This window comes from Neoarius graeffei, chromosome 12 (assembly GCF_027579695.1).
Source record: "Neoarius graeffei isolate fNeoGra1 chromosome 12, fNeoGra1.pri, whole genome shotgun sequence".
Lineage (NCBI taxonomy): Eukaryota > Metazoa > Chordata > Actinopteri > Siluriformes > Ariidae > Neoarius > Neoarius graeffei.
Genome location: NC_083580.1, coordinates 78940770 through 79084948, shown reverse-complemented (window position 1 = coordinate 79084948; position 144179 = coordinate 78940770). Strand labels below are relative to the sequence as shown.

Sequence of the window (144179 nt, the reverse complement as noted above, 5' to 3'; positions counted from 1 at the left end):
AGTCAGCTGGGATAGGATCCAGCTTGCCTGCGACCCTGTAGAACAGGATAAAGTGGCTACAGATAATGAGATGAGATGAGACTAATTAAGCCTTAATGAGCAGTTCAACAAAAATGACTTCTTCTCAGTCAATTCCTTGCTGCTTTGAATTCTTTCTGGCAAATAGGAATACTTATAAGGTGGCCCACTTTAGATCATTCCTTCTGGACTAGACGGGGCCAGAGTGAGCTACACTGTCTATGATGGTCTCATTTTAGTTCCCATGCATCATCGTTCATTAAGGGATTTGCATGGCAGAGGCTTCGTTTAATCTAAGGCTAATACTCAACCAATTTAAAATCATGTTGTTGATTGATGATTGTCTTTTAGGAGACACTTTAAAGGCGCACCCATGCACCTCAGAGAGCTGGTTAGTATTGGGACAGGAGACTGCCTGGGAAGACTAGATCCTGGCATGGAAGGGACTTTTTTATGGACTAATTAAGCCTTAATGAGCAGTTCAACAAAAATTGCCTCTCAATTCCTCGCTGTTTTGTATTCTTTCTGGTAAATAGGTCGGTATTCCTAGGGTGTATAGAGCTTCTATATATAGCTTGTATATAGTGCATATAGCTTGCAACATTTATTGCGCAAGATGGCCCACTTTAGATGGTTCTTTCTGGACTAGACGGGGCTGAAGTGAGTTATGCCGTCATTGACCGTCTCGTTTGTGTTTGGGACTGGATTTAGGTGGCAGCAGACTGTCTTTGATGTGCATGACTGTTTGTGCTTTCAGAAAGAAAAAGAAAGAAAAATGCAATGAGTCAAGTGCACCTGTGGTTGGTCCAAACTGCACCGTAATCATCTGTCAGTTAATCTAATTATATACTTGCCAACCTCCAGAGAATTAAAAGCTGTAGATCAGGTTGTGTGCTGCAGTCATGCCCTTCTAGTAGGGTCAGGGAGCATGGTGCATTCTCCTGGATTCTGAGTGCCATATGTGAAGAAAATTGTGATACTGTACTTCACAAAATGCTGCTTCTCACCTCGCCTTGATGCTTTGATGCTGGATGATCTGACAACCAAGTCACTTTGAATTTGTTGTCATTGCAAATCTTTTTTTTTCTTTGGATTTTTCATTGTTCACAATCAGCAGAGCGTGTTTGGTTTTTACAAATACTGGCGCGATTTGTTGTAACGTGAGCTTATCGCTGATTGGCTAGAACCATAATGAGAACCAATGGAATGGCACGATACAATTTAGATTCAACATCATTATCATTATCGCACCATTCCATTGGGACTTGGCTTCACTTAAGGACTATTTGACGCTGTATCGGCTACTTGTATCTCCTGTGCTGAGAACAACTGAAGTGAGATCAGAAGAGCAAATCCAACAGTGTTCACTGATTTATTTTGTAATGCTGTATTTTTTTTAACTAAAAGCATGTGCAATTGGTGAACTTTTTATGCATATTTTTGTGTTATCATTCTGCAAAACTTTTTTTCTGCATGGGAGCATCATCAGAAGAGGCATGAGGAGAGTAACATAATGACACTATCGGTACTCGTTTAGTGGTTTTATTTCCCAAAATATAAACACGCACTTAATGAGGTTGAATTAATGACAGCTGTAAATCCATTGTACAATGATTTACATTCATATGAATTAATGTACTGCGATTTTCATATCTGACCTGCAAGAAAGTCAAAACCTCAATCCTATAAGATCCCAGTCTGACACACACCTCTAGTTTCAACCAGATTTCCTGTGCACCTCCAATTTATATCTGTATTTGTACCTGTTTAGAACATGCTCTCTGTTCATTAATATAAATAATGTATTCATACAGCGTTACATCCTGAATACACAATGTACATTAGCATCAAGAAGACGTCCCACACCCTGAAAAATGCTACTGGGATTCATAATCATATTTCCAGCTAGAAAAAAGTAATGACTGCAGTCTTTTACGTTCGTTCCCTGACAAAAATGAGCACAAAGATCCGGGGAGAAGGTGGGGAGAACGCTAATCTTCTCCCAGAGCCAGTCTGATCCTCTTCCTCTCCATCTGTTCACAGAATGCTGTCACTTCACCGAATCGCAGGGGAATTTCTGAAGGAGGCTGATGGGGCGGGAGAAAACTGCAAGAAAGGAAATGACTAAGCGTCCACTGACAACAAGAAGTAAGGGTCGGACTGCAAAGGATACAGGATGCGAGACAAAGTACCAACCAAGGGCACATTACCCTTCTGGATGCTAACAGCTGAGCGCTTGATGGGCTAATTGATATAAATGATGGTGTGAAAAGTGCTTGGTCAAGATTTGGTCATAATCAGGCAGTGGGTGAAGAGTTGTAGTGATGAGATGTGGTAAATTCATGAAAATCATGGCTTTACAAGCTGTTTGTAACACTCATGGTCGTGCTAGCCATGCTAATCCTGAGCTAAACGCTGGTGTTCAAGGCCTTACAGAGTCTACACACAGATTTTCTTTTTTATTAATTAGTTCCATTTTCCTGTTTATTTATTTAGTTTTATTTTACCTACACTAAGGGGATAATAACTAGAAGCAGGATGTGTGATGTTTAAAAGTGTGAAATGTCATGAGCCTACCTGGTGGCTTCTCTCTTCAGGTAACATCTCCACTCAGTATTACCGGCCATGCCCGCACTCACTTCCTCTTATTAACTTTCAGTGACTGTCATTGGCTGTTGCTAATCACCTGCTTCCCCCCTGTGTGTATTTAAGCTGCAGTCCTCCCAAGCCTCAGTGTCAGATTGTCTGCAACTCCCAGCCTGATAACCTGCTCTGTGGTCCTACTACTCTGACATTGGGCTGTTCCAGTTTGACTCTGTCTGCTCTCCAGCCCCGGTAACCCGACCTGCCTTCTGTCCCGTTGACTCTGCTTCTTGCCTGCCTCTCTTGTACCTTCGCCTGATCTCCAGCTCACTCAGCCCTGCTGCTAGCCTGCCTCTCTATCTGCCTGGTTTGGCTCTCTAACTCTTGCCTACTGAGGGACTGCTCGCTGGGAGACTGCCTGAAACCCAAGCACTTTCAGCCTACCGCCACAGCTCTCTGACTACAACAGATCCTGTCAGCTCTTAGAAGCTAAGCAGGGTCGGGCCCAGTTAGTACTTGGATGGGAGACCTCAGATGTCACCTCCAGACATTCCTGCCTCTCAGTTCTCCTGCCACTGCACTTCACCACACACATTCTCCCAACTCCCTTTTCCCCTGTTATTAATAAACTGTGGTTTGAGCGCAATTGATCTCCTCTCCTGTTTGTTCCGTGACAGTGAAATAAGAAGGAAATATTGGTTTTAACATAAGAGATTAAAATTAAGAAAAATTTCTTTTCTAAAATTAAGATAAAATATAGAAGGAAAAAGGACAATAAAAATTATGACAACAACTCTAATTGAGGGGGGATAATAATAATTCCTTCAAACTCAGACTGATCTTTTATCAGAATTAACATACAGGAGCAGGTCACAACAAATGACCAAAGGTCCTGCAGTTCATACTCCTTACTACATTTATAGTACTCTTCTCAAAATTCTGGCAGTTCCCAAGAGTGCAGTCTTTTGCAGCAACTCATCATCGACTGGGTTGCTCCGAATATAACACTCCATAACAACCATATTCATCTTCTTGGTCCACTTTTTTCTCATCACAGTCACTTGATGATGGTCGGGCCCACCCTGCAGGTCACTGAGACACCTACCGGGCGAGCGACCTTCACCATTGGTTTCAGCCCCGTTCATGCCATTATTTACATTATTTGTAATAGACATTTCACTCATAACTGAGGTGTGTTTTAAGGTTACCACCAACCAGTATTTTTATTGAGACACCATCTCTAGGAGGGATATCAACCAAGATTAAAGAGCCCCTCTACCCATAAGACATAGCTATGACCCACTGGGGGCCAACCTGGTATTTCTTGGCCACAGGGTATTGGACTACTCTTTGTCTGGCCTCTCACCTTCGACCTGTCTGGCTTGGGTGGCCCTACCAGGAGCATTTGCTCCCACCAGCATAGCTCTCAGGATCGTCAAGGCACACAAGGCCCACCACCACAACAAGGTGGTAGCCCAAGGTGGGCAAATAAATTGTATTTATTCGTTTAATTTCTCATGCATTCCAAAAAATTATCAATGCCCTTATATATAAACTAAGAAAAATATCATATGAAAATACAAATATATAATATAAATTAAAAGATAAAATCTCATTTCATTATCTCTAGCCGCTTTATCCTTCTACAGGGTCGCAGGCAAGCTGGAGCCTATCCCAGCTGACTACGGGCGAAAGGCGGGGTACACCCTGGACAAGTCGCCAGGTCATCACAGGGCTGACACATAGACACAGACAACCATTCACACCTACGGTCAATTTAGAGTCACCAGTTAACCTAACCTGCATGTCTTTGGGGGAAACCGGAGCACCCAGAGGAAACCCACGCGGACACGGGGAGAACATGCAAACTCTACACAGAAAGGCCCTCGCCGGCCCCGGGGCTCGAACCCAGGACCTTCTTGCTGTGAGGCAACAGCGCTAACCACTACACCACCGTGCCGCCAAAAGATAAAATATGTATAGATAATAATAAAAAAAATGGAGGGGGAAAGCACAAAATTTATTGAACAATTTTTATATTGTTTGTTTGTTTGTTCATTTCTTTTTTTTCTTCTTTTTTTAACCAAGAAAATTTGGAGCAAAAAGTGTGACCAAATGATTTGTTGGTTTTATAAAGATTTGGGATACATGTAGACTTTCTGAGATAACCCACTCCTAAAAACACACCAAAAAAAAGCGAACAGAAATAAAACGCGTCACTGCACGAAGTCACGCCAATTATATTTCAAAATTTTAAAAAAACCCACAACATAAGCATTGAGTCTTAGTCGCAAAAACAAATACAAAACTTAATGAGATTTAGGTTCATGAGTTTCAGGCTTCATTGTAGGTTTCAGTGGATTTCAAAGAAAGAAATAAAAAATGACAGGAATGCATTAATCAAATAATTTTTCCGACAGTGAAAGAGGGAAGAAGCCGACTGCAGAGAGCACAGTTCGTTACTTATCCCCCCTTGCTGCTGAGATGGGAGTTGCAGCCAGTCAGCTGACTGAGATAATGCTTTTCAAGTGTTCATAATGCCACCTTAAGTGCCTCTAGAGGAGCGCAGCAAATTAATAGTCTCCATAGTTTGATCTTAAGCAATTACATTATCCACTGATTTATGAAACAACAGACGCAAATGGCACTGTAACCTTGAATCTGTGAAATGCGAAGTTGGTTTCATTTCTACTGGCGGAGGGAAAGGACGCCTCAGCACAAGGGTTCAGCTGGGGAAAAGATCATCTTACCAAAAATTACAATCTACATCCAGATCAAAACCTTTTTTAATATGGAACATTACTGATGAATAGCTTTATATTACACTCGACGGTCACTTTAACAGGAACTTGTTGTTGATTCTAAGATCCCTGTTCTTGGCTGCAGGAGTGGAACCCAACGTGTTCTGTTTTCTGCTGCATGCTGAGATGCTTTTCTGCTCACCACGGTTGTAAAGAGTGATTACATGAGTTACTATATCATTCCTGGCATAAAAGCTCGAACCAATCTGACCATTGTGTGATCTCTGACCCTCTCTTATCAACAAGGCGTTTGTTTCCACCGACAGAACTGTCGCTCACTCACTCAACTCGATGTTTTTTTGTTTTTCGCACCATTCTGTGTAAACTCTACAGATTGTTGTGTGTGAAAACCCCAGGAAGGAGATCAGCAGTTTCTGAAATACTCAAACCAGAATTCCATCTGGCTCAAACCAACACCCATACCACAGTGAAAGAAAGTCACAAAAATTGAGATCACAATTTTTCCCATTCTGATGTTTGAAGATTGTGAGCATTAGCTGAAGCTCTTGATTTGTATCTGCATGATTTGATGCATCGTGCTGCTGTCGAGGGATCGGCTGATTAGAGAACTGCATCAAACCACTGCAGGTGGATGGATGGGTGTTCCTAATAAAGTGGCCGGTGAGTGTATATTAATGTGCTTGTTCTGATACGTTATCGTTTTTCGAGTAGCAGCTTAAAATTACTAATTTTACGCTATGTAGCTTGCTAATGAATTAATCATTATATTACATTACATTACATTACAAACGTTCATGTATCCAGAGGGACGTACAACGAGTGCAAAAGTCAGGTACAAGAAGTACTGAACTTCTAGACATGAAAGTTCTAGTGCCAAATGAACAAGTGACAGAAAAACACTTGGTGTAATATTCACTTGAAGTAACAACAATCAGCAAAAACAGTCAAGGGAACCAAGCCAACAGTACAAATGAGCTGAAAAAGTTCAACTAAACAGAGAAAAACAAAACTCCAACTGCTAACACTGATTCATCATGACCAGGCTAGAGGACACAGCCTGGGTTGGTCAGGACCGATCAGTGCTGTAATCGAGTCACTAAACCTCGAGTCCGAGTCCAGTCTCGAGTCCCCAGTGTTCAAGTCTGAGTCATTAAAGAAAATTGAGTCGAGTCGAGAACAAGACTCCAAGCGCACCATTTGACGGTGGCTGTTGCTGCCTTTGTGAAAGCGTCTCTGCTACTGTGTTGGACTAACGTTACTGCTCGACTGCACCATTTTAGTGAACAGGCTACCATATATGTCAACCTTTGGTCAATCAAACCTGTATAACCAACCTCCAAAATCCTTATTTCCCTTATAAAATCCTTATAAGATGCAAATTAAAATAATTTACCTAAAATTTGAATGATAATTAACAATGATATATCCCAGTTACTTTTTATTCTATATTAATAACAATAAACCTTCAGAATGAATACAAAGCTCCAATGTTTGACAAAAACACAAAGTGTCACTCTAATGTTCTGAATTGTACTCCGTGACAGCTTTTTTAGCAGTCTGCACCAATACCTCACGAGGCTGCATGTCACAGCAAGTGTCTGTGTTGATCTTACACTGCAGTAGGCCAGGTCAGTGTGTCTGCATTCAGGTTCTTTCTGCTCTCTGTGTGTATCTTCCTAACTTGAGAGAAAACTCTCTCACAGTCAGCATTACTGTGGGGTAAACAGAGCACTGCCTAACTTGAACTAAATCGCCCACTACCTTGTGTTTTCTGTCTTTTCCAGTTGTTGGCATATCAGTTTTTGAGCACGCAAATACTGTCATCAGTGGCTGATTGCGCCTTTGGCTTGCATTCCGCTGATGTAGTTTCGATTTGAAATGTTCTTTCACATCATACACTCCAGATGCTGCAACTTTGATGTCACGTGCACACAGTGTGCAGTGTGCGTATTCTTCATTTTTGGAGGCTGCTGGTTGGATTATGCCATTGAAAAGGTCCTTCCATTCAGGGAGAAACCTACCGCTGTATTGTGTTTTGAATTTCTTTGCCAGCGTGCCCATTCAGAATCTTTTCAGTCGCTAGTGAAAGTTGCTCAGGTGGAAATACGCTTTTCAAACAAAATGTTACTTCATGGTTGGCGGGATTCTCGCAATGTGGTGTGCGCATGATCAGAAGTGGAACGAAGTCTCGCTACCACAAGATAACGCGCGACTTCATAAGACTCTTTACTGGCTGTTTGTGCTTTCTGTGGTGTACAGTACGTTTGTAAATGTTATGCGCTCTTTGATCATCGTGGGAATTGATTATAGCTCTAAGTAAATATTGAAGTTTTTTTTAAAGAATCCGTATAACTTTATTTGTATGCCCGTATACTACGTTTATTGAATCAAATCCGTATAAAATACGGACATTCCGTATAGGTTGACATGTATGGGCTACAGATAAAAAGCTTGTTCATTGCTCAGCAAGCCCCGCTCACTATCAACAGAACAATGAACATAGCGTGTCACTTCCTTCTCTGGATGGAGTCTTGTCAAATGACGATTGAAGTTCAAGGTTGTCCCCGTCGTCTCCTCGATAGTTCTTCTACATATAGAACACATGCTGTAGCAGTGCATTTTTTCCCACTGCACAAGAAGTCTGTATAAGCAAAGCGAACAATCCTAGCGGCGTCTCTCCAGGCATTTTAGCGCCGTTAGCGTTAGTTTGTTCCTGAACATGATGTATGAATAGGTGAATGTGCTTCTCTTGCACAAAATTAGTATAAAAATTAATGTAGATATAAATATCTTATGCCAAATTGTTATGGCATGTTACAAAAAATAAAGAAAAAATCCAAGTCCTCGTCTCCAATTTACGAGTTCAAGTGCAATTAATGCACGATTCCAAGTCCAAGTCATCAGTGCTCAAGTCCAACTTGAGTCACAAGTCCTTAAAATTAGGGCAGGAGTCGGACTTGAGTACTACAAGCCTGGGACTGATAAGTGATTACACAGTGGACAGGGGAGCAGTGAGTCTTCAGTCTGCGCTTGAAGGTGGTCAGGGAGTCAGCATTTCTGACCTCAATGGGAAGGTCATTCCACCAACAGGGACCCAGAACAGACAGAAGTCTTGAGTGGGCTAGGCAGGAGTGGAGAGGAAGAGGGGTCAGGTGACCATATGATCTGGCTGGCATGTAGGTTTGGATCGGTCTCTGGAGGTACGCTGGACTAAAATCAGAACTAAAATATCCTGTAAATAATCATTATTTAGACTCTGAATTGACCGTAGGTGTGAATGTGAGTATGAATGGTTGTCTGTGTCTATGTGTCAGCCCTGTGATGACCTGGCGACTTGTCCAGGGTGTACCCCGCCTTTCGCCCGTAGTCAGCTGGGATAGGCTCCAGCTTGCCTACGACTCTGTAGAACAGGATAAAGCGGCTACAGATAATGAGATGAGATAATCATTATTTACCATTAGCTAAAATTCAACTTGCTGACCATCCAGTTGATGTTAGCTACTAAAATCGACGCTTGTCTAACCAGGCACTATCAACGAAATCACACTCAGTGCGTTTACATGCACATAGAGAAAATCGAATTTCTGCCGTAGCTCGACTGAAATCGAAGTTCTAAATGCCATGGAAACACCTTAGCTCAGCTGAAATCGAACCGAACTGGATTTCTCGTAATCGAGCTACGCGACCTAGATTATGCGATTTTTGCCGAGCTACTTAGTGCATGTAAACCCTATCGAGCTACGTAGTCGAGCTACTTACTTCAGCACTGCCCCTTCCGGAAGTGACGAGTGACGAGACCACAAGCGGGAAACACAACAGCCTCGGTCGGCATGACAACAGTAGTAGAAATGTGCACTTCTGGAGCAATGAGGAGATAGAGTTCATGCTCATTCAGCCTAAGGAGTTGAATATATATATATATATATATATATATATATATATATATATATATATATATATATATATATATATATATATCGATGTTGCTGTCCTTGTCGTCGTTCTTCTTGTGAACACGGAACTGATAACTTTGTTTACACTCTTGAATAGCTCTTCTTCATGACGACAACCGGAAGTGTACCAACACGATGGGGCATGTAGCGCCACCTGTGGCTCGGGTGCACAATGTACCTCACACAATAGCTCGATTTCCTTGTGTGCATGTAGGATTGGATTTCTCTGGCACCCCTGCTGGGACCCTTAGCTCGATTACCGACAGTAGCTCGAATTGGATGTGCATGTAAACACACTGACTGATTCAAATATATCCAGGTATTGTTAGCAAATTAGCTAAATTTACCTCAACATGCTTTTAGATGGAGTTCATGCCTTCGAGAGAGGTAAAGAAGATGCCTCATTATATATTTATACCGTATGAATCTTTGTTTACTCCAGCATACTGAAACGTTTTACTGAGGTAGAGCCAGGGACGCTCACCCTGAACTTCTTGGATTATCCACCATCTTCAGACACACACGGATAGCTATAATGCTAACTACAATGCTATGTAGCATGAGAAGGTCAGAGTAGATAATGAATTGATGTGAATCTTGATAGTTTTTTCGACACGAATGAACTTGATTGGTTGCTAAACCGAGTCCATTTGATTGATGTCTCGTGTTGAGTCACTGACCGGATGAGAGACAAAGAAACTTTTGCAATTTGCAACGAATATTTTGAACATCTAAACAGAAGTGTAAAAAGTAACATTCTTGGAAATGTACGTAAGTAAGTGTTCAAGTGTTGGATTTCATTGGTATTTGAGAAAAGTATAAAAATGGTAAAATAATACAGGACTTCGAGTATAGTAAGAAAGGGCAATTACACAAGGATTTTCCATCCCTGGCACATCTGTGATTGGTTCTATACATATCTCTGTTTGATATTCTTTAAAAATGAATCAGCAATCTCATTGTTCATTTCGTTGACAGTTTCCTTGCCAACAGAAAATTGGTTACGCACATTAAGTTGTGTGAAAGTAAATGCACACTGTCCGACTGCATTAATAGCGCTTTGTGCTCCTGAGCGCATGGCCTCTATTCTGTACAATTTCTCTCTGTATTTATGTAGTCTTTCATCCATTGACTAAAACCCCCTGGCAGAACCGCGAAGCCACTTTCATAGTCAATATTTAATCGACTGTGACTGGCCGCAATCGGACGGCTGCCCTTATATTGCTCAGGAGATGCAAGAGGAACAACAAATGCATTTGATGGACATTTTGGATGATTGCTTTCTCTGTAGCTGGAAGTCACCACAAGCTGGTGAGACCCCAAAGCAGATTAAAGCTCGAGCCGGGCTTTTTTACAGCTTAAATAGCTTGTGACAGCTTCTTGTCTCTCAGCAGAGACTCTCACTACTGCACTCGAGCTTCTCCAGAGTTCTGAGGCCTGGACTTGTGGCCTGTCTTGCCTTTTCCTGATCTATTTTCTGACCAAAGTCAGGGGATCAAAGGAACTTTTTTTTCTTCTTCTTTTTCTTCTAAAGGTCCAGGGCCAGAGCTAAACACTGGGGTTTGCTCTGAATGCAGGACACATTTTCACATGTAGCTCATAATCTTAGAAGGCTTTTATACGCAATGTTATAATTACTGCATTTATGAAAATCCATTACATCTTTTAACATTAGATCCTTATTCTCCTTTTTGGATTGTTAATGCTGCCTACTGTACACTCACCGGCCACTTTAATAGGAACTTGTTGATGCTAAGATCCCTGTTCTTGGCTGCAGGAGTGGAACCCAGTGTGTTCTTCTGTTTTCTGTTGCGTGCTGAGATGCTTTTTTGCTCACCACAGTTGTAAAGAGTGATTATATGAGTTACTATATCCTTCCTGGGAAAAAAAGCTCAAACAAATCTGGCCATTGTGTGATCTCTGACCCTCTCTTATCAACAAGGCGTTTGTTTCCACCCACAGAACTGTCGCTCACTCACTCACTCGATGTTTTTTGTTTTCCGCACCATTCTGTGTAAACTCTACAGACTGTTGTGTGTGAAAACCCCAGGAAGGAGATCAGCAGTTTCTGAAATACTCAAACCAGCAGTCCATCTGGCTCAAACCGACACCCATACCACAGTGAAAGAAAGAAAGTCACACTTCACTGTGAGATCATAATTTTTCTCATTCTGATGTTTGAACATTGTGAACATTAACTGAAGCTCCTGATTTGTATCTGCGTGATTTGATGTGATGCATCGTGCTGCTGTCGAGGGATCGGCTGATTAGAGAACTGCATCAAACCACTGCAGGTGGATGGACGGGTGTTCCTAATAACGTGGCTGGTGAGTATGTACCATAAATACATTTGTATAATGCAGTTTGATGGTATGAGACCTGACAGAAGGAACGATCTAAAGTGGACCACCTTGCGCAATAAATGTTGCAAACAATATACACTATATACAAGCTATATATAGAAGTGATATCCACCCTAGGAATACCGACCTATTTACCAGAAAGAATCCAAAACAGTGAAGAATTGACCGAGAAGAAGCGATTTTTGTTGAACTGCTCATTAAGGCTTAATTAGTACATAACTTCATTAATAATTGTAATGAAGCTAATCTGGGTAGAAGTTACAGTTAGGTCCATAAATATTTGGACAGAGACAACATTTTTCTAATTTTGGTTCTGTACATTACCACAATGAATTTTGAACAAAACAATTCAGATGCAGTTGAAGTTCAGACTTTCAGCTTTAATTCAGTGGGTTGAACAAAATGATTGCATAAAAATGTGAGGAACTAAAGCATTTTTTAAACACAATCCCTTCATTTCAGGGGCTCAAAAGTAATTGGACAAATTAAATAATTGTAAATAAAATGTTCATTTCTAATACTTGGTTGAAAACCCTTTGTTGGCAATGACTGCCTGAAGTCTTGAACTCATGGACATCACCAGACGCTGTGTTTCCTCCTTTTTAATGCTCTGCCAGGCCTTTACTGCAGCGGTTTTCAGTTGCTGTTTGTTTGTGGGCCTTTCGGTCTGAAGTTTAGTCTTTAACAAGTGAAATGCACGCTCAACTGGGTTGAGATCAGGTGACTGACTTGGCCATTCAAGAATATTCCACTTCTTTGCTTTAATAAACTCCTGGGTTGCTTTGGCTTTATGTTTTGGGTCATTGTCCATCTGTGTTATGAAATGCCGACCAATCAGTTTGGCTGGATTTGAGCACACAGTATGTCTCTGAATACCTCAGAATTCATCCGGCTGCTTCTGTCCTGTGTCACATCATCAATAAACACTAGTGACCCAGTGCCACTGGCAGCCATGCATGCCCAAGCCATCACACTGCCTCCGCCGTGTTTTACAGATGATGTGGTATGCTTTGGATCATGAGTTGTACCACGCCTTCGCCATACTTTTTTTCTTTCCATCATTCTGGTCGAGGTTGATCTTGGTTTCATCTGTCCAAAGAATGTTCTTCCAGAACTGTGCTGGCTTGTTTAGATGTTTTTTAGCAAAGTCCAATCTAGCCTTTTTATTCTTGAGGCTTATGAGTGGCTCGCACCGTGCAGTGAACCCTCTGTATTTACTTTCATGCAGTCTTCTCTTCATGGTAGATTTGGATATTGATACGCCTACCTCCTGGAGAGTGTTGTTCACTTGGTTGGCTGTTGTGAAGGGGTTTCTCTTCACCATGGAAATTATTCTGCGATCATCCACCACTGTTGTCTTCTGTGAGTGTCCAGGTCTTTTTGCATTGATGAGTTCACCAGTGCTTTCTTTCTTTCTCAGGATGTACCAAACTGTAGATTTTGCCACTCCTAATATTGTAGCAATTTTTCGGATGGTTTTTTCTGTTTTCGCAGCTTAAGGATGGCTTGTTTCACCTGCATGGAGAGCTCCTTTGACCGCATGTTTTCTTCACAGCAGAATCTTCCAAATGCAAGCACCACACCTCAAATCAACTCCAGGCCTTTTATCTGCTTAATTGAGAATGACATAACGAAGGAATTGCCCACACCTGCCCATGAAATAGCCTTTGAGTCAATTGTCCAATTACTTTTGGTCGCTTTAAAAACAGGGTGGCACATGTTAAGGAGCTGAAACTCCTAAACCCTTCATCCAGTTTTAATGTGGATACCCTCAAATGAAAGCTGAAAGTCTGGACTTTATGTCCATGTCCATTATATAACTATAACTTGAATATGTTTCAGTAAACAGGTAAAAAAACAAAATTTGTGTCAGTGTCCAAATATATATGGACCTAACTGTATATGCACCCTAGGTAAGAAAGAAAGCACAACTTTATTCAGCACACACTTGTGAAATTTCCTCTCTGCATTTAACCCATCTGAAGCAGTGAAAACACACACACGTGCACACACACAAGCAATGAGCACACACACACACATACCCAGAGCAGTGGGCAGCCATGCTAACAGCGCCCGGGGAGCAGTTGGGAGTTAGGTGCCTCGCTCAAGGGCACCTCAGCCCAAGGCTGTCCCATATTAACCTAACCTGCATGTCTTTGGACTGTGGGGGAAACCGGAGCACACCCACACAGACACAGGGAGAACATGCAAACTCCACATGGAAAGGCCCTCGCCAGCCACTGCATTCAAACCCAGAACCTTCTTGCTGTGAGGCGACCGTGCTAACCACTACACCACCGTGCTGCCCACAGGTACCCCTACCTTCATGCCAGAAAGAATCAAAATCGGTGAAGAATTGAGAGAGAAGAATCGATTTGTGTGGAAACTGCTCGTTAGGGATTGATTAATTACTCTATATCTTCATTATTAATTGCAATTATGCAAATTTGGGTAGAAGCCATATGCACCCCAGGCAGACCTACCTTCCTGCCAAAAATAATAAAAATCGGGGAAGAATCGAGAGAGAAGAAGCGATTTTTGTGAAATGTGGACAACAACAGATGGACGACTGACAATGTATGATGGGATAAACTCATCACCTGTTGGCCGGATGAGCTAATAACCACTGTTTGCAACTGTGGTGAACAGAAAAGCATCTCAACACATGAAACCTTCAAGCAGAAGAGCAAAAGAGCAGATCAGGTTCCTCTTCTGTCCACTAAGAACAGGAATCTGAGGCTACAGTGGGCACGGGATCACCCAAACTGGATTGTTAAAGATTGAAAAAGCATTGCTTGCTTATATACTTGTTATTAATGTCACTAATTAACTAACTAGCTAATTACCTAGCCCATGAGGTTGCATGGGCAGTACTGGAGCTCTTGTGTGTCTAGTTACTTTCTTGAGATTTGTTATAATCCTGAGTTTTGGTTATGGAGGTAACTCGCTACAGTCTTGTCGTCTCATCTCATCTCATCTCATTATCTCTAGCCGCTTTATCCTTCTACAGGGTCGCAGGCAAGCTGGAGCCTATCCCAGCTGACTACGGGCGAAAGGCGGGGTACACCCTGGACAAGTCGCCAGGTCATCACAGGGCTGACACATAGACACAGACAACCATTCACACTCACATTCACACCTACGCTCAATTTAGAGTCACCAGTTAACCTAACCTGCATGTCTTTGGACTGTGGGGGAAACCGGAGCACCCAGAGGAAACCCACGCGGACACGGGGAGAACATGCAAACTCCACACAGAAAGGCCCTCGCCGGCCACTGGGCTCGAACCCAGGACCTTCTTGCTGTGAGGCGACAGCGCTAACCACTACACCACCGTGCCGCCCAGTCTTGTCGTCTGTCCAAAAAAAAATTTCAACATGAGGAATGACAACAATTAGATGACATTAAAAAAAACAGGTCAGGAAGGGAATATATTTTCTATCATTGTGAGTAAATGTGGATATTCGTCGATTTCAGACGTCTGGCTTGTCTGGTTTGTGCTTGTGTCTGGTGAACGAATTCTGAACGGACTGCATCTGCTGCATTTTCATTTTGAGAGGTAACGAGAAGAGGATTGAGGTGAGTCCTCATCTGTGCACAGTAATTCCCAGAAGCCAGGTGCACAGCGCTGCATTAGAGAGTTCACAGAGTGCTATAGCTCGTTGCTTGTCTACTGCACCCCTGTGCTGGGTTTCTGGCAAGAAAGAGCATGGAAGAAAACGGCAAGCAGTCATCAGGAGAGCCACACACACTCTCTCTCACACATACACACACACAGAATATTAACGACTCAGACTCTGCTTTCACTGACTTAAAGAAAATGACTTAACCTCTCCTGGAACTTTTACAACTATTAGCTAGTGACTCCGGTAATAAGATTCTTGTCTGAGCTGCAAAATGGCGCCTCCTTCAACCTGCATTAGGAGAGCGTATGTGCGTATGCTCCAGGCGCCGGGATTGACTCGACGATGTTGAAAGTGCGCCAGTGTCAGACGAATAGATGCTCAGTCTATAAGCAATGAACATCCTATTTGCTATTTGCTCAGAGCTGTCATTGCTGTCAGACTAAATTTCTAAGTTCTCACATGCAATACAAGCTGCATACAGCCAGTATACCTCAGCAAACATACTGCATGATATGCCTCGAAGCAATATCAGACAAGAACACACACACACAAATCGGTTGCTCTCATTCTCTCATTATGCCGTTTTGCTCTGAACGTATGTCTGATACATCTGTGTAAGCATTTTTTTCTTGGCAGGACATCATAAAATAATAAAACGCTAGCAGAAATGCTGCCTTGCTTTCATGGGATGTTTTTAATGCAGTCTGAATTTGTACGCCTGCTGAATCAATGCAGGAAGAAAGGTTATACATATGTAAAGTAATGTGTTATTTGGAAAAGAAACTAAAAGTATATAGACAGACTTTTCGATCGGACACAATGTCCAATCACCGTCCAGATGAATCAATCAGAACCGTAAACCAGAACATCAAGGACGTAGCAGCTCATCTGGCCTGCCATCAAAACACCCGTGACAACCAAAACATCAAACAGAACGGAAGTGTGACAAGAGGACCAACCTCCACGACAACCTGTTTACAACAGGAACATCAACAAAGGACAAAATTTGCTCCCGAGGGAAGCTCGACCCAAAACATCGATCAGAACTGAATTCGCATGATAAATGAGAGAGGAGATACAATTCTAGTCAGAAGTCCCAAAAAATGTTAAGTTGACCTAACGACTAATTTGTTAGGAAAAATTTGACAATACAATGACCAAGTGTTGCGCAGAAGGTCGAGTTCTTTCAAATAAAACAATCAGAACTGAAATCCAGTGAGAACTGAAGGAGGAGATACGATTTAACTGAAAATAAGCAAAGTTGTAAACAAATTGTTTACAACAGGAAAATCAACAAACAAATGACCAGGTTTTGTTCCTCGAGAGAAGATCAACCCAAAACATGGATCAGAACTGAAATCGGATCAGAAATGAGAGAGGAGATACAATTCTAGGGAAAATTCGTAAATTTGGCCTAACTCGTTAGCAAAACATTTGGCAAAACAACGATCAAGTTTTGTGCGGCGTGATGAGTTCTTTCAAACAAAACAATCGGAACGGAAATCCGTGGAGAATTGATGTAGGAGATACGATTTAACTGAATTGTGGACGACGGACAGACGATGGATGCGACGCCGTGGCAATCGGCCTTATGGACAGATGAGCTAATTATTTAAACGAGAGGCTTTTCTTTCTTTCAGCTATTCTGCTTGGATGCATTTTTTGTTTTTCTTGTTGTATTGTTGATAAGACAGAACCGAGTCCTGAGTGTGAAACTTAGCAATTACGAGTACAGTATAACGCGTTAAGGTTGAGTTAGACATTAACCTTCCGTTTTGGAAAGCTATTCTGAGAACAAAGCTGATTCAGGAACTGTCTAAGAACCATTTGCAGGCTTAAACAGAACAAAGGCATGAGTGCATATCCTGTCTTCTCCTCACGCTTACACAAAGTGATTAATTTCTCTGAATGTCCTGTGACAGAGGTCAAAGACACTTGACAAATGTTTCTATTCTCCTAACACCGAGTCCTTTAGCATATGTACGAGAGCAGCCCGCACACCTTCCCAGGGTGCGAGCTGACAAACTGGGCAGGGCATGACAAAGGACCATTAACACATGCACAGGGGGTCAGATATGAGGGGTCATGTACGGTACAAATTATTATGGACAGGCTAAAGAGGGGATGCAGGATGATGGGGTACTGATTGAGAGGGTTAAGGTGATCTCACACTGATCAACTGTAAGACTGATTCTCAGTCAGTGTGTGTCCAAAGTCCCATTTGACTCCCATTAATATGCTCGACATTTCTGCATTCTCTGTCTTGGCATCATTATTAGACACAACGTGTGAACAAGTCACATCCTAAGTCAAGTCAGTTTATTTGTATAGTGCTTTTACCAATAGGCATTGTTGCAAAGCTGCTTTACAGAAAAATAAAGCACAAGCCTGTGGTGATGACGGCGAGGAAAAATTCCCTCAGACTCCATGAAGAAGAAACCTTGAGAGGAACCAGACTCTAAAGGGAACCCACCCTCATCTGGGTGATAACAGATAGCATGATTATAAATAACTTGCTTCTATAACAGCGTCCTATAGAGTCACAAGGTATAACTGTGTAACCAGGAAATTCATTATAGTTTTAACATGAAGCCTGCTTTGTTGGAGTTATAAACAGTTCCATCAACTGATCGAGACTTGAGTGTTAAACTGTTCATGACAACTGCAGTCCTAAAGTTAGCATGACAGTTGTCGTCCTAAACCATTGGAGCAAAACTGTTGGTGTTCAGAGCCGTCTTCTAAAGGCCAATTTATGCTGACAACCCAGTCCTCGCAGACGGTGTCGCAGATAGTGTCTGCGTAGCCCCCCCACCTTCGCAGACGCTCTGCGCGCACCTCCCAAAAATTGTGACCACCGCAGAAGCCTCGCAGACAAGAGGGCTCTGATTGGTCCACTCTACATCCGCTGTACACGCACTTCCGCTTCCCTACTTTCCCGGTTTGTTTTGTTTTCACGACCGGCATTTTTAAAAACACGATCGAAGATGGAGCAGCACGAAGAGCGGTTGATTGAGGAAGTACGTACATCTATACGACTCCAGTTCTAGTCATTATAAAAAAAAAAAATTCTAGTCATTATAAGTAACCGGAGGATAAACACTCCACTAACCACACCCACCAACTACTCCTAGCGACTTTGCGCCCCCTTGCGTTGTGCCGGTGAATAACATCGCGCACGCCTATAACTCCCCGCTCAACAATAAATTACAACTGTCTGCGAAAAGCTATCTGCGAAAGCCTTGTCGCAAGAGCATGCAGAGGCCTTAAGTGTGTCTTTATACTGTCTACATAGGGCCGTCCTCTACAGGAGCGAAGCGATGAGAACCTCAGCTAGAAGTAGGGCATCAGGATGGATCAGGCTGAATAAATGTTCAGCAAGCCGGCAATGTCTGAGATTTTAAACTTGATCTGGGGGTCAGAACGAAAATGAAAGCAGCTATGGTCGCTCATCTTATGAAGATACTGTATTTTTAACAGTTATTCCACGAAATCGAGTCGTACATGAGCTGATAGCTGACGAGGCGCGTAGCACCGAGATTGAGTGGAATAACTGTTTTATTCTATCCACATTCACTGGATTTTGAGAAACAGAGCATTTTTATTTTTTTGCAAATTCAGTAAATAAAAACTTTATACAAAATGTCTGGTGGGCGGCACGGTGGTGTAGTGGTTAGCGCTGTCGCCTCACAGCAAGAAGGTCCTGGGTTCGAGCCCCGGGGCCGGCGAGGGCCTTTCTGTGCGGAGTTTGCATGTTCTCCCCGTGTCCGCGTGGGTTTCCTCCGGGTGCTCCGGTTTCCCCCACAGTCCAAAGACATGCAGGTTAGGTTAACTGGTGACTCTAAATTGAGCGTAGGTGTGAGTGTGAATGGTTGTCTGTGTCTATGTGTCAGCCCTGTGATGACCTGGCGACTTGTCCAGGGTGTACCCTGCCTTTCGCCCATAGTCAGCTGGGATAGGCTCCAGCTTGCCTGCGACCCTGTAGAAGGATAAAGCGGCTAGAGATAATGAGATGAGATGAAAATGTCTGACAAAATCATTTCCGCTTTGGCAGACTTCTTAAAAACCTATCGACGGCTGCATGAATTGACTTTAGTGTTGTTTTTTGTACAAAGTGCCGTCTTGCTGTCGTACCGAGGTATAGAACAGCTTTAGACATTTATTTAATTCTTCCTTGGACATTTCAGTTCTGTAATTTTCAAACTTCTGTGAGCTTTTGAACCAGTCTAAAAAAAATTCAACAAATTTTAATGCTTAAAGATGACGAATGTAAACAAGCCAGTGAAATGACAGGAGCAATTCGTGAAAAATGTGATGACAATAATAATTCTTGAAAAATAAAAAAAGATACGTTCTTACCATCAAATACTTTCATTCCATATTTTGTTGCTTTTTTTGTATTTTTTGGGATTTTGTTTTCGAGTTTTTATTTCGTCCTCGGTTGGTTTAGCAACACACTCCGCCATTTTGTTTTTCTCTACTCACAGTATATGAGCTGATATCCTAGTAGTAGAGTAGCCAATCAGAGCATGCAATTGCTCATATCCAGTGAATGTCTAGAAGAAGTCAATTGTTTTAGAAGAAGTCTTTTTTTATTTGTCACATGCACACTCAAGCACAGTGAAATTCGTCCTCTGCATTTAACCCATCTGAAGCAGTGAACACAAGTGAGCAATGAGCACACACCCAGAGCAGTGAGTAGCGATACTACAGCGCCCGGGGAGCAGTTGGGGGTTTGGTGCCTTGCTCAAGGGCACTTCAGCCCAAGGCCACCCCATATTAACCTAACCGCATTTCTTTGAACTGTGGGGGGAAACCGGAGCACCCAGAGGAAACCCTCGCAGACACGGAGAGAACATGCAAACTCCTCGCAGAAAGGCCCCCATCAGCCGCTGGGCTCGAACCCAGAACCTACTTGCTGTGAAGCGACAGTGCTAACCACTACACCAATGTGCCACCCAATGTGGATAGAATAATAACTGTAACGTCATTGATTCATATGGAAACACTGGTAAAGATGACAAAATGAGGAAAGATCTAAAGGATATGATTTTTTTTTTCCTAGAGAGCCCGGATACACCAACTACACGATGCTGACTGAGGATCACAAATATGAGGTAATAATACTATCACCTCATGCCTGTGAAAAGTTTCACTCAGACAGTGTGAAGATGAATGTGACATGAAAATAAACTGTCAAAATGTTACTCAATTACAAGTAGATGTATGAATCCTAAAATCTACTTGAGTGAATGACAAAAAAAGTGTCTGAATTTAAACACTTTTATGAAAAGAACTGACCACCAGTTCATTATGTCTGATCCTGCTAGCTACGGTAGCTATAGTTTGCTAAGTGATCATCAGATGTGGGCAGTAATGAAGTACATTTACTTGAGTACTGTACTTAAGTACACTTTTGAGTACCTGTACTTTACTTGAGTATTATTTTTTTGGAAACTTATGACTTTAACTTCATTACATTTGAAAGACAAATATCGTACTTTTTACTCCACTACATTTCTGTCAAGGTCCTCGTTACTACAACCCCGATTCCAAAAAATTTGGGACAAAGTACAAATTGTAAATAAAAATGGAATGCAATGATGTGGAAGTTTCAAAATTCAATATTTTATTCAGAATAGAACATAGATGACATATCAAATGTTTAAACTGAGAAAATGTATCATTTAAAGAGAAAAATTAGGTGATTTTAAATTTCATGACAACAACACATCTCAAAAAAGTTCGGACAAGGCCATGTTTCCCACTGTGAGACATCCCCTTTTCTCTTTACAACAGTCTGTAAACGTCTGGGGACTGAGGAGACAAGTTGCTCAAGTTTAGGGATAGGAATGTTAACCCATTCTTGTCTAATGTAGGATTCTAGTTGCTCAACTGTCTTAGGTCTTTTTTGTCGTATCTTCCGTTTTATGATGCGCCAAATGTTTTCTATGAGTGAAAGATCTGGACTGCAGGCTGGCCAGTTCAGTACCCGGACCCTTCTTCTACGCAGCCATGATGCTGTAATTGATGCAGTATGTGGTTTGGCATTGTCATGTTGGAAAATGCAAGGTCTTCCCTGAAAGAGACGTCGTCTGGATGGGAGCATATGTTGCTCTAGAACCTGGATATACCTTTCAGCATTCATGGTGTCTTTCCAGATGTGTAAGCTGCCCATGCCACATGCACTAATGCAACCCCATACCATCAGAGATGCAGGCTTCTGAACTGAGCGCTGATAACAACTTGGGTCGTCCTTCTCCTCTTTAGTCCGAATGACACGGCGTCCCTGATTTCCATAAAGAACTTCAAATTTTGATTCGTCTGACCACAGAACAGTTTTCCACTTTGCCACAGTCCATTTTAAATGAGCCTTGGCCCAGAGAAGACGTCTGCGCTTCTGGATCATGTTTAGATACGGCTTCTTCTTTGAGTTTTAGCTGGCAACGGCGGATGGCACGGTGAATTGTGTTCACAGATAATGTTCTCTGGAAATATTCCTGAGCCCATTTTGTGATTTCCAATACAGAAGCATGCCTGTATGTGATGCAGTGCCGTCTAAGGGCCCGAAGATCACGGGCACCCGGTATGGTTTTCCGGCCTTGACCCTTACGCACAGAGATTCTTCCAGATTCTCTGAATCTTTTGATGATATTATACACTGTAGATGATGATATGTTCAAACTCTTTGCAATTTTACACTGTCGAACTCCTTTCTGATATTGCTCCACTATTTGTCAGCGCAGAATTAGGGGGATTGGTGATCCTCTTCCCATCTTTACTTCTGAGAGCCGCTGCCACTCCAAGATGCTCTTTTTATACCCAGTCATGTTAATGACCTATTGCCAATTGACCTAATGAGTTGCAGTTTGGTCCTCCAGCTGTTCCTTTTTTGTACCTTTAACTTTTCCAGCCTCTTATTGCCCCTGTCCCAACTTTTTTGAGATGTGTTGCTGTCATGAAATTTCAAATGAGCCAATATTTGGCATGAAATTTCAAAATGTCTCTCACTTTTGACATTTGATATGTTGTCTATGTTCTATTGTGAATACAATATCAGTTTTTGAGATTTGTAAATTATTGCATTCCGTTTTTATTTACAATTTGTACTTTGTCCCAACTTTTTTGGAAACGGGGTTGTATGAAGCAGCTTTGAAAGTGGATGTTTTTTCTTTTCTTTTCTAAAACGTGATTGTTTTTTCGCAGGTGACACTAAAACAGACTATCAGTAATCACTAGGGTCACGTCTTATCCATAGACTGGATAAAATCAAGTTCAATTATTTCTCAATGGCATTATTTCACCACGATCAGTTGATGGCAGAATGGAAGGAGGCGGTTCTTCTGGAGAATGAACGCATCCATGGCCCATGAACCCATGTTTCGGTTTTCTGAAAGGATTAAAGATTCATTTCATTTTAAATGTTTGCTTTGTTTGCCGAAAACAAACCACATCACGGCCTACAAAAATTAACCATCCAACCTGCAGAAGCATATTGAGGGATGTAAATGTTTTATTCCAAGAGAAAGTTTGCAATGAAGTTGTCTGTGCTTTTAGAGCTAGCGATAACATTGCAATAGTGATGAGGTCTGGTTAGTCAAATGACTTTCTATGGATTTGCCCACCAAGTTGCCATAGCCTTGTCCACGGCTAACATTAACACACAGCTAGTTAACATGGACACTATTAGTTAGCATGTAAAAACGGAGTTACGCTAACATGAATAGCGTTAACTTATCTGAAATCCTTTCAGAAATGCTTTAGCATAATCTTGCCAAATAAACAGAATGTAGAAATCTTTCTTTTCTAGTTGCGTTAGCTACCCAATATGATTTCTGAGTTTAAAAAGCATTTGCTAGCATGTGAGGCGGAGTGTCACTGACTAGCTAGCTTAACGTTAAACCACCATGATGGCACAGCATGCGTTCATTTTGTAAATCCAGTCGGTCGCTTCAGGTTTTGTAAATGTTGTGGCAATAATATGACAATGCGTTGACAGAAAATTTACTTTTAATACTTAAGTATCTTTAAAAGCGAGTACTTCAGTACTTTAACTTAAGTAAAATTTTGACTGGAGAACTTTCACTTGTATCGGAGTAACATTTGACCAGCCGGATCTGTACTTTGACTTAAGTAACAAAGTTGGATATTTTGTTCACCTCTGGTAATCATTGATAAAAATATATATATATATATATATATATATATATATATATATATATATATATATATATATATATATATATATATTCTCCTAACTCAGACAAACCTAGAATCTGGCTTTCTGGTTCGCTATTGTTTAATCATCCTGTTAGAACGGATGCTAAGGCACTCAATGACCTGAACTAGCTAGCTAATTTAGAAAAGTTTTTTGGCTAGCTAAGTAAATACGCTAATTAGCTAATTTACAGAACTTCATGTTCATGCAAGTTTGTGCAAAATACATCTTTAGATTTGATGATGAATTTTAAAGGAAGATATTTTGACAGAGACATCTCATCCTGTATAAATCAACCACTCCAGCAAATGACCTCAACATCTTACAAAGAAAATAATTTTTCAAAAATAAGGAAAAATGGTGTTGTTTGATATAACGGTGTATTCAGGCCATTGTCGGTGAAATAAATATGGAACTCAGGGAAAGGGGTATATTCTAAGAAAAACACTCAATTTCTGAGATTAGTGTCTGAAATTTAATAGAAAAAACTCAGATTTTCTCTGAGATGATAAAGTCATAAATTTGCAAGAAAAAAATTGAAAAAAGCCCAGCATTTTATGTCAAGGATCCACATCGCTTCATTTTGCACGGTTGGCTGAGCCGAGAGTGAGAGGAAATGCTGAGTTTCCTCCTTGATCGTGCAATATAAAAGAATAAAGCACGAAGAGATTTTCAACTCCATTTCCCAGAATGCACTGCAGCCAGGAAGCTGTGAAGGGAATTATGAGAGAGTTTCCTTGGGGTTTTTTTTTTCTCATAAATTTGTGACTTCATTATCTCAAAGAATTTCTACAGTTTTTTCTCGTGAATTTTTGACTCCCAAGTGAATCCAGAGCGACATGAATTAAAAGATAAAACATCAACATGAACATCAAACTCAGACAATAAAAACAACTTTAACGATCAAACCTTTTTGTGCAAAACAGTTTTGTTCCTCTAAATGTCATATGTCTGACAACATCAGTTTAGCCTAAATGCCACCCAATTATCTTCTCAAACTTGAGTACGACATAAAGTGTCTGTCTGCATTCCTGCCTTTCTTCAAAGTTGTGCAACATTTCAAAATCAATTATGATTTTAATTAACGAATGCCAACACCTGTAGTGTGGCAGGAGGATGAAAAATGTCAGCAGAAAATTAATTTAAGTCAAAGGGGTTTCTCTGTAAACCTATCAAAAAAGCAAATCGGATGATGATTACTGAAATGAACACCATCCTGGAAGAGAACCGTTTGGTTTTCTGGATGTAAGACAGCGTAGAGAGAAGTGCTGAATTTTATAAATCCAGCTGGATGTTAATGAACACTGCAAAAATTAATTCAACACTGAGGGTGTTGATTCAACACTGGGGATTTGGCCATTTGTGTAGACCATATGGTGCAGTGGATTGCCTAATTAAAACAAAAACATCCTTATGGCTCAAAGTGGGCTTTCCATGCTGAGAGGACGGAGAGATATATTGTGAGTTAGGAAATACCGGCCATGGAGAGAGTACAGAACATAACGACGTGGGTAAAAAAAAAAAAAGTTGCTCCTGTAGTAATAATTCACTTGAAAAGTAAAAGTAGAGATCGAGAAAATAATTGGGGTGAAAGGAAATGAGTCATCTGGTTCGAAATGTCTCCAAGTGACACAATGCACTGGAAAATGTTCGATACTCTGTACATAAGGAATTGATTTTTGAACAATTATTTCGACTAACCAAGTGGACATCATCTCCATTATCAACAGGATACACAGAAAGGTAATGTTAGCACCAAACCAAATGCTGTTCGCATTTCAGTCGCTAGCCCATGTGAATTCATACTGTACATGTTTCTTGCTATCCTACAGACTATAAAAGCACTTAGATACACTCACCGGCCACTTTAATAGGAACTTGTTGTTGAGTCTAAGATCCCTGTTCTTGGCTGCAGGAGTGGAACCCAGTGTGTTCTTCTGTTTTCTGTTGCATGCTGAGATGCTTTTCTGCTCACCACGGTTGTAAAGAGTGATTATATGAGTTACTATATCCTTCCTGGCAAAAAAACGCTTTAACCAATCTGTCCATTTTGTGATCTCTGACCTCTCTTATCAACAAGGTGTTTGTTTCCACCCACAGAACTGTTGCAGATATTACATAGCTCGGGTTACAGTGGGGGGCGGCACGGTGGTGTAGTGGTTAGCGCTATCGCCTCACAGCAAGAAGGTCCTGGGTTCGAGCCCCGGGGCCGGCGAGGGCCTTTCTGTGTGGAGTTTGCATGTTGTCCGCGTGGGTTTCCTCTGGGTGCTCCGGTTTCCCCCACAGTCCAAAGACATGCAGGTTAGGTTAACTGGTGACACTAAATTGACCGTAGGTGTGAATGTGAGTGTGAATGGTTGTCTGTGTCTATGTGTCAGCCCTGTGATGACCTGGCGACTTGTCCAGGGTGTACCCCGCCTTTTGCCCGTAGTCAGCTGGGATAGGCTCCAGCTTGCCTGCGACCCTGTAGAAGGATAAAGCGGCTAGAGATAATGAGATGAGATGAGATGGGTTACAGTGGGGGGCTAGTCCTCTGGTAACAGCGAGAGTTTGACTCCTCACTCGCATCTGTATTGCAGCGTGCCTTGCCAGATGGCAGTAGGTACCATTTTTATAATGGTCTTTGGTATGACCCGACCGTGAGTAGAACTCGCGATCTCCCAATCAAGAGGCAGACATGCTATATATAAAAGATATGTTGTACTAAATATAAGTCTATGGAAAACAAATTTTAAATAAAAACTGTTTTGTTAATATCACATACCAAAAATATATATATATATTTTTAATAAATACAGTGGAGCAAAAAAGTATTTAGTCAGTCACCAATTGTGCAAGTTCTCCCACTTAAAAAGATGAGAGAGGCCTGTAATTTTCATCATAGGTACACTTCAACTATGAGAGACAGAATGGGGGGAAAGAATCCAGGAAATCACATTGTAGGATTTTTAAATAATTTATTTGCAAATTATGGTGGAAAATAAGTATTTGGTCAATAACAAAAGTGCATCTCAATACTTTGTTATATACCCTTTGTTGGCAATGACAGAGGTCAAACGTTTTCTGTAAGTCTTCACAAGGTTTTCACACACTGTTGCTGGTATTTTGGCCCATTCCTCCATGCAGATCTCCTCTAGAGCAGTGATGTTTTGGGGCTGTCGCTGGGCAACACGGACTTTCAACTCCCTCCAAAGATTTTCTATGGGGTTGAGATCTGGAGACTGGCTAGGCCACTCCAGGACCTTGAAATGCTTCTTATGAAGCCACTCCTTCGTTGCCCGGGCGGTGTGTTTGGGATCATTGTCATGCTGAAAGACCCAGCCACGTTTCATCTTCAATGCCCTTGCTGACGGAAGGAGGTTTTCACTCAAAATCTCACGATACATGGCCCCATTCATTCTTTCCTTTACACGGATCAGTCGTCCTGGTCCCTTTGCAGAAAAACAGCCCCAAAGCATGATGTTTCCACCCCCATGCTTCACAGTAGGTATGGTGTTCTTTGGATGCAACTCAGCATTCTTTCTCCTCCAAACACGACAAGTTGAGTTTTTACCAAAAAGTTCTATTTTGGTTTCATCTGACCATATGACATTCTCCCAATCCTCTTCTGGATCATCCAAATGCTCTCTAGCAAACTTCAGACGGGCTTGGACATGTACTGGCTTAAGCAGGGGGACACGTTTGGCACTGCAGGATTTGAGTCCCTGGTGGCGTAGTGTCTTACTGATGGTAGCCTTTGTTACTTTGGTCCCAGCTCTCTGCAGGTCATTCACTAGGTCCCCCCGTGTGGTTCCGGGATTTTTGCTCACCGTTCTTGTGATCATTTTGACCCCACAGGATGAGATCTTGCGTGGAGCCCCAGATCGAGGGAGATTATCAGTGGTCTTTTATGTCTTCCATTTTCTAATAATTGCTCCCACAGTTGATTTCTTCACACCAAGCTGCTTACCTATTGCAGATTCAGTCTTCCCAGCCTGGTGCAGGTCTACAATTTTGTTTCTGGTGTCCTTTGACAGCTCTTTGGTCTTGGCCATAGTGGAGTTTGGAGTGTGACTGTTTGAGGTTGTGGACAGGTGTCTTTTATACTGATAACGAGTTCAAACAGGTGCCATTAATACAGGTAACGAGTGGAGGACAGAGGAGCCTCTTAAAGAAGAAGTTACAGGTCTGTGAGAGCCAGAAATCTTGCTTGTTTGTAGGTGACCAAATACTTATTTTACCGAGGAATTTACCAATTAATTCATTAAAAATCCTACAATGTGATTTCCTGGATTCTTTCCCCCCATTCTGTCTCTCATAGTTGAATTGTACCTATGATGAAAATTACAGGCCTCTCTCATCTTTTTAAGTGGGAGAACTTGCACAATTGGCGGCTGACTAAATACTTTTTTGCCCCACTGTAATCATCTGGATGTCGATAATTGTGGAATGGTGTCGATAACTGTGGACAAAGGTGTCGATAATTGTGGAATGGTGTCATGTGATCTGATATGCTAAGTAATCGGGAATAAACTCTTTTTTTTTCCAGTGGAAGTTTGAATAATTATTCATGCACAATTTACATATTGAAAGTCTTTTCTACTTTTGCAACGGCCAAAAGATCGTTAAGGTATCGATAATTGTAGCCGCCACTCTAGTTAAAATAATTACAAAAAAGAAGTTTACCGAAGCATCCTGTATGTTCTTTCACCACATGGTGTTTCTGATTGTTCAGTGTAGAGAATAGCAATTAGGGAGGGATTTCATACACAACTCGAAAGCTTGCATCAGATCTCTGCTTTGATGGACTGGATGAGATATGGCAAGGTGTTTAAAAAGGCAAAGTCGTGTAGTACCGGAACACTTCTTTTCATATGAAGGAAAACCAATGATGGAATACGAGCGAGGAATCGACAGTACATCCGGATCCACTGGCAGCTCCTGGGAGGTTACAGGGTTAATAATGAATAGCGGTTTGCTTAATATGTGTTGACACAGCTTTCACAGCTGGGAGCAAGGGAGCATAATCAGCTGTGCTGTCTGGGTGGGAGGGGCATACTCTCTCTGTCTCCTGTCAATCACAGCGACACTGGCCAATCATGGGCATCTGTGAGGTCATGTATGTGGAAGAGGGTAGAAAGCGCTGTTCTCTGAGTGTTACGCTGCATACTGTAAGTATGTGAAACCCCTTAATTAGTTCTTCTGGAAAGAGAAATATTTACAGTGTCTTTTTTTTTTTCTAATGAAATTTATTTTAATGGTCTATTTTGCTCCCTAGTGGAATACCAGAGACTAGCACTTGTATTAAATCTTTCATTTCAATTATAGTGGGGCCTTCATATCCGCAGAGGGATACGTTCCCCAATCTAATGCAGGTAGCTGGAACCGTGGACAGGCACGAAGCTGGTATGATAAAATTTAATTGGTGAATTACACACAATATGGCACAATATCAACAACAGTAAATAACAGTAGAATAAAATAATATTAAGGTTATGTGAATCATCATGTGGACTTCAATCATCTGGACTTGAGTTCCCATCAGCCACTTCACCCAGTCACGTCATTGACCATGTCATGTGCACTTGCACCTTGTTTAGCGTCATTTATTCACGCTGGGTTTTGTCTGATTTTGTCTGGTTTTTGTTGTTGTGGCTATTTTTCATGATGTTTTGCCAAGTATTTATTATTCTCATTGTTTGGTTGTTCATGTTCATAATAATAAAGGAATTTGGGGAAGTTGTGACCTAACGGTTAGAGAAGCAACTTTGGAACCAAAAGGTTACCGGTTTGATTCCCTAGACCAGCAGGAATGGCTGAAATGCCCTTGATGAAGGCAACTGTTCCCCGGGCTACTCTGGGTGTGTTGTATGTTGCTCTGGATAAGAGCTTCTGCTAAATGCCTGTAATGTAATGTAACTTTGCATTTGTATCCTGCCTTCAAACCATTTACTGACATTAATGTGGTGTCTCTCTCTCTCTCTCTCTCTCTCAAATGAATGAACAGATTTCTGATGTTCCAGCTTAATATTTTCACCCAGGGTAAACCACAGATAACTGAAACCATGGTTACCGAGTCAGCGGATACAGCGCTCCCACTGTACATGATTTTAATTTCCAACAATTTTTGTGTTGCTGGATTAGAAACTTTAGAGGGGCTTTTTGAGGCACAGGCCAAAAGTGTTAGGATACCCACAATCTGATCATGACTAAAACAGGAAAAAAATGTGGTTGGTAACTGATTGGAATGTGGAAATACATCATTTTCAGATGCCTCCTTGCAACAGTCTGTGAGCAGCCATGCTGGTTGACGTCATGGAGTTGAGGAGACTCTCCTCCCCTGACATTCCGAGTAGGAATTCCAAATTGAGGGGATATATATATATATACAGTTAGGTCCATAAATATTTGGACAGAGACAACATTTTTCTAATTTTGGTTCTGTACATTACCACAATGAATTTTGAACAAAACAATTCAGATGCAGTTGAAGTTCAGACTTTCAGCTTTAATTCAGTGGGTTGAACAAAATGATTACATAAAAATGTGAGGAACTAAAGCATTTTTTAAACACAATCCCTTCATTTCAGGGGCTCAAAAGTAATTGAACAAATTAAATAATTGTAAATAAAATGTTCATTTCTAATACTCGGTTGAAAACCCTTTGTTGGCAATGACTGCCTGAAGTCTTGAACTTATGGACATCACCAGACACTGTGTTTCCTCCTTTTTAATGCTCTGCCAGGCCTTTACTGCAGCGGTTTTCAGTTGCTGTTTGTTTGTGGGCCTTTCTGTCTGAAGTTTAGTCTTTAACAAGTGAAATGCTGCTCAATTGGGTTGAGATCAGGTGACTGACTTGGCCATTCGAGAATATTCCACTTCTTTGCTTTAATAAACTCCTGGGTTGCGTTGGCTTTATGTTTTGGGTCATTGTCCATCTGTATTATGAAACACTGACCAATCAGTTTGGCTGGATTTGAGCACACAGTATGTCTCTGAATACCTCAGAATTCATCCGGCTGCTTCTGTCCTGTGTCACATCATCAATAAACACTAGTGACCCAGTGCCACTGGCAGCCATGCATGCCCAAGCCATCACACTGCCTTCGCCATGTTTTACAGATGATGTGGTATGCTTTGGATCATGAGCTGTACCACGCCTTCGCCATACTTTTTTCTTTCCATCATTCTGGTAGAGGTTGATCTTGGTTTCATCTGTCCAAAGAATGTTCTTCCAGAACTGTGCTGGCTTTTTTAGATGTTTTTTAGCAAAGTCCAATCTAGCCTTTTTATTCTTGAGGCTTATGAGTGGCTCGCACCGTGCAGTGAACCCTCTGTATTTATTTTCATGCAGTCTTCTCTTTATGGTAGATTTGGATATTGATACGCCTACCTCCTGGAGAGTGTTGTTCACTTGGTTGGCTGTTGTGAAGGGGTTTCTCTTCACCATGGAAATTATTCTGCAATCATCCACCACTGTTGTCTTCTGTGGGCGTCCAGGTCTTTTTGCATTGATGAGTTCACCAGTGCTTTCTTTCTTTCTCAGGATGTACCAAACTGTAGATTTTGCCACTCCTAATATTGTAGCAATTTCTCGGATGGGTTTTTTTCTGTTTTCGCAGCTTAAGGATGGCTTGTTTCACCTGCATGGAGAGCTCCTTTGACCGCATGTTTTCTTCACAGCAAAATCTTCCAAATGCAAGCACCACACCTCAAATCAACTCCAGGCCTTTTATCTGCTTAATTGAGAATGACATAACGAAAGAATTGCCCGCACCTGCCCATGAAATAGCCTTTGAGTCAATTGTCCAATTACTTTTGGTCCCTTTAAAAACGGGGTGGCACATGTTAAGGAGCTGAAACTCTTAAACCCTTCAGCCAATTTTAACGTGGATACCCTCAAATGAAAGCTGAAAGTCTGGACTTTATGTCCATGTCCATTATATAACTATAACTTGAATATGTTTCAGTAAACAGGTAAAAAAACAAAATTTGTGTCAGTGTCCAAATATATATGGACCTAACTGTGTGTGTGTGTGTGTATATATATATATATATATATATATATATATATATATGTATGTTTGTATGTATCTCATCTCATCTCATTATCTCTAGCCGCTTTATCCTTCTACAGGGTCGCAGGCAAGCTGGAGCCTATCCCAGCTGACTACGGGCGAAAGGCGGGGTACACCCTGGACAAGTCGCCAGGTCATCACAGGGCTGACACATAGACACAGACAACCATTCACATTCACACCTACGGTCAATTTAGAGTCACCAGTTAACCTAACCTGCATGTCTTTGGACTGTGGGGGAAACCGGAGCACCCGGAGGAAACCCACGCGGACACGGGGAGAACATGCAAACTCCGCACAGAAAGGCCCTCGCCGGCCACGGGGCTCGAACCCAGGACCTTCTTGCTGTGAGGCGACAGCGCTAACCACTACACCACCGTGCCGCCCCATATATATATATATATATATATATATATATAAAACCCCGATTCCAAAAAAGTTGGGACAAAGTACAAATTGTAAATAAAAACGGAATGCAATAATTTACAAATCTCAAAAACTGATATTGTATTCACAATAGAACATAGACAACATATCAAATGTCGAAAGTGAGACATTTTGAAATTTCATGCCAAATATTGGCTCATTTGAAATTTCATGACAGCAACACATCTCAAAAAAGTTGGGACAGGGGCAATAAGAGGCTGGAAACGTTAAAGGTACCAAAAAGGAACAGCTGGAGGACCAAATTGCAACTCATTAGGCCAATTGGCAATAGGTCATTAACATGACTGGGTATAAAAAGAGCATCTTGGAGTGGCAGCGGCTCTCAGAAGTAAAGATGGGAAGAGGATCACCAATCCCCCTAATTCTGCACCGACAAGTAGTGGAGCAATATCAGAAAGGAGTTCGACAGTGTAAAATTGCAAAGAGTTTGAACATATCATCATCTACAGTGCATAATATCATCAAAAGATTCAGAGAATCTGGAAGAATCTCTGTGCGTAAGGGTCAAGGCCGGAAAACCATACTGGGTGCCCGTGATCTTCGGGCCCTTAGACGGCACTGCGTCACATACAGGCATGCTTCTGTATTGGAAATCACAAAATGGGCTCAGGAATATTTCCAGAGAACATTATCTGTGAACACAATTCACCGTGCCATCCGCCGTTGCCAGCTAAAACTCTGTAGTTCAAAGAAGAAGCCGTATCTAAACATGATCCAGAAGCGCAGACGTCTTCTCTGGGCCAAGGCTCATTTAAAATGGACTGTGGCAAAGTGGAAAACTGTTCTGTGGTCAGACGAATCAAAATTTGAAGTTCTTTATGGAAATCAGGGACGCCGTGTCATTCGGACTAAAGAGGAGAAGGACGACCCACGTTGTTATCAGCGCTCAGTTCAGAAGCCTGCATCTCTGATGGTATGGGGTTGCATTAGTGCGTGTGGCATGGGTAGCTTACACATCTGGAAAGACACCATCAATGCTGAAAGGTATATCCAGGTTCTAGAGCAACATATGTTCCCATCCAGACGACGTCTCTTTCAGGGAAGACCTTGCATTTTCCAACATGACAATGCCAAACCACACTGCATCAATTACAGCATCATGGCTGTGTAGAAGAAGGGTCCGGGTACTGAACTGGCCAGCCTGCAGTCCAGATCTTTCACCCATAGAAAACATTTGGCGCATCATAAAACGGAAGATACGACAAAAAAGACCTAAGACAGTTGAGCAACTAGAATCCTACATTAGACAAGAATGGGTTAACATTCCTATCCCTAAACTTGAGCAACTTGTCTCCTCAGTCCCCAGACGTTTACAGACTGTTGTAAAGAGAAAAGGGGATGTCTCACAGTGGGAAACATGGCCTTGTCCCAACTTTTTTGAGATGTGTTGTTGTCATGAAATTTAAAATCACCTAATTTTTCTCTTTAAATGATACATTTTCTCAGTTTAAACATTTGATATGTCATCTATGTTCTCTTCTGAATAAAATATGGAATTTTGAAACTTCCACATCATTGCATTCCATTTTTATTTACAATTTGTACTTTGTCCCAACTTTTTTGGAATCGGGGTTGTATATATATATATTTTGTTTGTTTGTTTGTGTTTTTTTCCCCTAGTCGACTGAGATAAATCAGTGTGAGCAGAGCAATGTTGGCAGATGAAAAAAGTTTAATATCAAACAGGAGAGACTGACTTAACAACATGAGGAGCCTGGATCTTCCCAAAGGCAGAAACATCACTGGTCCAAGCTCACAATCCACAAACAGTAAAACAGTCCTGCCTCAAAGCATCTCGGATGTGTGCCACAACAAATTGGTGTTTATTCTCACTCCAGAATCCAGTCAGCTTTGCAAAACAGCAACAGTGACACCTACAGATCTGAAACGAACAGTGGTTCTTCAACACTGTCCTTCCAGTCACTGTGAGATGCCGAGAAGTCAATCAGGAGCCGACTTACTGGTTGCTGTAATGATTTATACTCAGGTCTTCAAAAAAAAGTACTGATTCAATTACAGTTCATTTTTAACCACAACAAAAGAACAAAAGGTTCAATCAGCTTGGCGTTCCAACAGAATTTATTTTGTGAATTTCTAAAGCTCTTCATGGATCGGGGCGGAGGAGAGTATGGATCGTTTCAAATATTCAAGCATGAATCTTTTTCTATCTATAACTATATTGCAAAAAAGTATAACATGAATTCTATCCAGGGCGGCACGGTGGTGTAGTGGTTAGCGCTGTCGCCTCACAGCAAGAAGGTCCTGGGTTCGAGCCCCGGGGCCGGCGAGGGCCTTTCTGTGTGGAGTTTGCATGTTCTCCCCGTGTCCGCGTGGGTTTCCTCCGGGTGCTCCGGTTTCCCCCACAGTCCAAAGACATGCAGGTTAGGTTAACTGGTGACTCTAAATTGAGCGTAGGTGTGAATGTGAGTGTGAATGGTTGTCTGTGTCTATGTGTCAGCCCTGTGATGACCTGGCGACTTGTCCAGGGTGTACCCCGCCTTTCGCCCGTAGTGAGCTGGGATAGGCTCCAGCTTGCCTGCGACCCTGTAGAAGGATAAAGCGGCTAGAGATAATGAGATGAGATGAATTCTATCCAATCTCATATTTGTTTATATATTTGAGAGCGAATAATTAACCAGTTTGATCTGTAAAAGTAAAATAATTACCAAAAAAATGACTGGTCAACTTAATTAACTAGTTCTAATTGGTAGATCTTTCCATCTTCCATCCTTATCGTTCTCTTATTTAATCTGCTGCCTTGGAATTCAAAATACAGCAACAGATTGCATCTCTTCCTCCGTATCATCCTTTTACTCCTTGAAAAGAAAGTGGAATCATTGACAGTAATTGGATCGCAAACTCATTCTTTATGCGCTGCCTCTGGTCTTCCATTGTCTGTCGCTTCTCCTCAAATCATTTTACTCGTAGGTTATGTGGAGAGGTTGGAATTATTTCTCCGAGGCAAGGCTGAGTAAAAGTGAGCAATAAATGAACAGTGAGTAAGTGTGTTTGTGTTTTGCTCTCAAGGGCAACCGAGCTTTTGATTTGGGCCAAAAGGAGTCACTGGATTTAGTTAGGAGGTGAATGAAATGTAATTTATTGCTCTACCTCAGTGTGGGTGAATTCTCAACTCGGAAGGTGGGGATTAATTTTGTATAACTGCATGGCTCTGGGGGCAGCAAGGTGGTGCACTGGTTAGCAAGAAGGTTCTGGATCTGGACATCACAGTCAACTGTGTGGAGTTTGCATGTTCTCCTTATGTCTGTGTAGGTTTCCTCAGGGTTCTCCAGTTTCCTCCAACGGTCCAAAAACATGTGGGTCAACTGGCTGCTCTAAATCCCCCAAAGGTGTAAATGTGAGTGTGATGTTTGTCTGTCTCGGTGTAGCCCTGCGATAGATGGTTGACTTGCCCAGGTTGAATCTGCCTCTTACCTGAAGTCAGCTGGGATTGGCTCCAGCTTCCCTCATGGCCCTGATGGATAAGCGCTAGAGATAATGGATGGATGGATGGTTCTAACAGTAGTTCCTGCTGTAGCATCCATAAATAACAGGTCTACAGTGTATTAATGCACTCGTTCTAGTACATTGTCATTTCTATATTAGTATCTCAGCTAATCGAACCCTAACACTGTCATAAACAGTCTTAGAAGTCTTATTCTTTTATCACAGCCATGTGCCAGGGATTACATGTTTTTTAATTTATTAACTTCTTAATCCGGGCGGCACGGTGGTGTAGTGGTTAGCGCTGTCGCCTCACAGCAAGAAGGTCCTGGGTTCGAGCCCCGGGGCCGGCGAGGGCCTTTCTGTGTGGAGTTTGCATGTTCTCCCCGTGTCCGCGTGGGTTTCCTCCGGGTGCTCCGGTTTCCCCCACAGTCCAAAGACATGCAGGTTAGGTTAACTGGTGACTCTAAATTGAGCGTAGGTGTGAATGTGAGTGTGAATGGTTGTCTGTGTCTATGTGTCAGCCCTGTGATGACCTGGCGACTTGTCCAGGGTGTACCCCGCCTTTCACCCGTAGTCAGCTGGGATAGGCTCCAGCTCGCCTGCGACCCTGTAGAAGGATAAAGCGGCTTGAGATAATGAGATGAGATGAACTTCTTAATCATTTATCCTTAACCATCACTTAATTCCACAATATTAAATGTAACGGTATGGTTAAAAATATAGTTGATGTGGTAAAGCTTTCTTTTAGGAGATATCTGTGGATACAGCGCATGTAAAGAAGTGCTGTCGACCAAAAAATAATGAGATGTTTCAACATTAAAAAAAATACTATAAACAGTAATCAGTAAGTCGTAATAAATCTCTATAACAAAGTCGATATTTGGTGTGAGACGACCCTTTGCTTTAAAAAAATATCAGTCTCAGGTCCAATGAGTGCAGTTTTATGCGGAAATGAGCTGTAGGTTTTACCGAGTATCTTACAGAACCAGCCACAGTTCTTCTGGACACTTTGACTGTCACACTCGCGTCTTCATTTTACACCAAAACCAGGGTTGGACAGTAATGAAGTACATTCACTTGAGTGCTGTACTTAAGTACACTTTTTGAGTACCTGTACTTTACTTGAGTATTATTTTTTTTGGAAACTTATGACTTTAACTTCACTACATTTGAAAGACAAATATCGTACTTTTCACTCCACTACATTTCTATCAAGGTCCTCGTTACTCATTACTATGAAGCAGCTTTGAAAGTGGATGGTTTTTCTTTTCTTTTCTAAAACGTGATTGTTTTTTCGCAGGTGACACTGAGACAGCCGATCAGTAATCACTAGGGTCACGTCACGTTCATAGACTGGATAAAATCAAGTTCAATGGTTTCTCAGCAGCGTTATTTAACACGATCAGTTGATGGCAGAATGGAAGGAGGCGGTTCTTCTGCGGAATGCACGCACTCATCGCTTTACCTAGAACCCATGTTTCAGTTTTCTGAAAGGATTAAAGATTTGTTTCATTTTAAATGTTTGCTTTGTTTGCCGAAAACGAACCACATCACGGCCTACAAAAACTTGCCATGCAACCTGCAGAAGCATATTGTGGTATATAAACGTTTTATTCCAAGAGAAAGCTTGTAATGAAGTTGTTTGTGCTTTTCGAGCTAGCGATAACGTTGCAATAGCTGTGCAGTCTGGTTCGTCAACTGACTCTCTATGGATTTGCCCGCCAAGTTGCCGTCGCCTTGTCCACGGCTAATGTTAACACACAGCTAGTTAACTTGGACACTGTTAGTTAGCATGTAAAAACTAAGTTATGCTAACATGAATAATGCTAACTTATCTGAAGTCCTTTCAGAAATATGTTTTAGCATAATCTTGCCAAATAAAGAGAATGTAGAAATCTTTCCTTTCTAGTAGCGTTAGCTACCCAATATGATTTGGAGTTTGAAAAGCGTTTGCTAACATGTCAGGTGGTGTTTCACTGACTAGCTAGCTTAACGTTAAACCACCATGATGGCACAGCATGCATTCATTTTGTGAATTCACATTTCTGTCTTTGGTAACGGAATTAGGTTTTGTAAGCGTTGTGGCAATAATACAACGATGTGTTGACAGAAAATGTACTTTTAATACTTAAGTATTTTTTAGAAGCGAGTACTTCAGTACTTAAGTACAATTTTGACTGGACAACTTTCACTTGTATCGAAGTAACATTTGACCAGTGGGATCTGTACTTTGACTTAAGTAATGAAGTCGGGTTCTTTGTCCACCTCTGACTAGAACCCAGTAGCCTTCATTAGCTTTCCTTTTTTTGTAATCTGGAAAGTGCTCTCTTATGGAATATGCTGCTCAGACACAAACTTTTTTTTCAAAAAAATAACGAATGTTTGGAACTCTAAAATGTTTCTGTAATGTTTTGACTTGATAATGTAGAAGTCATAAAATAGAAATCTATAGCAAAGTTTGTATGGAAAAAAAATAGACTTTTGCACAGTACTGTATATGGAAGGAGTCTCCAGTGTCAATGCTTTGTCAACAGTCAGGAAGCGTTCCACCTCGGGACATAGGAGTTTACGTTTTCCGGTTTCTCTCTAAGCCTTTTGTTGTCGTTGTTGTTTGTCACATGAACGTTACTAGTGAGCGGAAAAAAAGGCATATAACGTGCTATAACCTACAGTACCAGTTAAGTTTGGACACGCCTTCTAATTCAATGTCTTTTCTTTTTTCATTCACTTCAAAAGTCACTTCATGTCTTAAAGTAATGATGGATGTTGTTTCTCTTTGCTTAGTTGTTTGGTTCTTGACATAATACCGTATGGATTACTACAGTTCTCGAATAGGGCTATTTATTTATTTAGTATATTTATTATTTACTGTTTGACGGTATCAAACGCATTAAGAAGGTGAGAAACTCGTCCACTAATGACCTTTTGACGAGGCACCTGTTAATTGAAAACCGTTCCAGGTGACTCCTTCATGAAGCTGGTTAAGAGAATGCCGATAGTGTGCAAAGTGTCATCAAGGGAAACACCGGATACTTTGAAGAATCTAAAATATCAAACATTTTGGGGGGGGTTAAAACTTTTTTTTTATTTACCGCATAATTCCACATATGTTATTTCATAGTTTTGATGTCTTGTTCTATACTGTAGAAAATACAAAAAGACCTATGAGTGAATGAGTAGATCAGGGTGTACAAACTTTTGACTGGTACTGTAAGTGACAACATGAACTAACTTCAAGACAAATCAAGTGGTTTTGTTATCATTTCATTAATATACAGCCGGTGCAGTACACAGTGAAACGAAGCAACATTCCTTCAGGACCATGGACCATAAAATTACACGAAACTCCATAAGTTGTAGTGTGAGCAACTCTCAGATGTAACAGGTAGAGCAAAAAAGATCTAAGAAAATAATAATAACGATTATGTGGATATATTCATATTCAGCAGATTTTTATACCATTTATACCATAAAGTATATAGAGATAGCAGTTATTGGGGTAGCAGCCAGGTAGAGAGTGGAGTAGTGACAATAAATAATAATGTTATGCAGTGCAATGTAGTATTGAAATACAAACCTAACCTGTTTTGGAGGACGTTCCATCCACATCATTAAATGTAACTTGAAATGAAGGAATAAAAAGTACAATGTGTAATGCTTATATTCTGATTGACTCTGACATGCAATATATTTGAATAACTAAAATACATCAATGCACACAGCTATTTATGTTAAAAGACACACTCTGTTCTATAAAATGTCCTTTCTGGATGAAGAAGCTTCACACTCACATACTTTGGCATTTAGTTTAATGCTTCTTATATATTTTTTCCTCAAATCGAATTGAAAGTGATGCAAGACTGTTAAGCGTGAGCGTTAGAGCGAGTGCTTGTTAGCCGTGAAGAGCGCTAACACTTGTAGCGCAGCAGTTTTTCATCCATGCTTGACCAGATCAGTTTGTCTTGGGGTGATGTTAAGACCTTTAGGTCTAAGATTTCCAAGAGATATGAAGCCTTGTTCATGAGAGAGATCAGAGATGAATGGTCAAACCAAACGAAGGTTTCAGTAATTGAAATAACTACTCTTTACAACCGTGGTGAGCAGAAAAGCATCTCAGAAAGCACTATATTGGGTTTGGTGTCAGGAGCATTTCAAAAACCTGCCTCATGTCAACGGTTGAGGCTGGTGGTGGTGTGATGGTGTGGGGAGTGTTTTCTTGGCACCTTAACACCAAGTGAACATTGTTTGAAATAAGGCTACAGCTGTAGCAGAAAAGCATCTCAGAAAGCATTGAACGGTCAAACCAAACAAAGATTTCCATAATTGAAATAACTACTCTGCACAACCAAGGTGAGCAGAAAAGCATCTCAGAAAGCACTACATTGGGTTTGGTGTCAGGGATACATTGAAAACCAGCCTCATGTCAACAGTTGAGGCTGGTGGTGGTGGTGTGATGGTGTGGGGAATGATTTCTTGGTACCTTAATACCAATTGAACATCGTTTGAAATAAGGCTACAGCCATATTGACATCATACAACAAGCAAATATGACTCGGATAACATTAACATACCATACATGTACTGTACCATACCGTACCATACTGTGTACAGTATATACACACAAGCAGCTAGACGTAGACTCATATTGAAGCAGAACAGAACACGTTTCTGTTTTCAGGTTAAAACGATGTGCCTATATTTTATATTTTTGAATCCTGTTTTAAAGTGGCCAAATGTTAGCGCTGTAGAGTTTGAGTGATTATATTTAAGAAGACTTTTAAAAATGTATATTCTCAAGGCTTTCCCCAAAGCGCGGATACACAGCATTCCGCCGGGCTGTGCGATGTCGGTACCATGCTGTCACTTGCACACACAAAAAATCAGTACCATAAATTGAACAATGCAGAGTGCTTTCTGCACCTAAATATCTCCTATTCCCTTCTGAAAATGAGCAATAACTACAGAAATAGGACGATATTGTAATGTATAGGTCGAGACTATCCTGGAACTCAACCCAGAAATGAAAATAAAGGGTTTCGCTGCATGCCCTGACTGCCTTTCGCAACCATACATAAAGCCATGTTTTAGGCTCCAGTCAATAGATGGCGCTGTTGCATGATTTGAGCTCGAGTCTGTTCCTGGCGCTATACTGTAGGCTTTTGTGTGTGACTTTTGCCTGTTGGGTTGCAGGTCTGTAGTTGACAGCCATATTGCTAATATTCTAATTTCAACTGCTATAATGTTCAATATTCTACGTTTTTTGTTGTGCGATAAAATTAATTATTTTTTTCGCGGTGCGGTTTCCATCAAATCCTGCGCTCTGATTGGCTGGCGAGCGGGTCCGTATCCTATGATACGGACCCCGGTTACGGACCTCTGGCGACTCGCTCATTCACAACAACAAACATAGTAGCATTTTTTTGTCAACATTTATCTTTTTTTTGTAAGATTTATTTATAAGATTGTCAAAAATCTTATAAATGTTTGCCAGCATTTCTCAGGAGAATAGCATTAATTTTACAGCATGGATAGCGATAACAACAGTGTTCACAGCGAAAGCGAGTTTTACTACCCTGAGGAAGATGAAATAAAAGAAAACATTTCAGGAGAAAGCTAAAAACCTCTAACTGTTGCTAACGCCGAGCAAAAACATGGCTGAATCCTGAATAAGTGTATAAATAGGGGACTACATAGGTGGCAAAATATTGTTTTTTTCCTGCCATGGAAGTGCACTTGTGTATCGAGGAGGAAGCCATTTGCATTACAGCCGTGAATGAGGATTCAAAATGGCGGCTCGGCTCGGTTTTCCCTTTCGGGCGCTCTCGTTTTCTGTTAGAATTTGGTAAAGAAAAAAATAAATATATTATTTACCAGCTTAAGGTCGGTCCGTATGGTGAAATACCGTGACCTCGGCCTTGAATACTGACCTCGGCCCAGAGGGCCTCGCTCAGTACTTTAAAGACCTCGGTCATGGTATTTCACGATACGGACCGACCTTAAGCTGGTAAATAACATATATATATTTCTCTGAATTAACCGTTTCCAGTGTTTTCATTTCAAATCTAATTTTGCCCTTTAAATTTTGCCCCTTGCATATTTGACGAGGTAAAAAACAGCAAATTTAATAATGTTGAATTGTGCGTAGGGGCGGCACGGTGGTGTAGTGGTTAGCGCTGTCGCCTCACAGCAAGAAGGTCCTGGGTTCGAGCCCCGGGGCCGGCGAGGGCCTTTCTGTCTGGAGTTTGCATGTTCTCCCCGTGTCCGCGTGGGTTTCCTCCGGGTGCTCCGGTTTCCCCCACAGTCCAAAGACATGCAGGTTAGGTTAACTGGTGACTCTAAATTGACCGTAGGTGTGAATGTGAGTGTGAATGGTTGTCTATGTGTCAGCCCTGTGATAACCTGGCGACTTGTCCAGGGTGTACCCCGCCTTTCGCCCGTAGTCAGCTGGGATAGGCTCCATCTTGCCTGTGACCCTGTAGAAGGATAAAGCGGCTACAGATAATGAGATGAGATGAGAATTGTGCGTAAATCAGCCCTAGATGCCACCAGCATGCACCATTTGAAGTCTCTAATTTCAAAATCTTCCAGGGGAGCATGCCCCCGGACCCCCTAGCAACCTTCAGGGCCCTCCTACTGGGCTCTGCATCAGTAGCAGCACGCTGATATTGTTTTCTGTGGAAAGCCCTGATTGTCTTTGTCTGTACTGGTATAAATGGCGATCTTGTGAGCGTCTTGTGACTCTTTTCATAAATGGACTGCAGTCAGGGTTTTAACTGCTGCCACAGAAATGTCACCTTTAATCGCAAATGTCCATCGCAACAAAAATCCATCTGCAGCTGCTCAAGTCAAGTAAGTGTCGACTCAGCAGAGGTTCCGAAATTCCCCGAGTTGTGTAAAGAGACGGAAGAGCTCCTCGTGTTGTCATCGCTCAGTTCTGTGATCTCCTGCAGCAGGGGGATAGTGCAGGGCTCAGAGCTGAAATTGGGGCCAAGAGTTGGCATTTTATTGGAGAACACTACAGACACCATGATGAAGAGAGTCACCATCACCTCAGGAGTTGGCCAGTGTTACACCGAGAGCCTGTCGGGAAATTCGAAACTCTCCACAAAGCCACAGTTTAAAGGTTTAAAGGCCGCCTCCCTTTTCACACATTTTCTCGTTAAACTTTCTCAGAGGCGAATATTTTATGTTATGTTGTTGTTGTTGTTGTTGTTATTGCTGTTATTTTTTAACTTGTATTTAATCACAAATAAGGTATGTGATGTGATCCTGTGATATTTTTTTAACAGAGCTTTTACCTTTTAAACTTCCTTAACATTAAAATTCCTCTCATCCTGCACCGTGAGACGAAGTAGGCCGAGTTTCACCGCCAAACTCATCCTAATTTAATGAGGGGAATAATGAAACTTTGTGAAGTGGCTCCGAGAGCTCGTTTCAGGGATCCAGCAGTGTGATTTGGTTCACTGAAAACTGAAATCATCTCGAATGTGGTCTTTATGAAGAAAACATTTGGGGTGCGGTGGTCTTTAACTTAACCATTCTAACAGCACGGTTGGGAAGACTTTCATTATGGGCTTAACGATCAACGATTCAGATCGAGTTAAAAAGCAACGACCATAAATCGGATATTATCGGGAAAAAGATGGAAAACTGGTGTGTGAAATTTAATATTCATGTTTGTTAAACTGATGTGTAAATAATTTAACAGGCTGTTTTTATTTTAAAATAGTCTTCTCTATACCATGATTGTAAGCCTTCCCAGGATTTGAACAAAGTTGGTCACGTATCGATCGGAGAAGAATCAGAACCTGAATCGTATTGTATCAGACTCCGAGGTATCGTTAAATATCAAACTCATTTCCTTAATGAATTGAAATCATATGGAAACTTAAGGATAGAGATTAGAAAAATGAATCCGTCCTGAAATTCAGAAATAACTCTCACACTGGTTTGGTTGTTTTAAATTTGTTTGCAATCGTATCTTCTTCTTCTTTCTGCTGTTCCCATTAGGGGTCACCACAGTGGATAATGTCCCTCCATCTCCTCCTGCCCTCCGTATCATTTTCTGTCACACCAACCGTCCTCATAAATCTCATTATATTACATTACATTACATTCATGGCATTTAGGAGACGCTCTTACCCAGAGCAGCCTGGGGAGCAGTTGGGAGTTCGGTGCCTTACAAAAAAGTTGTTTATTCAAGTGTGCTTCTAGTAAACTTCTTTTAAACTAAAAATAAGAGAGTATGTTTTCAGTTTACTTTTTATTTACTTATCAGAGATATACTTAAAGTTATACATCAGTCTACTTGGCTCATACTGAAAAGTAGTATATAGAAAAGTCTAAGTATATTAAGCTTATACTTAAAATTTTGATCAAGATATACTTAACAAAAGTGTAATAAAGGATTCAAATATTTGTGCCTTATGTTTAAGTGGGAGTGGCACGGTGGTGTCGTGGTTAGCGCTGTCGCCCCACAGCAAGAAGGTCCGGGTTCAAGCCCTGTGGCCGGCGAGGGCCTTTCTGTGTGGAGTTTGCATGTTCTCCCCGTGTCCGCGTGGGTTTCCTCCGGGTGCTCCGGTTTCCCCCACAGTCCAAAGACATGCAGGTTAGGTTAACTGGTGACTCTAAATTGAGCGTAGGTGTGAATGTGAGTGTGAATGGTTGTCTGTGTCTATGTGTCAGCCCTGTGATGACCTGGCGACTTGTCCAGGGTGTACCCCGCCTTTCGCCCGTAGTCAGCTGGGATAGGCTCCAGCTTGCCTGCGACCCTGTAGAACAGGATAAAGCGGCTACAGATAATGAGATGATGTTTAAGCGTACTTGCCCTGTAGTTGTGCTTATCCTTTTGATAGTAGCCTATAAAATGCTTCTTTTTCACACATATTGGCTTCTTTGTGAGATACGGCAGCATGTTTTAAATCCCATATTTTAAACTACATGTGTCATAAGTTTGTGCTCAGCTCTGGGGTGGAATAGCTTAAGACTCAGCAGTGTTGGAACTTAAACTTATCTTTTATGTACATAGTGTTATTAACCCACAAAGAGACAGATAAACATTTCTCGTTTTATTTGCCAACAAATTTGAAAACAAAGGTGAGAACACTGTGACAGACTTGAATCATACTGGCTGTCATTATACGCCAAAATACATCTGAATTTTTACAATTTCATCAGTAAAATCATACATCAGTGGCAAAAAGTGGACTAGAAGTATAAAACAAATAAACTCATAGTATATTTCCAGTACACTATGAAGTATGCTTTTGTAAACTAAAAATTGGACTACAAGTATAGAACTAGTAAACTATTAGTATATGAGTTTACTTGTGGTATACTTGCAGTACAAAATAAAAAATACTAGGTGTATACTCAGTTTACTTCTCTTAGATTTAAAGTATACTTTTTATAAACTAAAAGTGGGCCAATTTAGTCCCAAGAAGTATTAGATTAGTTTACTTACAAGTGTATTGTAAATACATTGATATGAGTATACTTGGAACACAAATGTATACTTAAGGAAATGTACTTTAATTTTACTTAATAAAACATGAACTATACTTATTTTCGCTAAGGAAAGGGCACTTCAGCTATTCCTACTGGTCTAGGGAATTGAACCAACAACCTTTGGATCCCAAAGCTGCTTCTCTAACCATTAGGCCATGGCTTCCCCGTAAGACATGCTCTTCCTCTTTTCCTTCTACCTGACACCTCCATCTCCACGCTTCTTGTCCCAATACACCCCGGCTCTCTCCTCTGTACATGTCCAAACCATCTCAATTTCATCTCTCTTACTTTGTCTCCAAGACGTCCTACATGTCCCTCTAATTGCATCCTATCTGAAATATTAAAACCAACCTCCATGTTGTGATTGATACTCAGACTCCTGGTGCATTAACATCACGGTCAGAATGGCTCTTTGGAACGTTCTGGTCATTATCTCAAGAAATAATAATATCATGATGATCATCATCTCAGTTAGCTCAGCTTAATAAATTTGGCCTTTTCAAAAAAGGCGGTGTTTCAGTGCATCATCTAATGTGTCAAATTTTTTCAGAACCAAGTTTGAGAAACCAGCTGCTCTGCTGTTCATGTCTGAGAGTGGAACAAGTCTCGTCGAATTCAAGCTAAAGGGCACGTGGCAATATAAAACGGAGAAAAAAAGTGGCATCCAGTGGTCGAGGAAAAAGGCAGAGGCACGACTCATCATCCAGATAATGAAGAATGTCATTGACTAAAAGGTCATGAGTGGAAAAATGTCATGCAGTGCAGCACGGAGGCCGTGCGGAAGGTTCTGAGGCATGTTCTACTTTACTGTCTCACACACATGGTTCACAAAATGACCAACACATTTTCAATCATTTTATTCTGGTACTATTTACAGAAAGAGAAGAGTTCTTGTTGGATTGTCAGTTAGAGAGAGCAGATGATGGTCCGGTTCTTCAGCTCTTCTACGTACTCCTTGGCCTGGTCAAATGGTGTGTTCTGCTCCACTGTGGGAGGCGAACCTTCTACAAGCTTCACAAAGTAATGGCAGTACACCTTGTCCATGATGCCGAACATGCCTCGGCCGTGGTAGCGGATGCGTTTCAGATACTGGCCTTTACCCGAGAACGACTCGGCTGTAGAGAAGAGAAGATAAACATTAGCGCTGCTGTGTTTCTGTGACTGCGATCATCTAAGGGTGATTCTCTTTCTGGAAAACGTCTGAGAAATGAAATGTATGAACAAATTATTTTTTTTAAAAAACACACGTAGTAGTGATGTGATCAGAGTTAGACTTGTGCGATATTGAAATTGTCAAAAAAATCATTTAAAAATAAACACACAGCTATTCATACAGTTCCCAATTTGATTCGATTCACGATTCGATTTTCCCCACGATATTTATTTCCCAAAAAAAAAGCAACATATATATTCCAAATCTTTATCAACTTAAATATTCATTTTGTTAAATAATAAAACAATACTTTTTGTTTCATTTTCTTAACCAGCAATAATTATCCACATTTGTAACGTTTGGAGTAAAATATAATAGCCTATTAACTAAAATATTCCTTTTATTAAAAATTAAAGAAGTTAATAAATTCCTTTCCTTAATAAACTTAACATTTTTTTGCCTCCATTTTGTTTTCTTTTCTTTATATTTTAGCATTCTGTAAAAAGAGAGAGAGCAAGAGAGCTTGGATTTCTTGTTAAATCTATTTGTACACAATCACACACCGCCTCTTTCACGTTAGATCTGATCTTTTCATGTGTTTGGCATTTGAGCTGTGTTACTGCCACCTATGATGAAGTCACATGCTGTATTGTACATTATTGCACCCTCTGCTGTCTAAACAATGCAATTACAGCAAGGCTAAATTAAAGGAAAAGGCAACTTTTGTACAAAATCACCACAAATAGATAGATAAATATATAAAGTAATCAATCATGGAATTTATAGAGAAAGAACAGACCGCATAACAGTATCTTTTAACTTTTAATAATATGGGCTTGCGCTGAGCTCGGCGAAGATGCGTTCCGCCATATTGATCTACTGCGTGACGTCATGCGGCCCACCATTGAAAAGAACTCTTCAGTGCTTCATGGTAATAAGGTAAAAAACCAGTACAATCGCTTCTTCAAAGTTTCACCAAATGGTTTTATTTATGCAACTTAAAGCTCATAATACTGTATAACTTTGGTTGAGTAAAAACATGGCTGAATCCTGAATGACTCCTATTTGGATTTGTCCTACCAAGCCTACTGCGCATGCGTGAAGCGGCTCGGCTCGGTTTTCCCTTTCGGGCGCTCTCGTTTTCTGTTAGAATTTGGTAAAGAAAAAAATAAATAAATAATATTTACCAGCTTACCGGGTCCATGAACATAAATCTGACAGCTGACAAGGTCGGGATATAAACGAATCGAATACAAGCCACCCGCCGGGACTCCTAATCACAGTGATCTTCTTGTAAACACTGTTTTCATGGGCCCAGTGACGTCACAGATCAGAGGGAGGCGCATTAACGAAAGATTCTGATTGGTTTATAGTTGCCCACAATCTCAAAATGGTTGACTCCTCCAACTTCGACTCCTCTGTGTCAATTCATGATTTCAAAGTTAAAAATATTTTTTTCATGTTCGATATATAATGGAAATAATTAACGGAATTGATTACGTATATGTTTTTCTCCTATTACACACCTGGTTTTGTACAAAAGTTGCCTTTTCCTTTAACATTACACTGCCTGATAATAATCACAATTCATTTTTTATTTAATCGATTCGAATCATCATAAATTTGCACTGTGATGTATTGTCACATGCCTATTTAGAAGTGAAAATAAGACAGGAAAATAACCAATTTCAGGTTTAAGGACAGTAGGGAATGTGGAATAATAATAATGTGTATCCTGTGTGGTCAGTAACTGCTTACGAGGCAGAGCCAATCACGAAAAATGCAGCTGGATGGTGGATTTTTGGGAGATTATTCTAAAAAGACGGCATAACAATACAATCCTTTCAATAAAATCCTTTTAGAAGTCGGGTGTCTGACGTTTCCTCTGTTGATCTGTTTAAAGTGTTTGAATGCGTCAGCGTTTAAAAAAAAGTGTATTTAATCAGTTTCTAAATATCATCACCATTTACATTTGTTTGTAAAGTGGGCAATTCCATGTAAATGTCAACCTCACCATGCAAAAATAAAGCAACATGTAATACATCAAAACCACTCCCAGAGATATCACCTACGCCTGTATTTTACAGATGTGAATAAGTTGAACCAATTTGTAACCAACCTAATATGTCACTGTCAGTCTTTCTTTCTTATAATGTAAAACCCAAGCTAAAATCAACTTTGATCATGTACAATTCTATATTATTGCCACAAGCCACAGAAATGTATGCTAAAATCCACAAAACAGCAAAACAATAGCCATCCTAAATATTATTTAAGAACTTTGATAGTTTTAGCTGATATTTAGAGAGTTTTTCAAAGGGTTATGGTGGTTAAATTGCTGATTTTCTAAACGTACGCCATGTCTATTTCAGACGCGTCACATCCATAACGGAATTTCGTCACATCCATAACGCTGACTTTTCCTTCCGAAACTCTGCATGAAATACAAAATATTTTAAACAAAGATTTTTTAATATTCACCTTGGACCCCTCTATCAAACGGATCTCTCCATTTCGACATTAGGTTTACAATTTCACAGAGTTTGATAAAAATGTACAGTCACCCAAGAAAAGTGATACTTTTTCTGTCACATCCATAACGCATCTTTTATTGGTGTTTTCTGGCATGCCCTAGATGTACTATGGGAATTGTTCTTGTTCTATCGCTTCTCCAGTATGGTACAGCCTTAAAATATGCAACACCTGTTTAAATACTGGGAGACAATAAAACATGCACTGGGTCATTTGTTGCCATTTTAAGTTCAAGTGTCACATCCATAACGCTGGAATTGCTCAAGTGTTAGATGACACGTTGGTGTCGCACTTTTTCATCCTTTAAGGCCCAAAGTGACATTTCTGACCATTTCATTGACATAATAAATATATTCCCAGCGGATATTAACTACTGTATGTTTGTGTCTAATGTGAGCGAACATGATAATGAAAATACACAGACATTTTATTTCACGTTAACAAACGAGACATTCTCCGTTTACTGTGACAGGAAGGGGAAACATGGCGTTCCGGTTGAGAGCGTGAGAGATAGCGGGAAGGGGGCAGGGCTTCCAGGCAGTGTCAGATAATATCAGAAAGCTCAAAACACCTGCGCAAATCATTCCAGATTCATATGTTGATTTGTTCATGTCCTGTTTTATTAAGAAGAAAAGGACGTGAGCGACAGCTCGTACTAGTGTGCTCTGACGTTTAAAACTGTTTACGCAAAATAAGTAAACGTTGAAAGCTCTGGTTAAATCGTATCATATCATCGGAGTAAGCGTCACTGTTTGTGGTGGCGGGTTAATATTGTGTCGAGATTCTAAAGATATAAAATTGTTAAAAATCACACAAGCCTAATTCTCACAGATCACATTCTAATCGTGGTTGAGTTCAGGAGATTTCTTTTCTCCGCTTTCATACAAGTTCATTTATTCATTACAAACAGGATTCTTCAAGATATAAACACTTACCGACATACAAATTGGATTTATATTCAACGCTGTGGCTCTTCACCGCCATTTCCTGAGCTTCCAAAAGGACCTGTTGTTCAGAATCATACTTTAATTCTCAGATCCAGCATTTAAACATGACATCCACGAGGTGCTCGGGTGTGAAGATGACAGAAGTACAGTTCAAAGATTCCATACGTACCTCTCTGATGATTTTGGCTCCTTTCTTATCATTAAACTCGAGCTGAGCCAGGGCCTGGTCGATGGTCATGCCTCTAATCTGGCACAGGGAAGGAACAACAGAGTGGGGGTGTAGAAACATTTACTCTTCACAATGAGCAAAAATAATGGAAGACGACGCCATGTTTATGGAGGACTTTAAACTCTTTAGTGAGAAACACACACTGTTGTTCACAATGAGAGCAAAGCAGGTCAGAAACTCTACCAAGTCAGATTTCAAGCTTCCTTTGAGCTCCTGGTCGTCTTCTATTAATTATAATAATAATAATAACAATGATGATATATTTTCAAAGACCCTACAAAAACTACGATTCATAATACTGCCATGAAATGGATCGGATTCTATGTTTCAGGGTTTGTCTCGTCCGAGTTTCTGCACAGGAAGCAGGCGCAACTGGGAAAACGCTGCCCCCAAATCCTGTTGGAAAATCACAGGTGAGGGCACTCGAATGCCACCACAACTCGTATTCCTCTACGAGACCACACTTTTTTCCAAAAAACAAAGAGAACATGAACGTGATGCCTACAGCAGACTATTTTTGAAGAAAATATTTGTCCTTTGGGGTCTATTGTGGATCTGAACGGTATACCCTGACTGTGAAACATCCCGTTTAAAAGCATCCATCATGCACATGGATGAATGTCGAGGTAAATGTACGCAAGATAATAAAAAGGTACATTTCAGATGTACTGTGGTGTTCAGAGTCTCTTACCAGCTTCGCCAGGTACCACATCTTGTCTTTGCTGTACTTAATTTGACGTCTGCAATGATAGATCTCCTGGAAAAACATTATTCACAAACAGTGGAAAGATTTTAAATAATCATCATAAATCAAATCGCTTTATATCCAATATTGAAAGCAGAGCAGAAAAGGAGTCACTGACGGCCGGTCTCCGGGGCTCGTCCTTCTCCTGAGGAGGATACAAGATGCGATTTTTCTTCTCCCAGTTTTTCAGGTTTAACGCTGCACTGAGGTGAAGACAGGACTTCTGGGAGAACGGTGTGACAAACCTGGAGCAGACCACCACATGAGTATCATCACACGAAAAAGAAAAGTACACTTTTACGCACCTTTAAAGGATATGGGACATGAAACATAAAAGCACGCTATATCAGTTTCTTTCCATTAAAAATATGAATTAATTGCATCAACAAATACAAAAATCATCTATTAAATTCAGCAAAATCGTTATATTCGTGATGATTATATGGCATTTCTGCTCGACTTCCGATATGCATTTTCTGCAACCGGAAGAGCCGCTGTCACGTGATCATACGTCACTAAAACTTTCGGGCACAGCACAAGCGGGTAGATGAATATGGAGAAGTGGATGACAAGAAAATTGTTTTTATAGTCTTTAACGTACATTGGACATCATGGTGTATTGTGCTGCTTATGGTTGCAATAATTCCAATGGGAAATGCCTGGAGTAAGTTTTTTTGCATTCCCCAAGGACCCGAAGCTGAGGAAAGTGTGGGCTCACTACTGCCGTAGAAAAAACTTTGCACCTACTGTTTCCCACAAACTGTGTTCGGACCATTTCACTGAGGATTCTTTCAACTTTAATACTCAGGTACTGAACGATATTAATTGCCAAGCCAAATTTAAGAGGCTACTTAAAGATAGAGCCGTTCCCAACGTCCCAATTCAGGAACAAGACGGCGGAGTGAAACCTGAAGTGCTACCGCCACCACGAGGTGCATTCGCTAAGCGACTGAAAGCCGAGGTAAGGATTAGTATTATAATTTTGGGTGTATCAATTATTGATTATCATAATTCTGACTCATTTACTCTTATATCTGTCCTTCTTTGTTTACGTACCGAATCGAAGAGTTGTAGAAGAGTTTTTTTTTTTTAACTTTTATTTCACTTTATTATTTTATATTTTATTTCTACTATTGTTTAATTCTTATTACAAATGGCGTAGTGTTGTTGGCTGTGTGATGGCGTTTCGCCATTTTGAATGTTTTCATCTCGGACTCTGGAAGCATTGTATCTCAATCAATCTCGAAAAATATCAGCAACAAAAAACTAGCTTGCAACGGACTTTAGCTAGATCTATGATGAACTTTCAATGTATGATACAAAAATAATACTTCTTTCAACAGATCATTAGACTTTGAGCAGAATTGTTTTTAACTTACCAGGAAGTGTTATCGAGCCGACCGCTTTCAGTTTCATGGGGACTGAATGAACCCTCACTCTCAGAATCATCTGACCCGTCAGAGTAAAGACAAGATCCATGTTCATGTGAATTTCCAGCTATCGGTTCGAATTGATAGGGTCTAACTTCACATCTCTGTGAAACATCGGGAATGTCACTGTCGATGGTGTCCATTTCGGTAACCTGTTTACATTAGATTCCCAAGCGCTGGCTCCTTGGAAAGTTTTTGTGACGTCACGGGTCACGTGACCACCTAGCTCATTAACGAATCATTGTTTTACGCTGATGTATAAAAAAGTTGAATAATGTGATGATTTTCACATTTTTGACGCCCTGCAGTGACTTAGATGGCATTTCTTATGTCCTTTATACATAATTATGCCCAGAAAAAAATCCATGTCCCATGTCCTTTAATGCCAGGCCATTATTAAAAAACGTTCTGTTTCCGGTCCACCGGCCGGGTGAGTGCCGTTTGTGCGGTTGAAATTTTTTTTTTAACGCCGTTTTTTTTGACATTTTTTTCAGGTTCGTAAATCTAAAATCAAACTTGACATTTACGCATTCCGCGCAGAATATAGAATTGAATCAGCTCTGCGCATGCTCCGTGCAGCACAAAAAAAAATTGCCGCCACCATGAAGGAAGGCGATCCGGAGTTTTCAAACATTTGCTTAAGTGTGAAATCGCAAAATGGTATTCTAGCGAACAACAAAATAGTAAAGATTCAGAAAAACAAATCATTCAGTGATCATTTTAATAGTGTAATTTCATCCGAACTAGGCCTAACGCTCGATTTAGAACTACAAAAAGTCCGCGTGTCGGACATTTTAAGCACCTTTGTAAAAGTTTTGCAAATGTTGCAGTCAGCATTTAAAATGCTAACTTAAAGTTTTTGTACAAGCTTCAGTTGATTAAACCGTCATATTTTATTAAATGTGTCTGCTTTTGTAATAAAGTACTGAAAGAAAAAGCAAACACAGCATTGCGATTTCTTATCCATCCATATAGTAATAAAAAAAAAAAAAAAAATCCCTCCCTCCCGACTGAAAATTGTTTTGCTCACCCGGTGGACAGGAAACGGATTTTTTTAAGGATGGCCCCAGAATGCCTTGTTACATCCATTATTTCTCCAGCGTACAACAATTAATACTACTGCTACTACTAATAATAATAATTTTGAATGATGATCCATCCAAATACATTTAAAAATTCACTTCATGACTTATGAATACGAATAACTTTACTCATCCTGAAGGAAACTGTATCACAACAGCACTGTCCAGCACAAATCAAACACAGTAATAGATTAAATAATACGTATAATAAAATAAATCGGTTAAAATTTAAAGATTGCATGTCAATTCTACATTGCGCACTAATAATATAAGTAGCATAAAGTAAAATAGGAATAGTGAGATAGATAGAAAAAGGTATTCTCCATTGTGTAATGAGTTTTTGTATAATATATAATGAAATATTTCATTATTAGCCTACTGTTTTACAGTATATGTACAGTACCAGTCAAAAGTTTGGAAACACCTTCAAATTCGATGTTTTTATTTTTTTTCCTACATTGTAAATTAATACTGAAGTCATCCAGACTATGCAGCAACATGTAAGGAATCATTTAGTAAATTTTAAATTGTTAATCAAACCAAAATAGGGCGGCACGGTGGTGTAGTGGTTAGCGCTGTCGCCTCACAGCAAGAAGGTCCTGGGTTCGAGCCCCGGGGCCGGCGAGGGCCTTTCTGTGCGGAGTTTGCATGTTCTCCCCGTGTCCGCGTGGGTTTCCTCCGGGTGCTCCGGTTTCCCCCACAGTCCAAAGACATGCAGGTTAGGTTAACTGGTGACTCTAAATTGACCGTAGGTGTGAATGTGAGTGTGAATGGTTGTCTGTGTCTATGTGTCAGCCCTGTGATGACCTGGCGACTTGTCCAGGGTGTACCCCGCCTTTCGCCCGTAGTCAGCTGGGATAGGCTCCAGCTTGCCTGCGACCCTGTAGAAGGATAAAGCGGCTACAGATAATGAGATGAGATGAGATCAAACCAAAATATGTTTTAGATTCTTCAAAGTAGGCACCTTTTGCTTTGATTGCAGTTTTGCACACTCTTGACTTTCTCTCAATCAGCTTCATGAGGTCATCACTCGAAATGGTTTTCTAACAGTCTTGAAGGAGTTCCCAGAGGTGCTGAGCACTTGTTGGCTGCTTTGCTTTCACTCTGCGGTCCAAACCGTCTCAATTGGGTTTAGATCAGGTGATTGTGGAGGCCACGTCATCTGACGAAGCACTCCATCACGCTCTTTTTTCTATGTTTATTTGACAGGGACAATGCACAACATACAATTGAGCCAGATTATAACCACAAGGCTAATTTTCATCTGTAGTCCCTGGACAGGAATTGATGTTAAAAAAATATGACAACAGAACATGTTATGGGTGGGACTATGTGCAGATACAGGCCTACTGTATATTGCAGTGACAAGTACATAGTTAAAATATACTAAAGGAAACAAAAAACATAAATATATGATAAAATAAACACAAAAACACAAGATCAGTGACTAAAAATGTCCACAGTGCTGCCCTGCTTTTAGCCATTTCTTAAGACCTAATTTAAAAGTACTGAGTGTGGTGCTTTGCCTGATACTAACAGGAATGCTATTCCACAGCCCTGATGTTTTTACTGAGAAAGCACTTTGGCCAAAAGTAGAATGTCTAAACACACTTATGCAGTCCCCTCTAGATGACGCTCTTGTAGTCCTTGTATTATTTGGGGGTCTGCACAGACTCACAAATTGCTTAAGGGGAGGTGGAGCAAGATCATTTATAATTTTAAAAAATAAACAGCAATTTAAAAAGAAAATAAAACTATCCAAACTAAATAAACCATACTTCTGTATGATAGTACAGTGATGGCAGGTGTTGGATTTTTTGTCCAGAATTTTCAGTGCCTGTTTATAGGATGTGTGTATTATGCCGCTTTTCCACTACAAACGCGGCTGAGTCGGGCTGAGCCGTGCCGTGCTGAGTCGAGCTGAGCGGGGCTGTTGGAGTTGCATTTCGACTACAACCGCGCTGAACCGTGCTGGCTGGAAGTGGGTGGACACTTTGGGTGGAGTTAGTGAAAGTGGGTGGACGTCACGTGATGTCGTTAAGTAGCGCAAACAGTGACATCAGTCAGGCATGTGAGGACACTCCTCCTCACCAATCAGTGCACAGGGGAGTGTCTGCTCACGCCCCCAGCCTCACTTGGCTCGCTTCAGCCCCACTCCAAAACCGTGCAAGTTTTATGGCCCTTTTCCACTACCCTTTTTCAGCTCACTTCAGCTCGCTTCAGCCCGACACGGCTCGCGTTTCAACTACCTCAGAGCAGCACGACTCAGCTCGCTTCAGCCCTGCTTAGCCCCTAAAACTTGCACGGTTTTGGAGTGGGGCTGAAGCGAGCCAAAGCGAGCCGAGTGAGGCTGGGGGCGTGAGCAGACACTCCCCTGTGCACTGATTGGTGAGGAGGAGTGTCCTCACATGCCCACACACACCCCGCGAGCACGCTGGGATCTGTAAACACCGCAAACCCGGAAGGAGAAGAATTACGAGAATTTCTGAAGCCTTATGCGCCTCGCCTCATCTATACGCTCTTGCCAGTATCTGTTGGCGTTGTCGGTGACAACAAGCCACAGCACCAAGACCAGCAACACTAACGACTCCATGTCCTCCATGTTTATTGTTTACTATCCGGGTCGTGAGACTACCGCTTAAAAGCTCACTGATGTCATTGTTTGCGCTGCTTAATGACATCACGTGACGTCCACCCACTTTCGCTAACTCCACCCAATGTGTCCACCCACTTCCAGCCAGCACGGTTCAGCGCGGTTGTAGTCGAAATGCAACTCCAACAGCCCCACTCAGCTCGACTCAGCACGGCACGGCTCAGCCCGGCTCAGCCGCGTTTGTAGTGGAAAAGCGGCATAAGTGACATGGCGGTTGCATTTGCTTGAGACCAGGTGGTCAAGCAATATGAGATGTGTATTAAAATCAGAGAATGAAAATAAAGTTTGGCTGCCTCTGTGGTCATCTGATTCCTTATTACCTTAAAATTGAGGAGATTCCTTTTAACTCGACCATTAACCTTTTTAATATGTTTTTTAAAAGTTAGATGAGAGTCAACAATGACCCCTAAATATTTAAAATCATCTACTACTACATTGAGCTTTTCTCCTTTAACAAATATGTCCAGCTCTTGAGTAGTATTTTTACGTGAAGAGAAGTACATAAACAGTTTTTGACATATTCAGTGTCAGACAAGAGGTAATCTAGCCAGTCAACTATTTTGCTCAATGCTCCATTGAGTTTGTATGCCGCTTGTTGTTTTGTTTTTGCATAGACATATCACTGTGTCATCAGCATACATTTGGATGTTAACATCAGGGCAAACTAAGGGAAGATCATTTATATATATACTGAACAATAGAGGGCCTAGGATTGAACCCTGAGGCACCACTATTGAACAGGTATTTTCAGTGGAGAGTGTGTCATTGATTCTAGTGCAATTCTTCCTTCTTGATAGGTATGATGTAAACCACTTAATCGTGTCAGCTGAGATGTTATGTGAGGACAGTTTAGAAACTAAAACATTGTGGTTTACGGTGTCAAAGGCTTTCTTCAAATCCAGAAAAATTGCTCCAACTACTCCACCCTTGTCTACCTTGGATTTCAATTCTTCCACAAAGTAGCAAAGAGCAGTATCTGTGGAGTGGTTTGTTCTGAACCCAAATTGCATTGCATGCAGTGAAGCGTGGCACAAATTAAGATGGGTGGTGAGTTGTTGTATGACAACCCTCTCAACTACCTTGGAGATAATAGGGAGTATACTTATGGGCCTATAATTTACCACGTCAGTAGTCTCCCCAGCTTTGAAAATAGGTATTATCATAGCTTTTTTCCAAGCATGGCTTGGTCATATAGCCCTTACATAGCCTAGAGGTGTGTTTTGGGTCATTGTCCTGTTGAAAGACAAATGATGAGCCCGCTAAGCGCAAACCAGATGGGATGGCATGTCGCTGCAGAATGCTGTGGTAGCCATGCTGGTTAAGTGTACCTTCGATTTTGAATAAATCGCCAACAGTGTCACCAGCAAAGCACCCCCATACTATCACACTTCCTCCTCCATACTTCACTGTGGGAACCGCACATGTAGGAACCATCCGCTCACCTTTTCTGCATCTTACAAAGACGTGGCGATTGGAACCAAAAATCTCAAATTTGGACTCATCAGACCAAAGGACAGATTTCCACTGGTCTAATGTCCATTCCTTGTGTTCCTTGGCCCAAGCTATTCTCTTCCTCTTGTTGTTCTTCCTTACAAATGGCTTCTTTGCAGCAATTCGACCATAAAGTCCAGATTCACGCAGTCTTCTCAGAGCATTTGATGTTGAGATGTGTGTGCTACTTGAACTCTGTGAAGCATTTCGGTGGGCTCTTATCTGGGGTGCTGTTAACTTGCGGTTTCTGAGGCTGGTAACTCTGATGAACTTATCCTGCGTAACTAGGTCTTCCTTTCCTGGGGCGGTCCTGATGAGAGCCAGTTTCATCATAACGTTTGATGGTCTTTATGGGGATACCTTCAAAGTTCTTGAAATTTTTCGGACTGACTGACCTTCATTTCTTAAAATAATGATGGACTGTCGTTTTTCTTTACTTAGTTGAGTAGTTCTTGGCATAATATGGATTAGAACAGTCCTCAAATAGGGCCATTCACTGACTGTATACCAGCTCTACCTCTTCACAACACAACTGAATGAAGAATCTAAAATATAAAACATATTCTGGTTTGATTAACACTTTTTTGTTTACCAAATTATTCCATATATATATATATATATATATATATATATATATATATATATATATATATATATTAGTGCTGTCAAAAATGTCGCGTTATTAACGCGTTAACTTGACTCAATTTTAACGGCGATAATTTTTTTATCGCGAGATTAACGCTCTGTGACATGATGTAGGTTTTTCATAAGCTTTTGAAACTGCCAGGAACTTGGAACAGAGACTTTGCTTAGAAAAACGATAGCAGCTAGACTGTAATGCCACGCCCCGCACAGCCAGAGTCCTCTGCCCTCCCCCCAAAGAACCAGCGCGGGCAGGGCACGCTAGCCCCACGCCTCGGGACGAAGAGCCACGGTGCTCGGCTTAGGTTTCGTTTTCCCATCGGCGGCTCCAGCCCGACTTTGCAGTGGCTGTGACAAGACGTGTTATGCTCTGCAATAAAAAAAAAAACCATTGGTACAACCAGTGTTCGAACTATGCCGATATTTTCGGGGGGTCCCTTTTTTTCCCTTGGGGGGGGGTGCTTGCGCTTGTCTCTCCATCGTGCGCTCACTTCGGATATGCAAATGCTTCCCGTTACACACGATTGCTATGTCAATAAACATCATTTTGCCAATATTTTAGAGACCCCCCAACATTTCCCAAATCATGTTTTCAAGGGATCTCATGTCTGTTTCAGGGGATCTCGGATCCCCCGAGTACCCCCGTAGTTCGAACGGTGAGCAAGCCCATTCACTTTTTTTATGCTGATAAGAGAATTACAATGGTTTTTTATGTGACAAAAATGTGCGATTAAATTGCGATTAATCGCGAGTTAACTATGACAGTCGCAACATTAATCGCGATTAAATATTTTAAATCGCTTGACAGCACTAATATATATATATATTTATTCATAATGTCGATGACTTTAGTATTAATCTACAATTCAGAAAGTTTTAAAATAATGAAAAGCCACTGAATTAGAGGGCGTTTCCAAACTTTTGACTGGTACTGTATTTTATAGCTTAAGCTATCTATATTTTATATTTATACACACACAGAGGCCTTTGCTATCTACTGTTATTAAAAACAGTTCCATCTTTGTCCTTGATGCCTGAACAGCTCCTGTAGGCTAGCCTTGCTAGGTGGCTATGCTAATCAAAACTAGCTGAATTAGTTACACACCTTAAAGGAATTTGTCCAAACAAACGACTGAGTAGCGCAGCACCTGTACGGAGAAAAACATTTTAATCAGAAACCATTCTGACGCAGATAGTTAAAATAAATATATAATATTAGCTCATTTTTTACCTCTCGCTGTCACAGTGGACGCTGCCATCTTAGAATAGCAAAAATGGCACCTTTTCCGGCAGTGTCGCAAAGACACCAACTTTCATGAGCCACTTGTATGACAAAAATAATGCTCCGTTTAAAAAATTAACACGCTTGTTATTCTATAAGTGCACTTTGTTTTTTGATGCTTCGTACCAGTAAACTTGAAATGTATCGTATTTGATATATCTTTTAAGCTGTTGAATGTTTTGCGACACCTTTTATGGACAGACGACGTTTGTGTTGTATTGCATTGCATTTTGTTCCCACCCGCATTTCTATACTTTATCCTGATTGGGCAGTGGTCCATTCTTGCAATCTGATTGGACATTGTTTACGGAACTATGGCGAATTTGATGTTTTAGCCAATCGTAGCTGAGGAGGCGGGGTTTACAGAAGACGGGTGGGAAAACAAGGAAGCAGCATGGGTGAATGGAAGGTGTAGTTGGTGCCTGGTAGCTGGAAGAGCTTGGTGTTGAAGTTTAACTTTTTTTTTTTAATCGGTTTGGTTTCAAAACATTTAATCGGGATGCATGAGAGGCTTCTTCCTGCGTCGCCTAACTGGTACTGCTCACGCTGTAGTGATGTGAACAGCCATGGTGTTTTGGGCTTCGGAGCTAAAAACACGGTTTACCTGCTGAAAGTGAACGCAGCTTCATCCTCATCCTCAGCAGGGGTGCTCGGTATGAACCTTCCTTGGACCCTGATTATGTTTATGTCTGGTTACATGCTTGTTGTCTCATGATGATGTCTTCTCATCTTCATCATCATCATCATGTCTTTTCTTCATGTGCAGGTGAACTCAGGGGTCACACCGAAAGAGTTTCTGGCTTCTCCTTTTGCAGACATGATGGTCAAGAAAACATTTGCGCCAGCAGTTCAGATGACAAGACGATAAAAATCTGGGACACTGAGCAGAAGATGGTGTTAGAGGAGCATGCTGGCCACCAGGTAGGTCTGGTCCAGGTGGAGGAGGAGGAAGTGTGGCTATTAATTTCCTCTTCTGCATCAACCCACCACTGCCTTCTGGACTTCCACTGAGAAAAGCAGTGTGATCATCCTTCTTCTTCTGTTAGGTTCCTCAGAAGCTCCTTCGCTCTCTTCTTCATCACTTCTTCTAGAACAGTTGCTCCATCTGAAACCCAACTGTCCGTATTTACGCCATTAAAATTCCTCTTAACCTCGCAGTGACGTTACAATTTTGTTCTTTTTAGAGATTAGTGAATCTCTCTTGGTACTGTAGACACACCCAACACTACGTTCAGACTGCAACCTGAAACGACCCATATCCAATTTGTTGTGAAATCCGATTTTTTTGTTAGGCCGTTCACATTACCAATTATATGAGACTTGTATGCGATCTCCAATATGAACGGAAAACGACCTAAAAGTGTCCCGCATGCGCAAATTGACACGTAATAAGCACATCTACGTAATACGTAAACAAAAAAAAGCGCACTCTTCAAGTTTAATGATTTTTTTGTTTGTTTGTTTGTTTAATTATCTGGTTAGTGTTAAAGTGTGAGGTCTCGTGTGTGTTTTTGTTTCTGAACTGAAATGAAAACGTGTAGCCTGGTAACGAGGGTTGACTCCTAAATGTCTCTCTAATTTCTATATAAGTGCACTACATGTTACTAGGAAGTAATGGATTTTTAAACTCTATATAGTGCACTCGAGCTTCAGTAGGCAGTCATTTGGGATACGGCCGCTGTATTACCAAACTCTTAATTCAGGCTTAATAATTTGCACAGATTTATTTCGTCATATTAATAAACTTTTTCTACATTTTTATAAATATTTATTTAGATTGTTTATAGCCAGCTGAATTCTGCAACTTCTCTCAGCGCTGGCTCAAGGTGCAGAAACACCAGTGCAGTTTGCGATGGAGATGAGGCGAGACCTGGCGATGTGGTTTTTGTGGCGGCGGCGGAACTCACACAATAATCTGATTAATGTGGGCAGCAGACTAATGAGACCGAAGGTGTCAAATTACTGGAAATTTCCAGAACAATCTTATAATCTTGTAATACAGGATGGTTTAAGTTATAAATCAGTTATAGAAACTGTTTTATTTAATCAGGCTAACAGATCAACATCCAGGTCCCTACCAAATCCACCATTAGCTTGATCAATTCTATAAAAGTCTATTTAAATTCTGAAAACTGTATAAATGTTGTTGTTTTCCACCAAAGAGGCGGGATTAGCCAACGCAGAATAGTGACGTTTGTCTCTTGTTGATGACGTGTAGGTTGCATGAATGCGACCTGTCCGGTCAGACTGCAGTCGCATGTGAAAATATCGGATATGCATCGGATTTAGGACCACATATCCAAGCGGCCTGGGTCGCATGTGAAAAAATCGGATCTGTGTCGTTCAGATTGTCAATAACAAATCGGATACAGGTCACATATGGGCGAAAAAATCGGATATGGGTCGTTTCAGGGTGCAGTCTGAATGTAGTCTAAGGCTACGTTCACACTGCAGGCTGAAGTGACTCAAATCCGATCTTTTCGCCCATATGTGACCTGTATCCGATCTTTTATTGACAATGTGAACGACACAGATCCGATTTTTTCAAATCCGACCCAGGCCGTTTGGATATGTGGTGCTAATTCCGATTCCTATCCGCTCTTTTCATATGCGACTTCAGTCTGAACCGCCAGGTCGCATTCATCCGACTTACACGTCATCAACAAGCCACAAACGTCACTATTCTGCGCTGAAGTAGGCGGCGGGTCTCTCAAAAAAAGTTACAACAACATGGCGCATAATCACGGGCGCAGATAGAGGGTGGGACGGGTGGGATTCGTCCCACCCAGATTTAAATTCACTTCGTTCGGTCCCCCCACTTATAGGGAGGAAAAAACGTCTATGCTGTCTTTCTTTGCATAAGGCAAACTTCACGGAAAAATCAAAAGACTAATTACCATTCGGTTTATTGAGGTGCACAGCAGTACATACATAGTTGCAGCAACTCACATAAAACAAAACAAAGACTGATATTCGGTTGGTTGAGCTGCGCAGACTGCACAGGTTGCGAGCTCAAGCTTGGTTGCTATGGTAACCCACAACAAGTTTGACAGGCATATCGGGGTTGGGGTTGGTTTGCTGGCAGCTTTGTCCCCCCCAGTTTTTTGTCCCCCCCAGTTCAAAAAACGTATCTGCACCCCTGCGCATGACATCAATGCGAGGGACGCTTCGGGCTGTGAAGGTTCTGAATCTTCTCAATGGAAGGACGCAGAGGTTAGGGAGCTGATTTCCATTTGGGGGGATACAGCTATTCAAGCTAGATTGGATGGGTCATACCGCAACCGGGCGGTTTTACTTCCGTAAACACTGGCCATGCTCACTGCGTGTGACGTCGTCGTATCCTGCAATGCGCATGCGGAACACTTTTAGGTCGCTTTTCGTTCATACTGAGGATCACATACAAGTCGCATATGTTTGTTAATGTGAACGACCTCACAAAAAAAATCGGATTTCACAAAAAAATCAGAATTGAGCATTACGCCTTGCAGTGTGAACGTAGCGTATGACATAAGACCGTAACCGTATGCATAACAAATTCATCCCGTCCAATTTGCATCCAGTCAGATCCTCTCTGGGATACATTTGTCGCAGCCCCTGTTGGGGGAAAAAAAAAACTAGGTGGAGCAAATCTAACTCCAACAAAGCTCCTGTTCTCTTTGTGGAACAGACAATCCTTTGCTACTTGTTTTCTCTCCAACCAGTCCTTCCTGCATGTTTTCTGTTTTGTTTTGAGGTTTTTTTTGTGATCACATGATACACAGTGTTTATTTTGGGAATAAGACAGGGTTCATCAGGGATCTCTCCATATGGAACATTGTGGAATGTGTGGTCTTCATCTGAGCTCGATCGTATAGAGTATACACCGCTACACCCAGAAAATAAATGATCACAAGTGATTAGCCATGTGGCGTGACCGATTCAGCAATTTAGAGATTATGCACTATGATGCACTACGCTGTTTGTATGGAGTAGGAAGCAGGGTGTTATTTATTTATTTATTTATTTATTTAAATATAAATACACGGAGTAAAGACTCACATATAACTCATGGTGGTACTGGAATTGTGTGTGTGTGTGTGTGTGTGTGTGTGTGTGTGTGTGTGTGTGTGTGTGTAGAACACCATCTCGGCCCTCCACTGGTCTCCGATACAGAAAGGGTTGCTGGTGTCAGGAGATGAGAAAGGAGTTGTGGTGTGTCACTGGTTTGGTAGAGGAGACACTCGCAGCTTCTTCCCCGAACCCAGAACCATCTTCTGTCTGTCCTGCTCTCCACACACCGAGAACTACGTCGCCATCGGGTAAGACTTCATCTAGAGGTGTGTGTGGGTCTGTTTGTTGAGGTTTTTGTTAATCAGTGTGGTGTTTTCTAATTGACTTCCATGGCTCTGATGTTCCCGCTGTAACAAACCTAGAGTTTCTTTGTCCCGCGAGCTTCTGACGCTCATCAGTCTTCTCTCTAAGGTACAAGGACGGAATGATCGTACTGATAGACATCAGTAAGAAAGGAGAGGTGATCCATCGTCTGCGAGGTCATGAAGAGGAGATCCACGCTCTCGCCTGGTGTCCCGATCCCCACGAGGACACGCTGTACAGCCGACCCGAAGACAACGCCGGTATCGCGTCTTCACCAAGCTTCGATAAACACGTATTCTGAACGTTTCAGCCAGATGTGTGAAGTTCTGCCTGGCCATTTCAGCCATATTTGTTGTCCTTCTCTGCAGACGTGTCCGTTGGACAAATGCAGGTCGAGTGGGGTGGTTACCTGGCGTCAGGTAGTCGCGATCAGACTGTTAGAATTTGGAGCACAGCAAGAGGCAAAGGTAAGTTCATTTTATTATTGTAGCCTTTAAATTATTTAAAGGTGCAGCAGTGATTGTTTTTCTCTTTTATTATGAGTACAAATAATGTTGAAAATTAAAAATGTATATGTTCTTCGGAAAATTGTTTGTATTCAGATTGGCTTCTTGTCAGTTATTTACTAGCCACGCCCCTAACACCCCGTCACATCCTCATCAATCATCTCATCTCATTATCTGTAGCTGCTTTATCACGATCCATCACATGCGCATGCAGTTCAAGTGTGTGTATAGAGATCTTGCAGTCACGTGACCGGAAAGTACACAACCGCCATCTTGTCGGTAAAAAACACCGCTGAATACTGCTGCACTCGTGTGCAGAATGGATCAATTTCAACCGACGGACTACACGGCTCATTTTTCTAATGAACAGATAACTAGATATATGTCTAAAATAAACGATCTACAGATTTGTGACCCTTATGGCTTTCCGGACGGAGTTTTCACGACCGGATTTTGAACTGCCAGCGGAATACCCGGACGTGTATAATTACCTCATTAACTTTCCCTCGCTGTTCAGTGGTGAAGCACTGCGTGCTTATAAATCTCTGGACAGTTATCTCTACAGAAATTCAGGATTTGTCAGCGACTCAGATGTGGCATCTTGTAAACAAGAATCCTCATTGGACGGGTAAGTCACTTAAGTATTGAGTATAGCACTGACCAGCCGATTATAGAATAGAATAAGGTAATTCCAGCTCGTCCGTCTTGTTTACATGGATCTGGCGTTGGAGAGGTAGAGGCTTGGCAGTGGAGATTTGAGTGGCTGTTTTCTGAGCTTAGTCAACAGGCCGGCTCTGCAGCCTCGCTTTTGCTTCGGCTCCCGGCACCGCCTCCTTCGCTTTGCTTCCGATAACAATCCACGGAGATCCCGCTGGTCTCGCTATCTCGTCCGGAATGTTTTTTTTTTCTCGTCCGGAATGTTGTGCATGCGATGGAAATCGCTACAAACCGTCATTTTCTGCTGGAAACCAATGTCCAGTAAGTCCATACGGTTGTAGTGGATATTGAAGTCCGGTACAGACGAACAACACGCAAAAATACACACAAAAAACATAAAAAACGTGCACAGGTAGGGAGAGCTTGTAGCCGCAGCCGTTGTAGTAGAATTGTATATAGTAGGGTTTTCCAGAAGAAAAGGTAGAAGTAAAAGCAGAAGTAGAAGGCGGAAATATGGCGTTTGACCGACAAGATGGCGTCTGTCACAATCTGGATCGGCTGTGACGTCACATGCAAGTGCTCCATACCAACAAGGTCGCTTGCGACAGGGGGTGACGTATGTCACTGCAACGGTACTTAAGGTGCGTTCACCCCGGAAGCGTTCTCTTGCATCTTCTCGTGCAGAGCAGATTATTCGAGTAGTACTATTTTCTAAGAGCAATCGCTGGAGTCTTGCAAACCCTTAACGGGTTGGAGCTGCGTTTTTTTTTTCGCCCTCTTAAAGACTGCGATTTGCCATTTGCTTAAGGTAAGAAACCGTTTGAGTAAGTTCGCTGACTTTGGCAGCTAGCAACTTCCAGTTATAAATTTCAGTTTTACCGCGATCATAGGGGTGTTCTCTCGCCTTGTAGCGATCTAATAAGTATCGTTTTGTTGCAAGTATGATACTTAATTAGTGCTTGTGTGCGCTTCTGATTCGCACTGTAGCGTGTTTACTTCAGCTGATGATTGCTGATTACCTAAACGCGGCTGGGTGAGCGTGTTCGCTCCTGACTCCGCCGTGGATATTTCATTTGGTTGCTTGGCTCTGTATTGGTACTTCAACACTGCTTGTTTACCGTCACCTAATCCATATTTAGGTAAGTAGAATAAACAGCGGTCATGTTTATGTGCTGATTGTCTCAAAGCTTTAAGGTAAGTTAAGTATTTTCAACTAAACCTGTTATAAGCGAGTCCACTCGGACTTCGGCAGCCAGCAACCTCTAATTATAAGTTTCAGTTTCACCGCGAGCACATGGGTATTTTCTCGCCTTGTAGCTTGTTTATTTCAGCTTTGATTGCTGATTACCTGAACGCAGTTGGGTGAGTATGTTCGCCTGACTCCGCCGCGGATATTTCGTTTTGTTCGCTTGACGCACTGCTAGGCTTGCTCAGCTGGAAAGCAGTTTGGGCTCTCGACTGCCCCCAGCACCGAGCGACTACGCTCTGCCTCCTAAGTCTAGGAAGCGCCCTAAGCAGCCGTCACGGGAGGCTCCCTGTAGGCCCAAGTACCAGAAGGTGGACCCCTTGGTGCAACAAGTGGGCACCTTGGCTCTTTTTGTATTGTATTGATTTATTCCGCAATAAAAACATAACATGTAAACATAATATAAATATAAATATTACGGAGGATAACACAAAAGTAAAAATACTTTTTTCCATTGTGGTCCTTCAGAGCTTGCTGAGATTAAGGCTTTGCTCTATAACCTACAACCGCCTGAAGCACAGCCTGCTGATGCTCTCGCCTCTGCTGCTTCACTTACTCCTCCTGAGCCACAGCCTCCGGTGCTGTCCCCGGCCGCGGAGCTTCAAGAGGAGGACGTGCTTTCCACTATAGTCAAGCCTGCGATAAAAATGGCGCCTGGGGTTGGACACGGCACCATCTGAAGTACGGATGCAGAGTGCCTTTTTTAGACTCTCCCTCTGCTGTTTTCACTGTTCCACCTTCAGCCCCCTTTATTGAGGAGCTGTAGAGATACAGGATGCGTCCAGTCAGGGTCTGGTCAGCATGGAGGCGTTGAGACCCGACGCTCGCTGTCCACGGCCACAGTGTCGTTTGACCGATGACTTCATCAGGAAGAGCTATGACGCTGCAGCACGAGCTGCACGCATAGGCAATTCGTTATCTCACCTGATCCTGGCCCAGTCTCAGGCTCTTCAGTCTTCTGGAGCAGACCCATCACTGCAAAGCCTAAGCGAGGCCTCACTGCAGGCATTTGCTTTCATGTCCAGGGAGCTGGGCAGACTAATGTCGTCTTTAACTCTCGCCAGGCGTCGGGTATGGTTGGCTCAGTCACCACTCTCAGATCCCTGCAGGAGGGCCCTCCGCACTCTCCCAGTGATTCCGGGACAGCTCTTTGGTGCCGCCGCACAGGCACGTCGGGGTACAATTCCCACTCCCTCCCCCGTAGGGGGCGTGGAGGCAGACGTTGACTACTCCACTCCGGCAGTCGGACACTTCACCAGTCAACAACTTGCCTACTGGGAAGTGATAACATCGGACCCCTGGGTTATATCCACCCTCTCTCAGGGCTACAGCGTACAATTCAGATGCCGACCGCCGAGATTTCAAGGGGTCAAAATGAAAGCTCTGACTTCCGGGTTGGGCCATGGAGTGAGAGGAGGTGTCTGAGAGTGGCTCTCCTTTTATTGTTTTAAAATTAGATCTACCTTCATACTACACACATTCGTTTTGACTCTGCCAATGCGCTTAGTGCAACGCTGTTTAGCGCTACCAAAATGACAACTAAACTCAAAACTCAGAAATCGAAAACTGGTGGAAAAGATGAAGTCTTAACCAAAACGGAAAACATGGCGGCTGCCTCCCCTGATGCATTACCGGACGACCTGGGGAAACTCCGATCGATCCTCGTGAACGACATGACAAAAACAGTACAGTCTGCTCTTAAAAGCGAACTCGAAGCTGCGTTGACTCCAGTAAATGCTACGTTGGAACAAGTAAAGACATACTATGAATCACACGAGGAGTGCATTCGTGGAGTTGAGGATCACCTGAGTGAATACAGCGATTGTCTGGTGAGTGCAGAGACTGCCATCACTGTTTTACAAGACGAGAATGTGTGTCTGAAAAAGAAACTAGATGACCTGGAGAACCGGTCGCGGAGATCCAGCCTGAGAGTGGTCGGCATCCCTGAAAAACTGGAAGGTTCGGACCCTGTTAAATTCATGACTGATTTTTTTCTGGAGGTGCTGGGGGCCGAGTTCTTTTCGAGACCTCTGCTGCTCGACAGGGCACACCGAGTGGGAGCTAAACCAGCTGATGGTCAGCCGGCAAGACCAAGGGTATTCTTGGTCCGCTTTCACTACTACCATGACAAGCATAGCGTTAGTATGCTGAGGCAGGAGCTAGTCTTCCGTGGTCACCGAGTGTTTTTCCACAACGACTACAGTGTCGAGGTGGGGAGAAAGCGAGCAGCGTTCAAGGATGTGAAGTCTTTGCTCTACCAGAAAAGGATCAGGTTTGCTTTACTATATCCAGCCCAGCTCCAGGTCACGCATGAAGGTAGAAAACACCGGTTTGACACGCCAGAGGCAGCTCAAAAGTTTTATGACTTGAACTGGGGACAACACGACGACTGACTGCAAAATCCACTGCCATGGCTAAGTTAATCTTCTTTTCTAGTGATAGCCCACTGTTTTAGTATGACCATAGTTTTTTTTTTTTTTTTCTTCTCTTTCTCATCGGTTTCCTACAATCTAGTTAACTTTACCTTTTGACTATTTGTGGGTTATAATAATAATTATGTCTGTCAAACAGCGAATATTTCTTATATTTAAATAATGTTTTCTTAAGCTAGGACCTCACTTTGAAGGTGGTAAAACATAGCACACATCCCTTAATGGAGAGCCACTCTCAATCAGAATGTTTTTGTTGGTTAAGGATTGACTTTGGAAGTTTGTAATTGTGTGATGCCTGCGATCATCTTCAGTTGGGGAAGGAGATCTAGGTTTGGGGGGTATGTTCTTAAAGGAACAGTCCACCGTACTTCCATAATGAAATATGCTCTTATCTGAATTGAGACGAGCTGCTCCGTACCTCTCCGAGCTTTGCGCGACCTCCCAGTCAGTCAGACGCGCTGTCACTCCTGTTAGCAATGTAGCTAGGCTCAGCATGGCCAATGGTATTTTTTGGGGCTGTAGTTAGATGCAACCAAACTCTTCCGCGTTTTTCCTGTTTACATAGGTTTATATGACCAGTGACATGAAACAAGTTCAGTTACACAAATTGAAACGTAGCGATTTTCTATGCTATGGAAAGTCCGCACTATAATGACAAGTGTACTAACACCTTCTGCGCGCTTCGACAGCGCATTGATACGGAGCTCAGATATCAATGCGCTGCCGAAGCGCGCAGAAGGTGTTAGTACTATAGCCCCAAAAAATACCATTGGCCATACTGAGCCTAGCTACATTGCTAACAGGAGTGACAGCGCGTCTGACTGCGTCTGACTGACTGGGAGGTCGCGCAAAGCTCGGAGAGGTACGGAGCAGCTCGTCTCAATTCAGATAAGAGCATATTTCATTATGGAAGTACGGTGGACTGTTCCTTTAAGGGATGTTCAGGGAAATCACCTAGGCAGCTCATTTTATTTTTATTTTTTTTTAACCCATTATATGTTCCTAAAACAGTCTGTGCGTACATTGCTAAGTTCCAGGTCGTGTGTGTCTTCTAAGTTTGTAAACGTCGATGACTGATGATGACTACCATCCTGTGAGGTTCATATCTTGGAATGTTAAGGGGCTTAATGGTCCTGTTAAAAGGACCAAAGTTTTTTCTCATTTAAAGCAGTTCAAACCTGACATATTATTTTTACAAGAAATGCGTCTCAAAATGGGGGACCATAACAGACTCCGTAGGAATTGGATTAGCCAGATCTTTCACTCTACATTCACAAATAGGTCCAGAGGTGTGGCTATATTAGTTGCAAAAAGCACTCAGTTCACTTCCTCTAGTGTAATCAGTGACCCCAATGGCCGTTTTCTCATAGTTTGTGGTTCCCTTTATCAGAAACCTGTTATATTGGTAAATGTATACGCCCCCATTTGGGACGATGTCGACTTTGCAAACAAGGTATTGTCCTTAATACCCAATTTAAATACTCACCAACTAATTTTTTCAGGAGACTTGAATTGTGTTATTGACCCATTATTAGACAGGTCCAATCCCAAACAACTATCCTCGGGTATGGCCAAATCCTTTTCACTTTTCATGCAGCAAAATGGTTTTGTGGATCCCTGGAGGGTTGTGAACCCACACAGTAAACAATTTTCTTTTTTTTCCCATGTCCATCGTTCCTTTTCCAGAATAGACTATTTCTTTATTGATAGTTCTTTTATTCCTATGATTAGACGGATTGAATATGCTGCTATCATTATATCCGATCACTCACCGGTAATATTAGACCTGGGCTTCCCTCTAAACGTTAGAGAACGACCCCCATGGAGGCTTGACCCACTTCTACTCTCAAGTGAGGAATTCATCTCATCTCATTATCTCTAGCCGCTTTATCCTTCTACAGGGTCGCAGGCAAGCTGGAGCCTATCCCAGCTGACTACGGGCGAAAGGCGGGGTTCACCCTGGACAAGTCGCCAGGTCATCACAGGGCTGACACATAGACACAGACAACCATTCACACTCACATTCACACCTACGCTCAATTTAGAGTCACCAGTTAACCTAACCTGCATGTCTTTGGACTGTGGGGGAAACCGGAGCACCCGGAGGAAACCCACGCGGACACGGGGAGAACATGCAAACTCCGCACAGAAAGGCCCTCGCCGGCCCCGGGGCTCGAACCCGGACCTTCTTGCTGTGAGGCGACAGCGCTAACCACTACACCACCGTGCCGCCCCAAGTGAGGAATTCTGTAGGTTTATTAGATCTAATATAGATTTATTTTTGGCGATGAATGAAACTGAGTCTATTGCCGCTTTTCCACTACAAACGCAGCTGAGCCGTGCCGAGTCGAGCTGAGCGGGGCTGTTGGAGTTGCATTTCGACTACAACCGCGCTGAACCGTGCTGGCTGGAAGTGGGTGGACACATTGGGTGGAGTTAGCGAAAGTGGGTGGACGTCATGTGATGCCGTTAAGCAGCGCAAACAGTGACATCAGTGACAGTGGCGGAACAAGTCAGAGCCGGGCCGGGGGCGGGGCAAATGACCGGGCCCTTTATTAAAGCTTATCATAACATCATTTTAGGCTACAAAATGTCCGCAACTGCGGTGTTTACCAATTTCAACACTACCGGGTGCAACTATGTTATTTAGTACATCAAGTCCTTCAAACGAACATGTAACTCAGAAACAAAAAACATTAGGATACTGTACATGGCTCATAATAAAACATCAATAGCCTATACTGCGCACATTATTTGAAGGGCATACGAATGAGCGCTCAGAGGTTGCAACGGTGACAGGAAGAGTCAGAAATAAAAGGAGGGCGGTGCAAACCTCACTGAATGCACTGTGTTTACCAATTTCAACACTCCGGGGTGCAACTATGTTATTTTGTACATTAAGTCCTTCAAACGAACATGTAACTCAGAAACAAAAAAAAAACATTAGGCGACATACTGTACATGGCTCATAATAAAACATCAATAGCCTACTGCACGCATTATTTGAAGGGCATACGGCGAGCCTTGCGCTCCGCGAACTCGTCCACGATGCTCTGTATGTCACTGATTCAGTGATCTTTTAAGCGGTAGTCTCACGACCCGAATAGTAAACAATAAACATGGAGGACATGGAGTCGTTAGTGTTGCTGGTCTCGGTGATGTGGCTTGTTGTCACCGACAACGCGGACAGATACTGGCAAGAGCGTATAGATGAGGCGAGGCGCATAAGGCTTCAGAAATTCTCGTAATTCATAATTATTCTTCTTCCGGGTTTGCGGTGTTTACAGATCCCAGCGTGCTCGCGGGGCGTGTGTGGGCATGTGAGGACACTCCTCCTCACCAATCAGTGCACAGGGGAGTGTCTGCTCACGCCCCCAACCTCAGTCGGCACGGTTTGGCTCGCTTCAGCCCCACTCCAAAACGGTGCGAGTTTTAGGGGCTAAGCAGGGCTGAAACGAGCTGAGTCGTGCTGGTTTTTGGTAGTCGAAACGCGAGCCGTGTCGGGCTGAAGTGAGCTGAAGCGAGCTGAAGTGAGCTGAAAAAGGGTAGTGGAAAAGGGCCATATGTCATATTCTGTGCTGTGGGAGACCTTAAAAGCATATTTGAGAGGCATGATAATATCATATAGTTCATTTGTTCGTAAGGAATGCAAGAAAGAAACACAAGCTCTAATACAGTCTATTTCAGTACTAGATAAAAAATACTCAGAGAAGCCTTCTGCTGAACTATATAAGGAACGGGTTAATTTACAAGCAAAATTTAATTATCTCACTACCAAACAATCAGAACAACTCATTCTTAAGACACGTGGTCTCTACTATGAATATGGTGACAAATCAAGTCGCTTGATGGCCCACCAATTGAGGCGTCAAGCTGCATCCAGGCATGTTCCCCTGATAAAGGATACTAATCAATGCTCCACAAATAAGTCAAGAGAAATTAATAGTATTTTTAAAGAGTTTTACTCCTCTCTGTATACCTCTGAATTCCCCTCTGATACCACAGATATGGAATACTTTTTGGATAGTTTAGAAATACCTAGTCTTAGTTCTGAGGAATCAAAAAAATTAGACCAAAATTTCACAACAGAGGAGTTAACAAATGCCATCATCACAATGCAGAGTAATAAATCCCCAGGCCCGGATGGATACCCAGTAGAATTCTATAAGAAATTTAAGAAAGAGCTCACTCCAGTTCTCATGAAAATGTTTCAGGAATCCTTGGAATGTGGCTGTCTACCTCCCACCTTCTCACAGTCTTCCATATCTCTTCTTCTTATAAAAGACAAAGATCCTACTCAGTGTGGTTCTTACCGCCCTGTTTCACTTTTGAATGTGGATGCCAAAATTCTGGCTAAAATATTAGCTCGTCGGCTGGAAAATCTCCTTCCTCAAATAATATCAGACGACCAAACGGTTTATTAAAAATCGCCATTCTTTCTCTAATATTCGACGACTGACAGCTATAGTTTATTCACCTAGTGCCTCTCCGTCTCCTGAGGTAGTTGTATCCCTGGACGCAGAGAAGGCGTTTGATCGTGTGGAATGGCCTTACCTATTTGAAGAGATTTGGATTTGGGAGTACATTTGTGAAATGGGTACAGCTATTATATAATTCACCTGTAGCATGCATACAAACAAACTACTCTAGGTCTGATTACTTTCCATTAAAACGTGGCACCCGTCAGGGTTGCCCTCTGTCTCCCCTCCTTTTCGCCATTGCAATTGAGCCACTTTCTGTTGCACTTAAATCATTGCCTGTATTTCAGGGTGTTGAAAGGGGGGGCATGGAGCATCGAGTGTCTTTATATGCAGATGACCTTCTGCTCTATATCAATGATCCTATGAGTAGTGTTCCCAGAATTGTGTCACTTTTAAAAAGGTTTGGGACTTTCTCTGGGTATAAATTAAATTTTCAAAAATGTTCATGCTTTCCCATCAATAATCTAGCTCTACACATTCAGCCTGGATCATTTCCCTTTCCTGTATCTCCAGATGGCTTCAAGTATCTAGGTATACATATTACTCGTTCCTTCTCCTCTTTGTTTCAAGCTAATTATGGCCCTCAGGTCAAACAAATGAAGGCTGATTTTGAAAGATGGCGCAGTTTACCACTTATTATGATAGGGAAAGTATGTTCAGTGAAGATGACAATACTTCCCAGATTTCTCTACTTATTTCAATGTCTACCAGTTTTTATACCCAAGTCTTTTTTTAAGACAATAGATCAATCTATAACTTCATTCATCTGGGGGAATAGGGTCCCGAGGGTTAATAAGACCACTCTACAAATCTGGATGAACAGCCTTGGGTTACATCCACAACATCACAGGCACAGGGCCAGTCAGAATCACGGCCAGTTGCTCCTCATGTCTACATCCATACCCTCTCGCAGAGAAGTAGTCGCCACCGATGCATCACTGATCGGCTGGGGCACAGTGTGGCAGTGCAGGACTGCCCGGGGCGTATGGGCCCCACAACAGCAGGGACAACACATCAATGTGTTAGAGCTGCGGGCCGTTTTCCTCGCCCTGAAACATTTCCGTCCGGTTTTAGCGGGTCGGCATGTCCTTATAAAGACCGACAATACATCTGTGGTCTATCATATAAACCACCAGGGCGGCACCAGGTCACTACCTTCCCTGAAAGCTCACTCGGCACCTACTGACATGGGCTTACCCTCGTCTGGTGAGCCTGAGGGCAATGCATTCACCAGGAGTGAGGAACACTGCTGCGGATCTTCTGTCACAACAGAACCCCGATCCGGGGGAGTGGAAGCTGCACCCGGAAGTGGTGCAGAGTATTTGGCTGCAATACGGCAGGACAGAAGTGGACCTTTTCGCCTCCCAGGCCACGACACATTGTCCCCTGTGGTTTACACTGAAAGAAACGTCAAGCCCCTTGGGCCAAGACGCACTGGCACATGAGTGGCCACAGCAGCTCCTATATGCTTTCCCACCACTCCCGCTAATTCTGCCCACTCTCGAGAGGATCCTCAAGGAGGGTCACGGGGTGCTGTTGATAGCCCCCTATTGGCCGGGGAGAGTCTGGTTCCCTACCCTGTACGGGTTGCTGCACAAGGAGCCTTGGTGTCTCCCTGCACGGATGGACCTCCTCTCACAGATGGAAGGTCAAATTTGGCATCCGAACCCAGTACGATTGCAGCTGTGGGTGTGGCCTCTGAAGGGCCTGACCCACTGCTAACAGAATGTGAGTCGACCGTTGTGCGGACCATCCAGTGTTCCCGCGCACCTTCCACCAATGCGCTCTATACCAATAGGTGGAAGCTCTTTGTAAGTTAGTGCCAAGCATGCCATCAGGAACCGGCATGTTGCCCGATACCGGGGATTCTCAGCTTTTTACAGTCTCATCTGGACGAGGGCCTTGCACCCTCCACCATCAAGGTGTATGTAGCGGCTATATCCGCAATGCATAACAGGGTAGACGGGCTGACTGTGGGATCCCACACACGGGTGAGCCACTTTCTTAAAGGTGCTCAGCGCATAAGACCCCCTCAACGCAGTCCAAGACCAGCTTGGGACTTGCCTCTGGTTTTAAGTGCACTGTGTAAACCTCCATTTGAGCCCCTACAGGGGACGGAGCTCAAGTGGATATCTTTAAAGACAGCCGACGTCATAGCTAAAAGGAAGGCTAAGAGAGCAGGTGAACTACACGCCCTGTCTATCGGCCGGGAGTGCTTACAATGGAGCCCGATGGCACGGGTGTAACATTGTGGCCTAATCCTTCGTTTATGCCTAAGAACTTCTCCTCCTCTTCATACACCAATCAGCCCCTCAGCCTGGAAGCCTTCAGACCACCACCTGAGGAGAATGAGCAGGGCCAAGGTCACGTCCTTCTTTGCCCAGTTCGAGTACTGAGGGCATACATTGAAGCGACTGCTGCATTTCGGCAGTCGGATGCACTGTTTGTGGACCACACTGGACATAGGCGCGGCCACGCGCTGTCCAAACAGACTGTCGAACTGGACCGTGGAGGCCATTAGCAGCAGCCTCCCGGTCCCTCCCCACATCCGAGGCCACTCCACTCGGAATGTGGCTGCATCATGGGCGGCTCTACGTGGAGTTCCACTCTCTGATATCTGCGCCGCTGCCTCATGGGTCTCAACTTGCACGTTTGCAAGGTTTTATAGGGCTAATGTGGCCATGCACAATCCACTGGCCACAGCCACCCTTTTCAGCCATTCGTAGGGTAAATAGGTCTTCCTCGTGACCCTGTTGGTATTAGTCATCCGGGTGCTTAAAGCACCGCCTCTGGCGGTCAGGAGAAATGACATAGAACGATGGTTACGTATGGAACCGTGGTTCTATGAATTTCGGATGACCGCCAGAGCTTGGCCGTCACTCAGAAGGCTGACGAGAAGACTGCCAAGAGAACGCTTCCAGGGTGAACGCACCTTAAGTACCGGTGCAGTGACATACGTCACCCCCTGTCGCAAGCGACCTTGTTGGTATACACACACTCGAACTGCATGCGCATGTGATGGACATCCGGGTGCTTAAAGCACCGCCTCTGGCGGTCATCCAAAATTCATAGAACCGCGGTTACATACGTAACCATTGTTCTACAGGGTCACAGGCAAGCTGGAGCCTATCCCAGCTGACTACGGGAGAAAGGCGGGGTACACCCTGGACAAGTCGCCAGGTCATCACAGGGCTGACACACAGACACAGACAACCATTCACACTCACATTCACACCTACGGTCAATTTAGAGTCACCAGTTAACCTAACCTGCATGTCTTTGGACTGTGGGGGAAACCAGAGCACCCGGAGGAAACCCACGCGGACACGGGGAGAACATGCAAACTCCACACAGAAAGGTCCTCGCCGGCCACGGGGCTCGAACTCGGACCTTCTTGCTGTGAGGCGACAGCGCTAACCACTACACCACCGTGCCGCCCATTTCCAGAGTCTTTCTTATTTATTTATTTATTTATTTGCTTCACTTTTTTAATTAAAAGGCTTGTGCTTGTGTAGAAAGACCATGGGGGGGGAGGGTAAAACATTTTTTATACCTGGAGGAAAAAAAAATAATTCAGTGGGCTTATAATAAACATTTTTATTGAAATTCAGGTCTAAAATAATTAACGTCGACGATCAAAATGACAGGAAATAACAAAACAAAATATATAAGTATTTTTGTATGGATTAAGACTTCTGCATGATGTTAATTCGTAAAGATAAACCAGATACTTTGAGCAGAGCAAGTCTCCTTTAGAGAAACAGAAGTCAGGAGAATAATTTATTAAATTACATCACGGTCTGAAGTGAATTTAAAGTGATTTTAAAGCTTATATTTTCCAAAAAACAGCTTTAAAATGATGTGTGTGCGTGCGCGCGCGTGTGTGTGTAAATGTCGGGCCCTGTGCATGAAAGGGTTACGTTATTTTGGGTTCGTCAACACAAGTGGTAAAATTTTAATTGACCCTAAATATTATTGATCAGCTAAAACAGCAAGGGTTTGATTTATTTATTTATAGCTAAACTGTTGCATGTTGTTAAAACGTAATAGAAATCTTTCATCCAAAACTCTTTTTCTGTGAAAATCAGCTGAACTTGTTTTGCATGACTGGGTGATATGACGATATGATATTGATGTTGTGATAAATTGTCATGATAATTTTTGTTTTTAATAACTGTAAACTGACTCACTGCAGCTGACATGGTGTTAATGTGTGCATAATGTTTAAATGAATACATTATTTATATTTAAAAATATACATATACATGAAATACATTATTTATATTTAAAAAATAAAAATTTTAATTTCTAAGAAAGGTTTAAATATATTTCTATGATTTTGTTTATTACTAATAACATTTAGAATTTATTTCAGTATTTTGTTGTTTATAATCTTAATTAATAATAATAATAATAATAATAATAATAATAATAGTGCTGTTTTACTGATCGTTTTAGAGCAGAGCCTATATAATGTAACTTTTCCTATTAAAAGAATTAGACGATCTTGATTTAAATATTTTTTGCACATTTTTAATCCTAAAAATGTAAAAATTTTAGTTTTGGGGCGGAGCTTCGTGTGCATTGGGAAATGGGGTGGGTTCATTGAGGGGGAAGAAATTCACGGCTTATTCAACTCCAGCCTTTTAACCTTTTAAAGGTGTTTTGTTTTGGGTTTGTTTTTTTTTTCGTACTAATGGACCTTTCAAAAAAAAAATTATTTTATCTATTTAGAACATCACCACCTTTTTTTTTTTTTAATTACAAATTAAAAGGATTGTGCTTGTGTAGAAATACCATGGGGGGGTTAAAACTTTTTGTTTGTTTGTTTTTAAATACCTGAGGGGAAAAATCATCCAGTGGCCTAAAAATGTCATTCTAAATTATTTGTTTATTTATTTATTTTGTTTGCACTACTATAACATCCACTCAGAGCTTGGAGTGTCCACTCGGTGTGTGCCGTGGTATTAATCCATGTTATAAATCCATAAATGAAGAGTTTATAACATCAACGAAACTGACTTCATGTTAAAACTGTTAATGTTATAATCACGTTGTGTGTTATTACCCAAATGAGGATGGGTTCCCTTTTGAGTCTGGTTCCTCTCGAGGTTTCTTCCTCATGTCGTCTGAGGGCGTTTTTCCTTGCCACCGTCGCCACAGGCGTGCTCATTGGGGATAGATTAGGGATAAAATTAGCTCATGTTTTAAGTCGTTCAAATTCTGTAAAGCTGCTTTGCGACAGTGTCTATTGTTAAAAGCGCTATACAAATAAACTTGACTTATTAATCGCTGTACTGCAGGTGTTATGACCCTGAAGCTGCCGTTCCTGAAGAGGCGAGGTGCAGGAGTGGACCCCGGGGTCAGGGAGAGGCTCTGGCTCACGGTGCACTGGCCCAAAGGAAGACCTTCCCAAGTCGTCTCCAGCTGCTTCGGGTCAGGACTTTGTGACCTTTAGATGTTTATTTTAGTGTTTAAAGATCAGTGTTAACGGGGTTTATAAAGCGAATACGTGTGCAAATACACTGGAACTCATTTAAAGGTAAAAAGAGCTGCTGTGGTTACTGTTGATGCTGCGAGCAGCCATTTTGATTTGACATCAAGAGTTGAGGAGACTGTTGAGGACGGGTTACAACGTTTAATCAAATGCAGCATCGTTCCAAAAAAAAGGGTCCAAAATGAGGGTTAATGTGTTAATGTACACGTCACTCAAACCCCAAATGAGGTGAAGAAATAAAATAAATCTGAATCATTAAAGGAGGCGTATTATACCGCTTTTGAGTGATTTATATTATTCCCTGAGTTGCTTTTGTAAATTTTGTGAGTTTTTTTTTAATTGAAAGAACTCCTTGATTCTTTTTTTTCTCATGCCGTTTTAGTATGATATAAAAACCCTATCAAATAAAACGGGTTGATTTTGTGGGTGTGCCTTTAAATTTAAATATGTAAATAGCTTCATTTGGAGCTGGATGTTATGTTTAAATTTACAGGCACACCCACAAAACCAGCCTGTTTTTTGTGGGTTTCTGAAGGTTTATTACGATCTGTAGTGCTGCAAATAGATCTCTGGGAGGGGCGTTTATGTTCACCAGTTGAGTGACTTTTAACTGAGAAACTGAACGGCTTATAAATTAAGTGGCGGTCCGGCTGTTTCATTTTTGCTGCTTTACAAAACAGAGAGGATGTTACACGGCTGTACGAAGATATGAAGTTTATCTTCGTGTGGTGAATGTGTTTATCACGAGTGAAATATTTTCAGCATGAGAAGATAAACTTCGTATCTTCGTGCAGCCGTGTAATGTTCTTTATATTACAGTGGTGCTTGAAAGTTTGTGAACCCTTTAGAATTTTCTATATTTCTGCATAAATATGGCCTAAAACATCATCAGATTTTCACACAAGTCCTAAAAGTAGATAAAGAGAACCCAGTTAAACAAATGAGACAAAAATATTATACTTGGTCATTTATTTATTGAGGAAAACGATCCAATATTACATATCTGTGAGTGGCAAAAGTATGTGAACCTCTAGGATTAGCAGTTAATTTGAAGGTGAAATTAGAGTCAGGTGTTTTCAATCAATGGGATGACAATCAGGTGTGAGTGGGCACCCTGTTTTATTTAAAGAACAGGGATCTATCAAAGTCTGATCTTCACAACACATGTTTGTGGAAGTGTATCATGGCACGAACAAAGGAGATTTCTGAGGACCTCAGAAAAAGCGTTGTTGATGCTCATCAGGCTGGAAAAGGTTGCAAAACCATCTCTAAAGAGTTTGGACTCCACCAATCCACAGTCAGACAGACTGTGTACAAATGGAGGAAATTTAAGACCATTGTTACCCTCCCCAGGAGTGGTCGACCAACAAAGATCACTCCAAGAGCAAGGCATGTAATAGTCGGTGAAGTCACAAAGGACCCCAGGGTAACTTCCAAGTAACTGAAGGCCTCTCTCACATTGGCTAATGTTAATGGTCATGAGTCCACCATCAGGAGAACACTGAACAACAATGATGTGCATGGCAGGGTTGCAAGGAGAAAGCCACTGCTCTCCAAAAAGAACATTGCTGCTCATCTGCAGTTTGCTAAAGATCACGTGGACAAGCCAGAAGGCTATTGGAAAAATGTTTTGTGGATGGATGAGACCAAAATAGAACATTTTGGTGATAATGAGAAGCGTTATGTTTGGAGAAAGGAAAACACTGCATTCCAGCATAAAAACCTTATCCTATCTGTGAAACATGGTGGTGGTAGTGTCATGGTTTGGGCCTGTTTTGCTGCATCTGGGCTAGGACGGCTTGCCATCATTGATGGAACAATGAATTCTGAATTATCCCAGCGAATTCTAAAGGAAAATGTCAGGACATCTGTCCATGAACTGAATCTCAAGAGAAGGTGGGTCATGCAGCAAGACAACGACCCTAAGCACACAAGTTGTTCTACGAAAGAATGGTTAAAGAAGAATAAAGTTAACGTTTTGGAATGGCCAAGTCAAAGTCCTGACCTTAATCCACTCGAAATGTCGTGGAAGGACCTGAAGCGAGCAGTTCATGTGAGGAAACCCACCAACATCCCAGAGTTGAAGCTGTTCTGTATGGAGGAATGGGCTAAAATTCCTCCAAGCCGGTGTGCAGGACTGATCAACAGTTACCGCAAACGTTTAGTTGCAGTTATTGCTGCACAAGGGGGTCACACCAGATACTGAAAGCAAAGGTTCACATACTTTTGCCACTCACAGATATGTAATATTGGATCATTTTCCTCAGTAAATAAATGACCAAGTATAATATTTTTGTCTCATTTGTTTAACTGGGTTCTCTTTATCTACTTTTAGGACTTGTGTGAAAATCTGATGATGTTTTAGGTCATATTTATGCAGAAATATAGAACATTTTAAAGGGTTCACAAACTTTCAAGCACCACTGTATATAGACACATCCACAAACAAATACACAACTTAATGAAAAGAATTTTCATTTTGAACCGGTTCGTCATTTTGACAATGCGCGTCGAATCAGCGGGAAAACACCGGGAGTGATGTCATCGGAATGAAATATCGGGAATTATTATCCGTACGGGACACTTTTTCGGTGGAATAAAAACATGTTCTATTCCCTTCTAGCAGGTTTCATTCATTTGGTTTGATAGCATGCAATATTGTTAGCATATCGCTTATCCTGCGTGTATTACGTCACTCTACCCAATGGAGAATGAGTGTTGAATATGGTTTACGATATTGCATGGTTGTCATGACGTCACACGTCGGAGACGTAAAACTTCCACACTAGTGAGTGACTGTGACAATTTGTAAACAAACATGGCCGCCGGGTTTGCTTCGTTACAAAATACGTCAAATTTTAAGAGAATTTTGAAAGAGAAAGATGCGTTGAACACCCGAAAGGAATGTGTATGTATAATAATAATAATGGCTGGATTTTTTTTTTCATGGTCTATCAGATATATTCCATTCAGCTACTTGTCTTTGACTCGTTCAGTATCATGCTAGCTGAATGGAATATATCCGATATACCACTCAACACAAGACAATATTATTTAAATAGCGAGTTTTTCAACACGAGAAGATAAACTTCATATCTTCAAGCCAGTGTGTGATTTTTCTTTTTATTATATTGACACATTCACAAAAAGTCCCCAAATTTATCAAAACAATTCATCAATTTCATCACAAGTGACGTATAGAGATTTATGTCCCTGTTTCATGTTTGCTACTTTACATATATATATATATATATATATATATATATATATATATATATATAATATGTTATTTACCAGCTGGGCGGTCCATATGGTAAAATACCGTGATCGAGGTCTTGAAAGTACTGAGCGAGGCCCTCTGGGCCGAGGTCAGTATTCAAGGCCGAGGTCACGGTATTTCACCATACGGACCGACCTTAAAGGAACAGTCCACCGTACTTCCATAATGAAATATGCTCTTATCTGAATTGAGACGAGCTGCTCCGTACCTCTCCGAGCTTTGCGCGACCTCCCAGTCAGTCAGACGCAGTCAGACGCGCTGTCACTCCTGTTAGCAATGTAGCTAGGCTCAGCATGGCCAATAGTATTTTTTGGGGCTGTAGTTAGATGCGACCAAACTCTTCCGCGTTTTTCCTGTTTACATAGGTTTATATGACCAGTGATATGAAACAAGTTCAGTTACACAAATTGAAACGTGGCGATTTTCTATGCTATGGAAAGTCCGCACTATAATGACAGGCATACTAACCCCTTCTGCGCGCTTCGGCAGCGCATTGATATCTGAGCTCCGTATCAATGCGCTGCCGAAGCGCGCAGAAGGTGTTAGTACGCCTGTCATTATAGTGCGGACTTTCCATAGCATAGAAAATCGCTACGTTTCAGTTTGTGTAACTGAACTTGTTTCACGTCACTGGTCATATAAACCTATGTAAACAGGAAAAACGCGGAAGAGTTTGGTCGCATCTAACTACAGCCCCAAAAAATACCATTGGCCATGCTGAGCCTAGCTACATTGCTAACAGGAGTGACAGCGCGTCTGACTGACTGGGAGGTCGCGCAAAGCTCGGAGAGGTACGGAGCAGCTCGTCTCAATTCAGATAAGAGCATATTTCATTATGGAAGTACGGTGGACTGTTCCTTTAAGCTGGTAAATAATATATTTATTTTTTTCTTTACCAAATTCTAACAGAAAACGAGAGCGCCCGAAAGGGAAAACCGAGCCGAGCCGCTATTTTGAATCCTCATTCACGGCTGTAATGCAAATGGCTTCCTCCTCGGTATACAAGTGCACTTCCATGGCAGGAAAAAAAACTACATTTTGCCGCCTATGTAGTCCCCTATTTATACAAAATTGAGTCATTCAGGATTCAGCCATGTTTTTGCTCAGCGTTAGTAACAGTTAGAGGTTTTTAGCTTTCTCCTGAAATGTTTTATTTTATTTCTTCTTCCTCAGGGTAGTAAAACTCACTTTCGCTGTGAAGACTGTCATTATCGCTATCCATGCTGTAAAATTAATGCTATTCTCCTGAGAAATGCTGGCAAACATTTATAAGATTTTTGATAATCTTATAAATAAATCTTGTAAAAAAAAAATGTTGACAAAAAAATACTACTATGTTTGTTGTTGTGAACGAGCGAGTCACCAGAGGTCCGTAACTGGGGTCCGTATTGTAGGCTACAGACCCGCTCACCAGCCAATCAGAGCGCAGGATTTGATGGAAACTGGACCGCGAAAAAAATAAATGCTGTTATTCTACCTATGCGAGGTGTGGACTGAGTTCTGCTGCAGTGAGAACATTAGCAGCCGTTGGTTCAATACAGTATGATATTTATTGTGAATTTTACTTTGAATCATCAAAGATCCAGAAGAAAGGGGATTAGTGAAGAGTGATGGATAGTTGTGAGAACGTGCGTCTGATTTACCTTTTGTGTGTTTAGTGGTGAGCTGGTGCTTTGGGATCTGACAAAATCAGGCAAACAGAAGTGGACTCTGCTGGGCAGCTCCTCAGACGGTCAGAACCACAGCCGCATCGTCTTCAACATGAGCTCAGTGTGTGTGGAGGACCGAGAGCTTCTCATCAGCACATCCATGGACCGAGACGTGAGATTCTCTATTTGTTCAGAGTTATTCGTAACATTTAAGGTCCGGAATCTTCTCGTGTACAGTAACGTTGGAGGAGAAACAGGTTTATAATGTGATTTTAATGAAAATTCAGTTCATTATAATAATGGAAACTCACACAGACTGTAATTCAGCAGCTCTACAAACATTCAGTCCTGAAGATTATCCTTCAATTATTTAAAGAGTGCTGATCGAATAATTTATCAAACCGGATATGAAAGGATTTATTCGTGAATCCTAGACAAGAGCACTTGCACAAGACGTATTCATGAAAATTTTGTATTTTTACCGTATGGCGGGGGAAAAAACGTTCGTATCCTACTCGTGCTGTCTATTGTGTGTAAATTACACATGAGAACAGAACTCTAACGTAAACCTCGATTGATCAGCTTTTAATCATACAAGTCGTGATGAGTTTGTATCAATAAGTCGTGTATTTTTAGTCAAACACACAACTTTAATGAAAAGCGTTCTTCTCTGAAACCCAGACGTTTCACATTAACAGCGTCAACTAAAGAAATATCGAACATGAAAACAAACCGAAAGAAATCCATAAATTACGACGGCTAAGACCCGGCTTTCGGTTCTGAACGGTAGTGTATAAAAGCAGGACGGGTCGGATACTCCAGAGCCTGCAGCGGATCATTAGCTTCCCCTGGACGCGTCCTTCCACACGGCATCAGGGACGCCGCCGGGGATTTACGACCTTGAGACACTTCGATTCACATCCAAATCACTTTTTCATGAATTTATCTCCAGACTTTGGCCTTTCACGTGCTGTTACACCGGAAACTATTCTGTTTTTATTGGAATCTCTGAGTCGAAATAATTTAAATTCTACCTCTGAGAGAGTCTGTGTGAGCTTTGCCTTTTATGGAGTTTTGTGGGCGTCGCCAAATGCAAATCACCTGGTGATTTACAGAAAACTTAACTGATCAATGAGACCCAATTTCTGTACAATTTACAAATATAATTAAGCATCACTTGTTTTATTTGTACATATTTTATTCTGTACTTTACTGTAATTTGCGCTTGTAGACCACTTTATTAGGAAAACAAATCCGTCCACTCGGTCGTTAGTGCCGTTACGTTTTACATACGAGAGCTGAAGTTAATGTTTACACAAGATAGAAAAAAGATCCAATGTGTGTCCACAAACACCTTGTGGATGAGGGATGTCGAAGAAGGCAACGCTAGTTGACCAAATAACGACTCTTTACGACATGACGAGCTGAAAAGCATCTCAACACATCGAACCGTGAAGCTGATAAAGCGTCTATCATTTCGAATTTCTAACGGACGTTCCAAATCACCTGCATGACTGGAATCTGTTGATGTAATGAATAACGAGGTCGGGTTTCAGTCTCACTGTGTCTCTTTCTGTGTCCAGATTAAGTGCTGGGATCTGAACACTCTGGAGTGCTGCTGGACTTTACCCACCATGGGAGGTTTCGTTTACTCTCTGAGCTTCTCTCCGGTGGCCACAGGCTGCCTGGCGCTGGGGGTCGGGGACAACATGATCCGCGTGTGGAACACTCTGTCCATCCAGAACCCGTACGAAACCAAGACGTTCTGGCAGGGGATCAAGTCTAAAGTCACCGCTGTAAGTCACAGGAGGTGGAGGTTGATAAAAATGATCGTGTTCTCAGATTCGTTTTGAAAGAACGCGTTCATGATGATGGGCTAACGAAAGGGTGTTGTGTCTAATCCACTCTCGCTCGTTCCCACGGTTCTCACGAACACTGAAAAACATATTTGATTGGATTTACTCGACACGCCATCCACGTTAGGGCGGGACACTGGGCTGGACTACAGGAGTGTGGGGTTTGTTTGTTTGTTTGTTTGTTTGTTTGTTTGTTTGTTTGTTTGTTTGTTTGTTTGTTTGTTGTGTGTAATGATGGTTGTGTCAGATATGCGCAGACACACACACTTTTATCAGCAGGGAAAAATGTTCATGTGCCGAATCCTGATAATCAGACACGCGCTGAATATCAGCTCCGACTTTATAAATAGTGCAGAGTCTTAAATATCTGAGATATTAAACTTTTCCATTCTTTAGTTTAAGTTTTTTAAAACTCTCTAAAACTTTTTTTTTTTCTGTTCCCAGTTTAAGATCCCGCTGTATATTAGAAACAGTCGGGTCGGGAATAAAGTCAGTCACCATTCGTTTAGTTTTCATTTAGAAATAAAAGGGAGGAGAAAAACACAAAAATATTGGCACCTTCTGCCATGTTGTCTCAGTGTTCGGGGAGTTTTGTGTCCTGGTGGAATCGGTTTGTGCGGCTGTAAGTGTAATATTTGAATGTTGTCCGTTTGAACTGTACACTAGAGCCCTGCACTCCCGCGGGAGTCCCACGGGACCCGACGCAAAGCAGTGCGGCGCGGGACAAATTTTGAAAGCTCATTGCGGGCGGGAGGGGGAGTGCACAATGCAGGAGCAGGCGGGAGAGGTGATAAGCTGCAGTCCCGCTAACTAAAAACGTGTTTAAAATAAAATTTATTAATTATTTATTTATGCAGGGGTGATAGCGTTCCGGCGCCGTGCCGGATTTCCGGCGCGCCGTGGCTGGGGAAAAAAAAATCTAGTTCGCCCATTGTCCTGTGTCATTCTGAGATGCGCAGATAGACAGTAAAGGGAATTCCGAATTCCCTTTACTGTCTATCTGCGCATCTCAGAATGACACAGGACAATGGGCGAACTAGATTTTTTTTTTTTTTTCCCCAGCCGCGGCGCGCCGGAACGCTATCACCCCTGTTTATGTCTATCATATATAATTTGTGCTGGATATTTTATTTGGCATTAATAAAAACATTTTAAGATGCCTAAATTTGTGGATGTGGTCTAATCTCGCGTACGTTTCCGATTCCTTTCCGCTCTTCCGTGTTTGAGATCTCCGATCATGGCAGAAGAGCAGAGCTCCTCTAGTGAAGCTCACAATGGGTATCTCTGTAAAGCCTCAGCTGCGCATGCCGCCTGGCAACGCGCACCCTCGCTACGTGCGCTAGGTGAAGGATCGGTCAGTGGAGAGCTCAGCTAAGCTCAGCATGTTTAATTCCCCAAGCCAATGACAAGAACTTCCGTGAGAAATAACGCGAACGTCTGCATCATGCGGGATTTGCGGGTGGGAGCGGGACAAAATATGGCGGGCGGGAGCGGGACTGAAAATCATAATTCTTTGCGGGAGCAGGCGGGAGCGGGACTGAAAATTCTGTCCCACGCAGACCTCTACTGTACACAGTGTGTTAAATAAAATTCTTGTTTTTCTGTTGCACATCAAATCTCACAGTTACAGAGGCGTAAAATACAGAACTTAAACACCTTTATTTGATTTCTCTGAAAGCATTGAGTTTCCCAGGAATCCAGGATATTTCTCTTTCTCTTCTTTCTTTCCATCCTTCCTCTCCCTCTTTTGTCTTTCTTCCTTTCTTTCCTTCTCTTTTTCTGCTCTTTTTCTTTCATCCCTTTCATTTTTGTTCTTTCTTTCTTTTTTTTCTTCCTCTCCTATTGGCCTTTCTTTCTTTCCTCTCTCCCTGTTTCTTTTTCCTTCATGCTTTCTTTCCATCCTTCCTCTCCCTCTTTCTTTGTCTTTTTCCTTTCTTTTTCTTTGTTTTTCTTTCCTTCCTCCTTCTTGGCTTTCTTTCTTTTTCTTTTCATCCTTTCTCTCCCTCTTTCTTTCCTTCCATCCTTCCTCTCCCTCTTTCTTTGTTTTTTTCCTTTCTTTTTCTGTTTTTCTTGCCGTTCTTTTTTCCTCCCTCTCTTTCTTCTTGCCTTTTTCCATCCTTCCTCTCCCTCTTTTTCTTTCCTTCTTTCCTTCCTCTCCTTCTGTCTGTCTTTTTTTTTTTTTTCTTTCGTTCTTTAAAATGTGCGTAACTCCATAATTTTGGCTGGTGTGTGTGAGATACAAATTCATAAAAAATCATATTAAAATACTTTTGTTGGCTTCCAAGCGGATCGTTTTGAGAAACTGCTTATAGTTCTTGTTCACAGTTCAGTGAGTTAATTCAAACAAAATGGTGTGCGTGCGTGCGTGTGTGCGTGCGCGCGCGCGCGCGTTTGACTCTGCCGTTGTTGTAAAATCTCAGAAACTGGTGCGTTGTGGCAGAGTTTTCTTTCACGCTTGGACCTCAGTCACCGATCACTTCCACTGGGAAATTGATTCTCAGACTTTATTGATTTGTGTTCTCTGACAGCTGGCGTGGCATCCGGTGAAGGAGGGATCTTTAGCGTTCGGCACAGACGATGGAAAAGTTGGGATCTACGACGTGTATTCCAACAAGTACGAGCGCACACACGTTTATCTTTAAATCTTTAACACATCTAACGTATTAGCCTGTATTCTAGACTTTATTTTGTGTGTGTGTGTGTGTGTGTGTGTGTGTGTGTGTGTGTGTGTGTAGGCCTCCACAGATCTCCAGCACATACCATCGTAGAACAGTCTACTCTCTGGACTGGGGTCCTCCGGTTCCACCCCTGTCATTTGGTGAGTCTCTTTTTAGTGTTTGATTTCACTGAGTTCATCCATAACGCCCAACCCGAACTTCCCGAGCTGGCAAATATTGAAATAGCAGCGGCGCCAAGAATCATCCATCACCGAGCAGCGGCGCCTGGAGCATCGTTCATGCGCTCGGCGTAATTGAGAGAGATTATGTACAACCCGATTCCCTTTTGGGCATTTTGCTGGGAAATCGAGGAGCAGAAACTTCATTTGCAGCTCAGCCGCGGCTGCGTACCGTTTATCGCTTTATCTATCATCGGGCTGGAGGGTGCAGGAGATAATTGCTTTTGTTTAGAGAGAGAGACAGAGAGGCACTGATGTGGTGGCAAAAGCAATGATGAGTTTTGCGTATGCTAATTTGTTTACTGTTTATCTGGGCGAAAATGAAAATGTATGGCTGTGTGTGTGTGTGTGTGTGTGTGTGTGTGTGTGTGTGTGTGTGTGTGTGTGTGTGTGTCAGAGACGGGATACAGAAGATGCGTTTCCAATCAACTTCATGTGCATATTTGGATGAACATCACCAGAGATCCACAAACACAATCAGATACTTTCAGTTAGTGATGGCAGTTCGTTTGAACAAATTGGTTCAAGTAAAATGAATCCGTTGATCCAAACAAGTCGTGGTGTTAAAGCAGTCCAGATCTGCTGCGCGAGTAAACCGCTCGATGTAGAGAACGTGCGATGTAACCCGTTTTGAAATTTGTGCTCTGGGAGTAAGGGTATAACTCAATCGTTTGTTTCTGTCATAATTGCTTTTAATTTGCATCAAACAACACATTCAGCAGTTTGTTTTTTTCTTTTTTTTTCTTATTTCTACCACGTCTAGTTTTCACAGGCTTGGTACATCATTAATGGAAATCTGAAGGTTAATATCTCATGTGTGTTCTCAGGTACAGGGGATAAACCTGACTACACGCTGTACAGTTGTGCTGGAGAGGGCGTTATCTTTCAGCACGACCCGTGGAAGATGTCCGACGAAGCCAACAACATCGATAAACTCATCCGTGACTCGAACCACATCAAAGTAAGCTGTTCACATGAGGTGGTTCATTAATTATAGGGGAGAGCGGGGAAACTCGGGACACGTTCATACTGCATTAGAGAGTATTTATTGTCCCGTCTTACCATAACATTAGTTTCTCAGCTTGTCACGTATACTGGCCTTCAGGATCCACTTTTACTCTTATTATTATTTTTTGAGACGTCGAGGGGATACGCGGGACACAAATAAAATCCCGAGCTTAATCCGACATGCTTAATTTTTATTTATTTATTATCGAACCCTGTCCCATATGAACTGTATGAACACACAGTGCTGGTACAGCGAGACAAAAATGTCAGTTTACCCAAAACCTGACTCCATTCTCAAGAAAGAATGAAATAAGATTCATCCTCATGCAGGGACACGCCCACATTTCTAACAAATATTTTAAAACTATTTTATATTTGTAAACCCAAGAAAAAAACCTGTAACATGATGAACTGTCTCAACTCTCCCCATTTTGACAAAGGAGAAAAATCCTTAAAGCTAGACTGCCTTTCAGATTTTTCAAGTGTAGGTCATAAAAAGAATTTTCCCCGACACCCAATTATTTTTGTTTAGTGACCGAAAGCTACTGAATTCGAATCAGACTTCTAATTTTTTTTTTTAAATAGAACAATTAATGAATTCAGAGCCACATGGCCCTAAATTCTCCTCTATTTTTTCCTGCTTCACCATGACCCAATTCAAGATACTACGTCCTGCATCACGTGGTGGGCTTTCCCCGTTCACGCAAGGCATTGTGGGATACAAATTTGAAACAGGAGAGAAAAACGGAGGACGCGAGTGTGCGAATGAAACGTAAAAGATCGACTACAGTAACGGAAAGAAAGCGAGAAGAAAAGACGTTATGTTATATACGAAGGAAAGGAAACGCAGGAAATATCAAACTAATAAATATGGGCGCTCAGCGAGCACCTCGGTGTGATCAGCTGTTCGTTTAGCGACAGAATGATGGAACTGTCAGTGCACGCTCAAAGGGAAACCTGTAGATGGCAGTAATGCAACACTGTGGATGCCAGCTGCTGTAAAACCCAAAAGAAGAAGAAGGTAAACCTGCGCATGCGCACACGGACTTCCTCTGTCTGCTTGACTGCATGAAGCGAGCGATTTCATTTCATGCACATTATTTGCTTTAATCCCCTCAAATTAAATAACTTCCCAGCCACAGAATGGCCTGATATTTTGTGAGGTGTAACAGAAATAAACATATCACATTTCAGACGGAACTAAATTTCACTGATTTTATGAAATTGAAAGGCCGTCCAATTTTAAATGTTTTTCCACAGAATATAAGTTTAATAAACAATACTATATATGTTAACTCAAGGCTACAGGCTTTAATTCCTAACAAATCCCCAATTCACCAGCGTACATTACACCATAGAATGGAGGTGGAGGCGAAGTAGAAAATACTGTACAAATTTTGGTTGATAAAATATTGAACTGCACAAACGTTACTGCAGTGTCCAGCTTCAGCTCCAGAGGAAATCGGTTACTCTCCGGGCCAACATTTGATGAAAACCTGATTGGCTGAGATTAATTTATGGGAATACAAACTGTCCCAAGTCTCCCGGCGCTTCCCTATTATAACTCATAATTATGAGGGTTGCTGTAGTGGTGCGCCTGATAACCTAGCAACTCCTGTTAGATTGTTATTCTTTCATCATTTTGATTTTTTTTTTTTTGTGCATGACTGACTGACTGTGTGTTTGTTCTGGTCTGTTGTTTGCAGCACAAACTCTCTCCTCACACAGACCTGAGCTGGAAGCCAGATGGGAAAGTCTTGGCGATCGGAAATGAAGACGGGTGAGCGGTTTCCACGTGATGCTTTTACAGTTGCTTATATTAAATTAAATGTATTATGTGATTTGGACGTTTTGATGAATGTTAAATCCATTAGCTCGCCAACCGGGCAAGTGAAACCCCACTTCCCTGCTTTGGTTTCCCAGAAACCCACTTAATAAGCTGAAAATCTTTGCACTGCTCATAAAAAGATGATATTCCAACCTGGATATTGGCATTATTTTCTGTTGAGGTGACTGTGTGGAGTTAGCAGTAGAGTTTTATATCCCACCTGTGCACTAGATCCTATTTTGCTCAGTTTCATCAGTGTTTCCGCAAACGTGCATGTTCTCCATTCTCAAACGATCATAAGTCATCTACACCGGTTATCGAGGAACGCCACACCAAAGTGAAGCTCGTTAATTTAATCATAACTGCAGTATATCACATGAAAGGTGAATGTTTTATGATTGTTGGACCTGCCTGTCCCCCAGTGAGAGACAGTATTATAATTCATAGTATTACGGTATTCTAAATCACGATATTGCCCATGGAATGGAATAGAATTGGCAAGGTTCTTACAACCCCGATTCCAAAAAAGTTGGGACAAAGTACAAATTGTAAATAAAAACGGAATGCAATGATGTGGAAGTTTCAAAATTCCATATTTTATTCAGAATAGAACATAGATGACATATCAAATGTTTAAACTGAGAAAATGTATCATTTAAAGAGAAAAATTAGGTGATTTTAAATTTCATGACAACACCACATCTCAAAGTTGGGACAAGGCCATGTTTCCCACTGTGAGACATCCCCTTTTCTCTTTACAACAGTCTGTAAACGTCTGGGGACTGAGGAGACAAGTTGCTCAAGTTTAGGGATAGGAATGTTAACCCATTCTTGTCTAATGTAGGATTCTAGTTGCTCAACTGTCTCAGGTCTTTTTTGTCGTATCTTCCGTTTTATGATGCGCCAAATGTTTTCTATGGGTGAAAGATCTGGACTGCAGGCTGGCCAGTTCAGTACCCGGACCCTTCTTCTACGCAGCCATGATGCTGTAATTGATGCAGTATGTGGTTTGGCATTGTCATGTTGGAAAATGCAAGGTCTTCCCTGAAAAAGATGTCGTCTGGATGGGAGCATATGTTGCTCTAGAACCTGGATATACCTTTCAGCATTGATGGTGTCTTTCCAGATGTGTAAGCTGCCCATGCCACATGCACTAATGCAACCCCATACCATCAGAGATGCAGGCTTCTGAACTGAGCGCTGATAACAACTTGGGTCGTCCTTCTCCTCTTTAGTCCGAATGACACGGCGTCCCTGATTTCCATAAAGAACTTCAAATTTTGATTCGTCTGACCACAGAACAGTTTTCCACTTTGCCACAGTCCATTTTAAATGAGCCTTGGCCCAGAGAAGACGTCTGCGCTTCTGGATCATGTTTAGATACGGCTTCTTCTTTGAACTATAGAGTTTTAGCTGGCAACGGCGGATGGCACAGTGAATTGTGTTCACAGATAATGTTCTCTGGAAATATTCCTGAGCCCATTTTGTGATTTCCAATACGGAAGCATGCCTGTATGTGATGCAGTGCCGTCTAAGGCAGTGTTCGTACAGGTCCTTAAAGTCCATAAAAGTCCTAAAAAAATGAATTTGTAAAATTAAGTACTTAATTATCCATAAAATTGATGAAAATCTGTTAAAGTCAATAAAAGTCCTTAAAAATCAGGGGGTTTTTTCGTCTCCCTTCTAATGACACATTTTTAATTTCCGAAAACGCTGTTCCCGCTGCCCCGATTCGCGCAAACAACCCTGTTTCACAGGCGAACTGCACTAGCGGTCAGGGGCTGAACAAAGTGTATAGTGGCGACCCCTGGTGTCTGCTTTTGAGAATAGCCCGGAACCACATGGCGCTGTTCGGGATCAGTCCCGAACAGGGTCACGCGACTACTTCGTATCAGCTCGGTCGCCCGCCATTGATGCGTATTAATGGAAACATGGATTAACAAAACATACGACTTTCAATCTGTCTACATCGCTGTTCAACGAGGTCATCGACCCGAATACCTTTTCAAAATTTCTTTTCATATTCATTTTCCAGTTGAGGTCTTTGTCATGACATTATGAAGGGTTGGTGCTTTGCAGGGTATTGATTCATTAGTAAAACATTCAAAGGTATGCCTGTTTGTTCTGTAGATGAATAGTTCAGCCTTCATAACTCTGTGTGGTTTCCCTGCTGTTGGTGCCTTTTTCTGTGGGAAAAAGAAACAAAGAATTTAATTCTGAATATTAAATGGAAAATTAGTCAAATTTAGTAAAACAGTATGCATATTATGCAAGGTCTCATGAAAGATGCCACTGCGCAAAGATAATGATGTACTGCAGCTGGATGTTTTTTATTTGTAATTGTATTGTGTTATATGTGGCTAAGGCATCATGGGTGGCCCAGAAAGGTCAGCTGCCACATGACTATGGATTGTGTCTTTAACCTTGAGATATGCTTTGAAGTTCTTATGTTTTAAGCTATAACATGTATAGAAACATGCAGACTCATTAGAAAATTTATTCCATAACATAAGAATAGCAAGGGGGGGTTCTGGGCCACCCTGTGTCAATTTAATACTTTTAGTTTCAATTGTTCCTGAACAAAATGAAAATCTTGTGAAATAAATTTTACTCTAAATGGAATGTTCTTTATATTTTTTATTTTTAGCCACTAACCATTTCCTCACCCACCGTTGAGGTTTTCTTAAAATCGTTTTAAATATCAGACATATCAGGAATTGCTGCACTTGTTGCAAGATTTGGTCAAGAAAAATCCTTTAAGAGTCATAAAGAAAACAAGCAGACGAAGTGTGGGAAAACAAGCAAGTGATTATTACAATAGGCAATTTCACACCAGTGATATTCAGTTTTGGTCATTGGGTCCTTAAAAAAATGAAAATTGGTCCTTAAAAGTCATTAAAAAAGAAGCCTGAAAAACTGTGGGATCTTTCTACTTTATTATTCTCCTAATATCTTTTAGGATGCTATTTCTCCCTCAGTTTTCAACTAATCATCACCAAATTTCACATGAAGAATACCTCTGGGCTGAATTACGTTGCTATGACTTTTGGTGCTGATCTGGATCACTGAACCAGGAATTATCTACGAAAAAGGGGCTTTTTTCCTCACTAAGCGTCATTCTATATCTCTTACCGTTCCAGATCTACCGTTCCAGATCTAAAGGGCCCGAAGATCGTGGGCACCCTGTATGGTTTTCCGGCCTTGACCCTTACGCACAGAGATTCTTCCAGATTCTCTGAATCTTTTGCTGATATTATGCACTGTAGATGATGATATGTTCAAACCCTTTGCAATTTTACACTGTCGAACTCCTTTCTGATATTGCTCCACTATTTGTCGGCGCAGAATTAGGGGGATTGGTGATCCTCTTCCCATCTTTACTTCTGAGAGCCGCTGCCACTCCAAGATGCTCTTTTTATACCCAGTCATGTTAATGACCTATTGCCAATTGACCTAATGAGTTGCAATTTGGTCCTCCAGCTGTTCCTTTTTTGTACCTTTAACTTTTCCAGCCTCTTATTGCCCCTGTCCCAACTTTTTTGAGATGTGTTGCTGTCATGAAATTTCAAATGAGCCAATATTTGGCATGAAATTTCAAAATGTCTCACTTTTGACATTTGATATGTTGTCTATGCTCTATTGTGAATACAATATCAGTTTTTGAGATTTGTAAATTATTGCATTCCGTTTTTATTTACAATTTGTACTTTGTCCCAACTTTTTTGGAATTGGGGTTGTAAATTGGTATGCGCATTTCTGGCTCATGCGTTGCTGTAGCTCCGCCCACATCCAGATATTAGACGCTCAGCTTGGCATCTTTTCCTTAAATGGCAAAACAATTTCAACTAATTTTGACGAGATCTTTGAAATGCAGTTCACTGAACAGGCAGCAGGGGGCGACTTTAAAATCTGTCTGTATGTCGTGTCATGTTATAACGACAATCAATTTATAATTTAAATAAAAGTTAGTTCAGCCAAAATTTCATAATTTTTACTTTAATTTTCAATAATTTGTAGTTGTAGCTTGCTAAATTTTACATTCACAGTCTACACACCCTCATGGTGAAATTGCGTAGGAAAAATTTCACACTTGTTAAACGCAGTAGCTGATTTTAATTCCGCTGTGGTTTTTGTTTGCAGCTCTATAGAAGTGTACGAGGCTCCGAACCTGAAGCTACTGTGCACCGTGCAGCAGCACCATAAAATCATCAACACACTACGCTGGCACCATCAGCACTCCACCCAGCCTGAGCTGCACTGCCTGCTCGCCTCCGGCTCCAGCAATGCCCTCGTCTACGTCCACGACCTGCGCAACGCTATCGGTGAGCGTCATGTGTCCATGTCTCCTACGTAGAACTTTTTAAAAAAATTTAAGTGTTCATAGGTTTGGGGCAATAAATAAACGGACATAACTGTAAAATAATAAATTAAAAGCTTGTTGGAAAATAAACTAATAGCAGTGACAGAAGAAAATTAGAATTAATATAAAAATGTAGTAATATAATGTATAGTGTATATAAAAATAGAATAAAAGGAATTAAAAACTAGTGATTTGTACTAGCTGTTGCAAACCGGGACGTCTGGTCACTGTACCCTGTAGATCCGGAACGGTAAGAGATATAGAATGACGCTTAGTGAGGGGAAAAAAGCCCCTTTATCGTAGATAATTTCTGGTTCAGTGATCCAGATCAGCACCAAAAGTCATAGCAACGTAATTCAGCCCAGAGGTACTCTTCATGTGAAATTTGGTGATGATTAGTTGAAAACTGAGGGAGAAATAGCATCCTAAAAGATATTAGGAGAATAATAAAGTAGAAAGATCCTGAGTGAGAGTAACAATTTGTGCCAGCGCTGCTAGTGCAATTTAAAAATAATATAAAAGTAATGTAAAAATCAGGCAAATAATAAAAGGTAGTCAAAAACTGAAGTGTTAAATCAATTTTCAGTCCACTTTTTGATAACAATTGTTTAATAATAATGTTTTCCTGATCTTTGATACGAAGGCAGCTTCGTCACCCATTGTAAGTTTCATAGTTCATCAGAAATGTAAACAGAAACATAAGCACTTAGATAATTAAGGCATTTTTTGGTGAACATCTGATTTATTATTATATTTTGTTTTTGTGTGTGAACGTCTGGTTATTTTAATAAAGAGAACCCGTCTGAGAACCCAGTCTTGGTGACCGAAGCCTTCCGCACTTTATCTGGTCACACCAACAAAATCACTGGATTGGTGTGGAGTCCTCACCACGATGCTCACCTGGTCACAGTCTGCTACGACGGTACAGCTCAGGCAAGTCTGTTATTTTGTATTTATAGATTAATTTTATATAGTATTTATTAATAAAATGTCCTATAGGTGATTTGGTGATGAGTCCAGCACTTGTGTTGCCAACAATAAAGTTTTAAATGTCTGTCCTCATTTCTTGTAGTGTTGCGTTGATTTCATAATAAGTACAACACATTTCTTCAGAGAATACCAGCTAGCAAACTAGATCTCTACTAAGGCTTATGCTACTGAACCTTAGTTACAGTTTACCCGGTTACAGTGCCTTGAAAAAGTATTCATACCCCTTGAACTTTTTCACATTTTTCCACCTTACAACCACGAACTTAAAAGTTTTTTATTGAGAGTTTAAGTGATAGACCAACACAGAGTAGCACATAATTGTGAAGTGAAACGAAAATGATAAATGGTCATCAAAATTTTAAACAAATAAAAATCTGAAAAATGTGGTGTGCATTAGTATTCAGCCCCCTGTACTCTGATACCTCTAAATACAATCCAGTGCCTTCAGAAGTCATCTAATTAGTTAATGGAGTCCCACTGTGTGTAATTTACTCTCAGCATAAATACACTTGTTCTATGAAGGCCTCAGTGGTTTGTTAGAGAACACTGAAGAACCAACAGCATCATGAAGACCAAAGAACTCACCAGACAGGTCAGGGATAAAGTTCTGGAGAAGTTTAAAGCAGGGTTAGGTTATAAAAAAATATCCCAAGCTCTGAACATCTCAAGAAGCACTGTTCAATCCATCATTCAAAAATGGAAAAAGTATGGCACAACTGCAAACCTACCAAGACATGGCCGTCCACCTAAACTGACAGAGCGAGCAAGGAGAGCACTGGTCAGAGAAGCAGCCAAGAGGCCCATGATCACTCTGGAGGAGCTGCAGAAATCCACAGCTCAGGTGGGAGAATCTGTGCACAGGACAACTATAAGTCGTACACTCCACAAGTCTGGCCTTTTTGGAAGAGTGGCAAGAAGAAAGCCATTGTTGAAAGACAGGCATAAGAAGCCATGTAGGGGACACAGCAAACACGTGGAAGAAGGTGCTTTGGTCAGATGAGACCAAAGTTGAACTTTTTGGCCTAAATGCAAAGCGCTATGTGTGGCGGAAAACTAACACTGCTCATCACCCTGCACACACCATCCCCACTGTGAAACATGGTGGTGGCAGCATCATGCTATGGGGATGCTTTTCTTCAGCAGGGACAGGGAAGCTGGTCAGAGTTGATGGGAAGATGGATGGAGCTAAATACAGGGCAATCCTGGAAGAAAACCTGCTGGAGGCTGCAAAAGACTTGAGACTGGGAAGGAGATTCACCTTCCAGCAAGACAATGACCCTAAACATACAGCCAGAGCTACAATGGAATGGTTTAGATCAAAGAATATTCATGTGTTAGAATGGTCCAGTCAAAGTCCAGACCTAAATCCCATTGAGCATCTGTGGCAAGACTTGAAAATTGCTGTTCACAGACGCTCTCCATCCAATCTGGCTGAGCTTGAGCTATTTTGCAAAGAAGAATGGGCAAAAATTTCAGTGTCTAGATGTGTAAAGCTGGTAGAGACATACCACAAAAGACTTGCAGCTGTAATTGCAGCAAAAGGTGGCTCTACAAAGTATTGACGCAGGGGGGCTGAATACTAATGCACACCACATTTTTCAGATTTTTATTTGTTTAAAATTTTGAAGACCATTTATCATTTTCGTTTCACTTCACAATTATGTGCTACTCTGTGTTGGTTTATCACATAAAATCTCAATAAAAAACTTTTAAGTTCGTGGTTGCAAGGTGGAAAAATGTGAAAAAGTTCAAGGGGTATGAATACTTTTTCAAGGCACTGTATATATGTAGAGAAAAGAGCAGTAGGCCTAAATCAGAGTCTTGTGGAGCAGCAAAATTTATTTTAGTTTGCATTTACTGATATCCATCATGGACATCAAATAAGACCTCCATCATTTTATGGTCTATTTATAAGAATATTCTGATCTATTGTATCAAAAGATATACTCAGAATAAGCAACACAAAGCAAGCAGACAGCGCTGATCTGTAGCCAGTAGCTGGTCATTTGCTACTTTAACCAGCGCTGTCTCAGAGTTGTGATGAGGCCTAAATCTAAAACCTGCATTTTAAATATCAATATAAAAACTGAAAAAGAAAGCCTAGAGAGGTTTAAAATGAAATAAGAACATTTTCCATTTTGTCATGTTTTTAAATATAGAGGTTTATAGGCAGGAAAAATGGAAATTTTTGCTTTCACTTGACAAAATCCTGTCACAGTGCCATCCAGTAGGTTTTCTGAGATTCTCTCTCTCTGAAACAGGCTATGTAAAAAAGGCACTAGGAATGATTGTTAGAGGGCGTGATCAAATCTAATGCTAAACTCCCTTTTATTTTGATTACCAAGTTAAACAGTTGTGGTGTTTTTTTTTTTTTAATGTAACGTATGTGTGTGTGCTGCAGGTGTGGGATGTGCTGAAGCAGGAGCCAGTGTGTAACTACAGAGGTCATAACGGACGCGTGCTGTGCGTGCAGTGGTCACCCGTTAACCCTGACCTGATCTGGACAGGCGCTGATGACTTCACAGTGCAGGAGTGGGCCGTGTCCAAACAGGAGCATGTTCAACCTCCGAAGAGTGCGTTTAAAGCTAATTAATGATGCATGCTAGGAAATAGTTTTATTTTAGTGCTATGTGACCAGATTTTGCAGGCATGTAGTGGCTCATGAACAGACTGTGATGTAGGGAATGAAGGAACGCTTCTTCAAACAGGTAGGAGGCGTGTGGACATGGACAAAAAGAAAGTGTCAGTGAAGAAAGCCAAGAAGAAAAAGAAGGTATCAGATAATCGTGGGGTGAAGATGGAGGAGAACGAATCGCTGATGGGAGAGGAAGCCAGAGGAGGAACGGGCAGTGGAATGGATGAAGGACTGACAGAAGATGAAGCAGAAGATGAGAAGAAAGAACATGTCGTCTCCACTGTTGCTGGTAATGCTACACTCATCATCATCACTTTCTTTCTTTCTTTTTTTAAGGATGTAAAAGTGTCTAAAGAGCTTTTTATTTTGAGTTCAGGTTTGTCTCAGGAGCCTGGTTCCATCATGGAGAAAATTCAAGTGAATGGCGAGAGAACTTTTGCAAAGAAAGAAGAGAAGGATGAGAAAAAGAAAGACAAATCAGGTCTGGTTGTTTTTTTTAATTTATTTATTTTCAAGCAGAGACACAAATTAGCATAACTTACAGGAATTAAATAAAACGATACGCTTCCTGTGTTCTGTTCCATGAGGACATTTCGGAGGATGTAATTTAGGCCAAGTCATATCACATGTTGTACTAATGTTAACTATGTTATTAACTGATTGGCTTCTTGTGAATGTAATGTAGATGTAGAGACCGTCCATGTATGTTCTCACATCTCGCTGGTTACAATAAACACCTGTTTGGTGCATTTGAAATCTAAAAAGGATTCAGTGATGGTCTTCAGTAATTTGACTCCAAATCCTGAAATGTATCAATTCATCTTCCTTTCTAGATCTGTTCATGAAGAAGAGGAAACCACGCTCCATCCTGCCTCTTAGCGCCTCCATGAACCACCGAGCCAAGGAGGAGCTTCAGCAGGACTGCCTTACGCTGGCCGCCGTCAAACACACACAGGGTCAGCAAGTGCATTAGGGCTGGAAGTGATGTCTTGCTTCTTGAAGGCATTTCTGTGATACGTGACCAAAATTCAAACATCTAATCTGGGATGCATGATCTCTCAGAAAAGTGTGTTAACATAATTTATCATGATATCGATATTGTGTCGTTTCATCACCCAGCCCTAGAGCAGCCTAGATTCCATGATTAATGTGTCTCAGCGAGTCTTGCTCTCCACTAAGCTTTGCCATGCACTTCGCGTCCATGAAAAAGAACTTTCATTCTTATTCTGTGACTCCACAGATATTTTGCATCCTCTCTTTGCTTCCTGTTCCAGGTGAGACACAGAACTGTGTACTGGGAACCGGAGAACACCTCCAGCTCGGTTTATTCGCAGATAGACACTCCCTCTACAGGATGTTCCAGGAGGAAGGTAAGAAATTCAGCAAATTCTTGGCATTAATATGAGAGCAGTGTAGCTTCGGGGTTAATGTTCTGTTCTAGTAAACAGTTTTCTGGAGCAAAAACGAAAAAAAAAAAATCTCCCTTAAAAGTTCTGCTCAGTAAGTAAGGACTAAAAGACGGAGTGATTTTAGAGAAAAATAATCAGTGATTATTAAAGTGTATGATATGGTACTTTTAACCAAGCCGGAGTTGATTATGTTCCAATATCTGCACAGCCTGAAGTGTTTTATTCGTCTTACACTACAGTAATTTGCTGGTTAGACAAAATAACTTATTAATGAATGACACGTCATACTTTTTACCCCCCCCCCGTATAATTACATTTAATGTTGTGTAACATCCAGAAAATATGTGTTATAGCAGCTATAAATGGTCTTTCCCTCAGCAAACTCGTTTTTTTTTTTTCTCCTCAGGTTGTCACATTAGCGCAAATCCTCAAAGTGTAAATTCCTCTGCATTGAAGATTCTTCAACGCAAAAATTTTGAGAACCGTCTCATAAAAGAAAGCTTCATCACATATTTAATTATATAGTTTTCCCTGCCTAACCTGCCTATAGAGATCTTGCAGTCACATGACTGGAAAGTACACAGCCGCCATCTTGTCGGTAAAAAACACAGCTGAATATTGCTGCACTCGTGTACAGAATGGATCAATTTCAACCGACGGACTACACGGCTCATTTTTCTAATGAACAGATAACTAGACATATGTCTAAATTAAACGATCTACAGATTAGTGACCCTTATGGCTTACCGGACGGAGTTTTCACGACCGTGTCAGTGGATGTTGAACTGCCAGCGGAATACCCAGACGTGTATAATTACCTCATTAACTTTCCCTCGCTGTTCAGTGGTGAAGCACTGCGTGCTTATAAGTCTCTGGACAGTTATCTTTACAGAAATTCAGGATTTGTCAGCGACTCAGATGTGGCATCTTGTAAACAAGAAAATAATCCTCATTGGACGGGTAAGTCACTTAAGTATTGAGTATAGCAAAAAAAAAAAGTATTGAGTATAGCACTGACCAGCCGATTATAGAATAGAATAAGGTAATTCCAGCTGTAATTCCAAATCGTCCGTCTTGTTTACCATGGATCTGGCGTTGGAGAGATAGAGGCTTAGCAGTGGAGATTTGAGTGGCTGTTTTCTGAGCTTAGTCAACAGGCCGGCTCTGCCTGCAGCCTCGCTTTTGCTTCCGCTCCCGGCGCCGCCTCCTTCGCTTTGCTTCCGATAACAATCCACGGAGACCCTGCTGGTCTCGCTATCTCGTCCGGAATGTTGTGCATGCGATGGAAATCGCTACAAACCGTCATTTTCTGCTAGAAACCAATGTCCAGTAAGTCCATACGGTTGTAGTGGATATTGAAGTCTGGTACAGACGAACAACACGCAAAAATACACACAAAAAACACAAAAACCGTGCACAGGTAAGGAGAGCTGGTAGCCGCAGCCGTTGTAGTAGAATTGTATATAGTAGGGTTTTCCAAAAGAAAAGGTAGAAGTAGAAGCAGAACCAGAAGTAGAAGTAGAAGGCGGAAATATGGCGTTTGACCGACAAGATGGCGTCTGTCACAATCTGGATCGGCTGTGACGTCACATGCAAGTGCTCCATTAAGGCAATAAATCTGAATAAAGTTTATTTCAATTTAAAGGTTGGATTTTTCTCATTTTTTCAGTGTGAGATGAAGCAACTTCGCCAAAAGGTGGATCTCTCCCCCCGCCCCCTTTTTTTTTTAAACTAATCTTTACAAGGAGTGCCAGTAATTATGGAGGGCACTGTATCTGTCGAGCTGAGGGAGGGGGTAAGATTCAGAGGGAAAACAACTCAGAAGTTCTGAGATTAAAGTTGTAAATTTATGACTTTATAATCGCGAAGAATATCTGAGTGTTTCTTGTAAATTTACAACTTTAATCTCAGAAGATTACCCCCTCTCTCAGCTCCATATTTTTATGGTGACTATATACACGGCCCGTTCTATAATCGCGGGTACATTTCAAGTGTTGATTCTGTTGGTCATCGTCAACTCTGTTATTGTTAAACTGGGCAATCCATGAATAGAATGGACGGTAACGGAGTTGAAATTTTCCACCATTTTGTGTCTTAACTCCACACGCTAACCTCAAACTAGCGGCCACACGGCATGTATAAAAACAGAATTTTATGTTTTTTTAATCCATAATTAATATCTTTTTTTTTTTTTTTCTCCGTGCTCTCACGGAAGGCGGTCGCATTTTTCTGCTCTCCTCTCCCTTATCTTCCCTGCTTATGCTCCTCTTGTCTCGTCTCGTCTGTCTATACTTTTGAGAGACACTCTCCGCACTGCTCTCTAAACTAAAAAATCATGGAAGTGATAAACTGGTCTCTTAACGAAATTGACACAGTTTTCTCGACAAGAAGCCTGGGTTCAGGGGAACCGGCCTGTCCTGCCGGAACGTTCGCAGCTGGCTACACGATGGACGTGTGGGAGAAGTGGCGGGTCATGTGCCTGGCGGTTCTTTCTGTGGAGGACATTGAATTGAAGACATCTACCTATTCAGAACCATGATTACAGGTCTTTTGCTGATTGGATTAGGCATTGCCCTGGTTTATCGAGGAAATCGGAAAACGGTGACAGCTGTCCAAAGCCCCATAAAGCTGCCTGACATGATTGAAGCAGTGGGCAGAGTTGTCGGCACTCAGACTGTGGCTATTCAGAACTTGAACAGCAACATGGATAACATCATGGAGAAGCTTTTGGCTTTGCAAAGGAAATGGATTGATTCGGAGACCAGAATGGACAAACAGAGTAGTCGTGTAAAAGAATACGTCTACTCGCCCCAAGACCAAACAATTCCAATCTTATCTGCTTTCGGCTCCCTCAGACAGCACTGGCCTTGGCCAAGGCCGTTGCTGGGACAACAACTCCCCCTGAAGATCACTGCAGTGAGACGCTCTCACATCCCTTCCCCCACTTCCCGCGGTCGCTGCTTTTACCCCCAGTGTGACAAGCGGGGTGCGCGACCAGCGCCATCATGGCTGCAGGAACGGACGGCTGCTTGCTTGCGCTGGGTTACCTCTACCTCCACTTCCCCGTTACCCCCCCCCACCTGATCCCTCCCCCCTCCCCCTCTCAAGTCCCGAGTTTTCATGTTGTAAAGTGTACTTGTGTTATTTTGTGCTTATGTGCTGAGGTGTTTTTTTTTTTTAATGTTCCCACACTATACTCTTCACAGGAGCATAGTGTGGGGGTTGCTTTTTTTCTCCTCCCCTCTCCTCATGTTACTCTGTATTTTTTCTTTTCATCCCCGTCTTCCTGTCCTGTCTACTCCCCCTCTGTCAGTTGTATGTATGTGTATATGTAAGGACAGGTTGATGGTCAATTTCGCTGGTACTTGTGACTAGTGACAGTAAAGGGTTCATTCATTCATTCATTCATTCATTAATCATATTATTTTTTAAAAATGAGTCAGAGATTCGCTCCGGGAATCACAATAACAGAGTTGACGAATAATGAATCTACTGTTGGTGTAAAATCCTCAACATTTTGTTCAAATTAATGAGTGAAGAAACAGAACATACCTCACTGCCTTTCTGAAGTTTCCCGCCAGAGGAAGTGACATCACTCGGTGCAGGTGTCATGCGTATTATTAAAGTCTTTGTGGATTTTATGCGGTTTTAGAACAGAGTTGACAAGAACATTGGGACGGATTAAAAAAAATATTTTTTTTAATGACTGAAATTTCACATAATACAGAAAATAAACTTTCTATGCAATTGATTTTATAACAGTTAATAGAATAAGCCCCAAAAAAACACTGTTAGACTGAATCACTTCCTGTTTATTGGAGTTGAATGGATGAATCAGAAGTTGAAGACAACCAATAATGTGAGGGGAGGGGTGGGGGTCATTTAGTTAGTGTTTTATGGATAAATTGGGTCTAAAATGTACATCAAGCATCGCTATTGGTGAAAGTTTGTCATAATTTGCATTATTGTTCAAAACCGATTCAATAAAGATTTCTTTCGTGGAAAATAGCAAAAGATTTATCTTGGAGATGTGAAATGTACCCTGAATTCTAGAATGACCCGCCTACAAAGGCCCTAATACGCCGTCGTACGTCCCCATGAACGAGCTGTCCATGTAAAATTAATCAATCAACATCTTTTAACCAAGAACTCAACAGTGCTGTGGAATAAAGAAACGTTTTAGAGACGATCAGAGATTGTGCCTTTAAAATTCTGGTTTAGAATCGGTGTTTGCTCTGTTTGTGCAGAGGACAGTCATGTAGAAGCAGGACATTACGACTCGATGATGTACCTGAGGCTGTGGAAAGGAGATCTGACTGGAGCTCTGCAGCTGGCCACAGAGAAAGGACAGCTGACTGACCACTTACTGAGCTTAGCACCGATGGGTAAGTGCTCCTGCTTTCTCAGAACAGTGGTCCAGTTCTGATGTGTAAAAAATATTTTTCTTTATTGTTGTTGCAGGATCCCAGAGTTGTGTTAATGCACGATACCACTTTAGCTTTTCCAACAATGATACTGAAACCATAAGCATCAGCCGTGACCAATACAGATATCCATCCGATATTGTTTTCTTTAAAAACTACTAATTTCCAGTTCAAAACAGAAATTTGTTTTCCAAATCCATTTCTAATCTTTGCCATTTGTTACAGGGATTCGATATTCTTTTCACTTTTATTTAATTGTCTGTATCGGCCAGATATCAGATCTGTGCCATTGCTACTATTCATCTACTGTTAAATATTTTTAGCTACTTTTAGATGTAAAAGCAGAACTGAAGATGCTGAAATTTTCATTGGGAGGGACAAAGTTGGACAGGATTAGAAATGAGAATATTAGAGGGACGGCACATGTAGGACAGCTTGGAGACAAAGTGAGAGAGGCGAGATTGTTTGTTTGTTTTGTTCGTTCGCTCACTTGCTCGCTCGCTCGCCTGCCTACAAAGGAGAGATCATTATCCCTAACAGGAACAGCCGGAAGAAGACATAAAATATACAGTGGTGCTTGAAAGTTTGTGAACCCTTTATAATTTTCTATATTTCTGCATAAATATGACCTAAAACATCATCAGATTTTCACACAAGTCCTAAAAGTAGATAAAGAGAACCCAGTTAAACAAATGAGACAAAAATATTATACTTGGTCATTTATTTATTGAGGAAAATGATCCAATATTACATATCTGTGAGTGGCAAAAGTATGTGAACCTCTCGGATTAGCAGTTAATTTGAAGGTGAAATTAGAGTCAGGTGTTTTCAATCAATGGGACGACAATCAGGTGTGAGTGGGCACCCTGTTTTATTTAAAGAACAGGGATCTATCAAAGTCTGATCTTCACAACACGCTTGTGGAAGTGTATCATGGCACGAACAAAGGAGATTTCTGAGGACCTCAGAAAAAGTGTTATTGATGGTCATCAGGCTGGAAAAGGTTACAAAACCATCTCTAAAGAGTTTGGACTCCACCAATCCACAGTCAGACAGATTGGGTACAAATGGAGGAAATTCAAGACCATCGTTACCCTCCCCAGGAGTGGTCGACCAACAAAGATCACTCCAAGAGCAAGGCGTGTAATAGTCAGCGAGGTCACAAAGGACCTCAGGGTAACTTCTAAGCAACTGAAGGCCTCTCTCACATTGGCTAATGTTAATGTTCATGAGTCCACCATCAAGAGAACACTGAACAACAATGGTGTGCATGGCAGGGTTGCAAGGAGAAAGCCACTGCTCTCCAAAAAGAACATTGCTGCTCATCTGCAGTTTGCTAAAGATCACGTGGACAAGCCAGAAGGCTATTGGAAAAATGTTTTGTGGACGGATGAGACCAAAATAGAACTTTTTGGTTTAAATGAGAAGCATTGTGTGGAGAAAGGAAAACACTGCATTCCAGCATAAGAACCTTATCCCATCTGTGAAACATGGTGGTGGTAGTATCATGGTTTGGGCCCGTTTTGCTGCATCTGGGCCAGGATGGCTTGCCATCATTGATGGAACAATGAATTCTGAATTATACCAGCGAATTCTAAAGGAAAATGTCAGGACATCTGTCCATGAACTGAATCTCAAGAGAAGGTGGGTCATGCAGCAAGACAACGACCCTAAGCACACAAGTCGTTCTACCAAAGAATGGTTAAAGAAGAATAAAGTGAATGTTTTGGAATGGCCAAGTCAAAGTCCTGACCTTAATCCAATGGAAATGTTGTGGAAGGACCTGAAGCGAGCAGTTCATGTGAGGAAACCCACCAACATCCCAGAGTTGAAGCTGTTCTGTATGGAGGAACGGGCTAAAATTCCTCCAAGCCGGTGTGCAGGACTGATCAACAGTTACCGCAAACGTTTAGTTGCAGTTATTGCTGCACAAGGGGGTCACACCAGATACTGAAAGCAAAGGTTCACATACTTTTGCCACTCACAGATATGTAATATTGGATCATTTTCCTCAATAAATAAATGACCAAGTATAATATTTTGGTCACATTTGTTTAACTGGGTTCTCTTTATCTACTTTTAGGACTTGTGTGAAAATCCGATGATGTTTTAGGTCATATTTATGCAGAAATATAGAAAATTCTAAAGGGTTCACAAACTTTCAAGCACCACTGTACATACAACTTCTTCTTTTCCCTTTCAAAACCCATAATGGATGCAAACCTTTGTTCTCCACTGTCCCAAGTTTCATCAGCTGCATCCTTCTCAGGGAAGGAAATCCCAGAGGTTATGTTTTTGCCTCCGTTTGTTTGTTTGTTCCCAACGTAACTCAAAAAGGAATGAGCAGATTTGGATGAAACTTGGTAGACAGCTTTAGTATGGTCCTAGGTTCAAGTGATTTTTGAATTTGATGTTGATGATGTGTAGCTTGGTGGAGGAATGAACTCTACCAAGTGCCCTGCTCGTTACATTCATGCGCTGGAGTCCAGTGCAGAACTTCAGTCATTCTTTTTATATAAAGTAGGCAGTTTTAGCAAAGCTAGAATACTCTAATCGGAAAACCTGAACATTTAGTCGGCCAATCATGTACAGTGTGTAATATCTGCACTGTTAAAAATGAAGAAAATTTTAACCTGAATCACCTTTTTCCAGTCTTCAGCTGTCCAGTTTTGGCGAGTCTGTCCCACTCCAACTGTAGCCTCAGGTTCCTGTTCTTAGCTGACAGAAGTTGAACCCGGTGTGGTCTCCTGCTGCTGTAGCTCATCCACCTCAAGTTTAATTGAGTTGAAATGCTTTTCTACTCACCACGGTTGTAAAGAGTGATTATTTGAATTACCGTAACCTTCAAGTTGGCTTGAAATTGAAAGTGATTCCGCCACACAGAACTGGATGTTTTTTGTTTTTCGCGCCATTCTGTTAACGTGTTATTTATTTTGTACCTTAGAGTACAGTAGAGTTTTCCAGTGTACACTCGTTCAGAAGTTGACACAGTGACTGTATTCTTTAGACTCCTTAATAACCGTTTCATTATTTATTACATCACCGATGTATGTAACCGTTGAATATTATAGATGTACAAACAAGGTACATTTTCATCACCTCATCATTGGACTTGCTTTGTCTTGCCGAAGTGTGGGGTGTCTCATGATAGAATTCTTTCTGGTCCTCCCAGCTGGTTATCAGGTGTGGGTCAGGACCGTCGAGGCTTACGTGAAGCAGCTGTGTATTCAGGAGCAGTTCCTCAAAGCCGCCTCGCACCTCGTGTCCATTCACAAACTCTACGAAGCCATCAGCCTCCTCAAATCTCACCAGTTCTACAGGTGACGTCAGCTGGTTTTAAAAGCATAACGAGCGTGCTTTTGTTCGGTGTTGAAAAGGACGTGAAAGCTAACGTTTGTGGTTCATTGACAGGGAAGCCATCGCTCTGGCCAAAGCCAGACTGCAGCCTGAGGACCCCGTGCTCAAGGATCTCTATATGAGCTGGAGTGCCGTGCTGGAGAAGGACGGCCATTACACGACCGCTGCTAAATGGTGAGCGAAACATCGACATGATTAAGAAGGAGGAGGAGTCTCGTTTATGGACGCATGCGAGGAACAAGTGTGGAATTGATGTGATAAAACGTACTCGTTTTAATGACTGGCCTTGTTCATGGCCATGCTCATTTGCATAAGGAAACGCCTCTAATCACTATATATGAGAAACAATGTCTGGTTTTTCCCTTTAAAAAGTGCAGTAGCCTGCTCATTGTTATATGGCTTGTCGTTTCACGAACAATTAAGTAGACACACAGATGCAAAATTGCTTAATCTAGACTTCCAGTGGTGGTCTGTAGAAGAAATTAATCATAAATTTGCTTTTTTTTTTTTTTTCCACCTGAAGCATTCGATTGGCCTGATTACATAAAATGAAACTGTTGAATAAAATCCCTCATTATTGCTGTTGCATTTTCCGCTGCAGTATTTGGAAATGTGATGTATTTCAGTGCGAGTGATTTATGAATGCATGTAAGACGTGTCATTATTCGGGTCATGGTTGGTTGGGAAATGTCAAACCTGTCTTCAGTTTCATGTTGATTTGTGGTTGTGGATTAAAAACCCGAGAATTGATTGATTGATTGATTAATTCGTACCGGACAGAGAATTTTTCTGCAGTTACACATTTCTACCACTAGGGGTAGAATATTCCTGAGTGCACATGTACTCCTTTTCCACCAAATCAGTTCCAGGGCTGGTTCGGGGCCAGTGCTGGTGCTGGTTCACAACTCGTTCAACTTGCGAGCCAGCTGAGAACCAGTTTGCTTTTCCATAGCTCGCGGTGCTAAGGGAAGCCACGTCATTACGTCGCTGTATACGTCAGTTACGTCTCTACATTTACATAAACCTTGGCGCGAATATCGAAACAAAAACAACACGGAAGAAGCAGCAGCAGCAACAACAATAATAATGATGGATGACTTCACGTTTATACAGCTGCTGCTTCTCGCCGCTTAAAAATGGCGATCTTTCGCGGTCTTGTTATTGTTGTCGGTCTTAACAACTCCGCCCCCCGCTGACGTAAGCGGTTCTTTCCTCTGGCCCAGCAGAGAGTTGGTGCTAGCCTGGAACCGGTTTTTCTGGCCCCAGAGCCAGTTCTTTGTCAGTGGAAACAGAAAACCCGGTTCCAAACTAAGCACTGGCCCCGAACCAGCCCTGGAACTGCTTTGGTGGAAAAGGGGCATGGTCGTGCATTAGAACACCCTGATGAATCACGTTGTAAGTTTATAAATGTGTGTGCTGGTGATAAATGAGACCCAGGTTCTATTCTTATCCAAGTTTATGACTTAATATTTGAAATAGAGGTCTACTACTGTTGGTGTTCTGTGATTTTAAAAACAAAATAAATAAAAAAAAATAAACCTGAAGGTTACAGCTTGATTTCCAAACTACTGAATTCTGCTTACGTTCCTGTAGTTATCTTGCTGTGGACTCCAGTTTTGACGCAGCCAAGGTCATCGCTAAGAAAGGGGACGTGATGTCACTGAAGACGGCCACCAAGCTTGCAAAATTGGCCGGTGAGAGAGACCTGTGCCACTCGCTCGCTCTGAGGTGTGCCAAAGACCTTGTGCACTCACAGGATTGGCTGGCAGCGCAAGAGATCCTCAGCACGCAAGACACCTTACTGGTCAGTTGAGTTATTGGCCAAAAGTATACAGCGACGTTAATGTCAGATCAAGCTCTTAGGGTTTGAGTTAAAGAGAACTTTTCCTCAATCGGTGTCACGTTGGGTGCGTTTATGAAGAATCTCTGAACTTCTCCTCCGTTTAGGGTCACAGGCTCGTGTTCTGTGTGTGTGAGCTCCTCACTCAGAGACTCTCGTACGCCGGCTTGGTGACCTGGACCTCGCTGTCATGTCACGCCTGGTCCAAGCCCAGCAACGAGCACTTCCTCAGTGCTGTACTGAGCGCGTGGAGGAGTGTGTTCGGGCTCGACTGTGCCGATCTGAACCGGCTCACAGCGCTCCATCAACAGCTGGGAGCCGTGGAGAACTCGCCTGCTGCTGCTAGCACATCTGTAAAACAGGTGCGTAAAAGTACTTTTGTGTATCCTTTAGAGCAAAGACGATTGAGGTGGAGTGTGGATGCACGCTAATGAGAGTATTTTTCCTATAACAGCACATCATGTAGTTTTTATTCCTCTTCTCACACTACGGCAGTCATTCATTAATTAATGAATGATGTATTTTTTAACCATTTATAGTTACATTCAGTGTTGTCACTTAGATTATAGCAGCTATAAAACATCTCTAAGTCTTCTCGTCGCCAGTCTTTTTCCTGTTTCTTGAAGAAAACAAACAAATACGAAAATGAAGCTTTCTAGAGAAAGTACAAACTCTCTGAAAATGTAAAATTTACTGAGATTGTGACACTGAAGGTTCCTTCTACAGATGTTAAAAAAATAAACACCTGGAGAGTTCATCACATCAACGAGTCGATGTTTTTATTCATCTGTTATGAGGATGAGACTCGATGTAGAGCGTCTGTTATACAAGTCCCTGATACTACAGTTACAGAAGCGATTATAGCGTATTGACATAAACAATGTGCTTCTATTCTGCAGCTGTTGTCTCACGTGGCCTTGGACGTCACTCTTTCCGCACTCAGTGAGCTCCTGGGTGACTGCGGCTCGCTGGTAGAGGAGCTTCTGAAAGCTCTGACTCGAGTCTTCAAGGCCAATGATTTTCCTCTAATGGCGGAGATGTGCCAGCTTTTCCTCCCTGCAGGTAAGAGACTCGCTCGGACTCGGGTTCAGTTTGGGTTTTGTGATTTTAAAACTTTTTTTTTTGTGGTTCCTGTGCAGGTATAAATTCCGTAGCAGTCTATAAACAAAAGCTGCAGAGTAACGAACGAAGCTTGGCTGCTTCTGAAAGTTTGGAAGCTCTTGTCTGTTATCAGCTCATGTATAAACGTTGGTGGAAGTGCAGCGGCTTGGAACACATTAACGGCCACCAGATGGCAGTAGAGAACGGAGACGCCGCTCATGAGAGTGAACCCGGAGACACTGAAGGATCTCTCGAAGAGGACTTCTGGAACGTTCTGCTGTCGGAGCCCCACGCTGCCCTTCAGTCCACACAGAGAGCTTTAGAAGCCATCCAGAGCAGAGTGGCCGTGATGATCCAACAACACAGCTGCCTTCAGGTGGAGTCTGCCGATCTCGCGCACGAGCACAACACCGCTGGAGGATCGGGAGGTCCAGAGACCAGGTGAAGGTCTTCAGGCTGTAAACACGGCTAATTTATGTGACTAACAAGGTTTGGGTTAGTTGATGTGACGGGGCTTGGGATTGAATTTTAAATGTTTAATCACTTGTGCAGGGCTCGACATTAACGGTTGTCCGCTTGTCCGGGACAAGTGATCCTTTATGTCGGACAAGTTCATCGTCTCAGTTACTTGTCCGATCGGACAAGTGCCAAAATACGCCGACATTCGGGTTACATATCAAAGTTATCAGTTTATTCACACGATTTCTGAAGCATCTCACTCGACATATTGTTTTGATGAATCGCCGGATGTTTCTCTTCGGAAAGAGCGATGTGCGCATGCGCAATATTCCGCTTGCGAAACCGGCCAATACCACTTCGTGTATTTGAGCTGAAAAGTAAACGGTCGTTATTCAGACCCTCCAGGATTTCACGATGTTGCGATTTGCAACCTCAACGCAAATTCAACCAATCCGCGTGAATTCAGGGCGGTCTTGCAATTGTATCCAATCACCGCAACTTTCCCGCAAATTTGACCAATCGTTGGCGTCGTCTTGAGGTGACGTCGACAAACTACCTTCCGCCTTACTTCCGTGTATACGTTCAAGAGAAGCTGCATGTGCGAGTCAGTGTTTCTGTAGGCTTAAATTCTGTTACTGAAAGTGTGTGATGTTTACAGTGAAGGACTGTGCGCACTTTACATTATTTTTTTTTTTTTACTTAATACAAGAAATTAATGGATGCCAACATTTTTGCCAAAATGGTATTTTATTTTCTATTGTTTAGGCAGCTTCAGCATCATACTGTGAGATTCTGTTCCAATTGTTTGTTTGTTTTTTCTTCTATGAAGCCTGAGCCATTTATTTTATTAGTTTATAATTATTGTTTAATTTAGTCTTCAGGAGAGACTGCCTGCACACAGTACTAGTATTAAGGTTTTTTTTTTTTCTTACATGAAAGCTGCGGCATTTATATTATATTTTAAGGTAACTTCATGTTGTGCTGTGAGGTTCTCTGCACTTTAACTTTTGAACCAACAGGTGCATTTGGATAAGTAAAGCCTATTTTTCTGCATTTTTGTAGTCCTGGTAATCTTTTATATTGGTAAAGTTGTTTATAGGACCATTTCTCAGTGTCTTTGTTTTTTTAATCAATAGTTTTTCAGTAATAACTTAATATTTAACATATCACTCAATTTTAATCACAAAAAGAGAAAATCGCAACAATTTCTCGCAACTTTCACTTCCTCCCGCAATGTAATCGCAACAAAAACCTAAAAAACACCGCAACTTTCATCGCAACCATTAAATACCATACGGGAGCCACAATGAATAATTAGACAACAATTATTAATCAGTGGAGGATATATATTCAAAGTTAATTTAAAAATGAAAATATACTGTATAATTTTAATTTTCTGGTTTTCAGTTTCTCATAAATAAATTAATGATTGATTGGAGTCCAATTTTTTTCTGCAGTGAATAGATTGTGTTAAAGTAATTCTGGTGAAATTAGTTTATTACAAATAGTTTTTGTGTTTTGTTTTGTTTTTTCTCAAATTTTTCTTCGGACAAGTAAATTTCCTTTCAACTTGCCCGACAGGACAAGTGGTTTCAAAAGTTAATGTAGAGCCCTGCTTGTGTGGAACAAACAGGGGATATAATCTGATGCACCAAGTATCATCTGCTTACAAAGCTAACGTCTGTATCTCCACTCTTGGGGATTTATTTTAATTTTTTTTAAATGTATTGGACTTTCCAATCATCAGTAGTGCGATATGCCAAAAATATCACATCACGATATTTCTCGACATTTCTACGATTCACGATGTGCATCACAATATATAGCTTTGCTAACAAATTGCCGGAAAAACAGCAGCGCTGCATTTAAACATCCTTAAAAATGAGTACAATTTTCATACAGTAGAAAACTTGATCAAATCTGCTTCCAGAGTTTTTTTTTTTTTTTTAAATCATCACAATATCTGTGACATCTCAGAGAAACGTACTGTGATGTAATTGATCATGATCTCCATATTACATCTTCGAGCCATGCTTCCGATCGCACCGAACTATTTTTAGACTGTTAATATTTGCTTTTGCGCAGCTCGTTTGTGTCACAACGAAGGTAAAAATATCAGAAAACGCCATCGATTCCTCCATCTTTATCTGCCCCGTGTGGAAACGTCAGTTTGAGAGTTTGTAGGATCTGTATAAAATTATAATTTTAACAGTAAATGAAATGATTACGTTTTAGAATTGATCTGATTAGGCTCAAGGTCACAGCAAGGTCAGACGTCTGAAATGGTTTTTGTTCAGTAGCGAGGCTCGTGGTTGAGGAATATTTTAAAGGTAACAAATTCGTAACCGCTCTCAAGACTAGATTTCTTGGTGGCCGACGCGTCCGTGTCCGTCACTGGCATTGAGTTGTACTTGTTTTATAAAATACGACACCATGTTCCCACCTTACGAGCATTTATTTTAAAGCTAGACTGCCTTTCAGATTTTTCAAGTGTAGGTCATAAAAAGAATTTTCCCTGACACCACCTAATTATTTTTGTTTGGTGACCGAAAGCTACTGAATTCGAATCACAGACTTCCAATTTTACTAGGTTTTTAAAAAATTAAAACAATTTAATGAATTCGGAGCCACATGGCCCTAAATTCTCCGCTGTTTTTTCCTGCTTCACCATGACCCAATACAAGATACGACATCATGCATCACGTGGTGGGCTTTCCCCGTTAGCGCAAGGCATTGTGGGATACAAATTTGAAACAGGAGAGAAAAATGGAGGACGTGAGTGTGCGAATGAAACGTGAAAGACCGACTACAGTAACGGAAAGAAAGCGAGAAGAAAAGACGTTATGTTATATACGAAGGAAAGGAAACGCAGGAAATATCAAACTAATAAATATGGGCGCTCAGCGAGCACCTCGGTGTGATCAGCTGTTCGTTTAGCGACAGAATGATGGAACTGTCAGTGCACGCTCAAAGGTAAACCTGTAGATGGCAGTAATGCAACACTGTGGATGCCAGCTGCCGTAAAACCCAAAAGAAGAAGGTAAACCTGCGCATGCGCACACGGACTTCCTCTGTCTGCTTGACTGCGCCAAGCGAGCGATTTCATGCACATTATTTGCTTTAATCCCCTCAAATTAAATAACTTCCCAGCCACAGAATGGCCTGATATTTTGTGAGATATTACAGAAATAAACAGATATCACAATCACCACATTTCAGACGGAACTAAATTTCACAGATTTTATGAAATCGAAAGGCCGTCTAGCTTTAATCATTTCACTGAAAATGTGTCACGGTGTTTGTTCTACACGTATTAATGATTGGAAGTGATGCTTTAAATTGTTCCCTGATGCCTTTGTGACTTTGGTCATGTCGAAAAAACGCCCAGATACAGTTTTACATGCCCATTTACGTCCCTGTGATTTGGGAGAATGAAACAAGCTATATTCCCTTTTTTTTTTTTTTTTTGGTGGGCTCATTAATATGTTAATGAGCTCTGCTCTGATTGGATGGTTTGCATCTGGTGTGCGTCATCAGTTCATGATCGTCTGGGGTGGCTGTGTCCGTGGGCCCCGGTGCACTATCAGAAATGCTGCTCGAAAGCGCCGTCCAGTGCCGACATAACAGTAAAATTATGATGACACGATAAATAAAACGATCTTCCGTGTACAACCCCGATTCCAAAAAAGTTGGGACAAAGTACAAATTGGAAATAAAAATGGAATGCAATGATGTGGAAGTTTCAAAATTCCATATTTTATTCAGAATAGAACATAGATGACATATCAAATGTTTAAACTGAGAAAATGTATCATTTAAAGAGAAAAATTAGGTGATTTTAAATTTCATGACAACAACACATCTCAAAAAAGTTGGAACAAGGCCATGTTTCCCACTGTGAGACATCCCCTTTTCTCTTTACAACAGTCTGTAAACGTCTGGGGACTGAGGAGACAAGCTGCTCAAGTTTAGGGATAGGAATGTTAACCCATTCTTGTCTAATGTAGGATTCTAGTTGCTCAGGTCTTTTTTGTCGTATCTTCCATTTTATGATGCGCCAAATGTTTTCTATGGGTGAAAGATCTGGACTGCAGGCTGGCCAGTTCAGTACCCGGACCCTTCTTCTACGCAGCCATGATGCTGTAATTGATGCAGTATGTGGTTTGGCATTGTCATGTTGGAAAATGCAAGGTCTTCCCTGAAAGAGACGTCGTCTGGATGGGAGCATATGTTGCTCTAGAACCTGGATATACCTTTCAGCATTGATGGTGTCTTTCCAGATGTGTAAGCTGCCCATGCCACACGCACTAATGCAACCCCATACCATCAGAGATGCAGGCTTCTGAACTGAGCGCTGATAACAACTTGGGTCGTCCTTCTCCTCTTTAGTCCGAATGACACGGCGTCCCTGGTTTCCATAAAGAACTTCAAATTTTGATTCGTCTGACCACAGAACAGTTTTCCACTTTGCCACAGTCCATTTTAAATGAGCCTTGGCCCAGAGAAGACGTCTGCGCTTCTGGATCATGTTTAGATACGGCTTCTTCTTTGAACTATAGAGTTTTAGCTGGTGACGGCGGATGGCACGGTGAATTGTGTTCACAGATAATGTTCTCTGGAAATATTCCTGAGCCCATTTTGTGATTTCCAATACAGAAGCATGCCTGTATGTGATGCAGTGCCGTCTAAGGGCCCGAAGATCACGGGCACCCAGTATGGTTTTCCGGCCTTGACCCTTACGCACAGAGATTCTTCCAGATTCTCTGAATCTTTTGATGATATTATGCACTGTAGATGATGATATGTTCAAACTCTTTGCAATTTTACACTGTCGAACTCCTTTCTGATATTGCTCCACTATTTGTCGGCGCAGAATTAGGGGGATTGGTGATCCTCTTCCCATCTTTACTTCTGAGAGCCGCTGCCACTTCAAGATGCTCTTTTTATACCCAGTCATGTTAATGACCTATTGCCAATTGACCTAATGAGTTGCAATTTGGTCCTCCAGCTGTTCCTTTTTTGTACCTTTAACTTTTCCAGCCTCTTATTGCCCCTGTCCCAACTTTTCTGAGATGTGTTGCTGTCATGAAATTTCAAATGAGCCAATATTTGGCATGAAATTTCAAAATGTCTCACTTTCGACATTTGATATGTTGTCTATGTTCTATTGTGAATACAATATCAGTTTTTGAGATTTGTAAATTATTGCATTCCGTTTTTATTTACAATTTGTACTTTGTCCCAACTTTTTTGGAATCAGGGTTGTACATGAGCATGGTTGTGATACGGTCTCATCAGTGAGTCTGTCATTTGTTTCATTCTTCACAATACCTGCAGAACTGCTAAGGTTTTATCTGTGCAGGTCCATCAGGGAGATGAACAGACAGACAGACAGACGGACAGATACTTTATCGAACCTGAAGGAAATTTTGGCCGGAGCTACTGGCTCAGCAGCCTTGGGCTAAAACGTGGGCTGGTGTATGCAAATGTTGTTGCATGAATATTAATGAGCCTGGATTGTTACGAAACGCACCAGGATTTTTTTAATTGGCCCATTTAACTGCCCTCTTTTTTACAGGATTTACTCAGAAATGCATGCGTTTTCCTTTCCATGTCCTCAAAAGGAGCTCAGATGTACTGTTTGATGTCCTGCTACAGCACTGAATGCATGCTGATGTCTTCATTTCTGTTTCTCTCAGATCTTCTGCAGATGTGGAGTCTCTTCCTGCTCTGGTCGCTCAGGTCGCTGAGCATCAGAAAAAACTCGCTGCTATTCCAGACCACGTGAAAGTAAGTCATTCAGGCTTGTGCTGTTCATCTTATTTAGGTAACAGTGCAGGGGGGAAAATATCCGCAGTGAACTTTAAAATGGGTGAGGAACAAATAATAAGAGTGACTGACAGCAGCAGCTAGAAGGGCACTCGGAGAGCGCAGATCGCCACCAAGGCCAAATGCTGAATTTCTCAACGTTTGCGAAAGTGAAACTAAACTCTTAGATCGGCTCCATGACTCCGATCCGCTCCAGAATGGAACGGGTTCTTCCTTGGCCCTTGTTACACCCTTCCACCAAGTTTCATGGAAATCGTATCAGCAGGTTTTGGAAAATCAGTCTTAAAATCAAACTGCACTGCACTGAAACACAACCTTTTTATTGAAACATGATTTGTCAGAATCCGAATAAAATAAAGATCACAGTTTAATTTTTACTTTCATTAAACCTCATTGGTGAAGGAGAGAAAGAGTGGAAACACGACTGTCTCAGTGCTCGCAGAAGTGAAGTGCCCTCACACTCGTGAATAACTTTTGTACAGTTCACGGCAGCTTGCGCTAATTTCTGATGACTTTCGTCGACACGTTTGATTAAAGATGCTGTTTAAATGCTGTAGCCTGACCTTCTGGTACTGACAAAAGAAGTGCGTGGGTTGTTTTTTTTTTTCTCCATGTAACCTGAGCATTTTAAGCTAATGCAAAGATTTTTGAGTACGTTGATTGAGATCTCCTGACTGTACCAGCAGTTCAGCGTAGATCTAGAACATTTCTAGAACTATCCATGATGCTAGGTACAATAAATGTGGTGTTAAGTAAAGAATAACGTAAGACGGGCCAACGGTACGATCTGGACGTTTTTATTCTGCTTGTACAGCAGAAATTTGTCAAGGATTATAACAGTTTGGAGTTGCATTTGATCTTATGAAACGAGTCCGTTCCTGTTCTCACTTGCGCTAAAACAATGATAAATGGTCGTTCCTTCACCAACTTCTTTTTCTCTCTGTCTCGAAGTTCAAAAAAGCAAACCCACAGCATGTCACTTTTATAAGAAACCAGAAAACATTTCTGTGCTGGGAAACTGTTACAAAGTGCTCGCAGTGGAGACTCCTTCCATAAATGGTTGTAAGAAAACCCCATTACATGAGGGTTTTTTTCTTTATAAAATGATTTTATTAATAGTTTTTGATGATATGGAGCTGGTATTAGAGCGAGTGCATTGATGATCAATATTGGAACATGATGAAAATCTCTATGTTCACGTGTAGGAATTCTACTAAGACCCTTAGGATAGTTACCATGGCAACTCGACGACCCAGCAGATTCTGTATGTTCTAAGAGCGAGCGCGGTGAAGTGACTCTGAGAATCACTTCCTTTACAAAACAGAGGATGTTTTATTCATCTTTCTTGCTTTGTTCCAGAACTACGCCTTCCCTGACGTGCTTGAATGTTGTCTCGTCCTCTTGTACACGGATAAACACTCCGGCGGGATTCCATGTCGTCTCCGTAAGAGGGCGTCGGCTTTACTGCTGACGTACGCATCTACGGGCTCGCTGTGTAAAGCTCGGCAGATGTTCACTTTATAAATCCAAAACAGCACAGAGTTGGAGTTGTTTTCTTTTTAATAAAATACACATTTGTATTTTTGTTTATTAGTGTGCAAGATTAAATCTCACACATGGTCAGCTATACTGTATTGCCTGTACCTTAATTAATAAATCTTTTCCCCACAAACAGAAGTGATGTGATTTTTGTTTGTTTGGTAGGTTTAATAGATAGCTTTTCATGAAGCTCCTTTCCTTCCATCAGAGAAAAATCACCCTACTGACTTTGATAAAGTAATTATATGCTCAGGTAAGACGTTCCATCTGCTTTGTACAATTCGACTCTCCACCTGCTGCACTACCTACAGTGGGGCAAAAAAGTATTTAGTCAGTCACCAATTGTGCAAGTTCTCCCACTTAAAAAGATGAGAGGCCTGTAATCATAGGTATACCTCAACTATGAGAGACAAAATGAGAAAAAAAATCCAGAAAATCACATTGTCTGATTTTTAAAGAATTTATTTGCAAATTATGGTGGAAAATAAGTATTTGGTCAATAACAAAAGTTCATCTCAATACTTTGTTATATACCCTTTGTTGGCAATGACAGAGGTCAAACGTTTTCTGTAAGTCTTCACAAGGTTTTCACACACTGTTGCTGGTATTTTGGCCCATTCCTCCATGCAGATCTCCTCTAGAGCAGTGATGTTTCGGGGCTGTCGCTGGGCAACACGGACTTTCAACTCCCTCCAAAGATTTTCTATGGGGTTGAGATCTGGAGACTGGCTAGGCCACTCCAGGACCTTGAAATGCTTCTTACGAAGCCACTCCTTCGTTGCCCGGGTGGTGTGTTTGGGATCATTGTCATGCTGAAAGACCCAGCCAAGTTTCATCTTCAATGGCCTTGCTGATGGAAGGAGGTTTTCAGTCAAAATCTCACGATACATGGCCCCATTCATTCTTTCCTTTACACGGATCAGTCGTCCTGGTCCCTTTGCAGAAAAACAGCCCCAAAGCATGATGTTTCCACCCCCATGCTTCACAGTAGGTATGGTGTTCTTTGGATGCAACTCAGCATTCTTTCTCCTCCAAACATGACAAGTTGAGTTTTTACCAAAAAGTCCTATTTTGGTTTCATCTGACCATATGACATTCTCCCAATCCTCTTCTGGATCATCCAAATGCTCTCTAGCAAACTTCAGACGGGCCTGGACATGTACTGGCTTAAGCAGGGGGACACGTCTGGTACTGCAGGATTTGAGTCCCTGGCGGCGTAGTGTGTTACTGATGGTAGCCTTTGTTACTTTGGTCCCAGCTCTCTGCAGGTCATTCACTAGGTCCCCCCGTGTGGTTCTGGGATTTTTGCTCACCGTTCTTGTGATCATTTTGACCCCACGGGGTGAGATCTTGCGTGGAGCCCCAGATCGAGGGAGATTATCAGTGGTCTTGTATGTCTTCCATTTTCTAATAATTGCTCCCACAGTTGATTTCTTCACACCAAGCTGCTTACCTATTGCAGATTCAGTCTTCCCAGCCTGGTGCAGGTCTACAATTTTGTTTCTGGTGTCCTTTGACAGCTCTTTGGTCTTGGCCATAGTGGAGTTTGGAGTGTGACTGTTTGAGGTTGTGGACAGGTGTCTTTTATACTGATAACGAGTTCAAACAGGTGCCATTAATACAGGTAACGAGTGGAGGACAGAGGAGCCTCTTAAAGAAGTTGTTACAGGTCTGCGAGAGCCAGAAATCTTGCTTGTTTGTAGGTGACCAAATACTTATTTTACCGAGGAATTTACCAATTAATTCATTAAAAATCCTACAATGTGATTTCCTGGATTCTTTCCCCCCATTCTGTCTCTCATAGTTGAAGTGTACCTATGATGAAAATTACAGGCCTCTCTCATCTTTTTAAGTGGGAGAACTTGCACAATGGGTGGCTGACTAAATACTTTTTTGCCCCACTGTACATCAACCAAGGACGCATTTTTGGTCAGTAGTAGGAACTTAATTTACAGAATGTAGAAATTGTGACAGGACTAATGGAATGTCGCATCTCAATAATTGATCAGAGAAGGATGAGAAGTTTGGGTACACACCAGGAGTATTCCCACACTTTTATTTCCATTAGGCATTAATTATATTTTCATCGATGGACTTTACTGACCCCCAAAGGAAAATTTGGGTGGAAAAAGAGCAATTTACTGTGAGTGAGTGGGGTTCAATCAGCTGCTCGGACTGTTGAAATGTTCCAGGATGTACCGCTTTACAACTACGCTAACGATGTTTGGGGTTATAAAGTGTGTTGGTGTGACTGGCACTTCGGGTTTGCCTAAAGATCTCAGGGATCTTCAGTCTCATTTTATCCACAAGCTGCAGGTTTTCTCATCTCATTATCTGTAGCCGCTTTATCCTGTTCTACAGGGTCGCAGGCAAGCTGGAGCCTATCCCAGCTGACTACGGGCGAAAGGCGGGGTACACCCTGGACAAGTCGCCAGGTCATCACAGGGCTGACACATAGACACAGACAACCATTCACACATTCACACCTACGGTCAATTTACAGTCACCAGTTAACCTAACCTGCATGTCTTTGGACTGTGGGGGAAACCGGAGCACCCGGAGGAAACTCACGCGGACACGGGGAGAACATGCAAACTCCACACAGAAAGGCCCTCGCCGGCCACGGGGCTCGAACCCGGACCTTCTTGCTGTGAGGCGACAGCGCTAACCACTACACCACCGTGCCGCCCGCTGCAGGTTTTCATTCCAGCCAGATACTTGGAGACTAAGAGGAACTGATTAAACAAGGTGACAAGCGCCTGCTTGGTTGTAAGACACACCAGACCTTTCTGGATAAGATCAAAGGCCTCCGGTTCAGCCATTTCATTCATCTTCAGTAACTGGAACACTAGATGTGATGCAGGAGAATTCAACCTGGATAAGACGCTGGTCCATGCAGACGCACATCCACATCTAATGGCAATTTAGATCAGCCAGCTTGCATGTCTTTTAGATGGTAAGAAAACCGGAGAATCCAAAAGGAACCCATGTGGACACTAAGAGCATTTGACTGTCCATACAGACAGGACACTGCGCTCAGGATTGGACCCGAGATCATGGAGCTGTGAGATGGTAACGCTACTACTGCACCACAGATGGATAGGTACAGAAGGCAGTTGTTGGATGGATTGATCATGATATTCTTTCACTTTTTCCTTTCAAGTGTTCCTGGAGGTGATCACAGTGAGAGCAGGCTGAGATCATCAGTCCAGATCCTTCTAGGAGATCTCTCGAGCTTCTCAAACCGACTCTCTCCAAGAAACCTCATCTTGCTCTTCAGAGAAGCAGTGGCTGGACTTCAACGTTCTCTTGGATGCTCAGGAACCTAATCCTCATCACGGAGAGCAAGCCCGACCCTGTGGAGAAAGCTAAACTCCACCACCTATACTCGCAACTACTTTTACAGGCCACATGACACAAAAACAATATTTTTCAAGTTGGTGCAAGCGTTTAAAAGCTCAGGTCCAGTTCTGTGGTTAATACATTATGTCATGTCCAATAAATTTCACTTGTATTTCTACATGTTGCTCTGTGTAGCTTAACAAGCTTCGTGTTTAATTATTGCTGGGCTTCTGATATTTAGAGATTATTGAAGTTCATATTAATTATTAAAAAAAACACACACATGCTTGTCACGTGATAAAAGGTACAAACTCCTGTCGTTAAATGAACCGTCTGCTGTTCAAGTCCCTGTCAATGGGCTGTTGCTATAGCAACAATAACATTAGAACACAACAGACGGCTGAGTCGTTAGAAAATTAAATCAGCAATTTTATTTTAGTTTTTTTTTAGATTGAGATTTTTTCCTTTTTTAATGTATATATTGTGTTTGTCCTTTTTAAATGTCGTTTTGAGATTTTTTTTTAGTTTATTTTGCTTTTCATATAAAAGGTTTAACTTCGATTGTTTAAATTTAGCTTTGACTTTTTTTTAGATTTAGTTCTAGTTTTGCATTTTTGGGTTTTGTTTAGATTTTTCTAGACTTAATTTATTTTAGTTTTGATTCTTTTTTTTTTTAGCTTAACAAGCTTTAATATTAGTGTTTAATTATTGCTGGTTTCCAATATTTAGAAATTCATATTTAAAACAAAAAACAAACAAAAAAAACGCACGTTTGTTACATGACAAAGTACAAACTCCTGTCATTAAATGAACCATCTGCTGTTGCTATAACAACCATAACATTAGAACAGACATGTCTGAGCTGTTCGAGAAAATTAATCAACACCTTCTGATAAATTAAAATCCAACAGCCAGCATTTAGCAATGTATTATTTAAAAAAAAAAATTATATATTTTTTAGACTTGGTTAAGACTTGAGAATTTTTCCTTTTTTTTTAAAATTATATTAGTTTTGATTCTTTTTAAAAAAAAATTTTACATTAGTTTATTTTGCTTTTTTTATGTAAAATATATTTTTGACTTCATTCTGATTTTTTTATTTATTTTTTTAGATTTAGTTCTAATTTTGAAATTTAGTTTTGAATTTTGGGTTTTAGTTTTGACTTATCTATACTTAATTTTGGTTTGTTTGTTTTTTTAGATTTGATTCCGATTTTATTTTTTAGATTTATTTGCATTTCTTTTTTCCATTTAGATTTTGTTCTAATTTAAGATTTAGTTTATATCTGATTTTTTAAAATTTGCTTGTTTTTTTTTAGATTTGATTTTGTTTATTTAACTTTATCAGGTCATTCAAGAGAAAAATAATTACATGCAAAATAAATTCATCGTCGTCTTCTTTGAGCTGCTCCTGTCAGGGGTCGCCACAGCGGATCATTCTTCCCGATTTATGATCCACATATTTGAGTTGGCGGAGGTTTTACACCGGACGCCCTTCCTGACGCAACCCTCCACAATCTATCTGGGCTTGGGACTGGCACCAAGTATACACTGGCTTGTAGAACCCCAGTGGCTGGGTATCGTCCCTAATCTGCAGGTCTTTAGACTGTGGGGGGAAACCGGAGCCCCCGGCAGAAACCCGCACAGAGAACATGCAAACTCCACCCAGAACAGCGACCATCACTCCACCACCCACATCCAAAATAAAGTGTTAAATAGAATTCAACAAATATATTTACCAAATATAGTCGTAGAAATTGCAGACATCCACTTGTTCTAACTTGGACTGATGTTGCTGCATCGCATTCAAATGGAAAACTCTTTCAAACAGACAGGATTTAAATAAAATTTTAAAAAATAACAATTGATAGAAAACATTTTAATATACAAGAGTTTCAAACAACGGATGGAATAAAAACAATACGTACCACAAACAATCCGTTTCATGGTGGACAAATTAAGAGACGTTCTGCACAGAACCAGTGAACCCCTGAACCTTATTTCATATCAAAGATCTCCAGATTTAAAACACTTTTTATAGGAAAAATGCTAAAAGATTGGCTCCTTTGAAAGTTATACATTTTAATACACAACACTTTGCAGCATAATTTAAAATAATCACAACGCTGAACAGATGTTTCTTGCGATACCTGTACAACACCGGATCTCTTCAAGCCTGGTTTCTGTTTTGTTTTTATAGAAAAGCAATCCTGAACGAGAGATTGTGCCAAACTGCTGGTGGAGCATATTAAAAACGCTGTGAGATACGAGGCGAGGTGCTAGTCCTGTGCTTAAAAAATATTTTCAGTTGTTTAATGCTGTAAAACAAATGAATAAAATGTCCAGGAGGAATGATGCGCTTGGAAATCGCCACTACGCAGGAGGAGGATGTGTGTACTTGAGCATTTTTGTTTTGGTGAAAGGACTGGGTGGAAGAGCAGAACTGGCTCGGAGAGGAGGATTGGTCGTTTTCTCCATCGTTCCAACACTGATGCGGTTGAGGAATGCAGGAAAGGAAAAACAATCCAGTATCTGCTCAGCGGGATTAAAAACAAGTGCATGGTGGCGTCAGAGGTCAGTGCTTGTTGTTGGTTTCTTCTTGCGAAGAGTTGGAGATGCCATTCTGAGTCTGCGAGGAACCCGAGCCCAGGCCGTAGAGCCGCCCGCAGTATTTAGCGTCGTCAATGTTGTCTTCAAAGAATAGCTGCAAACAAAATGGAAACGTGTACCTTTAAAAAAAAACAACCCACATGTACACTACCATTCAAAAGTTTGGAGTCACCCAGACAATTTAGTGTTTTCCATGAAAAGTCACACTTTTATTTACCACCATAAGTTGTAAAATGAATAGAAAATATAGTCGAGACATTTTTCTGGCCATTTTGAGCATTTAATCGACCCCACAAATGTGATGCTCCAGAAACTCAATCTGCTCAAAGGAAGGTCAGTTTTATAGCTTCTCTAAAGAGCTCAACTGTTTTCAGCTGTGCTAACATGATTGTACAAGGGTTTTCTAATCATCCATTAGCCTTCTGAGGCAATGAGCAAACACATTGTACCATTAGAACACTGGAGTGAGAGTTGCTGGAAATGGGCCTCTATACACCTATGGAGATATTGCACCAAAAACCAGACATTTGCAGCTAGAATAGTCATTTACCACATTAGCAATGTATAGAGTGGATTTCTGATTAGTTTAAAGTGATCTTCATTGAAAAGAACAGTGCTTTTCTTTCAAAAATAAGGACATTTCAAAGTGACCCCAAACTTTTGAACGGTAGTGTATGTATTTATTCTCTCCACATTCACTGGATATGAGCAATCACGCACTCTGATTGGCTACTCTACTACTAGGATATCAGCTCATATACCTTGAGTAGAGAAAAACAAAATGGCGGAGCGGGTTGCTGAACCAACCGAGGACGAAATAAAAACTCTCCTCGAAAACAAAACCACAAAAATAAATAAATAAATAAATAAATAAATAAATAAAAACCCACCCAAGAAAAATACGGAATTAAAGTACAGTAAGCCCTCAGTATTCGCGGGGGTTAGGGACCGAACATGGCCGCGAATAAGCCAAAATCGCGAATACTTGTAACCCCCCCCCCGTAGTGACGAGCCACTGCCGCAAAAGTCTTCCCTTCCTTTAGCATATTGAGAAGTCCTACCTTCTCCTGCAGCGTCATTACCTTCTTCTGGCGCTTAGGTTCCTTGGCAGGAGCCTTAGAAGATGCAGAGTGTTTAGGAGCCATTGTAGGGCGTAAAAATTATTCAAAAATACCAAGAACGCACAACACGTGAACAAGTCTGAACTACGGGAACCGTGAGACTGTACTGTACAATGCGCTCATTTGTATCAGCCAATGAGCAGCAGCCCGCCATTCAAACTTCAGCCAATAGCGAGCGAGCATTCGGCTCCGAGAATGTAGCAGTGCGCAAACGTTTGCAGTGCGTAAACGTTCGATATGTTCGCCGCAAGTGACCGCGAATCGCTGAGATTTCCGCGAATGTATAGGAGATATGTTCTATATAAAATCCCGCGAATATGTGAATTTGCAAATACTGAACCGCGAATAGGCGGGGGTCTACTGTATTTGATGGTAAGAATACCCCCCCAAGAATTATTATAGCATTTTTCCTCAAAGTGCTCCTGTCATTTCACCGGTCTGTTTACATTAAGTGGAAATGATTTTGTCAGATGTTTTGTATAAAAAAGTTTTTATTTATCGAATTTACAAAAAATAAAAATGCTCCGTTTCTCAAAATCCAGTGAATGTGGATAGAATAAAACAGTTATTCCACTCAATCTTGGTGCTACGCGCCTCGTCAGCTATCAGCTCATCTACGACTCGATTTCGTGGAACAACTTAATTATTATCCACCGTTATTTTTATTGTATCAATCATGCCTTGTTCCACTTCCCATAAACTTAGCGAAGAGGGGAAAAAAAAAAAATTTCTGAGGTCCGAATACAAAATATGTGTCTCTTGTTGTTTTCAGTGCCTTTTTGTCACTATATGATTGTGCAATATATTCAATATAACATTTCATTTTTCAGAGGCCACAATGGGGGGCAGGTTTGTTGTCACAAAGAAATAACCCCACCCCCAACTACTGAATATTCATATTCAAGAAAACCAGAAATGTCTCATTTGGGTTTATTCACTCCCCTTTTTAACAAACGCTGAGAGCTCATATTGAGAAACATTTTATTTCTGCAACTCGGTGTACTTTACAACAGGCTGAACAGCAGTAAACGTTATAAAATACACAACTGGAATTTTGGTGACAGATAAAATAAATAAATAAAAACAAACAACCATCGTCAGCTATCAGCTCACGTACAACTCGATTTCGTGGAATAACTTACAACCCTGATTCCAAAAAAGTTGGGACAAAGTACAAATTGTAAATAAAAACGGAATGCAATGATGTGGAAGTTTCAAAATTCCATATTTTATTCAGAATAGAACATAGATGACATATCAAATGTTTAAACTGAGAAAATGTATCATTTAAAGAGAAAAATTAGGTGATTTTAAATTTCATGACAACAACACATCTCAAAGTTGGGACAAGGCCATGTTTCCCACTGTGAGACATCCCCTTTTCTCTTTACAACAGTCTGTAAACGTCTGGGGACTGAGGAGACAAGTTGCTCAAGTTTAGGGATAGGAATGTTAACCCATTCTTGTCTAATGTAGGATTCTAGTTGCTCAACTGTCTTAGGTCTTTTTTGTTGTATCTTCCGTTTTATGATGCGCCAAATGTTTTCTATGGGTGAAAGATCTGGACTGCAGGCTGGCCAGTTCAGTACCCGGACCCTTCTTCTACGCAGCCATGATGCTGTAATTGATGCAGTATGTGGTTTGGCATTGTCATGTTGGAAAATGCAAGGTCTTCCCTGAAAGAGACGTCGTCTGGATGGGAGCATATGTTGCTCTAGAACCTGGATATACCTTTCAGCATTGATGGTGTCTTTCCAGATGTGTAAGCTGCCCATGCCACACGCACTAATGCAACCCCGTACCATCAGAGATGCAGGCTTCTGAACTGAGCGCCGATAACAACTCGGGTCGTCCTTCTCCTCTTTAGTCCGAATGACACAGCGTCCCTGATTTCCATAAAGAACTTCAAATTTTGATTCGTCTGACCACAGAACAGTTTTCCACTTTGCCACAGTCCATTTTAAATGAGCCTTGGCCCAGAGAAGACGTCTGCGCTTCTGGATCGTGTTTAGATACGGCTTCTTCTTTGAACTATAGAGTTTTAGCTGGCAACGGCGGATGGCACGGTGAATTGTGTTCACAGATAATGTTCTCTGGAAATATTCCTGAGCCCATTTTGTGATTTCCAATACAGAAGCATGCCTGTATGTGATGCAGTGCCGTCTAAGGGCCCGAAGATCACGGGCACCCAGTATGGTTTTCCGGCCTTGACCCTTACGCACAGAGATTCTTCCAGATTCTCTGAATCTTTTGATGATATTATGCACTGTAGATGATGATATGTTCAAACTCTTTGCAATTTTACACTGTCGAACTCCTTTCTGATATTGCTCCACTATTTGTCGGTGCAGAATTAGGGGGATTGGTGATCCTCTTCCCATCTTTACTTCTGAGAGCCGCTGCCACTCCAAGATGCTCTTTTTATACCCAGTCATGTTAATGACCTATTGCCAATTGACCTAATGAGTTGCAATTTGGTCCTCCAGCTGTTCCTTTTTTGTACCTTTAACTTTTCCAGCCTCTTATTGCCCCTGTCCCAACTTTTTTGAGAGGTGTTGCTGTCATGAAATTTCAAATGAGCCAATATTTGGCATGAAATTTCAAAATGTCTCACTTTCGACATTTGATATGTTGTCTATGTTCTATTGTGAATACAATATCAGTTTTTGAGATTTGTAAATTATTGCAGTCCGTTTTTATTTACAATTTGTACTTTGTCCCAACTTTTTTGGAATCGGGGTTGTAATTATACACACGATCCGAACATGACGGTCTTGCTTGTATCTGTATGACTTTATGTATTGTGCTGTGGTCACATGACCAGCTCCCAGGTATTCCTAATAACGTGGACGGTGAGTGTACGTGGATTAAAATTCACCCATCAGGGAAAAATTACGGAACTTATTGAAAGTAATGCGTGTTGTGTGCATCAACATGGCAAGAAACTCACATTTCACACACAACAACGATATACAGTGTTGAGTTTTGGGAAAGTTTGATATTTATTTTCGTTACCTCTTTCATCCTGAAGAAGGCCATTCCAGTCAGCAGCGAGTCCGAGCCGGCCTGATGCTGCCTCCCGATCCTTTTCAGCTCCAGCTGGTCTGCGACTTCCTGAAGTCCACCCTAACACACACATGTCTCATTATCCTTGTGAAGACCTTCCACAGACATAATTATTATTGTAGTTAATTAATGCTGTGCTGCACCTCAACCTAACCTCAGTAATGAAAAGGAAACTTTATGGCTCTTGTGTTAAAAAAAAAAAAAAAACCGCAATTTCCTTGTGGGGACCATCCAAATGTCTCCACAAGGTTGAAATTGTCAGATTTTACCATCCTTGTGGGGACATTTGGTCCTCAGTAGTGTACACACACACACAAATCATCACTACTGAGACTCACAGCATCTGATCACAAACAACTGAAGGAATAATCTTTAAATAAAGAAATTAGTGAGTAAATAAACAAGTCTGTCACTTTCCCCTCCCAGGATTTTTGAGAACTTGGGGGGGGGGGGGGGGGGGGGGTGAGAGAGAGAGACCTACTTTACGTTATACACTACCGTTCAAAAGTTTGGGGTCACTTTGAAATGTCCTTATTTTTGAAAGAAAAGCACTGTTCTTTTCAATGAAGATCACTTTAAACTAATCAGAAATCCACTCTATACATTGCTAATGTGGTAAATGACTATTCTAGCTGCAAATGTCTGGTTTTTGGTGCAATATCTACAACCCCGATTCCAAAAAAGTTGGGACAAAGTACAAATTGTAAATGAAAACGAAATACAATAATTTACAAATCTCAAAAACTGATATTGTATTCACAATAGAACATAGACAACATATCAAATGTCGAAAGTGAGACATTTTGAAATTTCATGCCAAATATTGGCTCATTTGAAATTTCATGACAGCAACACATCTCAAAAAAGTTGGGACGGGGCAATAAGAGGCTGGAAAAGTTAAAGGTACAAAAAAGGAACAGCTGGAGGACCAAATTGCAACTCATTAGGTCAATCGGCAATAGGTCATTAACATGACTGGGTATAAAAAGAGCATCTTGGAGTGGCAGCGGGTCTCAGAAGTAAAGATGGGAAGAGGATCACCAATCCCCCTAATTCTGCACCGACAAATAGTGGAGCAATATCAGAAAGGAGTTCGACAGTGTAAAATTGCAAAGAGTTTGAACAGATCATCATCTACAGTGCATAATATCATCAAAAGATTCAGAGAATCTGGAAGAATCTCTGTGCGTAAGGGTCAAGGCCGGAAAACCATACCGGGTGCCCGTGATCTTCGGGCCCTTAGACGGCACTGCATCACATACAGGCATGCTTCTGTATTGGAAATCACAAAATGGGCTCAGGAATATTTCCAGAGAACATTATCTGTGAACACAATTCACCGTACCATCCGCCGTTGCCAGCTAAAACTCTATAGTTCAAAGAAGAAGCCGTATCTAAACATGATCCAGAAGCGCAGACGTCTTCTCTGGGCCAAGGCTCATTTAAAATGGACTGTGGCAAAGTGGAAAACTGTTCTGTGGTCAGACGAATCAAAATTTGAAGTTCTTTATGGAAATCAGGGACGCCGTGTCATTCGGACTAAAGAGGAGAAGGACGACCCAAGTTGTTATCAGCGCTCAGTTCAGAAGCCTGCATCTCTGATGGTATGGGGCTGCATTAGTGCGTGTGGAATGGGCAGCTTACACATCTGGAAAGACACCATCAATGCTGAAAGGTATATCCAGGTTCTAGAGCAACATATGCTCCCGTCCAGACGACGTCTCTTTCAGGGAAGACCTTGCATTTTCCAACATGACAATGCCAAACCACATCCTGCATCAAATACAGCATCATGGCTGCGTAGAAGAAGGGTCCGGGTACTGAACTGGCCAGCCTGCAGTCCAGATCTTTCACCCATAGAAAACATTTGGCGCATCATAAAACGGAAGATACGACAAAAAAGACCTAAGACAGTTGAGCAACTAGAATCCTACATTAGACAAGAATGGGTTAACATTCCTATCCCTAAACTTGAGCAACTTGTCTCCTCAGTCCCCAGACGTTTACAGACTGTTGTAAAGAGAAAAGGGGATGTCTCACAGTGGGAAACATGGCCTTGTCCCAACTTTGAGATGTGTTGTTGTCATGAAATTTAAAATCACCTAATTTTTCTCTTTAAATGATACATTTTCTCAGTTTAAACATTTGATATGTCATCTATGTTCAATTCTGAATAAAATATGGAATTTTGAAACTTCAACATCATTGCATTCCGTTTTTATTTACAATTTGTACTTTGTCCCAACTTTTTTGGAATCGGGGTTGTACATAGGTGTATAGAGGCCCATTTCCAGCAACTCTCACTCTTTAATGGTTCACATTGTTCTAATGGTACAATGTGTTTGCTCATTGCCTCAGAAGGCTAATGGATGATTAGAAAACCCTTGTACAATCATGTTAGCACAGCTGAAAACAGTTGAGCTCTTTAGAGAAGCTATAAAACTGACCTTCCTTTGAGCAGATTGAGTTTCTGGAGCGTCACATTTGTGGGGTCGATTAAATGCTCAAAATGGCCAGAAAAATGTCTCGACTATATTTTCTATTCATTTTACAACTTATGGTGGTAAATAACAGTGTAACTTTTCATGGAAAAAACAAAATTGTCTGGGTGACCCCAAACTTTTGAACGGTAGTGTACATTTCAGCTTTTTCATGAAAATTATGTACAGCGAGTTATAAGTGTCAAAGTTTCAAGAGGCTCTCTTTGCGCTTTTCCGTGCTCTTTACCTTCAGATTTTTGCAGCTCTTCATGAGATATTTCACGTCATAAATGGCAGGAAAGAAAAGGTTCAGGATCTGAAAGAACTCGTGTTCCTCTTCTGGCAGGCGAGCGTCTGTGAGGAGCTTCACCAGATACCCGAAGTCATAACCACTGCACAGAACACACCACAAGATTTATCTGTGAAGATACTCAGTCGTCCAGGTACATAGTAATCTGTGGTTGGTAGAAGAGAGCAACTGGACTTGCTTGAAGATTCTTGAAGACGTTTCGCCTCTCGTCCGAAAGGCTTCCTCAGTTCTGTCTGACTAATAGGGAGTATCCAGTATTTATCCTCTCATGGATCATCATAGAATCCGAATCAGAATGCTGATGGCTGCATTGTAGGCGGCTGATCAAAGATGTCATAGACACCCACCTCTGTTCAGTGATGGTCGTTCCAGGTTGACAAAAATGAACGATCCTCTCTGGCTAAGATGTTTGCCAGTTTTCTGGAAGTCCTCTCATACTCCCACACCAGTCGAAGGGATCTCATCCCAAAGTGCGTAGAAACATATCTGTGACAAATCTCAGTCATCCAGGTACATAGTAATCTGTGGTTGGTAGAAGAGAGCAACCAGACTTGCTTGAAGATTGAAGGTCATTTTTGTCAACCTGGAACGACCATCATTGAACAGAGGTGGGGGTCTAAGACATCTTTGATCAGCCACCTACAATGCAGCCTTCAGCATTCTGATTCTATGATGATCCATGAGAGGATAAATACTGGATACTCTGACAGAACTGAGGAAGCCTTTCAGACGAGGAGGCGAAACGTCTTCAAGAATCTTCAAGCAAGTCCAGTTGCTCTCTTCTACCAACCACAGATTACACCACAAGATTTCAGTTCTCAAACACCAGACGGTGCAGAACAAAAAGGGGTGGAGTCAGATCTGATCCAGCTCATCCTACCAAGGTGGAGTGAAAAGTCCAGGCAGGGAATGGAGTGCGTTTCAGGCTGACATGCTGTCAGGGTTGGAGTTAAGGGGTTAAAAACTTGTAGGAAGAGTTAGATCAGATCCAAATCCAGCTCCACCCCCTGGATGACAGATGCTGGCTTGATTTGAAAGGTTTAGGGTATTTATTTTAAATTTGTTACCTGTGAAAGGAGAGCCATCGCACGTTTTCACACAGAACCAAACCCGAGGTCATGAGGAGCTCTGCGAAGTACAGCGTATCGATCCCTTCTTCCTCGTGCTTCTTGAACTGAAGGCCTGAGTTCTGCAGAAGGTCTATGGAGTCCTGCGAGTACATATCTTCTCTAAAAGGAAAAAAGTTAGCATTAAGACAAAAGTCAAATCCCACAGACACGAGTTTTCTGAAGACGAAATTCAGTGATATGGAAGACTGGATTATTTTTCTTAATAAATAAATGACCAAAAATAATTTCTCATTTCTTTACTTGTTTGAAAATCTGATGTTTTAGATCAGATTTATGCAGAAAAATAGGAAATTCTAAAGGGTTCACAAACTTAAGCACCAGAGTGATGGTTCCTTTGCCTAACTGTGTCTCATCACGCTGATGGTCACCTGATCGTCACGTTAAGAACGTACGTTAAATTGAATTTGAAGTTGAACTGCCAGGTCGTGGTCCCGGGCGGATAGTCGCCGTCTTCGTTCATGAAGGTCAGACCGAGCTGAATAATCTTCAGCAGATCCACATTGCAGCGCAGGAGCTGGTACTGATAGTCCACAGTGCTGCGAAACTCTCCGATGGGTCGAACCACCACGCCGGGGAACTCTGTGTCCTGACAAAGGGCATAAAACTTCATGAGTGAATAGAGGCAGGACGTGCTAGAAGTGCAGCGTGTTGCCTTTAAAGGAGAACTGAAGGCAAATTTATCATCATCAAATTCTATTTCTCATTTTATTAAATATAGGATCGCATTTTTGATAGCCATGTTGTCACTGCTATAGCAAGTTCTGAGTGTAATCAGTCCATATGTCAAAGCGATGGCTGTAAACAAGATTCGTTGAGACCTGTGCGAGACATCGTAGGGCGGAAGTAAAACGTACAGCGGAAATCAAAGTGACCGACATCTGCCAACGTTCCCTGTGTCTGAAATCGCTCACTTGTTCACTACTCCCTATATAGGGAATTACTATATAGAGGACTATACAGTGAGCTCACTGGTAAAACGATAAAGCGCTTTCGAGCACTAGTCCGTCACGCTGGTAATTACGTCATTACTGTCGCACAATTAAAACGTGCCAGATCAGTCGGCTGGTGGGTTTCAAAATAATAAATGCATGCGTGCGTTTTTGCGATAAATCCATATTATACTGAGCGCATTTCACACATTAATCAACACAAAGTACTTGCAGCTTTCAGTTCTGTTTAAATCAAGGCTGAATACTTTCTTTGCCGCTGCTTTTTATTAAATCACATTTGAGACTTTTAATTTGATTCCTTTCAGCGCGACCGCAATGCATGATGGGATATATTGCTTTGGTTAGTCACCATCGTTGTACACTACTTTCCGTGATGCATTGTGGGATACTTTGAGTGCACTATATAGGGTGTGAATAATCCTCACTAAGGTTTCGGACAGCACTACAAAATGGCGTCCTCGCTATATAGTGCCCTAGATAAGTGAGTAGGGAGCGATTTCGGACACAAGGGCTATCAAAAGATGCGCGTGCCCTCTTTCGAATGCTGATGTAATCAAGCCGGAGGTTTTGTTTGTTTTGATAGCAATCAGGAAAGTTTGAAAAAAGTAGGCAGTAATCGTCTGTGTTCGCCATCTAAGATTCCACTTCCTAGTTTGAAACAGTTACGACAATATTGCTGGGTTTCAGTCAGGTGACTTTTCTTAGCAGTTTTACCAGAAGTGAAATAGCTGGTGGTCTAAACGGCTGCTGTAGTGCAAACAACTAGCGATAACTTATCAGAGTTTGCTCGTAATCTAAAAGCCGCTGCTGGCTTTAGATATATTCAGAAGATCGCTATGTGCAATGGAATCGACCCCTACAGTCTGGGAAAGAAGGATTTGTCATACGATCTTGAAAACGACCCTTCAGTCGAGTTCCCCGACATCTCAAACTATCTGGTGTTGCAGACGTCCTTCTACACCGCAAAACAGATGAAAGCGTGGAAGAGTATGGAGGCTCGCGACTTTTTTGTATGTGGCTGGGTAAAGGACCTCGCTATCAAGTCGCTGCCAAATGAATCCTGTATTGTTTTGCACGTGCAAGTATTTTTTTTTTTGTTCATGGCTTTACAACAAAGCGCTGCAAGTTGAAGTGTAAACAAACAACAGTCCGCTTGATTCTCACTTGTGTTGGCTCTTATCTCTCAGCTAAATCATTCACAAAGATCATCAAAAACCCCTTTAAAGACCTGGATCTTAGTTAAACAAGACGGAGAAGTGATCGCGGCGCATTGTAACTGTACGGCTGGGGAAGAATTTTGTTGCGACCTTCATGCATATGGACTTTGTGAGGAGGAAACAAAGAAACAGCTGGGGACTTTAGCGCTTCGTGACTAAAAAAAGTACCGTAAAATAACGACACATAGCAAGAAAAGTACTTGGAAAACACTAAGGACAGAGCTGAGAGGGAAATACAAACCTTTCACCAAGTGATCACTGCAAACTCGAGCATGCTTCGACTCGACTCCCTGCGATTTCAGTCAGAGGTTCAAAAGCCACCTTTCTCGACGTCTTTTTGTGAAATCCTGTGTTCCGTCACCTTTTTATTAGTTCACGAGGAACCCTGAAGAAACTTTTATATCAGTTTCACGGTTTGATCGATTCGAACAACCTAAAACAACGCAAGCGTGAGGCATTTTTCATCTGAGCGATGCACCATCTCCGTACAAACGCTTTGTGGACTGAGCTTTGGTAGACCACCAGCTAAAGTTCTGAATAACTAATGAGACGGATGTGACATCACGTGAAACCCAAGAATATACACTTAGCAACATCATGAGCAGACAACGGAAACAATACGTCATGTTTCAGGAATATAACATGTCTGAAATGTCACTTATTCGATATTATTTTTGTGCACAGATCCGTCATATGAAACCAATATCATCTCCACGATCACGTGATTATACTGAATGTCGTATATTCAGTAGAACAGCACTCACGCGATATTGATTAGTTACAGCATGACTTTGCGATACAAGAACTACAGCTTTGATGAATACTCAATTCTGATTGGTCAGTTATGTTATTCTACAGTCTGTGGATTGATTCCCCCCATACAACTGTTACAGACTGTTGCTCTGGCTCACATCATTCCACTTCACATCAGGCTCCTGCATCACCCTGTCGTGGTTTATTTCACAATAATGTCCGGCTTGCTGTAGCGAATCCCTTACGTATTAAATCATGAACTTCGTACCAAATGGTACGATACAACAAACCATATCGTTACACTGTAGAAGACAAATAAGTACAGTGGTGCTTGAAAGTTTTTGAACCCTTTAGAATTTTCTATATTTCTGCATAAATATGACCTAAAACATCATCAGATTTTCACACAAGTCCTAAAAGTAGATAAAGAGAACCCAGTTAAACAAATGAGACAAAAATATTATATTTAGTCATTTATTTATTGAGGAAAATGATCCAATATTACATGTCTGAGTGGCAAAAGTATGTGAACCTCTAGGATTAGCAGTTAATTTGAAGGTGAAATTAGAGTCAGGTGTTTTCAATCAATGGGATGACAATCAGGTGTGAGTGGGCACCCTGTTTTATTTAAAGAACAGGGATCTATCAAAGTCTGATCTTCACAACACATTTGTGGAAGTGTATCATAGCACGAACAAAGGAGATTTCTGAGGACCTCAGAAAAAGCGTTGTTGATGCTCATCAGGCTGGAAAAGGTTAAAAAACCATCTCTAAAAAGAGTTTGGACTCCACCAATCCACAGTCAGACAGATTGTGTACAAATGGAGGAAATTCAAGACCATCGTTACCCTCCCCAAGAGTAGTCGACCAACAAAGATCACTCCAAGAGCAAGACGTGTAATAGTCGGCGAGGTCACAAAGGACCCCAGGGTAACTTCTAAGCAACTGAAGGCCTCTCTCACATTGGCTAATGTTAATGTTCATGAGTCCACCATCAGGAGAACACTGAACTACAATGGTGTGCATGGCAGGGTTTCAAGGAGAAAGCCACTGCTCTCCAAAAAGAACATTGCTGCTCGTCTGCAGTTTGCTAAAGATCACGTGGACAAGCCAGAAGGCTATTGGAAAAATGTTTTGTGGACGGATGAGACCAAAATAGAACTTTTTGGTTTAAATGAGAAGCGTTATGTTTGGAGAAAGGAAAACACTGCATTCCAGCATAAGAACCTTATCCCATCTGTGAAACATGGTGGTGGTAGTATCATGGTTTGGGCCTGTTTTGCTGTATCTGGGCCAGGACGGCTTGCCATCATTGATGGAGCAATGAATTCTGAATTATACCAGCGAATTCTAAAGGAAAATGTCAGGACATCTGTCCATGAACTGAATCTCAAGAGAAGGTGGGTCATGCAGCAAGACAACGACCCTAAGCACACAAGTCGTTCTACCAAAGAATGGTTAAAGAAGAATAAAGTTAATGTTTTGGAATGGCCAAGTCAAAGTCCTGACCTTAATCCAATGGAAATGTTGTGGAAGGACCTGAAGCGAGCAGTTCATGTGAGGAAACCCACCAACATCCCAGAGTTGAAGCTGTTCTGTACGGATGAACGGGCTAAAATTCCTCCAAGCCGGTGTGCAGGACTGATCAACAGTTACCGGGAACGTTTAGTTGCAGTTATTACTGCACAAGGGGTTCACATACTTTTGCCACTCAATAATATTGGATCGTTTTCCTCAAGTCATATTTATGCAGAAATATAAAAAATTCCAAAGGGTTCACAAGCTTTCAAGCACCACTGTATATCTATAGAGCGATGTATATACCATGGCGATGTAGTTGTAATTCTGAATGATCTGGCGGATTTTTCTCATCTCTTCGTCCACGTTGCTGGCCCAGACCTCACAGATGATCTGACTTGTATCTGCAAGTGCAGCTGGCATCTTCTTTCAGGATGAAGACCAAAGTACAGGAAACTTCACAGAAGGGACAAGCAGGCAGCAGGATAAAGGAGGAACTCTGTAAGCGAGAGAGCACTGGAATTAGACAAGATGATCAGTCAGAGTGGATATGGAACCAGAACCAGAACATCATGAGGAACACCAAACATGCTCCTGAGGCTTCTGACCCCAAAACAAACCCAACTAGTTTAAGTTTTAGCTCCAAAAGACACATCTTCACTATCTGTACATCACAGGAACTCATTCAGGTTGGCACAGTTTGGGAAGTTTTATCAGAATAAATAACAAAATATAATCATAATAATACAGTCATGGCTCTCTTGGAGATCCTGCACGAGCGCTCGGCCCTGCTTTCAGTTCCCTGGCCATGGCTCGATCCCAAATACACTCCAAACAGTGCACTAGATAGGGCGCACCAGCTTTTACTTCACACCGGAAACAGTGCACTAAAAAGGCCACTAGGAAGCCATTTGGGATTCAGCCTCATTCATGAGCAGCTAACGCTAATAACTAGCGCGCTAACTCAACTCGTTCACCCAAACCTGAGCAGTTAGCTAAACTGGCACATTTATACAAACACCAGATTAGCACAGAGTTTTTAAAATTCACGCTTAAATAAATAAAGCTCAGTATTCGTTACCTGGCAAGAGTCCTGTTGTGGTGACGCTTAATAAATAAAAGCTCAGCAGCGTCTGGTTCAATAAAAGCTCAAGTGCTTACTTCCGGGAATGGAGGATTGTGGGAAAAAAATTTTTGTGAGGACTGCTAATGCTAACGCTTAAAAATGAGGCTAATCTTTAATGAGAGGAAATAAACAAATTTGATTTTTTTTAATTAAAACAAATCTACATACACTAAAACTTTTTAACACACTATACATAATGAACAGGACGTGAATTTGTTTAAAAAATGAAACTAATCTTTGAGAGAAAACAAATAAGTGATTTTCCCTCAAATTAAAACATTTTAATACACATTTAGTGAATTTGTTAAAAAATATTTATATTAAAGAATCTTGACTGGTTTGTGTTTATTTGTTCGCTAACTAATTATTTAAAAATATAATATTGATGACAAAGAATCTTTAATGAGAGCCAAAAATGTACAATTTTTAAAATGTAAGCAAAAAAAATTAATAATAAACCATTAAACATTCGTTCATGTACTCTTTTCTTCTAGTGCATCTCAAACAATTAGAATATAATTTAAAAATGTTCATATTTTCCATCAATTTAAGAAAGTGGAAATTTACAATATTCTAGACAGACTCACTGCATGTAAATTAAAATGTTTTGAGCATTTTTCTGTCTTAAGCTTGATCATTTAAAAAAATCTTAAAATATGAGAATGTTTCGTTTGGAGTTTGAGTTAAACAGTATAGGTAAATACTCGGTCTAGTTCAGTCTACACAACCACAATCATGGGGAAGACTGCTGACTCGACAGCTGTCCAGAAGACGATCATCGGCACCCTCCACAAGGAGGATAAGAAGAAGATACAGAAGGTCATTGTTGAAAAGGTTGGCTGGAAAAGGTGCGCAAGCAACAGGGATGAGCGCAGCCTTGAGAGGATTGTCAAGAAAAGTCGATTCAAAAACTTAGGAGAGCTTCGCAAGGACTGGGCTCAGGCTGGTGTCAGTGCATCAAGAGCCACTACACACGGACATCTTCAGGAAAGGGGCTCACATTCCAAATATCAAGCTCCTCCTGAACCAGAGACAACGTCAGAAGCGTCTTACCTGGGCTAAGGAGAGAAAGAACTGGACTGTTGCTCAGTGGTCCAAAGTCCTCTTTTCAGATGAAAGTAAATTTTGCATTTCATTTGGAGATTAAGGTTGCCAGAAAAAAAATCTAATATTTCAAATAATTGTAATATTCGAATAATTTGAGATACTGATTTCTGATTTTCATGAGCTATAAGCCATAATCATCTAAATCAAAACAAAAAAAGGCTTTGAAATATCACTTTATGTGTAATGAATATAGAATACATGAAAGTTTACCTTTTTGAATCAAAATACAAAAAAAAAATTTTTTCACAATATTGTAATTGTTTGAGATGCACTAGTGTGTGTATATATAGTGAAATGTAGTACTATATATGTTTAAAATATATTCATATTAGCATTAATATACAGCAAAGTACAGAAAATACTGTTTTGGAATATTTATACTTTACTCAATTATTACTAAAACTCAAGTAAAAGCAGGAGCCAAATGCATAAATTCATACAGGTCTTAAGTTCATCAAACATCAAAATGTGGAAAACATGTGATCACAAAATTCCATGTAAACTCTAGAGACTGTTATGTGTGAAATTCCCAGGAGATCAGCAATTTCTGAAATACTCAAACCAGCCGTTTTGGCACCAACACCCATGCTACGGTTAAAGTCACAGAGCTCACATTTTCCCATTCTGATGTTTGATGTGACTGTTAACTGGGGGAAGTCGTAGCCTAATGGTTAGAGAAGCCACTTTGGGACCAAAAGGTTGCTGGTTTGATTCCCTCGACCAGCAGGAATGGCTGAAGTCTCCTTAAGCAAAGCACCTAACCCCCAGACTGCTCTGGGTAAGCGTGTCTGCTAAATGCCTGTAATGTAACTGAAGCTCTTGATTTGTTTATGTATTGTGCTGCTGCCACATGATCGGCTGATTGGAAAACTGCATAAATGAACATGCGTTCTTAATCAAGTGAATGGTGAGTATGTTCTTGTTGAACATCCCGTTCCAGATTTATCCCACCTTTCCTGCTGTTATAATAAGCTCCACTTTTCTCTCCTGCGAAGGCTTTCCATTAAATATTGGGGTGTGGCTTTGGGGATGTGTGTTCATTCAGTTCAGCTACAAGAGCATTAGTGAGATCAGGTACTGATGTTGAGGAGGCTCCAGTTCATCCCAAAGGTGTTCAGTGAGGTTGAGTTCAGTCAGGGCTCTTTGCAGGACACTCAAGTTCTTCCACTCCAACCTTCCCACACCATGTCTTCATGGAGCTCGATTTGTGCACTCTGTCATACTGGAACAGGTTTGGGTTTCTTAGTTCCAGCGAAGGGAAACTGTAACACTACAGCATACAGAGACATTCTATACAACTGTGTATGTTGATCTTTATGGCAACAGTTTGGGGAAGAACCATATGAGTGTGATGGTCAGGTGTCCACATACTTTTGGCCATATCGTGTACAGACAGTGCCTTGCTGAAATGCTCACTCCCTGAACTTTTTCCACATTTTGTAGTGCTTTAATAGTACAACCCCGATTCCAAAAAAAGTTGGGACAAAGTACAAATTGTAAATAAAAATGGAATGCAATGATGTGGAAGTTTCAAAATTCCATATTTTATTCAGAATAGAACATAGATGACATATCAAATGTTTAAACTGAGAAAATGTATCATTTAAAGAGAAAAATTAGGTGATTTTAAATTTCATGGCAACAACACATTTCAAAAAAGTTGGGACAGGGCCATGTTTACCACTGTGAGACATCCCCTTTTCTCTTTACAACAGTCTGTAAACGTCTGGGGACTGAGGAGACAAGTTGCTCAAGTTTAGGGATAGGAATGTTAACCCATTCTTGTCTAATGTAGGATTCTAGTTGCTCAACTGTCTTAGGTCTTTTTTGTCGTATCTTCCGTTTTATGATGCGCCAAATGTTTTCTATGGGTGAAAGATCTGGACTGCAGGCTGGCCAGTTCAGTACCCGGACCCTTCTTCTACGCAGCCATGATGCTGTAATTGATGCAGTATGTGGTTTGGCATTGTCATGTTGGAAAATGCAAGGTCTTCCCTGAAAGAGACGTCGTCTGGATGGGAGCATATGTTGCTCTAGAACCTGGATATACCTTTCAGCATTGATGGTGTCTTTCCAGATGTGTAAGCTGCCCATGCCACATGCACTAATGCAACCCCATACCATCAGAGATGCAGGCTTCTGAACTGAGCGCTGATAACAACTCGGGTCGTCCTTCTCCTCTTTAGTCCGAATGACACGGCGTCCCTGATTTCCATAAAGAACTTCAAATTTTGATTCGTCTGACCACAGAACAGTTTTCCACTTTGCCACAGTCCATTTTAAATGAGCCTTGGCCCAGAGAAGACATTTGCGCTTCTGGATTGTGTTTAGATACGGTTTCTTCTTTGAACTATAGAGTTTTAGCTGGCAACGGCGGATGGCACGGTGAATTGTGTTCACAGATAATGTTCTCTGGAAATATTCCTGAGCCCATTTTGTGATTTCCAATACAGAAGCATGCCTGTATGTGATGCAGTGCCGTCTAAGGACCCGAAGATCACGGGCACCCAGTATGGTTTTCCGGCCTTGACCCTTACGCACAGAGATTCTTCCAGATTCTCTGAATCTTTTGATGATATTATGCACTGTAGATGATATGTTCAAACTCTTTGCAATTTTACACTGTCGAACTCCTTTCTGATATTGCTCCACTATTTGTCGGTGCAGAATTAGGGGGATTGGTGATCCTCTTCCCATCTTTGCTTCTGAGAGCCGCTGCCACTCCAAGATGCTCTTTTTATACCCAGTCATGTTAATGACCTATTGCCAATTGACCTAATGAGTTGCAATTTGGTCCTCCAGCTGTTCCTTTTTTGTACCTTTAACTTTTCCAGCCTCTTATTGCCCCTGTTCCAACTTTTTTGAGATGTGTTGCTGTCATGAAATTTCAAATGAGCCAATATTTGGCATGAAATTTCAAAATGTCTCACTTTCGACATTTGATATGTTGTCTATGTTCTATTGTGAATACAATATCAGTTTTTGAGATTTGTAAATTATTGCATTCCGTTTTTATTTACAATTTGTACTTTGTCCCAACTTTTTTGGAATCAGGGTTGTAATATATTCTGAATTTTGTATTTCTTCTAAGAGATTAAAATGCTCACAGAACTTTTATAACCATAAACACTGTGCAGAAATACAACACACATGGCTTATCAACTGATCATATACACAAATGTCTGTGTCGGGAATAAATCACTCAGAGGGTGTGATGTTACAAGAAAACAATCAACAACGGAGTGGTGTGATGCAGCCAGAGGCGATTCTAGAGTCTGTTGTGGCCCCAAGCAAAAATTTCCAGTGTTCATCACCAATATCTCATCTCATTATCTCTAGCCGCTTTATCCTTCTACAGGGTCGCAGGCAAGCTGGAGCCTATCCCAGCTGACTACGGGCGAAAGGCGGGGTACACCCTGGACAAGTCGCCAGGTCATCACAGGGCTGACACATAGACACAGACAACCATTCACACTCACATTCACACCTACGGTCAATTTAGAGTCACCAGTTAACCTAACCTGCATGTCTTTGGACTGTGGGGGAAACCGGAGCACCCGGAGGAAACCCACGCGGACACGGGGAGAACATGCAAACTCCACACAGAAAGGCCCTCGCCGGACCCGGGGTTCGAACCCAGGACCTTCTTGCTGTGAGGCGACAGCGCTAACCACTACACCACCGTGCCGCCTCATCACCAATATATTATAAATAATCTGACACCAACGAGAAATGTATGAAACCAAAGTTTTTTAAATTCCAAATGTGAAAATACAATGGTAAAGAACAATAAAAAACAAAATAAATAAGCCCTCGGGCCCCGACTCTTGGGGGGCCCCTGGGCCAGGGGGCCCCAAGCAGTTGCCTGCCTTGCCTGTTCACAAGCTGCGTGTCTGGATGCAGCCCTGCCACCTTGAAGTCAAATATTTTCCTATAACAGCTCGTCCCAAAGTGTTTCTCATTAATGAGAACTTCCCAACCATCATAATTCTTAACTTATAGATGAATGACCAAAAAAAACAAACAAAAAAAAAAAACAGTTGCTCAAGTTACCAAGGAACCATAAAGTGCAAAACTTGATCTGTCTTGAAGATTTTTTTTTTTGCAGCTGTTATAAAGTAGTGAAACTGGAGACTCCTTCCATAAATGTTACATCAACATTTTCACCATATCAACCATTTAAAAAAAAGACATTTATTAGTCTTACACTCACCAGCCATTTTATTAGGAACACTCATACATCCACCTGCTGTTTGATGCAGTTCTCTTATCAGCCGATCTCTTGCATCAAATCACGCAGATACAAATCAAGAGCTTCAGTTAATGTTCACAATGTTCAAACATCAGAATGGGAAAAATAGTGATCTCGCAGTGAAGTGTGACTTTCTTTCTTTCACTGTGGTATGGGTGTTGGTTTGAGCCAGATGGACTGCTGGTTTGAGTATTTCAGAAACTGCTGATCTCCTTCCTGGGGTTTTCACACACAACAGTCTGTAGAGTTTACACAGAATGGTGCGAAAAACAAAAAACATCGAGTGAGTGAGTGAGAGTTCTGTGGGTGGAAATAAACGCCTTGTTGATAAGAGAGGGTCAGAGATCACACAATGGACAGATTCGAGGTGGTTCGAGCTTTTTTGCCAGGAAGGAAGGATATAG

At 41.5% G+C, this 144179-nt stretch overlaps 3 protein-coding genes across 8 annotated transcripts; 1 reads left to right on the top strand and 2 right to left on the bottom strand.

Annotated features, from left to right (window-relative positions):
* Positions 1-45817: 45817 nt before the first annotated feature.
* On the bottom strand, positions 45818-59288 carry mrpl22 (mitochondrial ribosomal protein L22). 2 transcript variants are annotated; one of them, XM_060936501.1, is made up of 7 exons: positions 59111-59288; positions 58985-59027; positions 50700-50826; positions 50528-50593; positions 49777-49854; positions 49596-49665; positions 45818-46090 (listed from the first exon to the last, which is right to left on the bottom strand). In XM_060936501.1, exons 1-7 carry the CDS (start codon positions 59136-59138, stop codon positions 45882-45884), a joined length of 621 nt encoding a protein of 206 aa, XP_060792484.1. In that variant the 5' UTR covers positions 59139-59288; the 3' UTR covers positions 45818-45881. The 2 variants fall into 2 exon arrangements, with proteins under 2 accessions (XP_060792484.1, XP_060792485.1); XM_060936502.1 differs by lacking the exon at positions 59111-59288 and adding an exon at positions 54058-54285.
* A 254-nt stretch (positions 59289-59542) lies between these two features.
* On the top strand, positions 59543-118916 carry gemin5 (gem (nuclear organelle) associated protein 5). Its single transcript, XM_060936500.1, has 28 exons — positions 59543-59814; positions 59928-60082; positions 63278-63459; positions 63623-63774; positions 63883-63981; positions 78140-78272; positions 83272-83434; positions 84846-85058; positions 87647-87732; positions 87854-87936; positions 88842-88975; positions 90729-90802; positions 94991-95172; positions 96004-96143; positions 98602-98773; positions 98909-99124; positions 99212-99316; positions 99669-99791; positions 100110-100205; positions 104492-104629; positions 107841-107988; positions 108080-108199; positions 109619-109829; positions 109973-110227; positions 110765-110927; positions 111005-111407; positions 117125-117215; positions 118614-118916. Exons 1-28 carry the CDS (start codon positions 59661-59663, stop codon positions 118776-118778), a joined length of 4356 nt encoding a protein of 1451 aa, XP_060792483.1. The 5' UTR covers positions 59543-59660; the 3' UTR covers positions 118779-118916.
* Positions 118917-123999: 5083 nt separating this feature from the next.
* cnot8 (CCR4-NOT transcription complex, subunit 8) lies at positions 124000-138451 on the bottom strand. Of its 5 annotated transcripts, none has more exons than XM_060936497.1 (7): positions 138372-138451; positions 137597-137806; positions 133245-133438; positions 132790-132951; positions 131660-131804; positions 128882-128992; positions 124000-124839 (listed from the first exon to the last, which is right to left on the bottom strand). In XM_060936497.1, the coding sequence occupies exons 2-7, from the start codon at positions 137711-137713 to the stop codon at positions 124711-124713; spliced, it is 858 nt and encodes a 285-aa protein (XP_060792480.1). In that variant the 5' UTR covers positions 137714-137806; positions 138372-138451; the 3' UTR covers positions 124000-124710. The 5 variants fall into 5 exon arrangements, with proteins under 5 accessions (XP_060792480.1, XP_060792478.1, XP_060792482.1 ...); XM_060936495.1 differs by having other exon boundaries at positions 137597-137789; XM_060936499.1 differs by having other exon boundaries at positions 128882-128980; positions 137597-137789.
* Between the last annotated feature and the right edge of the window lie 5728 nt (positions 138452-144179).

Excerpts from the sequence above, each read along its gene's own strand:
- gemin5 (XM_060936500.1), top strand. The coding sequence starts at position 59,661 with ATGCATGAGAGGCTTCTTCCTGCGTCGCCTAACTGGTACTGCTCACGC. Across the intron at positions 85,059-87,646 it reads TCAAGTCTAAAGTCACCGCT|CTGGCGTGGCATCCGGTGAA; the intron begins GTAAGTCACAGG and ends GTTCTCTGACAG. Across the intron at positions 110,228-110,764 it reads CTAGCACATCTGTAAAACAG|CTGTTGTCTCACGTGGCCTT; the intron begins GTGCGTAAAAGT and ends TCTATTCTGCAG.
- cnot8 (XM_060936497.1), bottom strand. The coding sequence starts at position 137,713 with ATGCCAGCTGCACTTGCAGATACAAGTCAGATCATCTGTGAGGTCTGG. Across the intron at positions 133,439-137,596 it reads ATTACAACTACATCGCCATG|GACACAGAGTTCCCCGGCGT; the intron begins GTATATACATCG and ends GCCCTTTGTCAG. Across the intron at positions 132,952-133,244 it reads AACTTCAAATTCAATTTAAC|AGAAGATATGTACTCGCAGG; the intron begins GTACGTTCTTAA and ends TTTTCCTTTTAG.
- mrpl22 (XM_060936501.1), bottom strand. The coding sequence starts at position 59,138 with ATGGCAGCGTCCACTGTGACAGCGAGAG. Across the intron at positions 50,827-58,984 it reads TTTGGACAAATTCCTTTAAG|GTTTGTCACACCGTTCTCCC; the intron begins GTGTGTAACTAA and ends GGTCTGCTCCAG. Across the intron at positions 50,594-50,699 it reads ACGAGCCCCGGAGACCGGCC|GAGATCTATCATTGCAGACG; the intron begins GTCAGTGACTCC and ends ATGTTTTTCCAG.